Source organism: Vitis riparia, chromosome 7 (assembly GCF_004353265.1).
Source record: "Vitis riparia cultivar Riparia Gloire de Montpellier isolate 1030 chromosome 7, EGFV_Vit.rip_1.0, whole genome shotgun sequence".
NCBI classification, from domain to species: Eukaryota; Viridiplantae; Streptophyta; class Magnoliopsida; order Vitales; family Vitaceae; genus Vitis; species Vitis riparia.
In genome coordinates, this window is record NC_048437.1 from 17,816,517 (window position 1) to 17,960,695 (window position 144,179).

The 144,179-nt window shown below is 35.2% G+C and overlaps 3 protein-coding genes and 1 long non-coding RNA gene across 6 annotated transcripts; 2 read left to right on the forward strand and 2 right to left on the reverse strand.

Moving 5' to 3' along the window:
* Positions 1-4,903: 4,903 nt before the first annotated feature.
* On the reverse strand, positions 4,904-70,476 carry LOC117918346. 3 transcript variants are annotated; one of them, XM_034834920.1, is made up of 17 exons: positions 70,332-70,476; positions 69,977-70,088; positions 69,661-69,779; positions 68,355-68,514; positions 68,115-68,253; positions 64,800-64,893; positions 46,082-46,219; positions 42,779-42,879; positions 37,175-37,288; positions 33,967-34,193; positions 18,285-18,343; positions 18,009-18,194; positions 17,781-17,904; positions 17,635-17,693; positions 15,863-16,008; positions 15,564-15,728; positions 4,904-5,447 (listed from the first exon to the last, which is right to left on the reverse strand). In XM_034834920.1, exons 1-17 carry the CDS (start codon positions 70,378-70,380, stop codon positions 5,148-5,150), a joined length of 2,292 nt encoding a protein of 763 aa, XP_034690811.1. In that variant the 5' UTR covers positions 70,381-70,476; the 3' UTR covers positions 4,904-5,147. The 3 variants fall into 3 exon arrangements, with proteins under 3 accessions (XP_034690811.1, XP_034690812.1, XP_034690810.1); XM_034834921.1 differs by having other exon boundaries at positions 69,661-69,749; positions 70,320-70,475; XM_034834919.1 differs by having other exon boundaries at positions 70,320-70,475.
* Positions 70,477-89,056: 18,580 nt separating this feature from the next.
* Positions 89,057-90,422, reverse strand: LOC117918112. The gene is made up of 2 exons (XM_034834636.1): positions 89,286-90,422; positions 89,057-89,200 (listed from the first exon to the last, which is right to left on the reverse strand). Exons 1-2 carry the CDS (start codon positions 90,420-90,422, stop codon positions 89,057-89,059), a joined length of 1,281 nt encoding a protein of 426 aa, XP_034690527.1.
* A 16,339-nt stretch (positions 90,423-106,761) lies between these two features.
* LOC117917283 lies at positions 106,762-107,666 on the forward strand. The gene is made up of 3 exons (XR_004651663.1): positions 106,762-106,828; positions 106,907-107,019; positions 107,122-107,666. It is a non-coding gene; the product is annotated as an uncharacterized LOC117917283 (long non-coding RNA).
* A 30,994-nt stretch (positions 107,667-138,660) lies between these two features.
* LOC117919079 (basic blue protein-like) lies at positions 138,661-139,409 on the forward strand. The gene is made up of 2 exons (XM_034836127.1): positions 138,661-138,893; positions 139,011-139,409. Exons 1-2 carry the CDS (start codon positions 138,710-138,712, stop codon positions 139,211-139,213), a joined length of 387 nt encoding a protein of 128 aa, XP_034692018.1. The 5' UTR covers positions 138,661-138,709; the 3' UTR covers positions 139,214-139,409.
* The last annotated feature ends 4,770 nt before the right edge of the window (positions 139,410-144,179 follow it).

Below are 144,179 nucleotides of genomic sequence, written 5' to 3' on the forward strand. Positions count from 1 at the left end.
CACTAATAGATGAAGATGAAGATGGAGACATGGTTGATTCAGCAGATGAAGAAGATGGGGAAGGCTACAAATGTGGTGATGGAAATGATGATGATGATGATTTTGTTGATTTAGAGGAAGAGTGATGATTGCTTGTTGTGGACAAATTTGTTATTTAAGTGTTTTTTAATGATGTTTTTGAATTGTGGACAAATTTCATGTTTTAGACCTTTAGGTTTGGAAACTTTGGATTTGGATATGTATTAGGCAATTAGCAATATGGATTTGGATTTGTTTTTATGCTTGGAGTTCTTTATTTTTATGTTTTTGTTTATTAAATTGAAGTTTTGGATGATATTTGATTATTTATGTGTTTAGGACAAATAAATGATTGTTAAATTTGATTATATTATATAAAAATATATATGTAAATTAGGGTGCGCCTCACTTCACTAAAGCCCGCGCCTTAGATGCGCCTTGTGCCTCAGGCTTCAGGGCTACTTTGCGCCTTGGTGCACCTTGAGCCTTTTAAAACTATGCTTTTTTCTAAATAAAAAAAAATAACATATTGGTTTTTCTTTACTTTTTAATACTTAATAGAAATAAACTTATTATAGGTTGTTTTTAAAAATTATGCTTTATTTTTAAAAATTGTTTTAAAAGAATAATGACAAATAGTGTTGTAAATTTTTTAAAAGTTTTTTTTTTTTAAATAAAAATTTGTTTTTAAATCATACGACCAAACATACAGACTCCAAGGTGATGTTTGTTTTTTTGGCTTTTTCCTAAAAGTAATTTGTTTTTAGAATTTAGGTTCTTTGTTTTTCTATTTTTTCATAACTTATTATAAACTTTTTACTAAATAGAAAAAATTAAAATATGTAGCTTTTTTAAATAAAAAAAATAACATATTGGTTTTTCTTTCCTTTTAAATACTCAATAGGTTGTTTGTTTTTCTACTTTTTCATAAGTTATTATAAACTTTTTACTAAATAAAAAAAATAATATATTGGTTTTTCTTTATTTTTTAATATTTAATATAAATAAAATATTACAAAAACAAACAATCTAATATTTAACACCATTAAGTATTAAAGTTCTATTTAGAATTAAGTAAAAAAACAAACACCACTTAAGTTTAATCACTTTGTCAAAATTATTTTCGAAGTGGTCCTTTTATTATCACGTAGGAACAATATCATTATTATTTTTTTTTTAAATTGAGGCTTTATTTTTCGTGGGAGAATGATATAACACTTAAGTGACTAAAAGAGACTTGAACATAAGTTTTAAAAGAAACCTAAAAGTTATATTTTTGTATTCAAACAGCCCACTTTGATTCAAAATTCATGATTCTAGGTGAAGAGCGGTGGTCAAAATTTGAAAATTTTGAAGATTAGCTTGATATATCTTGAAAAAGAAATGCAAAAATTAAATAAGATAATGTAAAAATGATTTAAAGTAATTACAAGTGATAAAGTAATATTTGATTTTTTTTTTCTTGTAAATGTAAATTTTGTGAGTAGAAATATTATGTTAAATAACATTTGAATATTTAATGATTAGTAGGATTTAATTTTAGATTTTTTAAATGAGTTTATTATTGATCAAAATTGAGATCATTAAGGCACATTTGTGATCAATTTGTTTTTAAACAATTTCAATATTTTTATATTTTTTATTTTCATGTTTTCATAAATTTGAAGAGAAAGTTTTATATCTTTTAAAAAAAGAAAACAAAGAATTTATATTTTTTGAAGAAAATATTGTAAGAAGGATTTCAAGAGATTATTAAGTATTAAGATAATATTTGTTATTTTTTCATATAAATGCAACTAGAAATTTTGTGTCAAATAATATTTGAATATTTAATGATTAATAGAATTTATATTTTAAAATTTTTAGACTTTTTTGTGAGTTCACCCCTTTCAAATAACTTGGTCAAATTTACTATCAATTTGATTGTATCGAATTCCAATATTTGTATATCATTTATGCCATTTTTATTTAGTATTATATTTTTAATACTTCTATATTATTTTTTAAAATTTTAAATCATATTTCTATTATAATATTTAAATGTGAGGAACTATAAAGATTGCAAGAGATGATATGGATAATACGAGAAAGATGCACCCAAAAAAAAATGTGAGAAGAGTACAAATATTATGACAAAAATGATAAAAAGTGTTGAAGCTAACCACTTAGCTACTTGTATTTTCCTAATATTTTGGGTTGTTGTAACGGTTAGAAATAACTTATTGTAGAGATATAAATAACCTAGCTATTATATAACTCAATTAGAATGAAAATATATAAGAAAGATTCTAAAAGATCATTTCTATTTCAACTCTTTGTTATCTTTTCAATTCTTTGTTATTTTTGCTTTCATATTGTATCATACTTCTTAAGCTCAATCATGGTAGAAATCTCTTCCATTAACACCATCACCACGTCCAAAGTTATCTCCGGTTGTTCGAATTCTTCAAATAGCTAATCCTCTCAATCACCTAGTTATAATGAAGTTGGACAATGTTACAAACTGTCTTCCTTGAAAACATAAAGTTCTTGTTGCAATCAAAGGTTATTGACTACGAGTTTTTATTTTAGAATCAGGTTCCCTTCAAAATTTCTTAAGTTGGAACCAAAGTGATCAATCCCAAGCTAGAGATCATTGTTGGAAGTGTTGTTTTACACTAAACCTAGTTATAACTTCTTAAAGGTATTTGGTTGTACTTGTTAACCTCACTTAAGACCTTACCATAATCATAAATTACAATACCATTCTTTCCTCTGCACATTTATTAGCTATAGCCTATAGTGATGTCCACAAAGATTACTAAAGCTTGGCTTCTAATGGAAGAATCCACATCTCATGACCTTATGTGTTTGATGAATTTACATTACCTTTTGCTTCAAAACCACCTAACCAAACTTTTTCCTCATATATCATTGACAACACAATGCATCCTCTTCCATATCCTATTTTGCAACCTTTATCTAAAATGGCTCACCTAGTCACCATCTTGTTGAGTCTCCCATTACAACACTCATTGCTTTCTTGTCACTTGTGCCAACTCTTGAACCTAATTCTTCATCACCCCCTACACATGTTTCGTTTTAGTTTATTCTTGATTGTAGTAATGCTCCACTACCTACTAACTTAGAACCTGTGGTTACTTGTTATGAAAGAGAAATTTTAAAGCCTAAGCCTATGTTGCTATTGATCTATCTACAAGTGAACCACCTCTATTAACAAGGCCTTAAAAGTTGTGATTGAAAGAAATTTCAATTGTTCAATTTCTAGATACAAAGCTAATTTTTTGGCTAAGGGACTTGATCAACAAGTTGGTTTTTATTTTACTAAAACATTTAGCCTAGTGGTGATACCAATAACAATTAGAGTAGTTCTTACAATTGCTTTAGCTACAAGATAGGAGATTAGGTTGGTTGATGTTAGTAATGCATTTCTTAATGGGGTTTTGCTGGATGATGTGTTTATGTAGCAACCACCTGGTTTTGAACAAAATACACAGCAAGTGTACAAGCTACATAAAAAATGATATGGCTTGAAACAAGTCTCTCGAGCTTGGTTTGAAAGGTTAAAGTCTTTTTTACTTCAACTTGGTTTTACATCCTCTAAGCTAAATCACTCATTGTTTATCCAATTCACTACTAAGTCTTTTGTCATTGCTTTAGTCTATGTGGATAATATTACTATAACGAAAAGTTATGGTTCAGAATTAACCCAATTGATTTCTCACCTCAATGTTATTTTCTCTCTTGAAGGATTTTGACAAAATCAACTATTTTCTTAGAATAGAAGTCTAACGCACTAATTATGGGCTACATTTATCCCAAAAGAAGTATACGATTGACCTCTTAGGAAAAACCCATATGTTACAGCCTCTATCCACACCACCTATGATATCAATTTGTTTTAAAAAAAATTTAATATTTTTATATATTTTTATGTTTTCATAAATTTGAAGATAAAGTTTTATATCTCTTAAAGAAGGAAAACAAAAAGTTTATATTTTTAATATTGATTTAGATATGTTAATTATTTTCTATTTTAAAAAATAAAAATAGTAAAATAACTTTGATATAAAATATAATAATTTTTATGTAATAATGATAGACTTTATTATCTTACCTGCTTAAAAATTACTTTTAAAATTTGAAATAATAAAAAAAATTTAATACCTAAATTTTTTAATTAATTTTTAAAAACCATTATCTTTTTAAAGCAAATTTCAGAACCCTTTTGCATTTGATATAGGATTTGCTTCGTTACTAATAATAATAATAATAATAATAATAATAATAAATATCCAAACAATATATTAATAATGAAATATTTAATTAAAATGAGGACAACAACTCAGCTCCTTTGTGTTATTTCGCTTGGCATAATCAAAATGACAAATGCAAAAATAAAACCATTAAGAATTTTTTTAAAGAACATCTTTTAATTATTTTTCAGGAATTGTTTTAAAAAATAATTATATAACATATGGAATAATTAAAAATAAAATATTAAACATAAAAATTATTTTTAAAACATATTTAAAAATATTAAAAATAGGTTAAAAATATTTTAAATTTCTAAATAAATTTTTGTTTTATGAAATTTTTGTGAACAATTTTCAATTTTTTTTTTCTTAAAAACTATTTTTCAAATAATTTTAAAAAACAATTACCAAACAAACTCTTATATTCTTTGAAAAAATGAAATAAGAAATAAGGAAAAATTCATATAATTTTCTATTTATCACTACTTTAATAGAAATGACAATAACAAATCAAGAATTTATTCTCATAGGAAGTAAAACTCAATTCTATCAAAATTTTAATAAGAATAAAAAATCAATTTGATTTCTCATTTATTAATGCATTTGAATTGTTTTGTTTTTTTACAATGGGAATAATAATTAAAAATTTATTGTGATGAAAACCAAATCTCGCTCTCATTAGAATTTTGATTCATCTATTCTATATGCTATTACAATTCACCTTCATTCCTATCCTATTTCTATGCTTATTCCCATATACCAAATCTAAACCCTAAAAGAAAGGAGTCACTGCCTCCTATGAGGAATAAGTTACAACACTAAGAAAAAGGAATATCACCAAAATTGGAGATGAGCAGCTGCTGCAATGAGGAGCTAAAGAAATACATTGACCTGGATGGAGGTTTCAGTTAACACCGTCTCTTTGGCATTTTCGGCTTTTGGGTGGCTAAGAGACTCCAACCCTATTCTTACATGCAGAGGCTTCATGAAGATGAGGTCTTCCACATCTTCATTCCATTTAGACAGAAACTGGATGCATGATTCTCTTGTTATCTTTCCACTTTTCTCAGGCTCCAAAATATTCAATATTCTTGCTGCATTTTTCTCTGGGTTTCTCTCTTGTGAATTTGGATTCCTTTTCAGTTTCAGATACAGCGCTGCAAAAACGACAACCTGGATCAAAAGAAACAATGAAGTGGATTAGCACAAATTCAACACCTACAAAAAGAGAAATGATGTCAATAAATTTTTTATTTATAGTTGGAAAGGGTCTAGATTTCTACGTTCATTTTGAGTTTTCAAGGTTCCGCTGTTTGGTTTTGTTTTGATGAGACAGGTTACAGACACGGAAACTTAGAACCTTGGAATGTAGGTCTAGTTATGATCTGTTTGCTAGTTGAGAAAGTAGAGGGAAGGAAAGAAAACATGGGCATCACGATGCTACTTAGGGTTCACACATGGTTGTTTTCTTTTTCGTTTTTTCTTTTTTGCAGGAATCCGTTTCTCATTTGACTCATCTTCATTGCTGCTAAACTGATCGTTGCATAAGATCACAACCAGAAAATGTTCTTCATGATAACCAACAAAAGATTGAAATAAATAATGACTAGCTGCATTCAAAAGACAGGAGATCGCAGGAGGTTTCTTTCCTAAAGCACTTGTAAGTTTTTTGCAAACGAACAATTGATAAAGAAGGGCTGATCAAAAAGGGGGAGGAACCCAAGTACATAGGAAGTACACAAAGGATAAGAAACAAGAAAAGTGAGTACATCGATGCAAGCCCACCCAATCCACAATTCTAGAATGGATGAGCAGCCTGCTTCCAGACAAAATCTGGAACAAAGAAACAATGTTCGTCTAAAAGAATCCTTTAATGATTGAGTCACCGCTTTGAGCCTTCGAAAAATCTTCAACTTCTCTCCTAACAAGTGATCCAAAACGGGGCAAACCTCTAAGCCTTTCTTCGGTTTTTCACAACAACTTTGACTAGAAAAAGGACCTCTAAAAGCTGATACCAAAATAAAATTAGGTTTTTACTGAGAACAATCTCCAAACCAACTTAAGGAATGCTTCCACCATTTCTACCTCCCAACCTTGAAAATTTATTTTATTTATGAGAAGCAACAATGTAATATATTATTGGTTGGGAAAAACAATTCTTACTTTTGATTAAAAAGTAGTATACATATATAATAGTGTCTAAGAGGCTGACACCTAATTTATAGCGTCTTGTTCAATAGTTGACTGTTATCCTAATTTGTACATTGATTGACCAATTCTACTAGCTAATATTAACAACTAATATATACCAAATATAGGTCCTTAGAGCTGATCAGGCCCTAAGATCAGAGGATTCTATTGATCTCCAACACTCCCTTTCAAGTTGGTTCAAAGATATTCTTCATTCCTATCTTGCATGTCACCGAGTTCAAGCTTGGATTAGACACTCCTTTTGTGAATATGTCAGCCAACTGCAATTTAGATGAGACAAAAGGAGTGCAAATGAGACCGTCATCAATTTTTTCTTTGATGAAGCGTCTATTTACTTCAACATGTTTAGTGCGGTCGTGTTGAATTAGGTTATGTGCGATGCTTATGGCTGCCTTATTGTCGCAATATAGCTTCATGGGTTCTTCAACATCTACTTGTAATTCTTTTAGTAAAGTCTTGATCCACATGAGTTTACAAATACCTAGGGCCATAGCTTGGTATTTAGCCTTAACATTTGACTTAGCAACTACAAGTTTTTTTACTCCTCCAAGTCACCAAGTTGCCTCCTACAATGGTGCAATACCCTTAAGTAGATCTCCTGCCAATTATAGATCCAACATAATTAGCATCAATGTGAGCCTCTCTACTTGTATGTGACTGTTTTTAGAGAATAACAATCCCATGCTTGGAGTAGCCTTCAGATATCTCAATATCCTTATTATAGCTTCTAAGTGATCTTCTAATGGAGCATGTATGAATTGACTCACAACACCAACAACATATGCAATGTCAAGCCTTGTATGAGATAGGTATATCAACTTGCCAGCAAGCCTTTAATATCTCTTTTATCAACTGGTACTCCGTCTAACTTTATCCTTAGCTTATGATTATGATTTATAGGTGTATTTGAAGGCTTACACCCTGATGTTCTGCTTTCTTCTAGAAGAAGATCAAGATTGTACTTTCTTTGAGGCACATATATTCCCTCTATTAATCGTACAACTTTAATACCAAGGAAATATTTAAGATTTCCCAAGTCTTTAATTTCAAATTCCTTGCCTAATTTACCTTTCAAATTTTGTATTTCCTCAAAATCATCCCCAATGACCATAATGTTATCCATATAGACAATAAGCATAGTAACCTTGGCTTTGCTAATATCCAAACCCCACAAGGGCCAAGAAAATATTTTAAACCAAGCCCTTGAGAACTGTTTCAAGCCATATAAAGACTTGCTCAACTTACATACCTTCCCATTCTTAAACTGCCCCTTGAATCCATGAAGTACATCCATAAAGACTTCTTCCTAGTTCCCATGAAGAAAAGCATTTTTTACATCGAATTGTTTAAGTGACCAATCGCTATTTGCCGCAAGAGATAGTAGGATTCTGATGGAGTTCACCTTTGCAACAAGTGCAAAGGTCTCTTGGTAGTCAATCCTATAGGTTTGAGTGTACCCCTTGGCGACCAATCTTGCTTTATACCTCTCTATAGAGCCATCCGCTTTGTACTTGATAATAACACCCACTTACATCCAATCGGATGCTTTCCTTTAGGTAAATCAACTATATCCCACATATCATTCTTATACATGGCCTTCATTTCTTCATCTATTGCCTCCTTCCACTTGGGGTCAACAAGTGCTTCTTGTATATTTTTTGGGACTGAACTTGAATCCAAGTTTGTAGTAAAGGTCTTATAGCTGTTGTTCATCCTGTGATAAGATGAAAAATTTGACAAAGGATATTTGAAACAATTCTTAACACCATTTCTGATGGCTATAGGAATGTGTAGATAAGGGTTTTTTTTGGATAGGTAAATAAGAGCATGTATTAGAAACGAAGAAAACAATGCACACGAAGTATACACTAAATGCCCAAAAAACTAGACAGCACAAAGACAAAAGAGCCAATCCCTTACTTAACAAACAACCAATCTATAAAGTCAACCAAAGACAAAATGTGATTCTCTATATATGCCGTAGCCCAATTCATAAAATTATACAAAAAAGAAAATTTAATAGCTTGTTTGGCCCATTTAACATCGTTGAATGCTCTCCCATTCCTTTCCTTCCATAAAGTCCACATTAGGCATAAAGGGGCAGCCCTCCACGCCTTCTCCCTTCTTTTACCCACAAAAGCTCCATTCCACCCAAGCAAGTTTCCCCTCACGGTGGAATGCAAAACCCAATGCACACCGAAAAGGGAGAATATTAGATTCCATAATATGCTAACCTTGTTACAAAACAGAAAAAGATGGTCATTGATTTCATCTTCTTCTTTACATAAGAAACATCTATTTGAAAAATTCCATCCCCTTCCTTTCAATTGGTCGATAGTCAAAATTCTATTCCAAGACGCTTTCCAAGCAAAAATATTCACTCTCACTGGAGGCCAAAGACCTCCAAATAATGCACCAAGGGAAAGAATCACTAGAAGCCCCTGTGTAGGAACGGTAGAGGGAACTAACAAAAAAACAACCATTCCTACTTTCTCTCTAGCTCAAAGTGTTCTCCACAGCTCTTCTAACAACCAAAGGTTGAAGCTTCCGAAACAAAAACTCCACCTCTCTCATCTCCCAATCATTAAGGCGTCTTGAGAAGTGAGGACTCCAACAACCCATCTCCCCACCCTCCTTCCAAGCTTCTGAATGTCTAGATAAGTATCAACTGCTTGGACAATATTGGGAGGATTTAAAATCATAGAATCAAGAGAATTAGTAGACGTACCTTTTTCTAGGGTCAATGATTGATTGTGCTTAAGAGGATCTTGACCTTGTTCCAGCCTAGTTTCTTGAGTAAACAAACAACTCTGAATCTTGAGGTTTCCCCCGATTTCGTAGATCTGAGTTTTTAGGCACCTCCTGAATTCCATTTCTCTCACCCACCTAAGTAGGCATTTGCAAAGGTAGGGACCAGTCTTGGGAATGATCTTCCATTTCCAATTTCTCCTCCTGAAGATTAGTCTTTTGATAATAAGGCTGGTCCTCAAAGAAGTTAACATCCATTGTAACGAATTTCTTTCGAGAAGGAGGATGGAAGCATTTATAACCCTTTTGAGTGGGAGAGTAACCTAAGAAGATACATTTAGTAGCTCTAGGATCAAGTTTAGATCTGCCTTTACTTGGGATATGAACAAAAACAGTGCATCCAAACACTTTTGAAGAGAGAGTCCCAAGCCATGGTATATGGGAAAAATAATTTTTCAAGGTTTCAATGGGAGTTTTGAAGGCATACAATTTATTATATAGGTTCTTGTAAGGATAATATCCCCCAAAAAAGTCATTGGAACATTTCTTGCAAACACAAGTGCTCAAGCTACTTCAAGGAGATGTCTATTCTTTTGTTCAACCACAAAATTTTGTTGAGGGGTATCCACACATGTAGATTTGTGGATAATGCCATTTTGAGTGAAAAACGTACTTAGACTTTCATTGAAGTACTCGGTTCCATTATTAGACCTAATCACTCGTACTTGGACACCAAATTGTGTTTGTACCATTTTGTAGAATTTTTGCAAGATGGGAATAGTTTCAGATTTCCCCTTTAATAGATACACCCAAGTAGTCCTGCTGCAATTGTTGATAAAACTAATAAACCACCTAGCTCCAGAAAGACAATTTACCTTTGAAGGTCCCCACACATCCATATGTATAATAGAGAAAGGAACTTCACTTCTATTATTACTTAAAGGACAGGGAAGCTGATGGTTTTTTGCCAATTCACACACTTCATACTTGAACTTAGAGTTATCTAGGTTGATACAAAGTTTAGGATACAACCGTTGTTGGTAAGTGAAACTTGGACGTCCTAATCTCTCATATGCATCAGCCAATAACATTCAAGAAATCTTTCAGTGGTCCCCTTTATTTGATAAGCCCAAATTGTTCCTCCTTCCTCAGTGTCTAGGTAGGATAGGCCATTTCTCTCCTTAGTACAGCCAATCATCTTCCCTGAAGTGAGGTCCTGGGAAACACAATAATTTGGGAAAAAGGTTACTGAAGCAGGTTTTTGTAAGTTTGCTAATTGACAAAAGGTTACAAGACATTTTTGGGACATATAGTATAGAAGTGAGGGTAATCTTTGGTGAAAGAGACCCATTTCCTTTACCACTAACTGAAGTAAGAAGCAACCTACACCTTTTGTTTGCCAAAACAGGGTATATACAACAAGAAAAAATTGGATTCTTTGGTCATTTGATCACTAGCTCCTGAATCAATGATCCAAGAGTTAGAATTATATACAATACTGGTTGTAAGAGCTTTATGGAGTGTACTTGATTGTGCAAAAGTACAAGAAGTAGAAGTGGGAGTAACCTCTGCTTTTCCCATGATCTTATACAAAAGATCAAGTTGTTCCTTCATAAAAGGTAGATTCTCATCAGCTGATATGGATCCATTAGCAACAAAGGTGAGGCCTGATACTATCTCAACTTGAAAACTCCTGTCGGGCTTGGATAATTTTACATTCTTGTTCCCTTGTTGTGGCCTTCCATGCAGTTTCCAACATGTCTCTCTTGTATGTTTGGGTCTTTTGCAATAGTCACACCATCTTATATCTTTTTCCCCTCCCTTGATTGTGTTTGAATTGTTCTCCACAACCACCATTTGAGCAGAATTATCATGAGATGGTGTTTTCATCATGACGCTAATTCTGGATTCTTCACTATGCACAAGGGAACACCTTTCATTCAAGGAAGGAAGGGGAAATTTTCCAAGGATTCAACTTCTTACTTAATCTGAATTCAAGCTAGCAAGGAATTCAAAGATCCTTTGTCTTTCAAATAAATCAACAAGCTTTGCAACATCCTTTGGTGATTCCATTTCAATATGTTGATAAATGTCCACCTCATGCCATCATGCCTTCAATGTATTATAGTATGTTGTGACTGTCAAGTCTCTTTGTTTGGTTGCATGAATCTTGTTCATCAATTCAAACGCTTGAGTGGCATCTCCTTACTTTGAATAGTTATGTGTAACATCATCCCAAATCTCCTTTGCCGTAGAGAGAAATAAGAAAGTCTTAGCCATTTCTGGTTGCATTGAATTCAACAACCAGAATATTATTAAAGAGTTTTCAGCTTCCCATGATTCAAAGTTAAGATCTGAAGTTTTTGGCTCTGTTGTTGTCCCACGTAGATACCCCATCTTCCCTCGACTTAAATAGAAAGAGTTTGGTTGACTGAGACCATTCAAGAAAATTATGATCATTGAGTTTTTGGATGGTGATTTGGAGAGTAGGATTATTGAGTTGATTGGAGACTTTAGGGACTATGAAAGTCTGATTGGAGGTTTGTTTAGCCAGCCACTGATACCATATTGGTTGGGAAAAACAATTCTTACTTTTGATTAAAAAGTAATACACATATAAAATAGTGTCTAAGAGGTTAACGACCAATTTACAACTGTCTTAATCACTAATTTACAGTTATCCAAGTCAAAAGTTGACTGTTACAATGATCCTAATTTGTATATTGATTGACTAATTCTACTAGCTAATATTAACAACTAATATGTACTAGATATAGGTCCTTTAGAGCTGACCAGGCCCTAAGATCAAAGGATTCTATAGATTTCCACATATATTAAATAAGGATTTTAAAATTACAAAAGAAGGATGGGAAATCCTCCCAAAAACAAAGAACTAAACAATTGGAACCTCTAAAATACTAAGTAAATCAAAACACTTGTGGTGTACCATAAACCATATGTAAAGTACACATAACAACCTTGCCTTGTTAGCCCACACCTTTGGATCTACACACTGACAACCAATCAAGTTGAACCACATTAATGGGAATGCCCTTAAAAGTTGTGGTGCAAGAAGCCCAAAAGGAAGTAAGGAAATAAATGGTATCCCAAAGAACCTCTAAAGTTCTCGCCTTATCCTTAAAATCCTAGTGTTTCTTTCCAACCACACAACCCCGATCAAAACCAGACAAGTAGTTTCTCACAGTACCAAGCTTCTATTAGAGCTTCTCAATCCCTTATATGCAATGGTTATCATGTCACAAATACTCCTAAGAAGAACCCAATCCAGGTTAGTCAATCTAAATAATCTATGCCACAACCCCAAAGTCAATGGACAATGTAAACAAAAGTGATCTACAGATTCTCCATACTCCATTCACAACATACAAACATCAAGACTGAGGCTTTGTAGGATCTTCTCAACTGTAACATTTTATTGGTGTTTATTTTCTTGTGCGTCACTAAACAAGCAAAGGACTTGACCTTAAGAAGGACTTGAGATTTCCAAACAAAATTAGTAGGGAGGAAAGAAACTGGGTCAAAATGATTGAACAATTACAAAGAAAAACTTTACTATAAATAAACCTGACGAAGACGAAGACCAAGCTCTTGCATTTGGAGTGGATGGAGATAAGAGCAAACAAGTAAGAGAGGACATTAGTCTTTTTAGATCTTCTATCTTAAAATCAAATAGGTTACGATGGAAATTAAAGTTCCAAGAGAAAGGATAGGAAGATCCAAGAATCGATGAGATAGGAAGCTTTTTAATTGTAACAATTCTGAATAAACTTGAAAATTGAGAACCCAAAGGTTGATCCCCCCGCCCATAAGTCTTCCCAAAAACGGATTCTCGCCTCATCTCCCACCACAAACCGAGTGTACCTAGTGAAATCCCAAAGACCTATGCAATGGCCTTCCATGGGCAATGCTGTGACCACTTGATTAGTGTTGGCATCCCAAACATTAGTATGCGTCCCATAAATGCTTAGAATAACCTGATGTTGTAGACCAAAATTTTCCTAGGAAAGCCTCCATAACCATTTTCCTAATAGAGCACGATTCCTTAGGGAGATCTTTGCAAACCCTAGACCCCCTTCTACCTTAGACTTACACACTAAATCCCAACTAATAAGATGGTCTCTCTTGCTCTCCCTAACCCTTTACCAAAGAAAATCTCTTTGTAATTTCTCAATTTTTCTGGCTACTGAAGAGGGGATCTTGAACAGAGAGGGGAAATAGCTAGGAATATGGGATAGACATCCAACCTTGAAAATTTTTGAAAAAAACAAAGATTCCAAACTTCACCACCTAAGAATCCTTAGAATTGGCAATGGAGTACAAAGTAGGATATGAGGCAATTGTAACTATTGTTTCTCATTCAAAACAAGTTGGAATGCAGTATCTATACTCGGATCAAATATTTACAAGGATGAGAGAAAGTAAATGAAAATTTTGAAAATTATTCAAGAAGTTGTTTTTCAAGCTCTTTTCTGCATATTCCTTTTATTGTTCTTTTGGAGATCTGAGAAGAAATTTGCCAATTTTATTTAGATATTGATCTCCAAATCCAACAATTTTTTTTGTAGTTAGCAATCAGTCAACATTCGGATACTTCAGCTTAAAGATGCAGGTGCCTGCATATACTTGCATAGGAATCAATATCTTGATCTTCTGCCTCAAAGGTCATACTATGGGCTGCCTGCCGGGTTTCACCACGTGTGGTCCACACTTCATAAAGCCCTACGGGTACATTAATTATTTCCTTGGGTCTCTATAAAACAGAATGAAAATCCCAGGATGAAGTTCCCCCATTAAAGGAAGATTTGGTGAACAATCTTAGTTTTTTAATGGTTTTTCCACTTCTCAGCTCAAGAATTTTACAATGAACCTGAAAATTTTTTAAGGCGCACCCAAGACAAACTGCTGTGAATTTGTGCACCTAAACATCTGCACCCATCAAAAGTGTGTATAGTTGTATTTATTGACCATAGTATCAATACTTAGCTTCTAAGATTGACACCATATATATCAGTGTCAATTAGCTTTGATCTTTTGGCCATTCATCAGCCATAGGGATTCTTATAAATAGTCAAGTTCAAAGAAATGAGAACTTAAAAAGATGCTAACTTTTTACAAAAGGTTACAACAATGGGGAAAGCAACTAGCTTGCTCTAGGAAAAGTCACTCAGGTAACATGTAGTCATCCAATTGGTGCTGTTTGAGTTGAGTATGACCAGATAAAACATCCAATAACAAGAGAAGGGCAACTGAAATTAGCAAAGGCCTTACAAAATGACAAAAGGAACTGCTACGTCAAGCAGTTTTTGTGAAACTTACGGGAATTCTAAATTCAAATATCTATTTGAATTCATGGCGACAAGTACTTTGAGTAGAGAGTTGGATCTCAAAGCTAACTCAAGAAATTAACCAAACATCCAGGCTTTTTTTAAGCCCCATGCAATATAAACCCTGATATGGTTGTTGGTTCTTGACAAGAGTACAATGTGTCTAAAACAGTGAACTCTAAATGGAATAAACTAGAGAGAGTTTTGAAAGGGTGTCCAATACATGTACCAGTCAGTATAGATGACAAGGCCAAAAGTAAAGGATCCTTGTTACCCAGGTTGTCAACAAATAGGAGAAATGATTATTTCAGGCGCATGTCAATATAGAAGCCATGTACTCTTATCATTACATATTTGGTAAAGGTAAGAAATAATTCCTGCATGGGCAAGTATGCCAAAGCATTACGGTGTGCAAGACACCTCTCATTTATTGGAGACTCATCTTATGAGTCAGGGTAGTTTCTCTTCTCAATCATTCCTAGAAAAAGAATTAGCTTAACCAGTTACATGAGCAACTGTTGTTCTTGGCGCTTTATGTTAACCATCTGAAACATTGTTATTTAGCTACAGAGCTTCTTGTTCTATCAAACTAATAAAGAAATAATTTACTGGCCCTGTATTCTCATATGGTGACCTGAACGCCTCATTGCATTCAAGTGGTCTAAGTGGCTTAAAAGATTGGACGGTCCCAACACTAATTCAATTCAGTTTTTAAGGAAACCTATTCCAATGGCTAAACAACCCATTCTCAATGGTTACTAGTTCAAATGCTTAGACTGCTTCTGCTTTTAAAATTTTGATTATTACAATAGCATTATATCTCACAATCTAGGCAACAGTGGCTTCATGTTCATTTCAGTATTTAATTTCATGCCAAAGGTTTATGAGAAGTCCTGCAATTTCTTGTTGCAACTCCTATAAAGACTCTGTTGCTTCCAAAACAATGCAACTAACATGCAAAAGTATGAATTTCTAACAATCGTACCTCACTTGTTCCAGGACTTGTATTAACAGCACAATCAATGCAAACTTTCTCTTCCTGAAAGGGTGTATCCAAAGTTGTATTTTCCTCTTCAGCATCTGACTCAGGTTCAGGTGTAAAAAAGGCAAGGTTATCCAATTCATCATACCACTGCTGGGCAACACCAACCTGTATGGACCCATGAGCTGAAATTTTAAGACACTAGAAATTCAATTGGTTCAAAAAAGTTCTAAAATGAAAATCAAAAGGTGAATAAAAAGAAAAATTAACAAAACTAGAGAAATGCTCTGCACTGTTTGAACCTTCGCGGATGATGCCACCAAGTCCTCTACTCCTGAGACTACAGCAGCAGCCCCTCTGGCCAGCCGCCAAATACAACCATCTTGTAAGGGTTCTACAAGTTCAGTGTCCTCAGGAATTTCTACCATCAACTGTATATTAATCTTGCCTGTCTCACACAAGGGGGGGAAATGAGGATCACTAAAACTGGTAAACATGGCTCAATTGCATCAAGTATTTTTTTTAGATTCTGGTTATTAACATGATAAGGACAGCTAACAGCATGACCACTTTTGTTTTGCTGTGTTTTTGTTTGTTTTGTTTTTGTTTTTGTTTTTTTTTTTTTTGTTTTGTTTTGTTTTGTTTTTTTTTTCCTGTTTTTGGAAAATACAAAATTGCCAGAAAGAAAATAAAGAACAGCAATAAATTTCATACCACTAATTTTACAACCTAAATGAATAACATTTCAGCACCTTCACACAGGTTTATTGCCCTTATTTGCTTAGCTTGTGAAGAGAATGACAGCATAACAGGACTAAAGTATTGCAATTTTTTTTTTTTTTTTTTATGAACAGAAACAACCATCTTCATTTATCTTAAAAAGATAAATAGAAGAAGGATGAGCAATCCTTGAAGGATGTACAAAAAAGATTATAAAGTAACCAAGTGCCAAGCCCCATAAAAGCTAGTCCAGCCTTACAAATAAAAAAACCAAGATACAAAGAAGATAAATATAGCACACTCAAGTGGGAAGAAAGTCTCTAACAAAGGAGGCCAAATGCTTAGCTCCTCGTTTAGTTAACTAATCTACGGCTTGGTTGCCTGAACCCCAAGAGATTGAGAAACCTAACTCACTGACAACATCTGATTTTGCACATCCAATTGTCAAACTTCCATGAACCTCTTTTACTGTTTCAACCATGTTCAACCAAAACCAACACTCAGCTCTTGGTCCAACTATTTGAGAAAGAAAAGATTTAGAGCAACCTTTTTATGGGAAGAAAAAGTACCAAGTCCCATGTTTGTAAGGCACACACTGAACTTACATTCCTATGAATTCATCCCCCAAAAAGCCCGTGCACCAGAAGATCCTGAATTTGAGACTTTTTACACCAAAAATATTTTCTTAAACAAAGGTAGTGTTTCTTCTTTATGTTAGGACACCCATGATTTGAAATAAACATTTTAAAATTCAGTGCTTAACTTCACATCCAAAGCAACCAAAGTTTCAGGAGGATGTAGGACTTCAAGAATAGCTACAAACTTTTGTATAAATCCATACCTTCCAAAGTTTAAATCCACATCTACAAAGTGGGTTTGAATAGCATGATAGCAAAAAGGGAATTTTCATCCATCAATCATTTTGTACCTCTTCAATAGTTAACCACCTTATTACATTGAATTGATTCAGGTTAATATGAGGAAACTAAGAAAAGAAACTATTATAGTAAGCTAGCAAGCAAAATATTTGTGAAGAATGTTTTCCTCCGCATGTTTTGAAACTTTGTTCTGTGCCTTGTAGGATTTTACTTCTAATCAAATCTCTTTTTTTTTTTCCAGGAAAATAAAAAGCACCAAAAGGGGGCAATAAGTGGGGAAACTTCAAATCAAAATGTAGATATGGAGAAAAACATAGAAAAGGGATCAAGTTTACCTTTACATCAAAGTTAAAAATTAGTATAAGTTACTGACATCGGAATTGAAACAGAAAAGTCTCCATTTTAGCAACCTCATGATATTTCAGGTAAATAATACACAAAAATACAATGCATTTAATCCATAGACATTAACATACCAGGTAAAAAACTGAAACTCTGAAAATGATCAGCATTTGCTCCACGAATAAGATTACCTCTGCAACATGAGCAAAAATTTTAGAAAGATTGTGTGGGTTTCAAACAAGATTTTAGTGTCTCACTTTTGAAAAGTAAACATACTTACACAGCACAAACTCTTTCCAGAGGGAAGGAAAACCAATAGGGTAGTCCAAGGATCCCAAAATTGGAAAACTCTAAGTTTGTAAAGTCTCCAGATTCTCCATTCAGTCTCAAAATCCTCTGAGCAACTGTGTCACAAACATGTGTATAAGACATAATAAATAATGGATAAGAACTAAAAAACTGATATCCATAAAGATGCACAAGTGATTTGTCCAGTAAAAGTTGGTACCTGTGTCACAAATAACTATGTCATCCTGAAAGGTTGCTAATGACGACATAAGGCCAGCATATGGAATCCCCTCTAAAGAAAAATTGGAATCAACTTGCTGCTGCAACCAATCATGTGGCATCTTATTCAAAACAGCTAATTTCTCCATGATCATCTCTCCACAAATCTCCAAAACCTTTGGAATTCCTTTAGAATATTGGCAAGTTAATATTTGACATAATAAGTAAACAAATCATATTAATAGAAAGCAAAAGACCTAGAGAACCATTTCCTGACCTCTGACAACTTCTTTAATCTCCCCTGATGCCAAAGCCATAATCCATAGAGTTTCAAAGCTGCAAATGAAATGAATCAATTATAGGAAAACTATATATCATGTTAGAGCATGATATACATCTGGATCCAAATCCTAATAGCTTAAGCTTTTAGGAAAGTTAATAGCTCAACAATTTTTTCTTTTATATCAAAAAGGTTGATAACTCAGCATGGTACCAAAGCTTTAGTTAATTGGAGGTCTTGAATACAAGTCCTCCACCATCCATTTACCTATCTATCTTTCTGCATGCAGGTATGAGGGCACGAGGCCACACGTGAGGGAGGGTGTTAAAGCATGATATACATTGTGGGCCTAATAAGTTTTTAGGAAAGTTGGTAACTAACATATCAAATTGACAAAATCTAGGTAGACATCATATTTTCCAATCAGTAAGACATTTAAGATATTTCCTCAATATTTTAGTGGAACCATTTGGGTGGGTGGTGAAGCATAATTGGTATGCTCAAAACCTAATACAGCTTTGTTCTAGAGTTGTGTTCCATACACTTTGAACCTCATATTAGCACTTAGATAGTCTTTGCAAAAATACTATCAGTTTAGCATTTAAATTTGACATATCCATTTTAGAGATCTATATACCATTCTTTTTTATAGGTAAATGAGAGAATATATTAAAAAGCGCAAAAGGCGCAGTCAAGTACACAACAAAGTATACAACCCACGCCTAAAGGCTAGCAAGAGAGAAAGAGAAACAGAAAAACCAACCATCCTAGACTACAAAAATCTGAAAACAACCGGACTCTCCCTATCGGGAAAGGCCATTACTGAAAGCACCACCCACACCAAAATAAACCCCTAAAGAGTGGCAGGAAACATAAGACACCCTAGAGGCCATCTGGATCTCAACACCTGCCATCAAGCTGCAAAACAAGAGAACAACCTCAAAGAGAGGGAGCATAGACTCTGCTGCCCCTCCCCCCTTCCTCTAGCCGAGAGTTGGGAGCATCCATAATTGACCGAGCGTTCTAGCTTTATGATCTCCCTCTCCGATTGAGTTGCCAAAGGCGATTTCTTCTTTCCCCCAACAATCTTAACTCCACGACCTCTTCTTGACTCCAATATCTTGAGAAGGGAATTGATTTCCTTCTTAAACCTTGTCACATGTAAACCCAAAAAGCAATTGAAGGCAACAAACTTATTAGAGAGGCTACCAAAGCTCAAATTCTTCTCCTCTGAAACCCTAAAAACTCTGAAGAATTGCTAACCTCTAACTCCTCTGCCCTAGGAGCCTTCAGTGCGCTTCCTGTGAGATCCACTATCCTTTCATCTTAGAACAAAAACCTAAGCGGTTGGAGACTCAAAACCAAAGACCCCAAGGAAGGCCCCACCCTTGTGGAACAATCTACTTCAAGAAAGGGAAACCCAAATAGAGAAGGAGGAGAGGGGGAAGAGAACCTATCTTCAAAACCAACCACTTTAGCCTTAAGGATCTCGTCGACTCCTAACTCCCACTTCATCAGGCCCAAAAACTTTGTCTAAATGAGAGGATTTGTCAGTGACTCCAAGGGCAAGCCAATAGTCCCAACAACAAAGGGGCATAAAAGACCTTCTTGGTTCAACTCAGGCCTGCTCCTATTGGGCTGCTTCTCCAACAACGGAAGACATGACCCAAACGAAGAAGGCCTAGATTGGCTCCTAACTAGTGCCTTAGAGGAACCGAATTTTATTTCATTTGAAAACCTATCCCCGTCACATAAAGCCTTCCTTACCTAATTAATTCCTAGTGAAATCCCTCAAATAGTTCAAGCACTTAAAAGCGAGAATTGGAGGAAAGCCATGGAAGAGGAGATGTTAGCTCTTGAGAAAAACCAAACTTGGGAAATAGTTGAATTACCCAAGGGAAAAAAGACCGGTTGGGTGTAAATGGGTGTTCACTATTAAATATAGAGTTGACGGGATGTTGCAAAGATATAAGGCTAGGTTGATGGCCAAGGGGTATATGCAAACTTATAGGGTGGACTACCAAGAAACATTTGCTCCGATAGCAAAGATGAATACCATTCATATATTGTTATCGTTGGTAGCTAACTTTGGTTGGTCTTTGTAGCAACTTGATGATAAGAATGCATTCTTGCATGGTGATTTAGAAAAAGTGTATATGGAAACACCATTGGGTTACAATGGAGACTTCAAAAGAAACAATGTGTGCAAACTAAGAAAGGTGCTTTATGGCCTTTGTTGAAAGAGAGAGAGAGAAAACCTTAATTCTCATTCATATATTTAACTTCTTGCAATAGAGAAATATATATACAAGGCTAAGTTGAACTAACTACCATATATGTGACCTATATTAAGAAGGGAAAGAAAGATTGTACACTATAAATACATCATATTCAACAGCCTTAAACAATCTCCTCAAATGTGGTTTGGAAGATTTGCAAAAGCTGTGAATGACATGGAGTTTTGACAAAGCCAAGGAGATCATACACTCTTCATCAAATGCTCACATATGGGTAAACTTACCATTGTCATAGTTTATGTTGATGACATAATTGTGACAAGAGATGACTTTGAGGAAATAGAAAGACTTACGAAGAAACTAGCCAAAGAATTTGAGATAAAAGACTTGGGAAGACTCAAGTATTTTTTAGGCATTGAAGTGGCTCAATCAAGGAAGGGTATTTTCATCTCTCAACAGAAATACATTTTGGATCTTCTTAAGGAGACCAACATGCTTGGTTGTAAGCTTTTTTTTTTGGATAAATAAGCACAAAATTCATTAAAAAGAGGCAAACTAGCCACACAATATATAGGGGGTATACAAGGCTACTAAGGCCTCTCAAGCAAAAAACCAAAAAACCCACCTCCCCTTATCTGGAGGCTAACCACTCTAGAAAGCCTATAAGGGAATACGACTCCTCACCAATATACAATTTACCCCAACCCCAAATGTTACATACAAAAGAATATTTAAGTATCTGAATTGCTAACTACCCCTCCCCCCTTAAAAGCTAGTCTATTCATTTCCTTCCAAACCGTCCAAAAAATAAATAACGGAATGAAATTCCAAAGTTTTTTCCTTTTTTTCCCCACAAAAGAACCCCTCCAACTAAATAAAATCTCCTTTACAGTTTTTGGAAATGCCCACTGCACCCCAAACAAACCCAAAACTAAGTCCCACAGGCCATTGTACAATGAATGAGAATGTGATTTACATTTTCCTCTTCACAAGCACACAAAAAACAGCGATTGGGAAGCTGCCACCCTCTCTTCTGAAGTTTGTCAAGAGTCATAATCTTCCCCCAAGTGGCTTCCCACACAAAGAACACAATTTTAGTTGGAACTCTCTCCACCCAAATTTTATTTTTCGGAAGAACACAATAAGCTTGGTTGTAAGCTTATTGATACCCCTATTAAACAAAATCATAAGCTAAGGGAAGCTCAAGAAGATGCAGCAGTAGAATGTGGAATGTATCAATGTCTAGTTGGGAAGTTAATCTACTTATCACACACAAGGTCGGATATAGCCTATGTCGTCAACGTTGTAAGCCAATTCATGCATTCTCCCAAGGAAGTTCATCTAGAGGCGATATACAAGATTCTACATTACTTAAAGTTTACTCCAGGAAAGGGAATTTTATTTAAGAAAAATGAAGAGCTAAGCCTAAAGGCATACACTGATGCGGATTGGGCAAAATCAGTGGCAAATCGATGTTCTACCTTTGGTTACTATACATATTTAGGTGGCAACCTAGTAACATGGAGAAGTAAGAAGCAATCTGTGGTGGCTCGATCAAGTGCAGAAGTAAAGTTCAAAGCTATTACACATGGGATTGTCCTTGATGATCTAGGAATCAAGTAGGAAGGGATAATAAAGTTATACTGTGACAACAAATCAATAATCAATATTGCTTACAATCCAATACAACATGACCAAATGAAGCATGTAAAAGTAGATCAACACTTTATCAAGGAAAAACTTGATATTGGTTTGATTTGCATGCCTTATGTTTCAACAAAAGGGCAGCTTGCAGATGTATTGACCAAAGGATTGGCTAGTCAAGAGTTTCAAATAATTACATGCAAGTTAGGAATGGGCAACATCTATTCTCCAACTTGAGGGGGAGAGTTGGAAAATTATAAATAATTTTGTATTTATTTATTTCATTTTCTTTCTTTAGTAAAATATGATTTATGGGAGATGTTATAGGAAGACCCTACAAAGCCCTTAGTCCTGATATTTGTATTCTGTGCATGAAGCATGGGGAATCAACTGATCATATTTTTCTTCATTGCTTCTTGACGATTGGGTTGTGGCACAGGTTATTTCAGTTAGCTAAGATGGATTGGGTCCCCCCGAGGAGCATTCTTGACATGATGTACATCAAATTTAATGGATTTGGTTCGTCTAAGAGGGGGATAGCCTTGTGGCAAGCTGCAATCATCGCTCTTATTCGGATTGTGTGGTGGAAAGAAATGCGAGGATTTTTTAGGATAAAGCAAGGAATTCAGAGTATCTTTGGGACTCTATTGTTTTGCTTGCTTCTCTTTGGGCTTATTGTTCCAAGGTTTTTAAGGGGACTCCCCTTAATGTGATACAACTTGATTGGATAGCAGTGTGTACTCCATAAGGAGTGGTCTTTTTAGAGTGTTTGCTTGTTTTTCAGTGTATTTTTCTATAATTTAGCTTTCTTTGGCAGGAGGATTCCTCATCCTTCTTTTGTACTTATTTTTATCTATCAATAAATCTTTGTGTCGTTTCCAATCAAAAAAATAAAAATAAAAAATAGGTGGTAGGTGAATAAAATCCCTGATTTATGGGAGAGATTCTAGGTGAATCTAATCCCCAATTGTGTATAAATAGGATTTACATATTGTATTCTAAAACAATTCAAGAAGAGAGCATAATTTATTTCATGTTATAGTCTAAATCTTTTGCACAACTTCCTTGTATAGTGAAGGAGTTCGATCATATTTTGATAAGGTTTTTGTAATTATGGGGAGGACTCCTCATCATTTTCATGTTTTCTTTAACATTAATATATACATCTCTTGTTTCTAATCAAATAATTAAATAAAGTTTTTTTTTTTTTTTTTAATCAGAAACGAAGAAGATTATATTAATATAAGAACAAATACAGGAGAGAAAAAAGAGACAATAGAAAGAGAAAAAAAAACCAAGGGAAGGATGAGAGGTCCTTCCTACACAAATTGAACAAAGGATAAAACTCCCAACAATAGAACTCTAAAAACAAAGAGAAACCCCATCAATCTTCAAACTTTTGAAACGCAAACCCCAATCCAATTGAGTTGTAGAATGTTTAGAGGAACTCCTCTAAAAGCTTTAGTACAAGAAGCCCATAGAGAAGAATAAAACCGGATCAAATCCCAAACCATCTCTTCCGTTCTCCCTTTATCCTCAAAGATCCTATTGTTTCTTTCTTGCCACACCATCCAAATCAAAGTAAGGCAAGCAATTTGCCAAAGTGTGTTGCCTCTTAATGAGTTCCCCAAGCATTTAAAAGGAATATCCAACATGTCCTCAAGGCTCCTTGGAGGGACCCAAACCAACCCTACTAGATTGAATAACCTATGCCAAAGTCCAATGGTAACGGGACAATGAAGAAAAAGGTGGTCAATCGACTCTCCATTTCCTTTGCAAAGAATGCACCATTGAGGACAGAGGGCTTTGTAGGGTCTTCTCAATTGCAACTTGTCATTAGTGTTTACCTTCCCATGTGCTACTAACCAAGCGAGGGCCTTAACCTTTGAAGGGATTTTTGAGCTCCATAAAACCTTGGCCGGAAGGAACATTAAAGGATTTGAAACTTTTGACAAGGCCAAGAAAAAAAATTCACTGAAAACAAGCCTGACGAAGACAAAGACCACGCTCTTGAATCTGATGAAGAAGGGGAAAAAAACACAGAATTAAGGGAGGACATTAATCTCTGAAGGAGATCAATTTCTGAATTCGTTAGACTGCGGCGAAAGTTAAAATTCCAAGACAATGGTAAGGAATTGCCAAGAGCATTTGAGACAGTGAGGTTTTTCACAGAAATAACTTTGTAAATATCAGCAAATTGAGAGCACAAAGTTTGGTTTCCCCACCATAGATCTTCCTAGAACCGAATTCTCTCCCCATTGCCCACCACTAGGCGGACAAAAGGGGAGAACTCCTGGAAAACTTGAGCAATAGCCTTCCAAGGACATCTGTGTGACCATCTAACCACCGTGTTGGCGTCCCATCCATTAGGATGTGTCCCATATATACTCGCAATAACCTTATGCCAAAGACCGCTCCTTTCTCTAGGGAACCTCCAAAGCTATTTCCCTAAGAGAGCAATATTTCTCATAGAAGTCTTCCCAAAGCCCAAACCTCCCATCTCCTTTGGTCTACTAACAACCTCCCATCTGATAAGGTGATCTTTCTTCCCTTCCCCTGCCCCATACCAAAGAAAATCCCTTTGCATCTTCTCAATCTTTGAAGCTATTGATACTGGGATTTTAAAGAGGGAGAGGAAGTAGCTAGGGATGTGAGACAGACAAGACTGAATTAAAGTAATCCTCCCTCCCAAAGACAAATAGGCCTTTTTCCACCCATCCAGCCTCCTCGAAATTCTCTCAACCACTAGATCCCAAAAGCCTATTGTCTTTGGGTTCCCTCCCAAAGGAAGGCCTAAATAAGACAAAGGCCACTTTGACACTCTGCAATCCAAAACCAAAGCCAAACTAGACAACAGCTCTTGCCTAGTGTTAATACCTGAAATGGTGCTTTTTTCTAAGTTGATTTTTAAACCAGATACTTGCCCAAAAACCAAAATGATAATCTTGAGGTTTTGAAGATGATCCAAAGAGGCTTTAGAGAAAAAAATGGTATCATTAGCAAACTGTAACAAAGACACTCTAGTCCTATCCCTCCCCACAAAGAAACCCTCAGTTATCCTAGTTTCCTCTGCTCTAATCATCAACCTACTTAGAACATCTGCTACTAGAGTAAAAAGGAAAGGAGAAAGAGGGTCTCCCTGTCTCAAACCTCTAGAGGCCTTAACCCAACCCTTTGCATTCCCATTAACTAGGATTGCAAAACTAGATGAAGACAAACAGCCCCTCATCCAAGATCTCTATTTCTAGTTGAACCCCTTCCTTTGAAGCACATGATCTAAAAAACCCCAATCCACATGATCATAGGCCTTCTCAAAATCAATTTTGAAGACTACCCCTTCCTCCCCTGACCTTCTTTTCTCATCCACCACTTCATTGGCTATCAATACAGCATCCAAAATTTGCCTCCCTTCCACAAAGGCTCCTTGAGAGCCAAAGATTGTTTCATGTAGAACTTTGCGTAAACACCCTGATAAGACCTTAGCAATTATCTTATATAAACTTGTAACCAAGCTAATAGGTCTATAATCTGAGATTTTAAAAGTTTGGCTTTTCTTAGGCACCATAGCAATGAATGTCGCATTTGTACTTTGATTTATTACCCCCTTAGTGTGGAATTCAAAAAACACCCTCATAAGATCCTCTTTTATCACATCCCAACACTCTTGATAAACTGCTATAGTAAAGCCATCAGGGCCAGGGGCCTTTTCCTTATTCAATTGGAAAACTACCATTCGAACCTCCTCTTCAGAAAATGGTCTATCCAACCATACTGCACTCTCTCCAGAAATAGGGGCCCAATCAATCCCTTCAATCCTCCAAGAGTCACCTTCAGGTTTGGAATAGAGATTCCCAAAGAAATTTACAATCTCCTCAGAAATAACCTTAATGTTACTTAAAGTCTCCCCCCTCTCAGAAATCAGAGACTTAATGAACTTCCTGCTTCTTCTTCCAATGGCCACTCTGTGAAAAAACTTAAAGTTGCAGTCCCCTTCTTTAATCCACTTAACCCTAGATTTTTGTCTCCATTGAACCTCTTCCTTTAATAACAAATCCTCTAGCTCCTTCCTTCTTAAGGTCCTTTCCGAAACTGGATCAAGATTTAAATTCCCTTCTTGTTCAATTAGATCAATTCTACCTAAGTCCGAAAGAATGTGCTTTTTCCTCTCTCTTAAATCTCCAAAGGCCACTATATTCCACTCTTTCAACTTTAATTTAATAAACTTTAGTTTCCTCATAAACTTGTGACCTTCCCAACCTTCAATCGTACACTCTTGCCACCAATCTCTAAACTTCTCTTTAAACTCAGGATGGAGCGACCACATATTCTCAAACCTAAAAGGAGTCGGTCCCCATTTTAAAGGAATAGTTTCCAAACAAATTGGGCTATGATCAGAGGTCCATCTAGGAAGGGCCTCTTGAATACTTTGAGAGAAAAAAGAATCCCACTCAAAAGAGAACAAAACCTATCCAACCTCTTGCAAATAGGATCAACTTGCATGTTTGACCATGTAAAAGCCGCATTCCTTAAAGGGGGATCCAACCAACCACTCTCCCTTATAAACTCGTCAAAACACCTCATGTTGACTGTTAACCTAGAGTCACCCATCTTCTCAGATATCCTCCTGATCACATTAAAATCCCCTCCTACGCACCACCTTGGGAAAGTTAGACCATACAGGTCTTGAAGCTCCAACCAAAAGTCCTTCCTCCACAAAGGCTTATTCGGGCCATACACTAAGGTTAACCAAAAAGACCCTTCCTCATCAGAGTTCAATTTTACAGTTACAGAGAAAGATCCTAACATTTTCTCTATACACTTGAACTTAATTGAATCCCACAAAATCACAATCCCCCCCCGACGCCCCACAAGCAGGAAGAGCAGCCCATTCCAGACTTCTACCTTTCCAAACACTACTCACAGACCTCCTATCCCAAATTTCTCGCTTTGTTTCCTGAAGCATCACCACATCTGGGTTTTGAGTACTTAAAAACCTTCTCACAGTCCTCCTTTTCTTCCTAGATCCTAAACCTCTTGTATTCCAACTTAAGATCTTCATGAAAACAAAAACAACCCGACACAACCAGCACCCAGTACTAATCCTCTCCTCGAGTTCCAGAGTCATTTTTCCTCTTTCTTCTAGAATAATCCTTGTCCATAGAGAGAGCACTCTTGTTCTCTCCTTCCACACCTTTTCCATTATCCCTGACAATTCTAATCCTCAAACTCTCCAAAACCGATTGAACCTTGACCATCTTCCTAGGCGTAAGTCCCTCAACCTGAAAACCTTCCAACGGGAGGGTGGAAGGTTCTAGCTCTGGGGACGAAGCCTCACCTGAGACACCACGCTCCTCAGGGTTACTGAGTGTTTCCCTAAGGAAAAGCCGGTCTTTAAATTTTCGGTTAGAGGTTTCTAGGGGAAACACCACACCTTCAAAACAGGACGCACCACCACAACGACTGATATTCACAACAGGAGAGATAAAAAAGGAACCACGTTGAACGGCAAAGCTTGACTCCAACGGAATTGAAGAAAAAGGCTAACAACGAGAAGGATGAACCAAAGAAACAGAGGATTCGGGAAGAAATTTTGGCTCAAAAGCCCCAACCAAAGGAAGATCCCGCTTGGATTCAGCTAAGAAAGGAGGACACACCTTATTGACCAATTTGCATTGCAGATCCCCTTTTCTCCCTCTGTCTCGCCGGTAAAAGCTTTGGATGTTTCTAAACCAGGAGAAAGATCACTCTTACTGCAGCGAGATTTGCCCCGAAAAGTGTCTCGATTTGCCTCCGGTGAGCCACCTCCTTCTAAGTTACACTTTGGGGTAGAAGACGCCTCCTCTAATCTCGGCAGCCAACTTCTTGCTCTGTGCTTTACGGAGACTGAGGATCCTTTTGGCTTTGACGACTCTTGAGGATGACCTTTCGGCATTATTTTCTTTGCAGTGAACCCTAGTCGTAAGAGCTTTGAAGACGAAGATGCATCTAGGCCACCATTAGAGGATCCTTCATGGGCTGGACCCGCTAGGGGCCCAAAATCTTTTGACCATTCACCATAAATCAGCAACAAAAATAAATTTCAATTCCAAAACTATAGATGGAAACAAAAGTAAAATAATAAAGTTACTCTAAGAACATACATCATAGATCATTGAATGTCAACCGAACCAATATTTGGTATCTACATTATATACCCTGCCATAACTACCATACTAATTTAAAAATGAAGAAGATGAGGAAACTAAACCAAACCTCTTAAAGATTTTGCTTACTTTTTAGAAGTAACATAGTTAAATTAGCTTTTGTTTTTTAATTCTTCCAAAAAATTTGTTATTATTTGTAATAACCTATTCCATTTTTTTTTTTCTTTTGATAGGTAAAAGTAATTGTATTAAAAAGAAAAGTATAGACGATGCATACAAGGAAACAAAAAACAAAAAAGTGCTGACACACAAAAACAATCTCAACTTACAGAGCTCCTAACCAATCTACAAAATAAAGCATCAACAAGGAGCCCTCCCCAATATACAATCTTACCCAATCCCAAAATAGACACAAAAAAGAACTTTTTAAAGAATGATATGAACATTCACAATTTTCAAAGGCTCTTCTATTTATTTCCCTCCAAATATACCAAAAAAGGCATAACGGAGCAACCTTCCAATCCTTTTTCCTTTTTCTACCAATAGGAAAGCCTCCCCAACTCAAGAGTAAACCTCTCACCGAAGAGTGCATCACCCATTGAACACCGAATAAAGCAAAAATAAGTTGCCACAATATACGAGCTTTCAGGCAATGAAGAAGAATATGAACACTCGTTTCCTCTTTCCTCTTTGCACATGCAGCATCTATTAGGCATCTTCCACCCCCTCTTTTTGAGTTGATTTAGAGTCAATATCTTAACCCAAGTTACCTCCCAAGCAAAGAAACAAACTCTAACAGGGACCCGGGAGTTCCAGACTACACTGTGAGGGAAAGGATCCACTCCTCTACTAGCCAAGGAGGAGTAGAAGGACCTAACAAAAAAAAATACCACTCTTTGTGTCAACCCACTCCACTGAATCCTCAATATCCATAGAAATAGAATGATCATACAACCTCTCAAATAAGATATCTACCTCCTCCAACTCCCAATCATTCAGTTGTCTAATAAACCTAGGATTCCAACTATCACCATCCCAATCATCATCCACCTGAACATCCTTAGAGGAAGCTATAGAAAAAAGGTCCGAGAAAGCATCCCTCAATGGCACATCCCCACACCATCTATCCTTCCAGAACTTCACCCTGTTTCCAAAACTAACCTTGAAATGCATTCTAACCTTGAGATCCTCCCAACCATTTCTGATTGCCTTCCCAACCCCCACTCCATACCTCTCTCTCACCCCATTCGTGCACCAACCCTCATCTTCTTGCCCACACTTGCCAATAATTACCTGTTTCCAAAGAGGGTTTCTTTCAGTTGCAAACCTCCAAGACCACTTCCCCAAAAGGGCCTTATTAAAGGTTCCAAGACTCCTAAATCCCAACCATGCTTTCACTTTTTCCAAACAAACAACTGACCAACTCAATAGATGGGGTTTGTTAACCAGAGCTCCCCCACCCCAAAGGAAATACCTTTGAATCTTTTCTAATCTAGCTGCTACCCTCTTAGGAATGACAAAAGGGGACATATAATAAATCGGTAAGTTAGATAGGTGCTCTTAATCAAGGTCTGTCTTCCACCTTTTGAGAGGTACTGCCCCTTCCACCAAGCTAGCTTTTTCTGAAACCTCTCCTTCACCCCTTCCCAAACCTTAGAAACTTATAGGGAGCTCCAAGAGGGAGACCAAGATAGGTGGTTGGGATGGCTCTCACCTTGCATCCTAAAACCTTTGCAAGCTCCTCCAAATTTGGGACATTTCCTACTAGAATCAACTCACTTTTCCCAAGATTGATCTTCAACCCTGAACAAGCCTCAAACCACATAAAAACCCAACTTAGATACTCAAGGTTTTCCTTACTAGCATCACACAAGATTAGTTATTAGACCCACCACACCAAGTAAACATACCACCAAAAAGAGGGAGATCTTTTAAGGCACATTTCCTCAATAAACTGAGAAAAACGCCTCATAGAAGCCAATAATCTTGGACAATTCCTCCTTTCCTCCAGGAATCTGACTACATTGAAATCCCCTCTCACACACCAGGGATTGTGCCAAAGACCTCTAATAGCACCTAATTCATTCCAAAAGTCATCCCTCTCCTTAGCCAAAACAGGGTTGTATACCCCTATGAACATCCAAATAAAATTGTCCTCACAATTTTTGAAACAACAAGAGACTGAAAAGGCACGTAATTCCATATCCAAAAGTTCCAGTACCGATTGTCCCAAAAAACCAAAATACCCCCTGATGGACTCCTAGCATCCACTGCCCCTCACTCCAGGCACCTCCCCACACCCAAACTCACTAGGCAAGTTGACATTTGTTGGACCTTCGTTTCTTGAAGATAGACAAGGTCAGCTAAGTGGGAACGAATCAAAGATTTAATGATTCTGCACTTATCCCCCTCATTAATCCCTCACACGTTCCAAGATAAAATTCTTAGCTTCATGGACACACTTCAACTAATACCTCGGAAGAGCTCCTTCCTGCTCTCCCACTTGAAAATTTTGTCTTATAAGAAATTGAACATTCTAATTTCCTTAGCTCCCTCTCAAGTTTGGACCCATCGGACCTAGCCTTTTTCACCACCTGCCCCAATGACTTCTTATTTGCCCAGAATTCCAAATTCCTGAAAAGACCCAGAATTTCCTCTTCGTAGCCATCCACCGAAAACCCCAAAAATTTGCTAAAAGCCAGTAGTTTCTTGAAACTATCCTGAGAACAGGTGAGGTCCCTCCCCAACTCCATTGAGCTACTGTTCTTAACAAAAGCTAACTGCAAATCCTCTTCCCACCCCCAGAAATCAGACTTTTAAGTCGTCACTATTTGAAAGAAGATTCAGTTTACACCCCTCCTTCGTGATCATGGCAAGGGGGCCATCTCTGACTTCCTTTTCAACAAAGGGCATCTCATTGTCCTTCGTCACCAAAACCTCCTAACAGATCATCCCCAAATCACGTCTGGCTTCATCAACCAAACCCCTTAGGGCATGAGATGAAGGAGTAGAAGAAAGAGGCCCCCAACCCAAAGTAGAAGAGAAAAGGTTCCTTGTACCTTGGAATGAAGTCACTTCCTCCACCAGAGCTTCATTGACGGGAGTGAGGGCACCACCTCCTTAGGGCAGAGATCGATCCCACAGGGAGGAGCCCAACTTGCCAAGGCTTTAAAAGGGACCCTAAAGCCCTTTTGGGCCAGCAGAGAAGTGGGATGGGCCAACTTACCATCCCTAGCTCAAAACTCATCAACTAGGCCAGGAATTCTTTCTGAGGGCCTGGCCTCCTCTAAACCACAGCTCACCACTTTAAAAGGGCCCACAAACCCCTTTTCCAGTCCATGGGGAAAGGAGACTGCAATAGGAAGCAAGTTTCCCTCCTCCCACGCAACTCCGACAGAAGGCTGCTGCTCCAAACGCAGCCTTTCCACATAAAAGGCCGACGAAGCCACTCCTCCTGCAGAGCTTGGCATTTAGCAATCAACAGCTCACCTTTTGGAAGCAACCCCTCAAAACCCACGCGAGCAGACACGCATGAACCCTCTAACTTCTTCTTCCTTGCTTCTAACTTCTCCTTCCAGGAAGTTACCATAGCAACCCAAGGCGGGAGCTCCCACCACAAGTGCACAGTAAAACAAAGGTCTCCTACCACCACCTGCAACTTCCCCGGAGCCTCTCTCCCATTCATCTGGACTAGCATCACCCACTTGTTTGAAAAACTCTCTACGCCAAAGACAGCAGAAGGCCCATTATCCTCACCCAAGCGGACTTAGCTTTAACTCCTTTGAAACAACCTGTTGTTGGGGCCCATCTATCCAAAAACAAGAACTTCTGCTTATAAATCCTCTCTCCTTCCTGCAGCACCCTCTCTGCCTCCTTTGAACTTTCAAACTAAACAAAATCAAAGCACCTCCCAACAAGGAAAGAGAGAGGTTCCCCTTTATCCTCCAATGGTACCTAGCCCACTCCTTCAAAGAAGATAGCAACAGGGCATCATTTGTAAAATCTCCCCACTGTCCCACCAAGCAACGGTTGAGAATATGCATCTTGTTGAAAGCATCAACACCCCCAAACTGCAGCCATATCGACTCACTCACACTTCTCCAGTCCTTTGACACATTATCAACCTTCAAAGGCAAATCCTTCTGCACAGAGCCGTGCTGCGGTTTAGGATCATCTCCTACCTTGAGTGGGAACTTCACTCCACAGGCTCTCAACTTTTGAGCTAAAATATTCCACCCCCCTGGCAGCCCCTTCCCTTCAGGGAAGATTAAAACGAAGCGAATCGCTCCGCTGAGACTACGGAACAAAAGAGGTACCTGCCCGCCTCATTGCTACGTAACTGAAGCTTGTAACTTCTCCCTCCCTCCAACCAAGAGTTGTTGAAAATCTTCAAACCCTCCTTTTGACAGCAAGCCTCCACCCCTTCCAGCAGCAAGGAAAGACCCCTCTCACCAAATCTGATCCAAGAAGAGAAGCTTCTACCCCTCACAGTGATGACCCCAGAGAGCTTCCCTTTAGGAGACTCCAGCGAAATCTCAAAGGACTTAGAATCAACCCCAAACCAGACACTACCTCCACTCTTCATCCTTTTTCCCACACTCCTTAATAACCTATTCTATACAGCCTAATGTGAATTAAATTGGTACTGATAGAGGAAATATGGTGCACTGCTTACCCAAAGGAAGTAGTATCTTATGTCTGGTTACATATCAAATTTGATAGCAATTAAGCAAGGACAAACTTCTAATCTTCTATTTATGTTGTCTGAAGATTTATTATGATAGCCAAAACAATTCATGGAACAATGACTCGGAAATTTGAGCAGATGTCAGCCCTATAATATCTCCTATTTAATGCCAGCCCAGGCAATTCTTTATTGCAATGTTAAGAGTGTAGGCAGTACTACTAACATTAAAATTAAAGTTTAGATAGGCAGACCAGCGGTAGACCTATTAAACACCAATTGAAAAATAGAAATCATGCTAGAAGATTTCTTGGAGCATGTTCTAAGATTCCTTTAGTTCCAAATAGTGAATGCAAGGTTTTGGAGCATGACCAAAATACCATGACCATGGAATCAAGCACTAAAGACATAAAGAGCACCCATTGATAATTAGGAAGACGAAACATGGTCCTTCCACCACTATTTGCATCACATGAATGTCTTGATGACCATTTCCATAATTGCAGATTGCAAACAATGCATTCTCATATCACATTCAAATACAAGAAACCCAAATAATAACCTATAAAATCCTATAACCATGAAAGGGAGCTCTTGATTTCACTTCATTTATCTTTCTTTGTCAATCGGACACAGGAACACCTACAATGTTTCTTATTAGGTCTAAAGGTCACCAAACTCTCTTCAATCCACCTGCTCTTCACTTGCATTACAACCTCACTCTAGTCAAAATAAAGAGGCCATGGATATAGACAGCATTCCAGAATTATAATTAGATTTGGAAAATTCATTTTTCATGAGACAAGCAATCATGTAGCAGAGATATTAAGATATGCTTGGCAGAAGTTGCATCCAAGAAAAAATTGTAAGTAAAATTTCAACAAAGAAAATTTAAATTGAGTCAAAACAGATAGAAACAAGCAACAAGAAGTTAGTGCTGAAGCAATAATGACAAAAAATTCCAATTTTACCTGCGGTTGATAATAAAAAGATCACCATCCACCAATTTTATCAGATGCCAAGGGAACATCAGTAATCCTGAATCAAATTCTGCTGGCTTTGTATCAGCATCTTTTTCCATTCCCAGCTTATTCACAATCCAGCTCCATAATCCATTTTTCTTTTTGTTAGTGTTGCATGGTGGATAGAGTGTCTCTAAAACCCTTGTTCCCATATCAGCTCTCCTGATGGCATGGTTCTTCAGAGATAGCAACCAGAACAATTAAAAAACAATGGTGGAAGAACTAAAACAAATAGAACTGAACCGACAATATAATAGATCTTACCACTATATTAAACAATTCATATTATGTGCACATGTAAGAATGGAGGTGTAATACCTTGACCTAGAGTTTTAATTTAATTTTATATCTTGAGTTGCTAAGCTCTCTAATAATAAATTTGAGTTTCGTTTCATTGCACTAGAATATCATAGGATGCAGTGACCTAGTAAATTTTTGTCAAAAGGTGGCATTTCAGAAATTTTCCTGCCTCATGTTAAAAGAAATTAGGGAAATGTTAAATGCACCTGCCAAAAGTGTCTCCACAGCCACCTCATTCTCTATTTTTTGTTTTTAAATTAAATTATATGTTATAAAATAAAAATGCCCTCCTCTATTGTGATAGAATGACAATCTGTATGTACAAAATCATGAATGAAGGAGTGCATGGGGAAAGGGATGTTTGTTATTGAGCCTTCAAACCTTGATATTTTCCCTAGAACTTTAGCATCATGTTTGAAGCATCTGTCTTGGCTTTCCTGGACAATATGTCATAGCATGTGATGGAAGAAACAAGGCTGAAGGAGAGGCCTCTTGATGGAAGTTTCTCGTTTGGTGTGGAATCAAAGTCCTTTGAGATCTTTTTGGAGTCTTTAAATGGTAAGATGGTGGAGAGGATTGTAGAGAGGGGTCGGGGGTTTTCCTCCTGGATCAGATTTGGGGAGAGGGATCTTTCTTTACTTCTTGAGGGGATGGAAGACTACTGTGAAGGGAAGTTCAGGGAGCCTCTCAAAAGGGTGTCAAATGGAGGGGAAAGGGGCTACAAGCTGGAGTTGTGTAGCAACAAAGCTGGAAGGTTTCTGTTGTGCTCAGCTATGTGCATAGAGGCAAAAAGGTTTTCCTTGGTTTTTCCAGAAGGAAAGGCTCCCTAAGGGGGTTGGAAGATCCTTGCTTCAAGTCTTAGGAGCATTGGGGTAGTCCTTGTGTCTAGGCCTTTAGAGGAGTCAAAGGAGCCAATCAGGTGTCAGGAGGAAAAGAGAGGTGACAATCTGTTTAAGGTTGCTTCCTTTGCAGAGGTGTTGAACAGAGATATGAGGGAGTTGGGTGATGAAGTGTGGATTGAGAGTGAGCCAAGAGAGGTCTACGTAATTTGGGGCTTCTCAAGAAGTGTCTAGTGGGGAGGTGGGATGGTTTTTCAAACTGATTGCCAGTTTTGGACATGCTGAATTTGTGGGCTCGAGAATCTTGGGGTCTGAATTAAATCTGCTTTTGTTCGTAGGCAATCTCATTTCGTTTGAGTTTGAAAATGTTTCCAAGGCCAAAAGAGTTTTGTTTTTGGGATCTAGCTTATTTAAGGGAAGACGATTGCAGTTGGACCGTGGGAGCCGAATGTTGGTTGCCTTAGAGAAGGCACCTGCATTGGCGATGTGTGGGTAAGGCTGTTGGGTCTTCTGGTGAATCTATGGGGAAAAGAGTTCTTTAAAAGGGTGGGCGATGCTTGAGGAGGTTTTGTAAGGATGGATTTGGAGACAAAGGAGATGCATCACTTGAAATGGGCTAGATTACTCATTAAATCTAGAGGGAGAAAGGTGCCTAATCGGTTAATATCTTTTGAAGCACCCAGAGGATCCTAGCTGAAGAAAAGAAACTTTTTCCACCTGTAAGTACATTGGTTTGGTCAAGAAATTCCCTAGTACTTCAAACCTGAGGAATATCAGCCATGACCAAGAGCCATCCTACCATCCTAACTTGGAGCAGGTCATTGATGTTAGCTTGCTTTTCTTTTCATAAGATGTTATTAAGTGAGCAATGGAAAGGGGGCAGAATCCACGTACACAATATGTATAAAAAGAACATGAAAACAAAAGAAAACAAAAAGTCTTTTTATGCCTAAGAAACATCCGGATAATGAAATCTACAAAACAAAGGCTTCGCTCTCCTACTGATCTACCAGACCATAAGCAAACAAAAAGTCTCTTTATGCCTAAGAAACATCCGGATAATGAAATCTACAAAATAAAGGCTTCACTCTGCTACTGATCTACCAGACCATTCAAATAAAGAATTCATAAAAACATTTTTCAGGTGCAATTCCCATCAAAGATTCTCTTTTTTTTTTTTATAGGTAAGAAAATATAAATTAAAGCGCTTGCAAAAAGGCGGAAAAAACTACACATGGAGTATACAAATTTGGCCCAAAAGCAAGCCAAAGAAGGAAAAGAGGAGAAATGCCCACCACCCTAACAACAAGCTGCCCTAACCAACAGAAAAACCCTACAACCAGAAGCACCCATCAAAGATTCTTTCATTGTATTCCTTCCAAATACAATAAAACAATGGACTTTTATATCTAAGATAAGGTTCTTCGAAATCCCATCTTCAGAGGGAAACTACAAGCACACCCAAACATAAATTAGCGGACAAAAGAAGCATATACTGCCATTCAGACTGATCACCAATTAGTGATTCAGGAATAGTCTTTAATCAAATGAAGTTTACTTCCAAAAAGCAAACAAGAATCTTAGCCAACCTATCAAAATCATAATTAACAAAGCAAGCTGCGATTCAGAATTATTTTCGGAATGATCACCAATTAGTGATTCATGAATAGTCTTTAATCATTTGTAGTTTACTGCTGCAAAGAAAACAAGAATCTTAGGCAACCTATTCAAATCATAATTAACAAAGAAAGTGCATAGGAATTCAAAATGGGAAGCAGAGTGACTTCTGCTTCCAAAGAAAACACCTCCATAGAAGCTATACAAAACCATAACTGTATTACGGGATAAGCTGAGGAAAGAGTATGCTTACTAAAAAGAAAACTATTTCTCTTTACCCATGAATCTATGCAGTAATTAAAAAACCAGCCAGTTCAGCAGGAAAAGAAAATGACAAGGAACCAGCTCAAGATATAGCATATGGTTCATAACTCATAGTTCAAAAAATTCAGAATGCATACCTCTGAATCAACAAAATATAGACAATCTTCATCAGCATGATAAAATGAAGCCGCAGGGCGTGCTAACTTGGCAGATTCAAATTCTCCATCCTCAAAACCTGGGGCTGAACCGATCTGACATATGAATAGTTTTAAAGTCAGAATCAAGTACCTTCTTCATTTTATCTTTCGATAGATGGACCCAAATGAGAGGGGAGAGAGGGGATTGTTGGAGGAAGGGAAAGGTACAACAAAATCCCTCCCTCTTCCTCCCTCTATATATCTATCCATCCATCCATTTATCTCTTTATATGTACATACAATGAAGGATGGCATAAAAAATGATGTATCAAATTTTCTTCTTTCTCCCCTATGTTACATTAAAATCCCAAGGTGTTCTAGTATATTCTTTTACACATGGACAATGAAAAATGTCTAGTCAAACTACATTAAAACAGATGATAGACAAAAATAGGCACTAAGGGTGGGAGTGATAGATTAGTGTGGCACCAAAAGAAGATGAATCACATAATCTCCTAGCTTTATCTAATCAATCAACTTTAGTTTTCTTCCCTCCTGCTAATTTCGTAGGAAAATCAAAATCCCTATCAAAGGTCAAGGCATTTGCTTGGTCAATGGCCAACAAAAAGGTTAATACCAATAATTTACTTTAGGTGAGAAGACATTTCAAAGCCCTTAGTCTAGATTGTTGTACTCTTATGAGCAATGGAGAATCGATAGATCATCTTTTTTTACACTGTTCGATGACTTTGGAGATATGAATTCTTCAAACTAGCTAGTTTGGGTTGGATTCCTCTTAGAAATATTAGTGACACGTTCACTATTTCTTTAGTTCTATGGCAAATTGCTTGTCTTACATTGATTTAAATAGTATAGCGGGAATGAAATGCAAGGATCTTTGAGGACAATTAAAGGACTTCCTAAATGTTACGGGACTTAGTCTATTTCTACTCATTTTTTGGGCCTATACTAAAACAACTTTCAAGGGCATTCCTCTCAAAATGATTCAACTTGATTGGATTTTGACATGCACATCAAAAAGGTTAAATTAGCAAAGTTGAGATGTCTTGATGTAGTCTGGTTTGTTTTTCTTTTCTTTTCTTTTGATCAATTTTTATAATTAGGGTAGGAAGCAACCTTCCTACCACTTACTTGGTTCTTCCTTTGGATGCCCTCTATGAGTCAACAAGAGTTTGAGATCTGGTGGAAGACAAATTTAATAGAAGACCTGCTATGTGGAAAAGGAATATCTTTCAAAAGGTAGAGGCTTACTCTGATCAAAAGCATATAGTCTAACATGCCCATCTATTTTGTATCATTATTTGTCGTCCCAAGGTAAGCTTAAGACTTGAGAAGATTCAAAGAGAGTTCCTTCATAGTAGAGGAGTGCTTGAGAAAAAGTCTTATTTGGTAAAATGGTTGATCATTTGCATGGGAAGGCTAAAAGGATGCATGGGAGCAAACACCTTTCTTCCCTTAACAAGATGTTGCTTAGCAAGCGGAATTTGAGATATGCTTTAGAAAGTGAGCCTCTATGGAATTAGATTATTGCTAGGAAGTTTGGAAAAGAAAAGAAGGGTTAGCGTTCTCACAAAGTGAAGCATTTGGGGTAGGGTTATGGAAGCAATCCAAAATGAACACGATATTTTTAAAAGTAGAACCTTTTTTTTTGTGTGTGATGGTAGGAATGTGAAGTTCTAGAAGATCGGGTGGTGTAAGGATTCTCCTTTAAGCATTTCCCTCTCTCATTTTATGTCATGGCTTCAACAAAGGATGCTTGAAAGGTGAAGATATAGGACTAGTTAGGTAAGGGAGGCTACGAGAATCCATGTTTCTCTATACAATGGAATGATTTGGAGTTGGATAGTGTAGAGGTGTTTCTCTCAAGATTGCAAGAAAAGTCAGTGAAAAGGGACAGGGAAGATAACATTGAAAGCATGGTCCCAACTCGTCACGATTTAGAAAGGATTTTTGGATGGAGCTTCAAGATCTTTCAGGCTTAACTTTCCCGAAATGGTGTGTTGGTGGGGACTTCAATGTCATTAGAAGAACTTCTGAGAAGCTAGGAGGGCCTAGGGTAACCCCAACCATGAGGGATTTTGATGACTTTATAAGGGATTGTGAGTTGATTAATCCACCTTTGACAAATGCCTCCTTCACTTGGTCAAATTTGAAAGAAAAGGGTTTAGTTTAAGATGGAGGTATTGGATGAGGGGTTGTTTATCTTTGGCAACTTTCGCAATCTTAGTGAATGGTAATGCTAAGGCGTGGGTTAAGGCTTTCAGAGATCTAAGACAAGGAGATCCCCTTTCCCCCTTTCTCTTCACCATTGTGGTTGACGTTTTAAGTAGGTTGGTTGTGAGAGCGGAGGAGAAAGGTCTTATTGAGGGTTTCAGGGTGGGTAGAAATAGGACCAGGGTGTCGCATTTACAATTTGTGGATGACACTGTTCTCTTTGCTAGAGCTTCCTTAGAAGAGCTTATCTCATTGAAACTAATTCTATTAGTTTCTGGGCGTTTGTCAAGGCTAAGGATGAACCTAAATAAGAGCACTCTATCTGGAATCAACATTACCATTGACCAAACAGCCAGGTTGGCTTCTTTGCCTGATTGCGCAGTTTTTGAGTGACCTTTATCATATTTGGGTCTCCCTTTAGGGAGAAATCCAAATTCAAGTTCCTTGTGGGACCCTGTGATAGATAAGAGTCTCTAGGAGGTTGGATGGGTGGAAAAAAGTTTTTTATCCTTTGGTGGTAGAATCGCCCTCATTCAATCTTCTTTGTCGCATATCTCGAGTTACTTTCTATCTCTTTTCAAGATTTCGGTTTCTATAGCTTTGAGGATTGAGAAACTTCAAAGAGATTTTCTTTGGTCAGGATGTGGGGAAGGTAAAAACGATCATCTACTGAGTTGGGACTTAGTCTATAAGCCAAAGGAAGTTGATGGTTTAGGGTTGGGGAAAATTTCTTTGAGGAATCAAGCTTTATTAGGAAAGTGGATTTGGAGGTACCCTAAGGAAAGTACTACCCTCTAGCATAAGGTCATTTTGAGTATCTATGGGACACATCCTAATGGATGGGATGCCAACAATAGAATCAGGTGGTCACATCATTACCCCTAGAAGGTCATTGCACAATTGCTTCAAGTTTTCTCTACACACACTCGTTTTGTGGCGGGTGATGGGTCTAGAATCCGTTTATGGGAAGATTTGTGGTGGGGGGATCAACCTTTGCGTGTACAATTTCCAAGTCTTTTTAGAGTCACCAAATTGTCTTATTTCAGCTATCCTTGGTAATAACACTTTGTTGTCTCGAGATCTTACCTTTCGTCATAATCTAACAGATACAAAGATTGAGGATCCTGAAAGATTAATGTCCTTACTGTCCAATGTCCATCTGTCTCCTTATATTTCAAATACGAGATCTTGGGTACCGTCCTTATTAGGAGTTTTCCCAGTTAAGTCGTTTTTTTCAGTCTTATCCTATTCTCTAGATTCAATCCCCTTCTACCCAGCTAATTTTATGTCGAATTCAAAAGTTCCTTCTAAGGTCAAGGCCTTTGCATGGTTAGTGGCACTTAAGAAAGTAAATACTAATGACTTTCTACAGTTGAGAAGACCTTTCAAAACCCTTAGTCCTGATTGGTGCATTCTATGTCGGAGTAGTATTGAGACAATTGATCATCTTTTCTTACATTGTCCGATTGCTTTGGAATTGTGGCAAAGGATTTTTTCATAAGTTGGGAAAGAGTGGGTTTCGCCAAGCACTCTGTGATATGATGGTGATTTCCTTCAAGTGTTTTGGGAATTCATTTAGAGGAAGAGCTCTTTGGAGGATAACTTGTCTCTCTTTGTTGTGGATTGTGTGGAAAGAGAGGAATGCTAGGATTTTCGAGAACATTTGGAGGATGTTGGATTCATTGTGGGATTTGCTTCATTTTTTTGTTGCCTTTTGGGCTTACTGTACAAACATTTTTAAACCCTACCCTTTGAGTGTAATTCAGCTTAGTTGGCTATCGATTTGTACACTTTAGGGTTGGGTTATAGGGGCTGTTGTTGGTTTACTTATATAGGCCTTTTTGTTCTTTTTGTATAGCCTTCTTTGTTTTGCGGAGGTTTGCTTAGTTACTTTTGATCAGGTTTGTTTTATGAGGACCTCTCATCCTTCTTTTGTTTTTCTATTAATACATTTGTTTGTTTCCGATCAAAAAAAAAGGATGAGGAAGATAGGTTTGTATAGATTTGAGGAGTGGAAACTTCTTAATTAGATCCTTATACTCCTTTTTAGTATTGTGGAAAATCAGCCTCTTTCCCTATGAGAGTGATTTAGAATCCTACAATTTTGATGAAAGAGAGGTTGTTTGCTTGGAAAGCCACATGGAGGAAGATTTTGACATTGCACTAGTTACGAAGTAAAGGATGAACCATGGTGAATTGATGCCTTCTTTACAAAGGTAAAGAAGAATTATTCAATCAAATTCTCCTCCATTATGCTAAAGCAAGAGTTTTATGGCAACTAGTTTTCTCTTTGTTTGGAATCGCATCAGTGTTGGGTTTATTGGTTGGAGAGACCCCATTAGGTCAGCATGAATCTTTTATATGGAAAAGGCATTAGAAGGTTTGGAGATTGTCCTTTGTGCAAATTTTGGACCGTCTAAAAGGAGAGAAATCAAAGATCATAGGAAAACAAGAAGTAAACAGATCAAATCCATATTTCTTTGCACTCTTTTGATGTGGATAAGGATGTTCATAGATGGGATGCAAATGTTTGTAGTTGATTTTGTAGATTGATTGGGTACTTGTGGGGAGAGAGTTGTTTTTGTTTTCTCTCTCACTGGCTTTCCCTTTTGGTGTCTTTTGTATACAAATTTTGTAATTCAATACACTTCTTTGCTAGGGTTTCTTTAATCATATTTTCCTTGCATGTGAAAAAAATACAATCCTTTACACTGAACAAGTAGTCAGGCCTTAGTAATGCCTTTTTTTCTTTTGTTTAACAACATCCTATAGAAGCACCATCTTGCACAAAACTAGGTTTTTTCCCTCTTTTTATTTACAAAAAGGATACAGTAGAAGCACCAGGCCCTAGAAAACAGGAAGCATACATGGGAAACACCAATGTGGGTAAAAGGAAAATAAAACAGGAAAAGGGGGAGAGGGAACACTATGAATCTAGAGGAAACATAAAATCAAACAAGGGATTGTTAATGGGCTGTCATTGATTGAGTTCCAAACATTCTAGCACAAAACTAGCACTACCTACCTATGAACCAACATCAAATGAAGAGCCACAGTAAGATAATAATAATTTTTTATTATTTTAAAAAAGGCTCAATTAAAGCCAAGGCAGCTCAATACATCCTTAAAATATATTAGAATTAAGCTGAAAGTGTAATATTATGTGCTTCAGGTAGTACCTACTTTAAGATCACATATTCCTTCTACTGCTGATTTAAAAAAAAACGACATGCCGTAGTAAGGTACAAAGAAAAACATGATGTTGACATGTCAATTTTGTATTAGACAACCAAACAATACTAGCAAGCAACGAAATTAAAATTGAATCACTGTTTCAGTTGAACTCGAATGATATAAAGTCATACATACACAGTCTAGTATCTTTCCATTGCCGGAAAATATAATAATCCGATGGTGATTGCTGTCTGACAGGAACAAACGATTTGCACTTTCATCTACAGAGATGCAGCCTGTGATAGAGGATAGCATATTAAAACAGAACCACATTATTAATTTACCACACAGTTTGTGACTACTATGACTCAACAGATATAATTTTGTTATTTAAATAATCCTGAGAGCAAAGATCAAAAGCATCCTTTGACTGCCTATAATGAGATAAAATGAGCACAATTGGCATTTCCCATTGATAATAATCATGAGCCTTTTTAATAGGACAGACAAAGAATGTTATCAATAAGAGAAAGTAGGATGGATACAGATAGGAGGGTGAGAGATCTTTTTGCAAAGAAAAAGAAACAAACACAACAAAGCTCCAAATATATATAATATGCACACACTCTCAAGGAATAGGCAAAGAATAACCAAAGAGGAGGGATCCACCAATCCAACTCCCTTCTTTATCAAAGAATCATCTTCCTGATTAGTCTGTTTGAGGACTCTACCAAAAGGACACTACCATGAGACAAAATGTGGAAAACCCTCCTCAATGCACTGAACCTAGTTTTCATACATTAGATCCTCCATCTAAATGAACATTAACCAGAGTGACACAAAACCAAAACGGCTCACTTGAAAATTTTTTAACCTCAAATGCCATCTATTTATTCATGTCAAACAGATTGAAATGTGGACATCTTCATGATTCAAGTTTAACTATTTACCATCTGAACCTAAAAAAAAAAAAACAGATTCTAATTGCACTACAAAATTTCTAAATGCTTCATTGTCAATACTTCACAATACAAGCACATCCACTTGAACTTGAGTCAACAACACATGATGACTCATTTAATAGATTATGAAAATGCTTAACTCATCCCTGATTTAGACAAAAGCTTTGCTATTTTGACCCTACATTTAAGTGAACCTTTGAATTTTCAATTAACTCCAGAATATTTTCAAACATGAAACAAAACCTGAGGCTTGGCACTTTGGAATACAAGAAGAGAATATCAAAATAACTAGGTTACTATCTTTTAAAAAATAAAAATGAAAATAAACAAAGCAAAGCCCACAGACACACACTCTTGCAAATTATCTATATATTTTTTTTATTGTACCATTGAGAAGGAAAATGAACCGAACAGAATGTACCCTCACATTGCCCAATGCTGATGTAAGCTTTATTAACATCCCTACCTTGTGGCCCAGGAGACTGCCTGATGCACATAGCATAGACAATACACTTCATATAATATGCACCATATTATTGACAATAAGTATCTCCCCTATTAAAAAGCAACTTTTCAATCAAAGTAGACAGTTCAACGCCTTTTTTTCATAGCCAAACTAAAATAACATGAATTAATAAAGACACCTAACAAAAAGGGGCCACAACTCAGGTACACAAAGAATGAAAGTTGCAACAAGGTCCACAAAAAAAATGACACTAAGACAAACCTACCCTTCTCTAACCCATCTCCAAACTATCAATAAAGCTATATATTAATAAACTCTCAAATACAATTCTACCAAGAAATCAAAAACTTTAAAAATATATCTTCTGCCATCAACATCATATGATCCAAGCTTTCAAAAGTTTTTTTTATCTCTTTTTGCAGATATTCCACAACAAGCAGAAAAGGGTGATCTTCCAAACTGACTTTCCTATGACCCAGAAAACTACCATGCCACCCTAAAAGGAAATCTTTGACCTACTGAGAAAGAAGTAAAGCTACCCAAAACAGACAGAACATCACAGACCATAGTTCAAAGGACCACTCACAATGTATTAGACTACAGTCAGCCGATTCTTCTTGTTGTATACAGAAACAACACCTATTTACCATGGCCCAACCTCTTCTCATAAGATGATCAATGACAAGACATTTCCTCTACATTGCATCCCAGACAAAGAAGCTCACCTCTCGTGGTACCTTAGAATTCGAAATCTTTCTGGTTGGGCAAGACAAGGCAATTTTTGGACAAAAAAACTTGTACGACCTCATGGTGAAAATGCCCTTTCTAGATACCTTCCATGCCAGCTTATCAACAAAATCACCACATGTGATCATCAAAGACAAAGGCTGAAAAAAAATATCCTCCACCATCTCCTTCTCCCATTAGAAAAACCACCATCTGAACCTGGGGTTCTAGCAGCTCCTTGCCCCCATCTCTTCAACCCAATCTCAATGAATCCAACACATCAAGGTGTCAGCTTGAATGTTGTGTTGGATCTGCAAAGGAAAATCCAAAGCACAGTTTTGTCTTGGGTGTCACCAATTTACTAGTACAGATGGATACAGCAACAATTTTGTCTTGGGTAACTAACAGCCATAAAGGAGCATAACTGTACACTTTCTTTTCCTTTTTGAAGAATTTCTCATCCTTCTTTCTCTTGTACACATTCTTATTCTTATTCTTATTAATAAGATACAAGTATAGTTTTTTATTTAAAAAAAAAAGAAAAAGAAAAAAAAAAGCCTGAAGAGATCATTCTTTGACCATTCTATGTATGGGCACAAGAAGGTATAATGAGGAGAGATTTTGTTTTTACATTTCATAGATAATATTAGTTCCCTGGGTATGGGTGGCTTTGTACATTTTTTCAATTTTCTTATGTTGGATACTTTAGGTGTATCTTGTACACCTCTCATGTACTTGCATTTCATAGTTTTGACCTTTTTCTTTAAGCCTATCACTCACAATGTGAGTAAGCAATTCTAGAACAAGCCTAACCAATATAGTGACAAAATTGGACACAAATTTCCAGTAGACAGAATGGTCCCAGAGCTCCTAGCGACCCAAGAAAACACTACTAATTAGATGTAAATAGAAACTCAAGACATTAAAAATAAATCCCTAACAATTCACCATCAAACAGTATGAACAACACCATCCTGTATTAGCTTGAACAGTCCCACTACAGTTAACTTTTTCTTTTTTCCAATTTCTATAAAAAATGAGGAAAATAAACAATTCTAAAAACAAGTTTAATAAAACAGCAACCAAATCTAACTCAGAAAGATGTTCTTAAATTTATCAATTTCACATAGAATTTCAAGTTCAACACAGCTTACAACTGGAAACTGTGTAATCATGTCACCTATCCAAACAAAAAAAAAAAAAGGGACCAGACTTAAAACAAGGAAAACAAAATGTTAATAAACCATGTAACTTGAAAAACTTTAGTGACACAAGAAGGTGTAACAAAAAGGCTCATGCAACTAATGGAAGGTTAAAACAAACTATTTGGTAGGCAAACTACACCTGGGTAGTAGAGAAGTAAGTTCTGCAAAGAACCAACATATGGTTCCTTGGTGGAATCAGATTGCTTCAAACCATTGCTTTTCCAGTTCTGCAGCGTTGCAGATTCCCCCTTATCCTGTGTATATAACTCCTCAACAGCTGCATAACAAGAGCATAATAAAAAAACTTGAAAACAAATATAATAACAGGAAAAAAAAGTTCTCACATCAGATTCTTCCTGTAAAAGAGAGGAACAAAAAATCATGAAAGGAGAGGTGTGGAGACCACCACACTAATATAAAACTGAAGGTATGTGGAAGATCAACATAAGCACATTGAAAACTCCCAAAAACCTGCAAGACATAAAGACCTAAGGAAAAAAAAAAAAACATGTAATAAGGACTTCCAGGCTGTAGCAGAGGTTGCTGTACTGACCCTTCTAAAATGTGGGATGCAAAAAAAAAAAAAAAAACACTGTAAAAACCTGTCAAGTTCATAATCTTAATCTCCATAATGATAAAATATAACCTACTGCTCTCCCCTTAACATTTAAAGTGCACTTTAGAGCATTCACCCTTGGCAATGAGCCTGTCCCAATGCCTGAAAGCTAGCCATGGTTTTGCCAATTACAATGCAGATATTATTTTGAAGACACTTGAGTTTTATGCAAGGATGAAAATATCGGTAAATAAGGCTATATCGGTACTTGGATTTTACGGATATACCAGTGAGAACTATTTTTTTTTTCCTTTGAAGAGCAGCATTCAAGAATACAAGGTTTTACCTCTTCTTTTCCAATATGAAACCAAAGAAAATTGTATTCACAGAAACAAAGATGGGAGAGATTACAAGAAAGGATGACCCACCCTTGAACCAAAGCAGAGAAAAAAATAACAATAACAAGGGAAAATTTCAAGTATCCACGCAACATAAAAGCACCCAAAAAAATCCAATCTACAACCTCAACCAATAACCCCAAACCCCATGACACTCAGGAAGGAAAGGAATTCCAACAAAATCTTCGAACCTGTCAATTACTTGGTCTTCAGACCTAGGCATCCAACCAAGAAGCATCCTCAACCTCCAGAATGGTCAATAATCCTTTTTTTTTTTTTTTTTTTTTTTTTTTTTAATCAGAAACAAACAAATGTATTAATAGATAATAAGAATATAAGAAGGATGACAGGTCCTCCTCATGAAGTACAAACCTAATCAAAAGTAACTAAGTAAACCTCCACAAAACAAAGAAGGCTATACAATAAGGACAAAAGGCCTATACAAGTATAACAAACCAACCCTTATAACCCAAATGTGTACAAATCGAGAGCCAACTAAGCTGAATAACACTCAAAGGGTAGGGTTTAAAAAGGTCAGTACAGTAAGCCCAAAAAGAAACGAAAAAATGAAGCAAATCCCACAACTAAAATCCCCCTCATTCCTCAAGAAATGCAATTTCCATGGCCCCCTCATTCCTCAAGCAATCTATGAGATAACTACAACTAAATCCCCCTCCATCTAGAGGTTTCTAATACCATATGAGAACACTTCAATCAAACCTTCCAAAATAGTATGGATATATCTCAGAGACCAAAAACACAACCAGGGTCCTTTGTTTCTTCATTTTTTTTTCCCTTCCCAATCCGAAACAATGATTTTTTTTTTTTTTTTTTTTTTTTTCAGAACCAGAAACAATGATTTCATTACAATGAATTAGTAAAATAATGGAGAAAAAGATATCTCTTTAAAAAAGATACACGCAGTCTGATCAAAATAAGAAAAATCAAGCCCAGACTGCTTCTAGAAAAGCAAAAGAAGCTACAGAGCTAAAAGAGGTTACAAGAATATGCATGGTCCAACAAACAGCCCAACACAACCCGAAAGTTTGGGTTCGTTGCAGAACATCTTGTCTCCATGATCTCTGATCAATCTGCCAATCGCCATTAATCCCAGCCTCAATATTCTCTTAATTTGTCATATACATGTCTGGTTAAAGGGTTTGGAAGTAATTTATAGAACGAACCTCTTGTGGAGGGACAACCCTCAGTCAGTTTCTTTCCCTCACTTATTTTATCTTTTAATCTTGTAAGTACAACTGTACAACCAATTTTGGGTCACCTCTGAAAACAGGCAACATTGGAATTTCAATTTTTTCAACCTCACCAACCTAGAAGCCAATGAGCTTTTCTCTCTTCTTAAGATCCTAAATGATTGTAACAATTTATAATGCTCAATGTTAATCCTATTAAGGAATTGAAAGTACAAACTTCTAAAAAAACAATTCTTGTTGCTCCCAGTTCAGTAACAATTGCCAAGCCACATTATCAGGGCGTTTACACAAAGTTCTTCATGAAACAATCTCTGGTTCTCAAGGAGCCTTTGTTGAAGGGAGACACATTTTGGATGTTGTATTGATAGCCAATGAAGTGGTGGATGAGAAAAGAAGGTCAAGGGAGGAAGGGGTAGTCTTCAAAATCGATTTTGAGGGGGGGATTAAACAGAAAGACTCGGTACAGGGCAAAGGGCGCCAAATTGTGATTGTCCAATGAAGGTGAAAATTCTGAGCTGGAACGTGAGGGGAGCAAACGATAGCTCCAAAAGAAAAGTTATTAAGACGTTCATAAGGAACCAGAGGGTGGACTTAATCTGTATTCAGGAGACAAAAATTCAATCTATGTCGGATAGCATTGCGAGAAGTTTAGACTCCGGGAGATTCCTAGATTGGAAAGCTGTGAATACGGAGGGGGCTTCGGGAGGAATTTTTATATGCTAGGATAGAAGGTCTTTAGACATTCTAGATTGGGAGGAGGGACAGTTTACATTATCTTGCAGATTCCGGAACGTAGAAAATGGGGCTATCTGGGTTTTTACGGGAGTGTATGGCCCTTTCTCCAAAGTGGAAAGGGATGCATTATGGGAAGAGTTTGGGGCGATTAAAGGGTTGTGGGAAGACCCTTGGTGTTTAGGGGGGGATTTTAATATCACCTTGTTTCCGAGGGAAATGAGTAGCCAGAGGAGAATTAGCTCAGCAATGAGGAAATTTGCTGAGATTGTGGATGATCTTGGGCTGGTGGATCTTCGTCTTCAGGGGGGAGAATTTACTTGGAATGGGGGTCAAAATAATCAAACTTGGGCAAGATTGGACAGGTTCCTTGTGTTTCCTAGCTGGATAGACCAATTCAGTGGGATTAATCAGTGTAGGCTGCCCCGTCCGGTATCCAATCATTTCCCAATCACGTTAGTGGGGGGTGGGATAAGACGAGGCCCAACTCCATTCGGATTTGAAAATATGTGGCTTAAGGTTGAGGGATTCAAAGATCTTGTGCACAACTGGTGGCAAGGAATTGATGTTAGGGGCAGTGCTACTTACAAATTGGCTACTAAGATGAAGGAAATCAAACAGAAGCTGAAAGTTTGGAATAGAGAAGTCTTTGGAAAGCTGGAGTGCAACAAATCTGTAGCCTTGCAGCAGGTGGAATTCTGGGATAGGAAGGAAAACGAGAGAATTCTGACTGTGGAGGAAACAGAGCTTAAGAAAGAGGCAAAAGAAAATTACAGAAAATGGGTAATTATGGAGGAAACTCACTAGAGACAGCTCTCAAGGGAAATATGGCTGAAAGAGGGGGAGAGAAACACGGGTTTCTTTCATCGCATGGCAAGTGCTCACCGTAGAAATAACTCTTTGGAGAGAATTAAGATCAATGGGGAATGGCTACTAGAGGAGCAGGAAATTAGGGAAGGAATTGCTAATGCGTTTAAAAATTTGCTCTCAGAAGATATGGGGTGGAAGGCGGATATTGGGAGACTTCAGTTTGATCAGATCAGCCAACAAGAGGCTGAGAATCTAGAGAGGCCCTTTACAGAGGATGAAATCCATGTGGCTTTGATGGAGATGAATGGGAATAAAGCCCCTGGTCCGGATGACTTTACTATGGCATTTTGGCAAAGTTGTTAGGAGTTTATTAAAGAGGAGATTCTAGAAATGTTCAAGGACTTTTACGAACATAGCTCTTTCCTCAAGAGCCTCAACAATACTTTCTTAGTTTTGATCCCCAAGAAAAGTGGGGCCGAGGACCTTGGAGACTTTAGACCTATTAGTCTCCTGGGGGGGCTTTACAAGTTATTGGCTAAAGTGCTAGCTAACAGACTAAAGAAAGTAGTTGGAAAGGTAGTCTCTACCTCTCAAAATGCCTTTATGAGGGGAAGACAAATTCTTGACGCTTCCTTAATTGCAAATGAAGTGATAGACTCATGGCAAAAACGAAAAGAAAAGGGCCTTATATGCAAATTGGATATAGAAAAAGCTTATGACATTATCAATTGGAAGTTTTTGCTGAAGGTGTTGCAAAAGATGGGTTTTGGGTCTAAGTGGGTGGGGTGGATGTGGAGCTGCCTATCCTCAGCTAAATTTTCAGTGTTGGTTAATGGAGTGTCTGCAGGCTTCTTCCCTAACACTAAAGGCCTTAGACAAGGAGATCCCCTGTCTCCTTATCTCTTTGTTATGGGAATGGAAGTGCTAGATGTTCTTATTAGGAGAGCTGTGGAGGGGGGTTTTTTATCAGAGTGTAACATAAGGGGTGGTAGTGGACCCCCTTTGAACATCTCTCATTTGTTTTTTGCTGACGACACAATTATATTCTGTGAGGCCAGAAAGGATCATCTAACTCATTTAAGTTGGATTTTATTCTGGTTTGAAGCGGCTTCAGACCTAAGGATTAATTTAGCCAAGAGTGAAATCATTCCAGTTGGAGAGGTGGTGGAGATGGAGGAGTTGGTTGTTGAGCTAGGCTGTAGGGTGGGGTCCTTACCTTCTCAGTACTTGGGTCTTTCTTTAGGGGCCCCCAAAAGAGCGCCTTATATGTGGGATGGGGTGGAAGAGAGAGTCAGGAGGAGACTAGCTCTTTGGAAACGACAATATATTTCTAAAGGGGGAAGAGTCACTTTAATCAAAAGTACTTTGGCTAGCATGTCAATCTACCAAATGTCTATTTTCAGAATGCCCAAGGTCGTTGCTAGAAGGCTTGAGAAAGTGCAAAGGGACTTTTTGTGGGGAGGGGGAAATATGGAGGGGAAAATTCATCTGGTTAAATGGGAGGTGGTATGTACAGACAAGGATAAAGGTGGGCTAGGCCTTAGGAAGCTAGCTGTGTTGAACAAAGCTTTACTTGACAAGTGGATATGGAGGTATGTCTGTGACAAAGATAATCTTTGGAAACAAGTGATCAAGGTCAAGTATGGGCAGGAGGGCCTTGGTTGGAGGCCAAAGAAGGCTAATGGGGCGGTTGGAGTAGGGGTTTGGAAGGAGATTTGGAAAGAATCAGAGTGGTGTTGGGATAACATGATATTCCGAGTAGGGAAGGGCAACACGATCAGATTTTGGACAAATGTGTGGTGTTCAAAGTCAGCGTTGTCCCATTGTTTTCCTCACCTCTTTGGTATGGCGGTTCAAAGGAACTCAACGGTTGAGGAAATGTGGGATCAAAATTCAGGTCAAGGAAATTGGAATCTAAATTTTTTTAGGGACTTCAATGATTGGGAGTTGGAGTTGGTTGGGGATTTTCTTCATATATTGAGGGGTCACAAACCCTCTTTGGAGGAAGATTCAGTCCTGTGGAGGCAAGGAAGAAGTGGTCAGTTCAGGGTCAAGGAAGCTTATAGTTTGTTAGCGAGGTCTGATGACACAGGCTTTCCATCAAAAAGCATTTGGGTGGCAAGGGTGCCAACTAAAGTTGCTTTTTTCGCGTGGGAGGCGACGTGGGGGAAGGTGCTTACTTTGGATAGACTTCAAAGAAGAGGACTACAACTTCCAAATCGTTGCTTTTTGTGTGGATGTGAGGAAGAAAGTGTAAATCATATTCTTATACATTGTACAGTGGTTAGAGCTCTATGGGATATTGTTTTTGGTTTAGTTGATGTGAAATGGGTTTTTCCAAAAACTGTAAAGGAGGTTTTAGCTAGCTGGAGGGGCTCGTTTGTGGGAAAGAAAAGGAAAAAGATCTGGGACGCCATTCCGTTGTGTATTTTTTGGACGGTGTGGAAGGAGATGAATAGATTAACTTTTAGGGGGGGGGGGGGGGGGTGTTGAACGTTCAGAAGTTAAAGAATTTTTTTGTCTGTAATTTGTGGAGTTGTGCCAAATTGTATGTAGGTGAGGTGGCGTTCTCCCTTATAGGCTTCCTAGAGTGGATAGCATCCACTTAAAGGGAGGTGATTCTTTTTGTCTTTGTTTTTTGAGGCCTTATGTCACAGGATGCTTCAAATGACCCTCCCCATGGGCTTATATAGGAGGAGGGAAGCTTTTGGAGACTCCTGGAGCCATCTACACTAAGCCATTGGTGGGAAGAGTGTGGAAGGTTCTAGAAATGCCTAGAGATGTCCACACATCTCTACACTATGGGAGAAGGCATGGGAGGAGTCCAAGGCTTTCTAGAGACTTCTAGGAATCTCTTGTATATTCTTGTACATAGGGTTGTACATAGAATAGGGTAGGATGTTCTAGAATATTCTTGATTTGTAAGGAACCCTCCAAGGTTCCAGAGAGTTCCCTTGGTGCCTATAAATAGGTGAGGGCCTCATTTGGCCAAGGCACCACCCAAATCACTTCCTAACCAAGCAAGTGAGCATCCAAGCACTTGTAAAGGTTTCCTTGAGTTAGTGAAAGCTTCCATTCTTTCAAGAGTTGCCTACCAAACTTCTTAAGCTTTTGAGTCACGAGTGTCTTAGCCGAGCGAGCTAAGCATTGGGGAGCAAGGCTGACTTAGCAAGATCAAGCGTCTTGACTTGTCTAAGTGTCGCACAAGCTTAGTGAACGACTAAGTCCGTGACACTTAGTTGCCTTGTATACTCCCTGTATACTTTGTGGCGTTTTGCCTTTTTAATGCATATCCTTTACTTATCAAAAAAAAAAAAAAATCGATTTTGAGAAGGCCTATGATCATGTGGATTGGGGCTTTTTAGATCATGTGCTACAAAGGAAGGGGTTCAGCCAGAAATGGAGATCTTGGATAAGGGGTTGTTTGTCTTCATCAAGTTTTGCAATCCTAGTTAATGGGAATGCAAAGAGTTAGGTTAAGGCCTCTAGAGGTTTGAGACGAGGAGACCCCCTTTCTCCTTTCCTTTTTACTCTAGTGGCAGATGTTCTAAGTAGAATGATGATCAGAGCAAAGGAAACTGGGATAACTGAGGGTTTCTTTGTGAGGAGGGATAGGACTAGGTCTTTGTTACAGTTTGCAAATGACACCATCTTTTTCTCTAAAGCCTTCACGGAACATCTTCAAAACCTCAAGATTATCCTTTTGGTTTTTGGGCAAGTATCTGGTTTAAAAATCAATTTAGAAAAAACCACTATTTCAGGTATTAACACTAGGCAGGAGTTGTTGTCTAGTTTGGCCTCGGTTTTGGATTGCAGAGTGTCAGAGTGGCCTTTGTCTTATTTAGGCCTTCCATTGAGAGGGAACCCAAAGACAATAGACTTTAGGATCAGATGATTGAGAGAATTTCGAGGAGGATGGATGGTTGGAAAAAGGCCTTTTTGTCTTTGAGAAGGAGGATTACTTTAATTCAGTCTTGTCTGTCTCACATCCCTAGCTACTTCCTCTCTCTCTTTAAAATCTCAGCATCAATAGCTTCAAAGATTGAGAAGATGCAAAGGGATTTTCTTTGGTCTGGGGCGGGGAAAGGGAAGAAAGATCATCTTATCAGATGAGATGTTATTAGTAGACCAAAGGAGTTGGGAGGTTTGGGTTTTGGGAAGACTTCTCTGAGAAATATTGCTCTCTTAGGGAAATGGCTTTGGAGGTTCCCTAGAGAAAGGAGTGGTCTTTGGCATAAGGTTATTGCGAGTATATATGGGACACATTCTAATGGATGGAACGTCAACATGGTGGTTAGATGGTCACACAGATGTCCTTGGAAGGCTATTGCTCAAGTTTTCCAGGTTTTTTCCCTTTTGTCCGCTTAGTGGTGGGCAATGGGGAGAGAATTCGTTTTTTGGAAGATCTTTGGTGGGGTAACCAAACTTTGTGCTCTCAATTTGCTGATCTTTACAGAGTTATTTCTGTGAAAAACCTCACTGTCTCAAATGTCCTTAACAATTCTTTTCCATTGTCTTGGAATTTTAACTTTCACCACAATCTTACTGATTCAGAAATTGATCTCCTTCAGAGATTAATGTCCTCCCTTAGTTCTATGCTTTTCTCTCCTTCTTTGGCAGATTCAAGAGCATGGTCTTTTTCATCGTAAGGATTGTTTTCAATGAATTCTTTATTCTTGGCATTGTCAAAAGTCTCAAATCCTATCTTATTCCTTCCGGCCAAGTTTTTGTGGAGTTCAAAAGCCCCTTCAAAGGTTAAGGCCCTTGCTTGGTTAGTAGCACATGGGAAGGTAAACACCAATGATAAGTTGCAATTGAGAAGACCCTACAAATCCCTTTGTCCTCAATGGTGCATTCTTTGCAAAGGAAATGGAGAGTCAATTGACCACCTTTTTCTTCATTGTCCTGTTACCATTGGACTCTGGCACAAGTTGTTCAATCTAGCAGGGTTGGTTTGGGTCCCTCATGTTGGTTATTGCTTTTAAAGGCTTGGGAAACTCATTAAAAGGCAAGACACTTTGGCAAATCGCTAGCCTTACTTTGATTTGGATGGTGTGACAAGAGAGAAACAATAGGATCTTTGAGGATAAAGGGAGAACGGAAGAGATGTTATGGGATTTGATTTGGTTCTATTCTTCTCTATGAGCTTCTTGTACTGAAACTTTTAGAGGAGTTCCTCCAAGTGTTTTACAACTCAACTGGATTGCGGTCTGTACTTCAAAAGTTTGAAGAATGTTGGGGTTTCTCTTGAATTCTGGTGAAGAAGGTTCGTTTTGGTTAACTTCAGTGTATGGTCCAAATAAGCCTTTGTGGATGAGGGATTTTTGGATGGAGCTACAAGACCTATATGGTCTAACGTTCCCAATGTGGTGTGTAGGAAGGGGCTTTAATGTAATAAGGAGGATCTCCGAGAAATTGGGTGCTTCTAGGTTAACACCGAACATGAGGTGTTTTGACGAGTTTATAAGGGAGAGCGGTTTGTTTGATCCCTCTCTAAGAATCGCAGCTTTTACTTGGTCAAACATGCAAGATGTTCCTATTTGCAAGAGGTTAGATAGATTTTTGTTTTCATATGAGTGGGACTATTTTTTCCCTCAAAGTCTTCAAGTGGCGCTTCCAAGATGGACCTTAGATCATAGCCCAATTTATTTGGAAACTAATCCTTTAAAGTGGGGCCCAACTCCTTTCAACTTTGAGAATATGTGACCACTCCATTCTGAGTTTAAGGACAATTTTAGTGATTGGTGGCAAGAGTGTCCAATTGAAGGTTGGGAAGGTCATAAGTTCATAAGGAAATTAAAGTTCATTAAATCAAAGTTGAAATATTGGAATAAAGTGCATTTTGGAGATTTAAGAGAGGAAAAATTTCATTCTTTCGGACTTAGGTAGAATTGATCTAATTGAACAAGAAGGGAACTTGAATCATGATCAGTTATCAGAAAGGACCTTAAGAAGAAGGGAGTTAGAAGAATTGTGGTCAAAGGAAGAGGTTTGTTGGAGGCAAAAATCTATGGTCAAGTGGATAAAAGAAAGGGATTGCAATTCTAAGTTCTTTCATAAAGTGGCCAATGGAACGCGAAATAGGAAGTTCATTAAGTCATTGGTCTCTAAGGGCGGGGGGGTGACTCTAAGCAACATTGAAATAATTTTAGAGGAGATTGTAAATTTATTTGGGAAGCTCTATTCCAAATCCGAAGGTGCTTCTTGGAGGGTTGAAGGTTTAGATTGGGTCCCTATTTCTAGAGAGAGTGCGGCTTAGTTAGATAGGCCCTTTTTTGAAGAGGAGGTATGCTTGGCAGTTTTCCAATTGAATAAGGAAAAGACCAGGGTCCAAATGGGTTTACTATTGCAATGTATCAAGAGTGCTGGGATTTTATCAAAGAGGACCTTATGAAGGTGTTTCTAGAGTTCCACACTAATGGGATAATAAATCAAAGTACAAATGCTACCTTCATTGCTATGATGCCTAAGAAAAGCCAAACCTTTAAAATATCAGACTTTGGACCTATTAGCTTGGTTACAAGTTTATAAAAGATAATTGCTAAGGTCTTATCAAGGCGTTTACGCAAAGTCCTCCATGAAACAATCTTTGGCTCTCAAGGAGCCTTTGTTGAAGGGAGACAAATTTTGGATGCTATGTTTATAGCCAATGAAATGATGGATGAGAAAAAGAGGTCGGGAGAGGAAGGGGTGGTCTTCAAAATCGATTTTGAGAATTTGGAGGTAGGATAACTCTCATTCAATCTTGTCTCACTCATATGCCTTGTTACTTCCTTTCATTGTTTAAGATTCCCGCCTCCGTGGCAGTAAGAATTGAGAGGTTGCAAAGAGACTTTTTATGGTCCGGGGTTGGGGAAGGCAAAAGAGATCATCTAGTTAGTTGGGATGTAGTGTGTAATCCGAAGGCAAAAGGGGGTTTGGATCTCGGAAGGATTTCCTTGCGGAATTCCGCTCTCTTAGGGAAATGGTTGTGGAGGTATCCCAGGGAGGGTTCAGCGTTGTGACATCAGGTCATTTTAAGCATTTATGGATCACACTCTAATGGTTGGGACGCCAACACTGTTGTTAGATGGTCACATCGTTGTCCTTGGAAGGCTATTGCACAAGTTTTCCAAGATTTTTCCAAGTTTACTCGGTTCATGGTAGGAGATGGGGAAAGAATTCGATTCTGGGAAGATTTGTGGTGGGGGGATCAACCTATGGGGGTCCGTTATCCAAGACTACTTAGAGTAGTAATGGATAAAAATATTCCTATTTCTTCAATTCTCGGATCCACTCGACCCTTCTCTTGGAACTTTAACTTCCGCCGTAACCTTTCCGATTCCGAGATAAAAGATTTAGAGAGTCTCATGCGGTCTCTTGATCTTATACATTTATCACCTTCGGTTCCAGATAAGAGATCTTGGTCTTTATCTTCTTCAGCACTTTTCACAGTCAAATCTTTCTTTCTTGCCTTATCCCAAAGATCTGGTTTGCCTTCAGTTTTCCCTTCCAAATTAGTCTGGAATTCTCAAGTCCCCTTCAAAATCAAGTCCTTTGTCTGGTTAGTGGCTCACAAGAAGGTAAATACTAATGACATGCTACAGTTGAGAAGACCCTACAAAGCACTTAGTCCTGACATTTGTATGTTGTGCATGAAGCAGGGAGAAACAGTAGATCATCTTTTTCTTCATTGCCCTCTGACGATGGGGTTGTGGTACAGACTATTTCAATTAACAAAGATAGATTGGGTCCCTCCTAGGAGCATCTGTGACATGCTTTCTACCAATTTTAATGGGTTTGGATCTTCTAAGAGAGGGATTGTATTATGGCAAGCTGCGTGCATCGCTTTATTATGGGAGGTGTGGCGGGAAAGAAATGCAAGGATTTTTGAGGATAAAACAAGGAATTCAGAGAACCTTTGGGACATGATTCATTTCCTTGCTTCTCTTTGGGCTTTTTGTTCTAAGGTTTTTAAGGGGATTCCCCTTAATGTGATACTCCTTGATTGGTTAGCGGCGTGCAACTCCATTGGGGTGGCCTAACTCATAGCAGTTGCCTGTATCTTCTTTGTATTTTCTCGCATTTGTTTCATTATAGTTTTGTTTTTCTTTGGTGGGAGGATTCCTCATCCTTCTCTTGTACTTTCCTTTTTATCAATATATGCCTTTGTCGTTTCCAATAAAAAAAATAAATAAATAAATCGATTTTGAGAAGGCCTATGATCATGTGGATTGGGGCTTTTTGGACTATGTGCTAGAAAGGAAGGGGTTCAACCCAAAATGGAGATCTTGGATGAAGGGTTGTTTGTCTTCAACAAGTTTTGCAATCCTAGTTAACGGAAATGCAAAGGGTTGGGTTAAGGCCATTAGAGGTTTGAGACAAAGAGACCCCCTTTTTTTTTACCTTAGTAGCAAATGTTCTAAGCAAGATGATGATTAGAGTATAGGAAATTGGGTTAACTGAGGGCTTCATTATGGGAAGGGATAAGACTAGAGTGTCTTTACAACAGTTTACAGATGACACTATTTTTTTCTCTAAAGCCTCTCAGGAACATCTTCAAAACCTCAAGCTAATTCTTTTGGTTTTTGGGCAAGTATCAGGATTAAAAATCAATTTAGAAAAAAACATCATATCAGGTATTAATACAAGTCAGGAGTTGTTGTCTAGTTTGGCTTCGATCCATGATTGCAAAGTGTTAGAGTGGCCTTTGTCTTATTTAGGTCTTCCATTAGGAGGGAACCCAAAGACAATAGGCTTTTGGGATCTGATGGTTGAAAGAATATCGAGAAGGTTAAAAGGGTGAAAAAAGGCTTTTTTGTTCCTGAGGGGGAGGATTACTTTACTTCAGTCAAATCTGTCTCACATCCCAAGCAACTTCCTATCCCTCTTCAAAATCCCAGTATCAATAGCCCCAAAGATTGAGAAACTGCAAAGGGATTTCCTTTGGTCTAGGCCAAGGGAAGGGAAGAAAGATCATTTTATCAGACAGGATGTTGTTTGTAGGCCAAAGGAGTTAGGAGGTTTGGGATTCAAGAAGACTTCCTTGAGAAATAATGCTCTCTTAGGGAAATGGCTTTGGAGGTTCCCTAGGGAAAGGCATGGTCTTCGGTATAAGGTTATTGTAAGTATTTATGAGACACATCCTAATGGATGGGATGCCAACATAGTGGTTAGATGGTCACACAGATGTCCTTGGAAGGTTATTGCTCAAGTTTTCCAGGATTTCTCCTTATTTATTTGCCTAGTGGTGGGGGATGGGGAGAGAATCTGTTTTTGGGAAGATCTATGGTAGGGTAATCAACCTTTACGCTCTCAATTCCTTGGTCTTTATAGAGATAGTTCTGTGAAAAACCTCACCTTCTTAGTTGTTCTTAGCAATTCCTATCCACTCTTTTGGAATTTTACTTTTCGTCATAATCTCATTGATACAGAAATTGAACTCCTTCAAAGACTCATGCCCTCCCTTAGTTCAATGCATTTTTCTCCTTCTATGGCAGATTCAAGAGTTTGGTCTTTGTCCTCATCAGACTTGTTTTTTGTTAAATCTTTTTTCTTGGCCTTGTCAAATTTCTCAAATCTTGTCTTGTTCCTTTTGATCAACTTTTTGTGGAGATCAAAAGCCCCTTCAAAGGTTAAGGCCCTTGCTTGGTTAGTAATACATGGGAAGGTAGACACCAATGACAAGCTGCAGTCGAGAAGACCCTACAAAAATCCCTTTGTCTTTAGTGGTGCATTCTATGCAAGGGAAATGGAGAATCGATCGACCACCTCTTTCTTCATTGCCCTTTAACTATTGGGCTTTGGCACAAGCTCTTCAATCTAGCAGGGTTGGCATCCACCAAGGAGTATTGAGGACATGATGATTATTGCATTTAGAGGTTTAGGGAATTCAATTAGAGGCAAGACACCTTGGCAAATCACTTGTCTCACTTTGTTGTGGATTGTGTGGCAAGAAAGAAACGCTAGGATTTTTTAGGATAAGGGGAGATTGGAAGGAATATTATGGGATTTACCTCATTTCTATTCCTCTCTATGGGCATTTTGTACTACTGCTTTTAGGGGAGTTCCTCTTAGTGTCTTACAACTCAACTGGACTACGGTTTGTGATTCAAAAGTTTGAGATAGTTAGGGTTTATCTTTGTATATAGTTTTCTATAGATGGGTGTATTCTCCTTTGATCAGTTTCTGTATTTTATGGGAAGGACCTCTCATTCTTTTCTTGTATCTTTACTTCTATTAATGCATATTTCTTCATTTCTGATAAAAAAATAAAATAAAATAAAAGTTTCTCTTGATCTTTGGTCAATGAAGTCTTTGGATTATAGTTTTATGACCTTGCAAGATTTTGTTCACCATTTGAGCTCTAATTTTCTTTTCTTGCCTTTTAGGCAAATTTTGTGTACTCTTGGTCTACTTAGATTGCACACCCTTTTTGTTAGGCATTCATGTGTTTATTCTTATTTTCCTATTTAAAAAAAAAAAATTAGCTAAAAGAATTGAAGGAAATGTAGAAGTGGAGAGATGGAAGGAATAAAAGGTATAAATGTCGTTTCATTGATATTCAGCCTATATAGAGGCCCACATATATATACAAAAATTCCTAACACCTAAATTAGGAACTTTCCTAACCTAATTACATCAGATCCCTTTGATTACGAGATTGTCTAATTCTCTCCTTAATTACAAAATCATGGTTTTCTTAATTTCATTCTTCCATACCTCAAGCTAGTGAATAGATGTTTTTCATTCCTAGCTTGGATACACTTGCTTGAAACTTTGTATTACTTAAACCTTTTCTGACAAGTTGGCAGTCAATAACTACATAAGGAGTATAGATTAATCCACTATCTAGTTTCTCCTTAATAAAATGTGTCTATTTCATTTGATCATGTTACCTAGATTATATGCGATACTGATTGCAAATATGTTGTCGTACTAAAGTCTCATTAGGTCATCTAATTTAATCTTCAAATCTTCCAAAATGATCTTCAACCATAGTAGATCACAGACTCCTTAGATCACTGTCTGAAATTTTGCTTCTGTATTGAACCTCACCACCAAACTTTGTTTCTTACTTCTTCATGTCATCAAATTCCTACTAAAAAAGGTGCAATACCCAATTGTTGATATTCTATCAACCACTGATCCAGCATGATCTACATCTATGTATGCTTTAAGTACTAGTCCCAAGCTTCATTTAAATAGGATGCCCTTTCCTAGAGACCTCTTAAGGTACTGCAACACTCGATTAGTAGCTTACAAATGAACCTCTTTTTAGACTATGCATGAATTGGCTAATCACACTTACAACATATGTTATATCTAATCTTATGTGAGAGAGATAAATGAGTCTTCCTACCACATGTTGATATATCTCTCTATCTAACACAACATCTTCCCCAGCCTTTTCAAGATTATGATTAGGATCTATTGGTGTGTTTGCTAGTTTACACGTCAATTTCCCTGTTTCCTTGAGAAGGTTCATTATATATTTCTGTTGAGAAATTAAAATTCTATGCTTAGACTGTGCAACCTTGATTCCTAAAAAGTATTTCAACCTTCCTAACTCTTTAATATCAAATTCCTTAGGCAAGCATTGCCTCAAAGTTTGTCTCTCCTTTTCTTCATTTCCCATCATGATGATGTTGACTACATATACTAGAAAAGTTGTAACTTCACCTGAACAACATCTGAACAACATGCCTTAGATATGTTAGGGATAGGAGAAAGACCCCAAATATCACTATAAATTAGATAAAAAAGGCTTTTAACTTCTTTTGTTATTGGTGGGAAAGGTTGAACGTTTGTGTTTGGTGAGTTCACATACATCACAATGAAAGCTCTCAACATTTAATTTCCTAAATAGAGAAAGAAACAAGATTCTAAGAGTTCTAAATGACGGATGTCCAAGTCTATGATGATGAAGCTAGATTTTTTCTTTATTGAAAATGTAGTGTAGCCCATTCCGTACCTTAGCAAGTCCAATCATCTTCCCTACGTCCTAGTCGTGAAATACATAGCGAGCAGGGTAAAAAGTCACATTGCAACCCAAATCTTGTGTAAGCTTTTGTATAGAGACAAGATTAGTGGACAACTTTGGAACATAAAGCACATTCCTAAGTGTGAGTGTAGAACTAATTTTGACATCTCCTACACATGCGACAATGGTTAATGAACCATTCGTTGTAGCTATTTCCTACTACTTGGACAAGGGTTATAGTTGTTAAATTGGTGTGATGAATGAATCATGTGATCTGTGACACCTAAATCTATAACTCATGAATTGGCAAAAGTTTCATCCAAGACTTTTAATCCAATGGAAATAGGAAACTTACCTAAAAGAGCCAATGAACAGATACTTGAAGGTTTCTCAACTAGTTGAATAGAAGACAAATGTGCTTACCCATTATCCCTCTGCTAGCCTCCATTGTAACCTCACTCTTTGCTAGATGTGGTTGGCTTGCCATGAAGTTTCCAACATTTCTCTCATGTATATTTAGCCTTTCGACAATAAGTGCACCATAAGTTATCCTTATTATCATTGAAGCCCTTAACCAATCAATCATTTTGTTATTAGCAGTGTTAACCTTCAGATCATTGCCCTTGTTAGCAACCATCATTAAGCCTTTCATATTCTAAGGTTCAAGCATGACACTTTTGCTTTCTTCTACTCAGGTAATAAAGATAGTACCATTCAAAGTTGGGAGCTCTATGCTAAGTATTTGAACTCTAACTTGGTCAAACTCAACATTGAGACCAACTAAGAAATCATAAATTCGATCCTTTTCAATATAATTTTTCAAAATTGTTGCATCCTCAAGATATTTTGTCTCAATGCATCAATAGTGATCAAGTTCTTGTCATAGATTTTTCAACATATTAACATACTTTGTGGCTATCTTGTTTCCCTACTTCCGTTGCTCCAATCTTAATTTTTATTTTGTACACTTAAGCTGCATCTAGTGCCTTCGAGTATGTCTGATGAACTACATCTCAGATGTCTTTAGCAGTTGTCATGGAGCATATATGTGCACTAATTTCAAGCATCATTAAGTTTGATCCAGTTCCCAAGAGATGACTTAATTTCTCTTTCCCTTCAGAAAGGTACAAACAAGTTATGACCATTTTAAATCTTTCTTCCCATTAAGCTTGTATACCATTTGAATATTCTGCAATTCTCAGACATTTTTCCTTCTTTCTTTCTTTTCCATTTTTTTTTTTTTTAGGGAAAATATAAAATAAGTCTTAAGTCAAAGGACTCACTAAAGATTACCCATAGAGCTTAGACAATCGCGTTCAAGCTCCCACTAGTATCATTGTGGGATAATGGTGGTTGTAGCGATGGTCGTAGTAGTGGTGTCGGAGGTCTGGCAATCTCGACGTTCACAGAAGTATGTCAGAGGTCTGGTACCCTTGATTTGCAACAATATCTACAATGCATATAGAAGGAAAAATCTTCGCTTACACCAATGGTGAGAAAGAGATTCAGTGTGAGGCAAAGACGTCATGTGTAAGGATCATTGTCGCTAGTAGAGAAAACAACGATGGTGCTATTTTTGTTTCACGATGAGTTTGCGATGATGCGAGGATGGAAGTCTGAGGTAAAGGGAAGGCCGACAACAAGGAAGATCTAAGGGCAACGGCAAGACTGAGACAAGGGGGCAATGGCAAGGGTTTTACTGAGGCCTCGAACTGGTTACGCGATTGATTTTTCTAAGGCTTTGTTTGCAATAATGGTGTGATGCAAACGAGAGGCAAATTCTTAAGGTCAACAATGAAGGTTGACTATGATCTCTAACTCAACAATGATGGCCAAAACAAAAAAATATCCTTCCCTCCCTAGATTCATGAGCATAGGGCTCTGATACCATGTAGAAAAAGAGAGATGGGAGGAATAAAAGGTATAAAATTCTTTTAATTGATATTCAGACTGTACAGAGACTCATATATATATATATACAAAAGGTCCTAGCACCAAAATTAGAAATTTTCCTAACCTAATTACATCATATCCCTTTGATTATGGATTACCTAATTCTTTACCTTATTACAAAATCATGGATTTCCTAATTTCATTCTTCCATAGGAAAAATAGAATCTTTCAAACCTTATATGGATTGACAGTATCAATTTTAGGAAGAGTTCAACCTCTTCTACCCTAGGGGTTCAAAAGAAATTTAAATAACCTCCTAATTGGACATCAGAACCCTATATGCAATAACATGCTTCCATTTCCTCTAAGTTCTGTCAAAATCCACCTCCTTTTTAGTAAGGTAAAATTTAACTTTGATAGTTATTATCTCAATTAATTCAGAAAGTTAGTGATAGGCAGCATTAATAGAGATGAAAAGCCAATGATCAAGGTTTTTTGACATTCTAGTTAGGGTGATGCAACAAAATCCAACATTTTGGAAGGTCTCAAAGAGGCAAAACATCTAAGTTGAGGTATATCATAGATGAGGGGGGCTTCAGCATTATAAGCAATTAACCCAGGACATCCACCAGGAATTTTTGAAGTATTCACACTTAACTAACAAAGTTCTAATCATTTCCACAGAAGTGATCTCTAGCTTTTCTCAGGCTCATATATCATGCAACGTGGATTGTGGAAACCAACTCTTTAGCTAAGAGACCAGCATCAATCCAAGAAAATGTCACTTCTATCCTCATGCATTTCTCTCTCTTATTGTAGCTCTTATCTGCAATCCTTATTTCTTTCCTCTGAAAAATTAGTTATCCTCTTTCTATGTTGCTCCATTTTATTTTGATGATAAAATATAATTTTTATTCTATTTTGGATTGAGGCATCTACATACATTGAAATTTCTCATGTTCACCAGTGAGTAGACTTATATTGCCCTCTTCACTTGTTCACTTTCTATTGAAGGTTACGAGTTTTAATTGGAAGAAAAGAAGCATTATTTATATGCTAATTGCAAAAAAGAAAGAAGAATTAGCTGTAGAATTAAAGTCTACAAAATATTAGGTCTTGTGAGTGTACACAAAAACCAACAAAATACAATGATATGAAAGAAGTTCCCATTCAAACAGGAAGTTATTAATTTCAAAATTAGATCTAAATCATGTCAAGAAATCAAATTCAGAAAAAGGTGAAGCTATATTGTTCACAGAGAAATCAAACATATCAAAAATGGAAAATAGGCATACCTTTATTAAGAGTTCCAACATCCACATCCTTCTCGTGGTAAATTAAAGGACTTCTAAACTCTTTAAATAAAATGTAACATGCCCCACCTGCCATCTAAATACATCCAGTAGAATATGTTTGAGAGGAAAATACATCAGGAGGATATCAATGTAAATTATTAACAAAACTATTAGCAGAATCTTTAATAACAGAAAACAGGGAACACAATGAATGACACAATACTTAGAAAGAAAAAACAACCCATCCAATTCTACCAGGAACACAGACAAACTAGATTGCCATCTGTGTGAATAGAGATATCCAGCAATATACTCCTGGGGAGAAAAAGGAAAAAGAGAAAGAAAGCAAAAAGGAAAGAGAGAGAGAGAGAGAGAGATCCAGCAACATCCCCATACTTTGGGAAGTTAAAATGTAATAATCAAGAATTCCCATATCTATAGGATATTTTACACTGAAGGGATAGGTATGTGCCTGAGTTATTTGGTTGCTGATATTCGCATCAAATCAGCAAAACAATCAAAATGACACTTCTCTACAATGAGTTCCTACATTATATTTCATATTGAAAAGAAAATTTACACACACATTCCTGACTACATAAATCAATAGACCATGTCAAGAGCTGTCCGAGATTCATGTTGCACCAGAAGTACACAGATAGAACCTCATGATTGCAACCTATTCCAGCCACTATCATATATCATAACCTCTTTGATGGTCACCCACAGAGTTGACTCAACTAATGAGCCACAAGAATCATCAATGCTAATAAAAGTTCAGCTCATGGCATTCTTGAATTTGCACATTAAAGAAATCCTTCTATCCATAACTTCCAGAATCAGAGAACTTAGTAACTGGTAATAACTTCCACCTTCAAAAAGTCATAGAGACACCAATAAATTTGACAGTTATCCAATCAATCTTGACGAGCTTACCCTAGCCAGCTCCAATTTCAGAGAAGATTCTTCTGACAGTGAAATGGGTAGCCAAAGAGCTCAATCAATTCCCCTCCATTCAAGGCCGGTGGCAACAGTTCTCATGGTGTGTACCTATTTCTGAAGCTGGATCTCCTCTCCTTCACCAATGTTGACCTCACCAAACTACACAACTATGAAAAAAACTTACTCAGATTCAATGAAGAATACCCTTTCCATCGGACAGAAAGGACTAACAGCATTACTCTAACCTCACAATCAAACCAAGTTTCTTTATGATCCTTCTTAGATTAAACCCTGGATTTTTTTTGTATGTGCAAATGCTCTAGACCAAGAACCTAATGAAAGGTCACCATTGCTATAATTAGTAAACAACATTGGAACACCCAACATATTAACTACCATGCCAAAGACTCCTTTGATAGCTGCAGAAAGATGGTTAGCCTAATAAGAAGAATCATCTAACAAGGTTGTGATTATGAACTCCAAGAAAATCAATCAATTACAATTCACCTAGGATGATGCCCTCTTTTGGCACTGAATAAGTTTGTTTCAACTTCCATCATTTTTTATCTTACCAAGATCTCAAAGTTGTGACGTCAACCATTTATGGGCATGTAATTCTTACCTAACCAGCACTATATCCCATAAAGCATGGCAAGCTGTACAGCCTTCTGCAAAAATATCCTCCTTAATTTAATATTTTACATACCAATCAAATAAAACCTATAAGCACTTCTCCATGCTACATACCCCCTTCTAAATTCATGGACAGCCTCCACTCTGGTCTCCCTCTCATTATAAAACAAACAGGCAAAAAAAAAAAGGAACAGACAACAGACAACAGGGTCAGGCTTAGATCTATTGGCATCGATCTTAATCATTGAGATGTTCCATACCATAATCAGTAGCAATGCTATCAGTTTATAACCAATGAGGATAGCTCCATTTCTCATAGGGCCACCTTAAAAGTTGTATCAGTATGACCTATCTCATCACTGCTTCAGCAAAGATATTGACGAATTCAGGACATCCTGAAATGAAGTGTGGTGTTGCATATTTAAACTAAAATGTCATTAACTTTTCAAACTATATAAAGAAAAGTTCCCCTAATTTTTTCAAAGTTTTGCATTATATAATAACGTATAAACATAAATTTTGTGTGCAGATTTTTTTGGGGATAGTATTTGCATCTATCATCAGTCACATGTTTGTTTTAACATGTTCATATCTTCAATGAAATTAGCCTGTCCATAAAGAATAAAATAACTTCTATGAAATCAGCCTTGTTGAGATTAATATGGACACTGTTCCTATTCTGAATGCCTCCAACTGGAATTAATCTCACTTCCTAATTTATTATTTTTCCTCACCGTTCAGCTTACCACCAGGCTCTCTTCTTTTGCTCTTTTTTTCTCAATGATGAACAAGGTAGATTGCATATACAAAAAGATCCTAAGATTTTTCCCACAAGAAAATGTTGACGTTAGCCATAATCCTTTTTCATGCCTCAAATAACTTCATATGAAATGACTCACTTTCTATTATTTTTGTCTTCATTTCACCGATCTCTGTAATCTCTCCTTTGCCTTTTTCCACAATGACAGACCAGATATATTGCATTAGACAAAGGGACCAAGATGGAAACTTACAACCAGCTATTATACAAGTGCAACCAATCAAGTCACACAACAAACTAGTATCATTTATAACAATCCAACAGAAAGACATTACACCAATGTTAGATTTTTAGGTGCTTTCATCTTTTTGGAGGGAAAACAGAAACACCAACATCAAACACAATGCCGTAAATATAAGATGACTTGTAACGCAATTCAGCTTTTTAATAGGCCTCAAAAAAAAAATAATTCAAAAGGCATTTTGACTTGAGAACCCTACCATGGCATTCAGTGGCACCCAAAAATAATAGGAAAAACTAAACCCCCTCATTCCAATAAAAATATCCAGTGACGTCAAGAAACTTGTGGACGAATATATCATATTTCAACAGAAACACACATACAGAATTGATTTCAGCTTACACTGGCACTGCACTAGAGAAGTGACTCATTCATTCATTTGTGCTCATGAGTACATCATTTCATAATCTCTTAGGCTCTTATACCTACCAACACTTGCGTGTAATACACATGTAAAAGCATCACCAGTGTGCATATTTTAAGGTTTCCTTAAAAGAACCATGTCTAACATGTAATCTCAATTAACCCACCATCTTCTTGAACAGCATAGTTAGAAAACAAAACTCATCTAAAACAAGTTAATGAGGAATGACTCTTTCATAGAATATAGAAATAACATTCAGCAAACACAAGTTTCGAGTACTGATTCCAAAAACTAAACCAAGGATTTGTATCTCACCTCAGAAAAATCCTTGTTGGACAATAAGATAGGAAATGTAATGTATTCCTTCATGATTATCTGAAGTAGATGACTTTTATCAGCACCCGAGAAACTTGAACAACCTGACAGGAAACCCATAACATGGAGAAGAGGATACCTGCAACAGAAAATTTAAATTTGCTTGGAGTCATCTACTCTTAAATTTAACTAATGCAAGTCCATAAGCATACCGACAGCAAATGCCCAATTCTGCTCTACCTCTGCTGAAGAGACTTTAGCTTTTCAAACATAACCACAGAGTCAAAGCCCAACATCAAAGAATCTTCACAAAACACACCAGCAAGAACTAAGAAGATTCGATCTCTCTTAGAGAAATTCTTGCTTTCCTCAACTTTATTCAACCAACAATGAGAAGGACCTGTAAATAATTTCTAAAGTTTAAAACAAAACAAAAAAGAAAGAGCTAAGGGAAAGCAAGCTACAATGAAATGATTAGGTCATAATCCAGGTTGTCCATCAAAGGCTCAAACAATTTATCCACATGCTGGTATGCAAACCAAGGGGTATTGGTGGCAGAGAGAGAGGTGGGGGACAGGGGGGGAGGGGCACATGTTCCCCTGCTCCCACTGTAGTTTTACCCCTGGATCATGAGTTAAAGAACCATTTCAAAAAGCCTCATAGCAAATATTGTGATAAGAAGGAGATTGTATTTCACTGATTAACAGCCTATTAGCATGTTCAAGCATGGATATGGCATTCCAATATATTGATGAAAGGCGATCAACACTGCTCCTTACCGCATCTTATTGTTAGTGAAAACAATTATATTATCTGTACTTAATATGTGTAATAACTAATGTAATAATTTATAAAGAAGAAGACTCACTTTCAAGTCAAATAACAAAAATGACCAAAATGATCTTCACACATTATGGAATGACATTAATGTAAGACTCTGTCCATATTTTAAATTTCAATACGCTTAGAACAATAATAGTACATTATAAAGCAAGAGAGACTACGATGCAGGAACAAAAAAATAACTAAAGTTTGGGAAGCATTCGATTGAATGGTGGCCCTTGAGGTTTGCCCAAGGGGCAAGCAGTTGTGGTGGTGATGAGGAGGTTTCAGCTTGGATTCCATGAAAAACAGAACTCAAGAATAGCAGTGAAGGAAATGAAAAGAATGCGATACACTAGCAAATGATTTAGCCTCTGAATTATTCTAAATAAGACCAAAGCTGATCAAAATGATCAAAACCTGATCTGCGCACCATACTCACAAAAGGCCAAATCTAATCTTCCGTCTGTTATGTAATTATAATATAATGGTGGTTTCAAACAACACTACTCATCTAGAGCATGAATGAGAGATAGAGAGATATCTCTCACAAATATTGCTTCATTGATGTAATTATTAATAGGAAAAACAACAATCATTCCCTTACATTATTAGAAGATGAAACAGAATCCCCTGAGTCTATTGATGAATTTAATAACATAATGCTTTCAAATTTAGTGTTCCCCTAAGCATGATTATTATTCTTTAGAAGTAAATTCAATACCTTCAAGTGAATCAAAAGCCCATTCAATGTAAGGCAAAATCTCAACTTCAGGGCAAGACTCATGCGATAACTCCGATATTGTTGAGAACCTGCAAGGGACTGTCATTGGAAACTTAGCCCTACAAAGAAAAGCTCCAAGATTGGAGGCAGTAAAAACCCAAACCAATTAGTAAGAAAAATCTAGCTTTCCAATAATCATAATAATAAAAAATAAAATGAATCATCCTATTTCAGTAAGAAATATACCATAGAATTGAAACTGAAATTATTTATACGAGCAATAATATAGAAACTGAAATTGAGATTCAATTTTCACCTGTAAGCTTGGCATCCTCTGTCCACAAGCCCACCATTAACTTTTTTCCATGCATGAGGCAAAGGAGTGGAAAATGGATTGATTGGCTGCCCTGATCGTTGATAATGAACACCTGATAAATAAATAAAAATAATAATAATTTTCTTTTCTTCCAAGGACCATGAAGAAGCCAAAATTCTAAATGCAAAAGAGATTTCTCAAACTTTCTGGACAAACAAACAACAAGTAGATTTTCAAGGAAAGTGGCATGGATTAATTGAAAATGAGAATGGAGGAGTTGGGAATGAAAGAGAAAGTAAAATGAAAGAAGAGAGACGAATAGGAGAGTGAGGGGAGGGTTAACCAGAGAAAATACAGGGCAAAACCCTAGGAATTTGCCTGAAGCGCCGTAACATGAGAGCCATTTCCAGAGACAGGCTCTGCTATGATGACCGGCGATGAGAAAACGGCGAAGGTGTCGCTGCCTAAGTCCCGGTGCAGGATGAACAGAAGCCCCTAAAACTCCAGCCGCCTATGATTTTTAGACAACTTTTCTCCGAAACATAAATAAATAAATAAATAAATAAATAATCATGAATTATTATAATAAGAAATAAGAAATAAAAATTAAAAGGCAGAAATTATCAATAAATTCAAATAAAATTTTTTAGAAAAGGGAAAAAAATATTTTTTATTTATTTGTTTGATTTAAGGGCCTGTTTGGCATGAAGGAATAGGTAATGGAAATGAATTTTTTGTTTTTATTTATATTTTTTGTGAATGGAAATGATTTTGGTGATTCTATTTATAATGTTTAGATGAACTTAAGAATTCGATATTGAAATGATTATTTGTTTTCATTAGAATGTTTGATAATAATAGGAATAAGATTGAAGAAGGAATAAATTGATAATAATACATTTCTACATAGTTTAAAATAGTTTGTTTATTTTCATTTTAAAAAAAATAAATTTTGAGAATTTTTTTTTGTTACTAAATAATAAGAATTAAAAAAAAAAGTCTTATTTCAGTATGAAAAAACATGATGCTTGATGAATTAAATTCAAAGGTAAAATAGTAATTTTAAACTATTTTATATTTTTTTATGGGATGAATGAATTATAATATCACTGTAGACCCCCCTCGGATAGAGGGGTTCTATTCTATTCTTTTTATTATGATTTTGTTGGCCACCTCGAGAAGGAGCTGTGGGCATCAAGACATCCAAAGAGGGGACTGGAAGTGAAAGAGAGTTGCTGATGAAGGAGCTGTCCTTCGGCAACCAAATAGGGGACTGGAAGTGAAAGAGAGTTGTTGATGAAGGACCTGTCCTTGGGTGGCTAGACGGGATGGAAAGCAGGAAGAAAAGAGTTGATGCATGAGTTGTTTCAAAAGGGGGGGACATAGTTGAGCGAAAAGGTGGCTAGTTGCAGAGAGGTAGGGGGATAGCTAGGAAAAGGGTAGATTTTTCTGAGGCGGAGAAAAAGGCTTTTTTTTTTTTTTTTAGGTTACGGGGAGAGGATTTAAAAGAAAAAAAAAAATTGAAGAGAGCGGGAGGGGGAGAAAAAAATGAAGGATCAGTTGATAAAATTTGAGAAGGAAAAGGAGATGCATGTTTTATTTCTAGAGAAGCCACCCTTCGCTTGAGGAGTGCTTTCCAGGTATGATTACTATAGCTTATCATCTTCTCATTTTTACACGGTTTGATTCCCATTCTCAACTATCTTTATGGATATCAATCTGTCGCTTCGACGTGGATAAGAAGAGTCATTTGGTTGTCATGGTTAAATTCAGTCTTCTATGTGCATAGCCTGTTCTCGAGTTTTCTTTGTTTTTCTTGATACAAGATTGATGCATGAGTTTGGTTTTTGAACTTGGTAAATGAAACTTGTGTTTATTTTCTCTATTGATCCCACTTGTTTTGAGCTCATGGATGCCACCTGAAGTGGAGCTCTATACTATCATGTATTACATGTTCTAGTATTTGTTTAATCCCCATAGTTCACCCTGGTTATTGTCTTGGCTATTAGCCCTGTATTTGTGTCGTGTTTGGTGGGTTGTTTGGTTTGGAATTTGATGAAAATAGATGGAGCTATGTTTGTGACAATCACTGCTGCTGTGGGGAATTCAGAGTCATGGCTCAATTAGAGAAGTTATGGATGGAAGAAGAGAGAAGAATGCAAAGACACCACCCATCAAACCCACCCTCCTCTCATTTCTATTATTTCTTTCACGTGCATGGAGCCCCATGTACACGACCACCCCAATCACCCCCCATGCTTGTTTAACCTATCTCCTCATGTCGTTCACCTCCCACCCGCTCGTTTTCATTATTTCCACGTGTATGTATCTCCATGCACATTCCACCACTCACCACCCATGGCCATCCTTCACCCGCCATGCCCGTTACCATATCCAACTCTCTATTTATCGCCCATTGCCACCATACCCATAGCATTATTCTTCAAATGCCCAAAACCCATTTCTCTCTCTACCATATACCGCCCTCCTCTCTCCACATTTTCATACCCATCTTTGCATTCCCATCACCACCATTCTCTCTCTGCTTTCCTTGTTCCCTGTTTCAGTCTCTTTTCTCTCTCTCTCTTTCTAAATTCATAGTCGGTCTCAACTGTTTAGCTCCAAAAATTCTCTTTGCTTCCTTTGACACTATAGTGTGGTGTTCTCTCAATTGATTTTCTCTGTAAATTCCAATTGCTTTTGGGTCTTTGAATCATTTCATGAGAAAATATTAAAACATGGGCATGAAGCAAAAAAAAAAAAAAAACATGCCGGAAGAACTAGAATGCACATTCGGTGGGGTATGGAATGGTAGAGGTTTATGAGTTTTTATGTTGCAAACTAAGGTTCTGGAAATGTAGCAAAAAGTCCACCTACAGTAGCTCGTTTCCAAACAATTAACATGCTGCATTCCTAGGTCTACCTAACATGCAACTTGGCAAATAGGTTTCCAAGTGGAGTTTTCCAAGGAAAATGATGTTGAGGCAGGCCATGCAAAGCCACTTTGGCATGCAATGGTCATGCCTCATCATTCTTTTGTTTTTTTATTCTTTTATTTGTAGGTCAAATCTAAAATGCTCAAAGATTCAATTTTCATTTATTTATTTATTTCTTTTAACTCCCATTTGTTTTTAGTTCTTCAAAGTCCCAATTCTTGAACGTAATTTTCAAGTTTTCATCCTCAAATAAGTTCTCCAATTTTCCAATTTTTGAATTCAATTTCCAATTTTATTTAATCATCATTATTTTCATCATTATTATTATTTTAATTTATTTTAATTCCATCTTTAAAATAATTCTTTAAAATTATGATTCCCAATTTAATTCTCAATTTCTAAAATTCTAATTTTTACATTTATTTATTTAATCATTATTATTATTATTTTACTTATTTATTTTTTAAGTTCCATCTTTCAATAATTCTCCCAATATTCCAATTTCCAAATTTAATCTCCAATTTTCAAAATTCCAATTTTCACATTTATCTATTTAATCATTATTATTTTTGTTATTATTATTTTGTTTATTTATTTTTAAAATTCCATCTTTAAATAATTCATCAAAATTCCAATCTCCAAATTTAATTTCTAATTTCCAAATTTCCATTTTTCACATTTATTTATTTAATCATTATTAATTTCGTTATTATTATTATTTTATTTAATTATTTATTTTTAAAATTTTCATCTTCAAATAATTTTTCAAAATTCCAATTTTCAAAGCTTTCGTTTTTAAATAATTTCCATAATTTAATCTTCAAAACTCCAATTATCAAATAATTTGCTAATTTCTTTCAAATTTAATTTCCAAAGTTCCAATTCTTTAATTTAATTTTCAAAACTCTAATTCTCAAAGGATTTTCAAATTCTAATTTCTTTTAAATTTAATTTCCAAAATTCCAATTCTTAAATTTAATTTTCAAAACTCCAATTCTCAAATAATTTCCAAAATTCTAATTTCTTTCAAATTTAGTTTACAAAATTCCAATTCTCAAATTTAATTCCCAAGACTCCAATTTTCAAATAAATCCCAAAAATCCAGTTTTCTCTCGAATAGTTTTAATTCCACTACCAATTGTCAAATATTTCTTTAATTCTATCACTTTTCATCTTTCCTTAAGGTTCAAGGTCACCAAAAATCCCGTTTTTAATAAACTTTTTGCTTTTTTCTTTTAGGCAAGTGCTTTCATAAATTTTCTTTGATTTTAAAATATTTTTTTTTTGTTTCTCTTAATTTTAAATAAGCAAGAAGACAATTTTCATAATTCCAAAATAATGGAATTTATGAGATTAATTCATGCAAGATCAATTGAACTTTGGTGGGGGCCCTACATGTAAGATTTTTCTTCTGATCGTCAACTGTTATGCTTAATGAATATTGTCTGATCTTTGTCTTACATTATGCGTGATATATTTTGTATTTGTTATTGTGCACTAACTCTATTTCATGATAGCGCTTTGTTACTTGCAGCTAAGGTACGCTCTTGCTTTCGCTTTGTTCATTTATTCATTATCATGACTTGTTTCTGATTTGTGATCACTTTGGAATCCATTGATTTCCTTCCTAATTGTCACGCTTACTTCATCTTATTAGTAGAGACTCGTTTTTAGGGATTTAGAGCGGTGCTATGGTCTTTACCGTACTTTCCCGATAAGTAACCTGACTCCTGAACACAGACTTGGTTTTTTTCACACACCTGTTTTCTCTTAAAGAGTCACATTTAGGGTTTTTCTTTCTTATTTTGTTTTCCCTTTTAAAAATAAAACAAAAATAAGTGGCGATTCCAAGTCATTTTCTAAAAAAATAAATCATCTTTCAAATAAAAAGGTGAGCTCGCCATCAAGTGGGAATGCATTGAGCTGAAATGCGGGGTCCATAATCACCTACTTGCAATGAATTGAAATCTCACTTATAAGTGGGATTTGATTTCTATCGGAATCATTTTTTTATTTCATTCTTATTTTCATAAAATTTATCTAAATATGAAAATAAGGGATGAAAAAAAATAAGATGTTTATTATCACTTCTCATTCTCTCATATCAAACACCCTCTAAGAATAAATTAAATGATTCGATTTTTAGATTACTTCTTTGACTAACATTACACAGTAACAAATTCAACAAAATGTCTTAAGACTTGTCATTTATATATAAAAAAATACAAATAATTCTAATTAATTTCCATATGTTGAAAATTGAGAGCAATGAATAATATTCATATTAATATTCACTAATATAAATTCATATATAGAATCAAAATTATTTTCTTATTAAATAATTTTTATTTAAATATATTGACTCAAATTTTTTATCAAAATCATTTACTAATTACTAGTTTTTACTAACCTCAAATTGTTATTAATCAAAATTACCAAATTGTTATCTCTTGGTTTATCTCATTCCATTAACATAAGCTATATTTTTTATTCATCATAAATTAATTTTTTCTTGGATTATTCATCTTCTTCTAAACTTAACTCTAATCTCATTACAAACTTATCCCAATTTCTATTTGTCAAATCTAAGTGACCCAAATTTATCTAATAATAAAAATATAAAATAAAAATCATTTACTAATTACTAGTTTTGATTAACCTCAAATTATGATGATGATTGTAATTATAATTATTGCTATTATTATTATGATTATTGTTGTTGTTGTTTGATGATGATTACAATTATAATAATAATTATTATTATTATAATTATTGTTTTATTATTATTGTTGTCATTGTTGTCGTCGTCGTCGTTATCATTGTCATCTTTACTTCCTACAGAGTAGCCAACTGTTTTATGTTAATCGACATTCTTCCTTAATTTAGTTTTGTTGTTGTTGTCATCATTATCATCTTTACTTCCAATGAGGTTTGTTATTGTTGTTGTTGTCGTCATCATCATTGTCATCTTTACTTCCTACGGGGTAACCAACTATTTCATGTTAATCAACATTCTTCTTTAATTTAGTTTTGTTGTTGTTGTCATCATTATCATCTTTACTTCCAACGGAGTAACTTCTTGTTGTTGTCGTCGTCGTCGTCGTCATCATTGTCATATTTACTTTCTATGAGGTAACTAACTGTTTCATGTTAACCGACATTCTTCCTTAATTTAGTTTTGTTCACTACAAAAAATAGGTTTTTAATGACGAATCTTTAGTCACGGCCACAAATTTCTTGACCAAAGATATTATTTTGTCACGACCAGAGTAAAATTGTGACTATATGTGTTAATCAAGGATGGTAAAAAAAAAAAAAACATGTTTAGTCACAGAGATTTTATGAACCGTCACCAAAAGGATTGATGAGAGGGTATTTTAGTGACGGATTTATTTGAATCCGTGACTATTTGTAAATTTAGGGAGGGAAATTTTGGCGCCAATACTTTTAGTCACGGTAATTTTATCATTCGTGACCAAAAGTGTAACAAATGATGTTTTAGTCACGATTTTTTGTGAAACCGTCACTATATATATATTTTTGTGAATTTTAGTCACGGTATTGATTGACCGTGATTGTATGGGAACTTATAGTCACAAATTTCACATTGACCGTGACCAAATACATAGAGAAATATTTTGAACCTATGGTCACGGGGTTCACACAATCGTGACCAAAGTCTATTATTTATTTTAAACCATTTTGGGTTACCTATTATAATTTTTTAGATAATATTATATATATATATATATAATATATATATATATATATATATATATATCATATAAATTATTATTAATAGTAATAATAATAGTTCTTATTAATTTTTCCTTAGTTAAAATTATTTAATTTCCTTGTTATGATTAATGTTTTAATGAGAAGTAAAATAAAGTTTAATATTTTAGTTTAAAAATATGATGGTTCAATTTGATATTATTTGATAAAAAATTTAAATGCAAGTGACATTTACTCCACAAGTCTATGAGTTTAGCTTTAAAAAACCAAAGCCAAAATATTAACTTAGTCTGAGAAGGTGGGGGAGGAGGAGGGGCCTAATCTCTACTTAGCTGCATTTGACCTAACTTTTTGATTGGAAATGTAGAGGATAATATTGTTTATTGAGTGAATCCCCCCGTGGCCCATTTCTTTCCCATTAAATAAAATTGCCATGTTTTGGTGAACCGAACGACCCAATGCCAAAATAAATATTATTATTATTATTATTATTTGCTTTATTTTCCAATCTAGGTAAACTTCGGCCACCTCACCTACCCTTTAACTTTAATCCCTTCAAGCAAATTGTAGCATAGCCCTTAACTCCGACCCTTCATCAATTACCGGATTTTTTATAAGAGTATGGCAGTTTTTAAAAATAATGCCTAAATTATCGTGGTAAAAAAAATAATTCCAAATCTATTTAGTTTTATCCAACGAGGAGAGAGAAGAAATTTGTAAGTGAGAAATCGTCTCTTCAACAGACGATTTTCACAACAAAAAAAAAGTGAGAAATTCTCACTTAAAAAAAAAAAAAACAAACCTTTAATTTTTTTTTTCATTCTTTATTCTATTTATACAATAATTCGATTATTATAAATATATATTATAAAATTAATTAATTTTATTTACTAAATTTAATTTATAAATAATATACTAAATTTAATATAAGATAAATAATATTTATATATTATTTTTTTCTTTCACTTTGGAATTAAAAAAAAAACTTGTGGACCCCGCATTTCGGCTCAATGCGTTTCCCACTCGATGGCGAGCTCGATTTTTATTTTTGAAAAATTGATTTTATTTGATTAAGAAAATGACTTGGAGTCGCCACTTATTTTTGTTTTATTTTAAAAGGGTAAACAAAATAAGAAAGAAAAACCCTAAGTGTGACTCCTTATTTTGGAAAAGGCGATCTGCGAAAAACTGGATCGGGTTCGGGAGTCAGGTTACTTATCGGGAAGGTACGGTAAAGACCGTAGCACCCCTCTAAGTCCCTAAAGTCGGGTCTCTACTAATAAAATGAAGCTGACGTGGCAATTGATGAATGAACCTACGAATACCTTAAATGATCATGCACGTATGAGAATCCGAACAAGTATAAGGAGTGACCGTGGGGCGAGTAAATACGTACCTGGGTGGTGAATCAATATGCGCTATCAAGAAATGAGGTTAGTGCACAATTAAGGAATAATTTCGAGCATGTCATAGAGCAAAATAAAATCGATCATGCATGGCAATTAAATCAAACAAACAATCAATCAATCATAAGGAAATCACATATGTTGGGCCCCACCAAAGCCCGATTTATATTGCATGAATAATATCACGAATCCCATTATTTCGGAATTATGAAGATTCATCATTCTTGCTTGTGTAAAAATTAAAAGAAATAGAACATTATTTAAAAATCGGAGTGGAATTAAAACTATTTGAGTGAAAACTGGATTCTTGGAATTTGTTTGAAAATCAGGGGTCTAAGGAATTAAATTTAAGATTAGAGCACCGGTAATTAAGAGGAAATTTGTCAGAGAAAATAAGAAATGAACTTTAGGGAATTAAACTGCAAGGATATGGATTTTGAAAGTTGAATTTGTAATAACAATAATAATAAGGAATGAACTTTGGGAAATTGAACTGCGAGAATATAGATTTTTAATAATAATAACAATAATAATAATAATAATAATAATAATAATAATAATAATAACAATAAATGATAATAATAATATGGACAAACAAAAGGGATTAAAAGAACTCTGGAATTAGAAGGGCCTAGGGTGAGAAGGGCTATGGAAATGGGCTTGGGGCATTTAGAAACGAATTGGGCTTTGGGATTAATGATAATAATAACAATAAGGTTTTGAAATAGTAATGATAATAATAATAATAAGATTTTGAAATAATAATAATAATAATAATGATAACACGATTTTGAAAGTTGAATTAATAATAATAATGATAATAATATTTTAAAAAGTTGAATTAATAATAATAATAATAATAATAATAATAATAATAATAATAATAAAATTTTAAAAGTTGAATTAAAGATGATAATCATAATAATAATAATCATAATAATAAGATTTTGAAAATTGAATTAATATCAATAATAATAGCAAGATTTTGAAAGTTAGATTAATAATAATAATAATAATAACAATAATAAGATTTGGAAAATTGGATTAATAATAATAATCATGACAATGATAATAATAATAATAATAATAGTTAATAGTAATAAAAATAATAATAATAGTTAATAATAACAATAATAGTAGATAATATTAAGGGTTGGAAATGGACTTTGAGGGTTTTGAATGGGTATGGGCCAACTTAAGATGGGTGAACAAATCAATTGAAGTGAACATGGGCTTGGAATGGGCATGGGCCAACTTAAAATGAGAGAACAAATCAACTTGAAGTGAGCATGGGCTTGGAAATGGGCATGGGCCAACTTAAAATGAGAGAACAAAACAAGGGGCCTTTAAGAATGGGCCTAAGGGGAAGAAGGCCTTCAAAGGACGTCCATGGGCCTTGGGTTTGTCCAATCCATTGTGCAAGAAAGTAAGTTTAGTGGGCTTTGGAAGTGGGCCAAGAAAGGTGGCCATGCAAAGGTGGGTTGATGGGTATTTGGAAAATGGGTATGTGGTGTAGAGAGATAACCGGGTAGGGAGTAGAAAGTGAGTGAGTTAGTGAGAAAATGAGGGTTTGGTAGTGGTGGTGGTGTTAGAGAGAGAAAACAGTGCATGAAGGGTATGTGGTGTAGAGAGAGAAAGGTGGTAAGAAGAAGAAAAATGGGTAAGTGGAGGATAGTTATGCATGGGAGGGTGGTGATATACATGAGGGCATGGAGGATACGGGTATGGAGGTTAGCATGGGTATGTGTTGATGAATGGCAGCCATGGGGGGTGGCCATGCATGCACGATTCCCATGCATGTAGGTGGGTGGCTTTGGGATTCCTATGGAGATGAGCATGGCATGGGTATGGTGGGCAGCCGGGTATGAAAAATGGATGGTTTGCATGGGTATGAGGGATAGGTTAATGAAAGAATGGGTAAAGTGGGTGTGAGAGGGTGGTGATATGCATGGTTCCATGCATGGCTTCATGCATGTGGATAGGAAGTGGGCATGAAGAAACGTGGTATAGAGAGAGAAAGGTGGTAAGAAAGGATGGGTAAGGTGGGCATAGAAGGGTGGTGGCATGCATGATTCCATGCATGGCTTCATGCATGTGGATAGGAAGTGGGCATGAAGAAACGTGGTGTAGAGAGAGAAAGGTGGTAAGAAAGGATGGGTAAGGTGGGCATAGAAGGGTGGTGGCATGCATGGTTCCATGCATGGCTTCATGCACGTGGATAGGAAGGAAAATGGGTATGAAACAATGGGTTTGATGGCTATGGGTGCATGCATGGGATGAGTGATATGGAATAGGTGGACGGGAGGTTAATAGTGGAGGATGATGAATGGTGATGTAGGAAATAAGTGATGAATGATAGGTATGGGTAGCATGAAAGATGAGAAATGGGTATGGTGGTGTTTGGAGTGCATGGAGATGAGATGTGGGCATTGAAATGACGGTCAGGTCTGCATGAGGATAGATGGGTATTAATTCGTGAGAGGATGGGTATGAAATATTAGAGAGAGAAAGTTGGGTATGAAGAAAATGGGATGGAAGGATGGCCGGGTTTGCATGATTCTCACGCGCATGGGCGAGTGAATTTGGAGCTTCAAGAGAGGCTTCGGATGAGTTTTGGGCACACAAGATGGGAAGATGAGGTTTAGACATGAATCAGGTGGATAAGGGTAGCAAAACGGTTCAAACAAGACAACAACAATTAACATCTCCACATAGAGCAAAATGAAGCAACAAAACTTCTCCGGGTTAAAATCAATACTAAGAGAGATAATGAATGAAACGATCAGCAAGCATATGAAGAAACCATAAATTGATGCTACTCAGATATAACTCCTGTTATTCCTAAACAAGCATAAAAGCGGAACCGAACAACTCCAGGAGAAAGAGAAAACAGTAGTGGTAAAAATAAAGCAAATGATACATGATGAGCTTACCTGGATGCCCCCTCGAGCAAAAATATTTGGATCTCACAAAACCTCCACCTCTGTTGAGCCTCCTCTCCGAGAAAGGAAACTCCTCTAGCCTGCGTCTCTCCCCCCGAGCTCCTAGAACTCCCCTCCTTCTTTTCTTTTTCTCTTTTCTTTTTCTCTCTTCTTTTTCTCTCTCCCCAGATCCAGAAAACTCGCACCTGCTCTCCTGTTTTAGCAGTCAATAGCATGGCCTCCTTCATCAGCAGCATGGCGTCTCTGCTCCTCTCCATCTGCATGTCTCATGCAGACGACATCCCATCTCTCTCCTGGGGGTCCCCTACCCCTTCTAATAATATAATGAAAATTCAAAAAAACAAACCCCCGGGTCCTCACCACCAAAGGGGGTCTACAAATATGCCCCTCTTCGGTAGAGCTCATGAGTGTAAGGAATGTGAATACTGGAGTGAAAAGCAAGTGTGAGTAATGAGTGGAATGAAGTGAACTCTACCGAAGAACCAAGGAGACCCCCATAGGGACACTAGCGAAGCATGAACTCACTCAAGCCAAGGGACGAACACAGAAGCTTTAATCCTAAGGGAAAAAGAAGCCTCAAAATGTCTCTGAAGCCACACTGAGGACCCAGGCTCCCTCCGAGAATGTCTCCAGAAGTGACCCGAAGATCGATGTCAAAGATGAGTAACGGTCGAACCATCTTGGAGTACAGACAAGAACGTGTCTAAAGGAAACTGCCCTACGTGGACCACGAGACGAATATGCGATAAGCATAGGGTAACAAAGCGAGGAAAACCGAGGACGAATGCAAAACCATGAAGGTGAGACGTGCAATGCCAATGAATATGAATGCTAGGAGCTGTGACTCTGAATGACGAGACTAACTCTAAACACCAAACTGAGAAAATAATAACTCTGGAAGCCAAACCAAAAAGCTAACTCTAAACGCTAAACTAGAAGGCCCATAAGTGAAGACCTACGGTGGTGATACAATAAAAATGCCCATAGATGCCAATCTATGATGGTGATAACTGAAACAAATGCTCATAGATGAAAATCTATGATGGTGAATCTGAAATGCCCATAGATAGCTGATCTATGGTGGTGATAAAACTGATCAAAGCCCAAGGATGAAAATCCATGGTGGTGATATAACTAAACAAAGCTCACAGACGAAAGTCTATGGTGGTGATAATGGATCAAAGCCCATAGATGAAAATCCATGGTGGTGAAATCTGAAACAAATGCTCATAGATGAAAATCTATGATGGTGAAAAACTGATCAAAGCCCATAGATGAAAATCTATGGTGGTGATAGTCTCAAAGGCCCAAGAATGAAAATCCATGGTGGTGAAATAACTAAAATGCCCATAGATGCCCGATCTATGGTGGTGATAATCTTGAAGGCCCAAGGATGAAAATCCATGGTGGTGAAATTTGAAATGCCCATAGATGCCCGATCTATGGTGGTGATAATCTGAAATGCCCATAGATGAAAATCTATGGTGGTGAAATCTGAAACAAATGCTCATAGATGAAAATCTATGATGGTGAAAAACTGATCAAAGCCCATAGATGAAAATCTATGGTGGTGATAATCTCAAAAGCCCAAGGATGAAAATCCATGGTGGTGAAATAACTGAAATGCCCATAGATGCCCGATCTATGGTGGTGATAATCTTGAAAGCCCAAGGATGAAAATCCATGGTGGTGAAATAACTAAAATGCCCATAGATGCCCGATCTATGGTGGTGATAATCTTGAAGGCCCAAGGATGAAAATCCATGGTGGTGAAATTTGAAATGCCCATAGATGCCCGATCTATGGTGGTGATAATCTGAAATGCCCATAGATGCCCGATCTATGGTGGTGAAATCTGAAACAAATGCTCATAGATGAAAATCTATGATGGTGAAAAACTTATCAAAGCCCATAGATGAAAATCTATGGTGGTGATAATCTCAAAAGCCCAAGGATGAAAATCCATGGTGGTGAAATAACTGAAATGCCCATAGATGCCCGATCTATGGTGGTGATAATCTTGAAAGCCCAAGGATGAAAATCCATGATGGTGAATATGAAACAAAGGGGATGCCCTAAACAAACTGACGGTAGGGGGATGCCCTAAACAAACTGAAAAATAGGGGGATGCCCTAAACAAACTGAAAATAGGGGGACGCCCTAAACAAACTGAAAATAGGGGGACACCCTAAACAAACTGAAAATAGGGGGATGCCATAAGGGATAACTCGTAAAGATCGACAAATGGGTCTGACAACCATGAAATCAAAACGAGACACGGTAAACCCAAAGAGAGGGGGTATGCCCCAGTAGAAAAGCACTAAAGGGGGTATGCCCCAGTGTGACGACTCGCAAAGATCAAGAAATAGATCGAGTAGTGAGAAAATCCACAAAATATCTAATGAACTGAAGGATGGGGGTATGCCCCAGTGTAAGATAGTAACCAACATAAGATAGAATGTCACCAAACAAGACACTCTGGGATATGCTCAATGATGATGCAATGAACAGGATATACATAGCCTCAATGAACAAACGCTAAAACAAGACCAAACATCACCAAAACTATGCTGACAAAGCAAAACCAAAATAAGGGATCAAACAAATGCTGACCAAAACCCTAAGTCTGAAATGTAAACAAATCAAGACACAATATGGCAACTATCAATATGAGTACATCATCACAAATATATCAATAATCTAACAGGTCCTACCATCACGGAAGATGTTGAACCTAATGCCCAAAGGCATGTGAAAACTCAACCAGAAAGCTCGAGACTAGTCTGCATCTTCCTCTGATCAAGAGAAGAGGATAAAGTCAGGTAAGATGATGAAATATGTAAGCTCAAAAGGTGTAAGGCTCTAATAAGATGGGTGTAGGTATAACGGTGTCCAATGTAGGATGTATGGGTGCGTAACAAAGATAAGTGAATATCCAAATCAAACTAGGTACGCTGAGAAGACTGAGCCCAGGGTGTCAATGACTCCATGATCCATCGAAAGCAGCAATCATAAACACGAAATGGAGTCTCAATGTCAAAATCAGCAAGGTGGCCATGCCCTAGTGTGAATGCATCATCTCAGAATGGGTAAACTCTCAGTGCAGAATGATCTCCGGAAAGTAAGTGTCCGGCATAAATTGTCATCTCACAAAATCATCATCGATGAGTGGGCCATGCCCCAGTGTAAGCATCCCCAAATCAAACATCGATGAGAGGGCTATGCCCCAGTGTAAGCATCTCCAAATCAAACATCCATGAGAAAAGCATAACCAATCATGCATCATCTGATCCAAAATGAATATCCGCTCCTCAAAGTCATCGTGGTAATGTGAAGAGAGTATCTGACCTCCTCTAAAGAAAGAGCATGTCCCAATGTGAACTTGTGTCTCTAAGATCAACCGCCAATGAAAGGGTTATGCCCCAGTATAGGGCAAACCCTAAAATGACTAAACTCCGCTACATGCTCTCATAAGTGTCTGTGTCCTGATCCAATCATCTGGAAAATCTGTCAACAATGATGAGAGGGCTACGCTCCCGTGATCACATCAAAGAAAGCATCCGGTCATATCTCGTACTCCAGTGTGAAATGAATCTAATCGCCTCCAAGGAACAACTATGCCTAAAAACCATCATCGACCGAAAGGGGTATGCCCTTGTGTAAAATACACCAAATGAAATGCGCCAATCCTGTCTCATGCTCCAATGTGAAAAAGGACATCTGATATCCCCCGAGGAATGGACATGACTCAAAAATCCGTCATCGACTGAGAAGAGTATGCCTCGACATAATGGTCATCCGATAATAAAACTCTCTGAGATGGTATGCCCCAATGTAAGGCCATACCATAACTCCTGGTCCATCACAATCAGAATGCTCCCGAATCAATCCCAGATATCTCTCACATAAGAGCTATCAAACACGATGCATGATGAGTCAAAAGAACCAGATGAGCTCAGATCACCCGTCATCGAATGCGCGATCCCAGTCATCCACATGTACAACTGAATCAGACCTATAGATCAAAGGGGTGTCTCTCAGAAGAAAAGCATGATGACATCGAAGCGTCGCGAGGTGTAGGCCTAACTGGGTAACTCCCGAGAGGCTCCACGGAGGAAACATCGTGTCAATGTGTATCTCGTAAGTGGGGATGAGCGTGCAACTCCATGAAGAGCCATAAATCTCAATCGAAAAGGAAATATGCCCCAGTATGGGCATCGAACGCGACAGGCCCGAAGAACAACATGACATGAAGTCATCTATCGTCGAACATGTAATACTGGTCATCCGAATCCATAACTGAATCATGCACATATATCCAAGATGACCTCCCAGATGGAGAGGCATGATGGCATCCAAGCGTCAAGAAGTGCGGAACTAGCTGGATGGATCTCGGGGACTCTGTAAGGTAACGGTCATGTCCACGTCTCAGTGAGCATCCAGTAAGTGATGATGATCGTGCAAGTCTGTGAGGATCCATGAACCTCCAAATGAAATGGGATATGCCCCAGTGTGGCACCAGAGGTATGATAGGTCAAAAATCAGGTGACACCAAATCAATCATCGTCAAACTCACGATCCCGGTGATCCGAACACAACTGAATCAGTCCTACACATCAGAGAGGTGACTCCCAGAAGAAGAAGCATGACAATATCTAAATATCAACCAGATCTCAATCACCTGTCCAAGTAGAGGCTGCCGAAGACGACATCTGATTCCATGGCCTCAGGGTGGTCTTAAGACACGGGACGTAACGTAGGCCAAGGTGATAGGGTGATAGAAACGAAAGGAAACTAGGCTCAAATACCCAATGATCAAAACTCATGCCCTCATATATGAAATGCAACATGTATAGTGAATCCTATGAGCCATGGACCTGAGGATGCCTAACGTGAATATGACGTCGATAAGGAGACAAATGAAGCAACATGAACTGATAGTGGTATATGTAATGATGATGCGAAATGAGTATCGAACCCGAGATGGGTCGCTGTAAGGAGGAAATAAGATGTGAAGGGAATGAGATGAATCACAAGCAACGATAAAAGCGACAGCGAAACAATGAATTTGTGAAGAAAGGTGGTGATCAACTCAGATCAAACATGAAGTGAAGTCACATCAATAATGAATGTAATGATGGAAAGGACAATGACTCGGAGTCCTTAGGAGAAGGTCACTCATCTCTCTCACAAATAGATATGATGAAACAATACAAACAACATGGGATCTCAGAGAGCTCACATACGAACTCCCAATAACGAACATACTCGATAAAAATGACCCCCAGACATCAATATACATACTCAATGATAAAAAATAATACACACCTGAGTTTTTTTTTTTTTTTCAATTTTTTTTTTTTACATATATACAAACACGCGTACCCTGAACATGAACAAATGAACCCCAAAGATGATATCAATAACAAATGGACACACTCCCAAGTGATAAGGTAACAAACAAAACTCTCTCTAACGAGATGACCTTCTCAAACTAAGGATCTCTAAACCAGTGTCCGTGAGATAGATGGTGGAAATGATGTGACTATCCTCCATGTGATGAACTGAGGGGGATCACTACTCAGGGTGAAGAGAAATATGAAACAAACAAGTAGTGGATATGATAAGGAAGAAGCGACGAGGAACACAACCAACAAGATGAGATGAAAATGCAGAGGTGCGGCGATAGGGAAAGATAATGAGAAAAAACATGCTCTTAGGTCCAAGGCTCATGAAAATACCAAACAATGCATGCATACATTAAAGGGCCCCTATCTCGGTGTGAAAATGTGAGCAAGGCGATAAGAAAGAAAGACTATAATACACATGCGAGGCTCAATGGGCTAGCAACGGACTATGTATCACAAAGGAATAACAAGGTAATGGCTAACCGAAATGATGGCCACCCATCCTGCGACCATGGTCTCAAACATAATACCTCTTTAGCTGATCCACATTGGTTGGCTCTAAGAATCGGTTTCCATCTAGATCCATCAACCATGCAGCGCCCTCTGGGGTCAACTCCCTGATGAAATAAGGTCCGCTTCAGTTGGGTCTGAACTTCCCTCTAGGATCATGTATCAACCGTACTCCGAATGCTCCATAATAACCTCAAAGATGGTTCTCTCAAAGTAAAGTGAATGGTGATCTCATCAGGCACGACTGCCCATCATAAGCCAACTCTCATCATACAATATCAACCTCTGTACTCACGGAGAAATAAGTGACAGTCTCATCAAGCGATCGACCAATCCTCACATCGTAAGCCACCGAAAGGTCATAAGCCATCCATTCGTCATGCAAGATCAACCCTGGGCTCAAACTCCTCACACTCTACTTGTCGAATCAGAGAGGGGATATGAAAAGCTAGGAAAGTCGATGATGGAAAGGTCATATAATGGTCTCAATGGTGATGTTGTGCAAAGCTCACAATGGATGGATGTAGGTCAAAACAAGAGTCAAGGTGTGGGAAGTGAGCAAGGTATGACTCTGATCATAAGAAGATGTGTCACAGTCTCAAACTCCCTAGGTCAAATCTCTGATCCTAGGCCAATAGGCTCAATATCCTCCATGATAGGTCAAGCCTCAATACCACAACGTGCAAATGAAGAGATGCCTCAAGTCAAAAGTACAAATCATAGTATCACAAAACACAAACACATGTCCATAAAAGAAAATGCATCCAATGGGATAATCCGATGAGTACATCATGCAAAAAGAAAGATAACAAAGACAATACTCAAGAAATCGAGTTATAGTCTCTAAAAGTCACAAGTAAGACAAGACTAAACAAACAAAAACAAAAACAGTGACTGGTCCTGTCGTCACATCTCTGGCCACAGAAGGAACAAAATCTGAGTGCCACTGTACCAAGGCAAGCCAATCATGAGTCAATCGCCCAAATCAATAAGATCAGGGACTGCTGGTGGAGGGGAGTCTACATGCATGGCCTGAGCTGAGGTAGGAATAGGAAACATATCAGACTGAGGATGCCCAAACGTCCCAGAATCAATAATGTCCTGTATGGCATGTCGTAGAGCAGTGCAACGATCAGTGTGATGTCCTGCCGATTGATGGTACATACAGTATAAATCAAGCCGAAACTGCGGAGGCACAGGATCCGGAAGTACCCTAGGAGCCAGAGGAGCCAAAAATCCCATGGCTTGGAACGTCTCAAAGACTCTACTCAGGGGTGTGCTCAGATCTGAAAAATGTCTCCGACATCATTGACGAGGGTGAAATCGCTCCTGAGGAACTGTAATGACCGGAGGGCCGCGAAGCCAGGATGGAGGTCGTGTCGACGTAGCCAATGAAATGGATGAGGAATGCTGCTGGAGCACACTGAATGTGGGCGAGGCCGTGGATGTGAGGCACCCAAAGCAACAAGTGCCGGTGAAGTCGAGTGTGGCAATGAAGGCGTCGCTACTCCTGGAACTCCTCTCGATGACGATGGATACTCGATAAAATAAACTCAATCCTCTCAACCCTCCGTGTCAAGTCCACCATCATCTCATAAAGAGTAGTAAGAGTAATGGGTACGATCTTGTCCGACATGGTGAACCTCAACTGAAGAAGTCTAATCTCAATGTGCTCTGTATCACAATCATCATACCATCAATATCTGCTCAGGGACCAGTCACGACACTAAAACTGTCCAAGACTCTAAAACAAACACACGCAAGAGACTAAAACAAAGAAACACAAGATGCTACCCAAGATAACAACACACAAAATGCATGATACGAAACAATGATAATAATAAAAAGAAGATGGAAACAAATACCCAAGAAAGCAACAATATCACTAAGTGAAATGAGAGTACATCATGCAAAATAATAAGACAATAAGGTCTACTCTCGAAACACAGGGTACGAACACGAATCACTAACTATAAAACAAGACTCAAATACAAAGCAAAGGAGAACAAAAACTCAAACGACCAACTAACAATGTAGTCCCAAAATACACCAACAAGGTATCAAAGTGTCCTGTGAATATCATGCCCTGGGTGTCCAAAACGTGATGGTATAAGCCCGAAGGAGGAGGAACTGCATGTGTGGACTAGGCTAGAAAGAAATCAGCAGTCATATCTGGACCAAGATCAGTATCTGTGGTCGATACGGGAAAGCTAACCGCACCACTGTCAATAAGATCCTGTATAGTATGACGTAGAGAAGCACAATAATCAGTACGGTGGCCTGCCATCTGGTGAAATGCACAGAACTCGTGAGCACGAAAATGCGGAGGCAAAGTACTCGGGGTGGCCTAGGGGCTAATGGTGCTAAAAAACCAGTAGCTCTGAGTCGCTCAAAAGCTCTATCCAAAGGCATCCCCAAATCAGAATAAGTCCTCTGACGTCGCCGATGGGGCGAGACTGCTCATGCCGTGGGATACTAGTATGTGGATGCTGAAACTGGAATGAAGGTCGCACTGTGACAGTATGAGGATGCACAGAAGGACATTGCTGAACTGACTGAGGATGACGATGCTGTAAAGGCGGGAAATCACTCCTGGGTATCTGCAATGATCTCGCATAGGAATGATAACCAGGTCGTCGATGATGAAAGTCTGCAAAACATACGCCTCCATAGCTCTCAGATGATCCAACAACTCCTTTCCCCTCAGTATCTGGGGAATGAGTAATATCTGACCATAATCCTCTAGATATGCCATCATCTACATCGAACAAAGCCTGAACCAATGATTTGAAATCCTGGAATGGGACTCCTGTCAAATGCCGAGCAAACCTAGGATGCAAACTCCTCAAAAACATGCTCATCTGATCTCTCTCGGTAGGTCGCTCAATCATCTCCGCAGCCTTCTCCCTCCAGCGGGAGATAAAAGAAGAAACAGACTCATCTGATCCCTGTCTAAGGAACTCAAGCTCTCTACGTGTAACGCTCGTATCACCACTGAATGAATACTGTCTTAGAAACTCCCGTGCTAAGTCCTCCCAAGTCCTCCGACGAGATGACTCTAATGAAGCGTACCATCTCTGTGTCATGCCGCTCAATGACAATGGGAACAAAGTGAGCAACTGTGCCTCATCTAGACCAAGGGCCCTCATAACCGTGCTATAAAGTCTAAGATGAATACGAGGACATCCAACACCCGTATATCTCTCTATATCAGGCATCCTGAAACCGGCTGGTAAAGTGGCTAATGGCACATCGTCAATGTCATCCCACGAAATCATCTCATCAAGATCTCTCATCTGTCCAATCCTCCGCTCGAGTCTGTCCATACGAGAACGAGGATCCTCAATAATGGTAACTGGTATGACAATGGGTGGAATGACAGCAGTCTGATCATGTGAAGTAGCATGCAAAGTCTGTGTAACTGGCATCTGAACAGGCAGAACGGGTGGTGGCACTAAATCAGATGATGTGTCCTCAAGCACTACATGCCTACTCTGCTGAGTATCCATCCTCTAACTCAAACTGGTCAATGCCCCCTGAATTGAAACCACAGAAGCGATAAGCTAGCCAATCGAAACTGACTGTGAATCTGTCTATAGTAGCTCAACAATACGAATCAACCTCTCTCCCACTCAACCCAGGGCACTAAACCAAGACTAGGACTACAAATAGACTCATACAAAAGAACCTAAACAAAATGACTCAAACACGACTCATGCAATGACACGGGATGCAACGAATAATGACCAACACATGATACAATACAAACCAATACATGACAAGGTGTGATACACAATTGTACGGTGACAATCAGAAATCTGGATGTACGATAGAAACTCTAAAGTCATAGGAGTGTCCAACACGAGATGACTACAAATATGACTAAAGAATTTCTATTGATGATCTAGAAAATGATCGAGGTGTGAAGAAAGTGAATGGGGTGTGAAGATCAACACTATCACGAGATCGATACTCAATCTAGACCAAAATATCCTTGATTCAACCTTCAACTCGAGCTCCATAAGGGAAAATGATAAGGTGATCAAGGCAAATCTCTCGAAAAATGTGTGAATATGAAAATGTGCCCTTCACCTTTCTGTAATGAAAATATGAGCATCGAGTCGAAAATCGAACCAAGGATCAAACAAAGAATGAAGCACTAAGCCCGTGATAGGTGTACAGTGTAAACAGATGATCAATGAACATATCCCAAAGTATCGAGTGAGTGTCAACAAAGTGAAGAGTGTCGAGCCAAGAAATGGGAACGAAAAGCCCTAGGGAGAAAACATGCTAAACTCATCGAGTAAAAAAATCCGAGATGACACAAAAAGGTGATCCGACCGATACTCAAACTCATGCCGATCTCCGAGCACTCTCAACTGGAGACTAAAAAGAGGGAATACTAGATCCGAACTGTAACTATAGAGGCTCTGAAAGCCCTCAGATGCACCCACGTGTAGGGAGGAAGTCCTGATCGAAAGATCTACGGCTCAACCTACAAGGTCATGGTGGCTCTAAATGGATATGGGTGGACTTCAAAAGATCCCTAGCAGAAGCGATCATACCCTCCGGCGGTATGCAACCCTCTACACGCCTCCGAAGAGACGGGACGCTTCCATGCAAGGTGGTCATCACCTCCACACATGCACTACCTCGCATCCCAGGGGGCTCCTATAGTGAAAGCTCTCACACTCTCAACACTCAATAGTCAACTAAAGTGCACAATGAGCTGTGTGGGTGCATCCGAAAACCCTATGAATCTAGAGCAGAAGAGGAAACACACTGGAAGCACAACTATCCATGAAACCTAGCTCGGGGCTATACAGGTCTTCAATGATCGGACTCCAATCAGCATCGATATGTCAGTCTCCTCCAGAACACTCCCGTACATCGATATAGCCCATTGCTAGACCCTACTCCTAATCTCTGGTTCGGTCAGAGAACAAGCACACAGAAGGCCTCACACTTGCAAAAGTGAGAACCGAAATGAAAGAAATGACCGAGACCAAGAGATTTGGAGGTAAGGGGATAGAAGTACGGCCCACATGGACAAGCGACATGCAATCAAGCAGAAGAAGGGCAGTCATGCGACATGCAGTCAGGCAGAGTACAAGATATATCACTCATGTCCACACAAAAAGCTATGACTATCAGGATGAATAGCAATACGAACATCATGCTCAAAATACGATCAAGATAATATGCAAGCCAGAGAAAACAACACAGCAAGTCAATCGATGGACAATAGTGAGTCTATGCATGTGAAGTGAGCAGAATAATCAAGAAGAAACAGAATCGCTATACCAAGCAAAACATGATGAGCAATCTATGATAATCGGCATGTCAATGTACCAAACTAATCTAGCAATGAAGTATAGAAAAAGTGACATCCGAAGGCCCAAATCAAGATAATCAATCATATCAATGTCACAACACAATATCTAAGCATGCATCAAAAACTCCCAATGTGCAATCAAGAGACAGGTGTTCACTGATCGACTCATCAAATGCCATGTTTGCTTCATCTTAAGTTCAAGCTTGACCCTCTAAAAATCCCCAGTGGAGTCGCCATTTTGTGGACCCCGCATTTCGGCTCAATGCGTTTCCCACTCGATGGCGAGCTCGATTTTTATTTTTGAAAAATTGATTTTATTTGATTAAGAAAATGACTTGGAGTCGCCACTTATTTTTGTTTTATTTTAAAAGGGTAAACAAAATAAGAAAGAAAAACCCTAAGTGTGACTCCTTATTTTGGAAAAGGCGATCTGCGAAAAACTGGATCGGGTTCGGGAGTCAGGTTACTTATCGGAAGGTACGGTAAAGACCGTAGCACCCTCTAAGTCCCTAAAGTCGGGTCTCTACTAATAAAATGAAGCTGACGTGGCAATTGATGAATGAACCTACGAATACCTTAAATGATCATGCACGTATGAGAATCCGAACAAGTATAAGGAGTGACCGTGGGCGAGTAAATACGTACCTGGGTGGTGAATCAATATGCGCTATCAAGAAATGAGGTTAGTGCACAATTAAGGAATAATTTCGGAGCATGTCATAGAGCAAAATAAAATCGATCATGCATGGCAATTAAATCAAACAAACAATCAATCAATCATAAGGAAATCACATATGTTGGGCCGCCCACCAAAGCCCGATTTATATTGCATGAATTAATCTCACGAATCCCATTATTTCGGAATTATGAAGATTCATCATTCTTGCTTGTGTAAAAATTAAAAGAAATAGAACATTATTTAAAAATCGGAGTGGAATTAAAACTATTTGAGTGAAAACTGGATTCTTGGAATTTGTTTGAAATCAGGGGTCTAAGGAATTAAATTTAAGATTAGAGCACCGGTAATTAAGAGGAAATTTGTCAGAGAAAATAAGAAATGAACTTTAGGGAATTAAACTGCAAGGATATGGATTTTGAAAGTTGAATTTGTAATAACAATAATAATAAGGAATGAACTTTGGGAAATTGAACTGCGAGAATATAGATTTTTAATAATAATAACAATAATAATAATAATAATAATAATAATAATAATATAATAACAATAAATGATAATAATAATATGGACAAACAAAAGGGATTAAAAGAACTCTGGAATTAGAAGGGCCTAGGGTGAGAAGGGCTATGGAAATGGGCTTGGGGCATTTAGAAACGAATTGGGCTTTTGGGATTAATGATAATAATAACAATAAGGTTTTGAAATAGTAATGATAATAATAATAATAAGATTTTGAAATAATAATAATAATAATAATGATAACACGATTTTGAAAGTTGAATTAATAATAATAATGATAATAATATTTAAAAAGTTGAATTAATAATAATAATAATAATAATAATAATAAAATTTTAAAGTTGAATTAAAGATGATAATCATAATAATAATAATCATAATAATAAGATTTTGAAAATTGAATTAATATCAATAATAATAGCAAGATTTTGAAAGTTAGATTAATAATAATAATAATAATAACAATAATAAGATTTGGAAAATTGGATTAATAATAATAATCATGACAATGATAATAATAATAATAATAATAGTTAATAGTAATAAAATAATAAAATAGTTAATAATAACAATATAGTAGATAATATTAAGGGTTGGAAATGGACTTTGAGGGTTTTGAATGGGTATGGGCCAACTTAAGATGGGTGAACAAATCAATTGAAGTGAACATGGGCTTTGGAATGGGCATGGGCCAACTTAAAATGAGAGAACAAATCAACTTGAAGTGAGCATGGGCTTGGAAATGGGCATGGGCCAACTTAAAATGAGAGAACAAAACAAGGGGCCTTTAAGAATGGGCCTAAGGGGAAGAAGGCCTTCAAAGGACGTCCATGGGCCTTGGGTTTGTCCAATCCATTGTGCAAGAAAGTAAGTTTAGTGGGCTTTGGAAGTGGGCCAAGAAAGGTGGCCATGCAAAGGTGGGTTGATGGGTATTTGGAAAATGGGTATGTGGTGTAGAGAGATAACCGGGTAGGGAGTAGAAAGTGAGTGAGTTAGTGAGAAATGAGGGTTTGGTAGTGGTGGTGGTGTTAGAGAGAGAAAACAGTGCATGAAGGGTATGTGGTGTAGAGAGAGAAAGGTGGTAAGAAGAAGAAAAATGGGTAAGTGGAGGATAGTTATGCATGGGAGGGTGGTGATATACATGAGGGCATGGAGGATACGGGTATGGAGGTTAGCATGGGTATGTGTTGATGAATGGCAGCCATGGGGGTGGCCATGCATGCACGATTCCCATGCATGTAGGTGGGTGGCTTTGGGATTCCTATGGAGATGAGCATGGCATGGGTATGGTGGGCAGCCGGGTATGAAAAATGGATGGTTTGCATGGGTATGAGGGATAGGTTAATGAAAGAATGGGTAAAGTGGGTGTGAGAGGGTGGTGATATGCATGGCTTCATGCATGTGGATAGGAAGTGGGCATGAAGAAACGTGGTATAGAGAGAGAAAGGTGGTAAGAAAGGATGGGTAAGGTGGGCATAGAAGGGTGGTGGCATGCATGATTCCATGCATGGCTTCATGCATGTGGATAGGAAGTGGGCATGAAGAAACGTGGTGTAGAGAGAGAAAGGTGGTAAGAAAGGATGGGTAAGGTGGGCATAGAAGGGTGGTGGCATGCATGGTTCCATGCATGGCTTCATGCACGTGGATAGGAAGGAAAATGGGTATGAACAATGGGTTTGATGGCTATGGGTGCATGCATGGGATGAGTGATATGGAATAGGTGGACGGGAGGTTAATAGTGGAGGATGATGAATGGTGATGTAGGAAATAAGTGATGAATGATAGGTATGGGTAGCATGAAAGATGAGAAATGGGTATGGTGGTGTTTGGAGTGCATGGAGATGAGATGTGGCATTGAAATGACGGTCAGGTCTGCATGAGGATAGATGGGTATTAATTCGTGAGAGGATGGGTATGAAATATTAGAGAGAGAAAGTTGGGTATGAAGAAAATGGGATGGAAGGATGGCCGGGTTTGCATGATTCTCACGCGCATGGGCGGGTGAATTTGGAGCTTCAAGAGAGGCTTCGGATGAGTTTTGGGCACACAAGATGGGAAGATGAGGTTTAGACATGAATCAGGTGGATAAGGGTAGCAAAACGGTTCAAACAAGACAACAACAATTAACATCTCCACATAGAGCAAAATGAAGCAACAAAACTTCTCCGGGTTAAAATCAATACTAAGAGAGATAATGAATGAAACGATCAGCAAGCATATGAAGAAACCAGAAATTGATGCTACTCAGATATAACTCCTGTTATTCCTAAACAAGCATAAAAGCGGAACCGAACAACTCCAGGAGAAAGAGAAAACAGTAGTGGTAAAAATAAAGCAAATGATACATGATGAGCTTACCTGGATGCCCCCTCGAGCAAAAATATTTGGATCTCACAAAACCTCCACCTCTGTTTAGCCTCCTCTCCGAGAAAGGAAACTCCTCTAGCCTGCGTCTCTCCCCCCCGAGCTCCTAGAACTCCCCTCCTTCTTTTCTTTTTCTCTTTTCTTTTTCTCTCTTCTTTTTCTCTCTCCCCAGATCCAGAAAACTCGCACCTGCTCTCCTGTTTTAGCAGTCAATAGCATGGCCTCCTTCATCAGCAGCATGGCGTCTCTGCTCCTCTCCATCTGCACGTCTCATGCAGACGACATCCCATCTCTCTCCTGGGGGTCCCCTACCCCTTCTAATAATATAATGAAAATTCAAAAAAACAAACCCCCGGGTCCTCACCACCAAAGGGGGTCTACAAAACTATTATCAATTTTATATGAAAATTGAGTTTAAATTTTTTTTATTAATTTATTAAATAAAAATAAAAAAACAAAAACGTCACAAATGATTTTCAAAAAAAAAAAAAACTTTAAAAATCCATTTTTCTATTCCATATTATACTTATATAATAATACAATTATTAAAAATATATATATTATAAAATAATTAATTTTATTTAATTTAAGATAAGATAAATAATGTTTATCTTATATTAAATTTAGTATATTATTTATAAATTAAATTAATAAATAAAATTAATTAATTTTATAATATATATTTTTAATAATACAGTATTATTAAAAACTATATATATATATATATATATATATATATATATATATATATATATATCTTTATTAAAAGACGTTTTTAATCTATGATGTGGACAGTTTATGCTTGGCCACAATTTAAGATCTTGAGAAATTTTTTTAATTCCTTTTGATACCACTTTTCCTTGGCTGCTACTTAATCTATGAGTGGACATTGCTTGTTCCAATTATCAAGTTGGTCATGAACTGAAGGAGAAAATCATGATTTTGCAAGGTGATTTTAGTTAGTGTTATAGTAATTAAAAGACTACAAATGTGCAGGCTAGAGTTGGCTTCATTCCACGTGGTAGCACAACAATTAGTGCTGGAAGCTTTTGACAATGTGGTATTAAAACAAGTCCTATGCAAGAAGTACGGAGTGGGAAAAAAGTTGTCACAATTGGCCTAGTTAAAACCATTAAATGAGATGTTGCAGAAAAAGAAAATGCAAGAGTCCAGCTGTAAAGGAAATTTCCATCAATAAGAGAGAGGTGTTCCAGCAAAAACATGTGTGCAATAAAGGTACAAGAATAAAAGGTGGTAATTAACAATGCTAAAGTTGGACCCATAAGTATACAATCAGATTGAAAGGATCATACAAAATATGGCCTCGTATCAATTTTATGTAATATTTATTTAAATATCAAATTAAGTATTATGATTTAATAAATAATAAAACTAAAATCCTTTTGATTAGTTTATGGGAAGTTAATTTCCTAAATTAAGACACTTTGATGAAAATTAATTGCCCGGCCTTTTAATTTTGTAAGGAAATTAATCCTCTCTCCACCCTATAAATAAGCTTTTTATTTCATCAATAATACTAATAGAAAATTGAAGAGGTTAAAGAAGAAAAACACAGTTTTTATTATACTTATTTTTTAGTATCTTAAAAAATATCATACCGATAAAATGTCAATGGTTTCAAGATTAAGAAGCTCCTATTTGGGTTTCTCTTTCTCTTCACCACACCCCGTAGGTCAATGGTTTTTTTTTTTTTAACTAAGAAAATAGAGAAAAAAAAAGTGAATAATTTTTTTTTTTTTAATTTGATAAATTATTTTACACTTTTTTTTAAACTCATTTCACTTATATGATAACGATTTAATATCTTTTAAAAAATAAAATAAGACTAAAAATTTATTTTACAATGGTTTTAAAAAGCGTTTTTAATTTAAAAAGTATTTGATAAAATTTTAAAAATATTTTAAAAAAATTTTAAAATATAATATTAAAAAATCATTTATAATATTTTTTTTTTAAAAAAAAATGCTTTTACTCTAAAAACACCTCCAATAAAAAGATTTTTTTTATTATTATTATGAAGCATCATATTTTAATATTTAATTTTCAATTATTGTTTTCTTAATAATTTGTTTAAAAATAATATTTTTAAAATGGAATCTCCTTTTCCCAAAAAGCTCTTGCATCAATTGGGCCCGTATTGTTTACATTGAACCCCATGCAAGTAGGGAAGAATGGATTTTTAACATGTTACCAAGGGAGTTTCTTCACTACTTCCAAATCTAATTGCCAACTGTTTTTGAATACATTTTATTTTATTCATATTTTTTATTTTTAAAAAAAACAAATTAGTGGGTTATATAACTGATTTCTATTGGATTCAACAGTTAAAAAAGTATGGCCCTTCCAACTAATCTTTAAATCTGAAGAAATTTAATTTCATTCCTTCACATTTAAAAAATAAAAATAAAAAATTCAAACCCAACCTTCATCCATCTTTGTCTCGTTTAATTTAATTTTTGGACCCAAAAAGAACGAATCTAGGCTTTAAGATAAAGTTTAAGCTTTTTACCCTTTGACCCACCGACCTAAATGAAGCCTTAAATTCAATTTTTGAGGTGGGAGAGTGTTTCTTTCGCCTCAGGCAACTGCAGATGGTAATAAAGAGGAGAAGGAGGAGTAGTACTTTACCCTCAGCCTTAACCTAAAATCCAATCCAAAATCTCCCTCTTTCATCTTCCTTTATTTTGCCATACCATCCCACCCAAATAGCGAAATTCCAAGGACGTTGCTGTTAGGAAACTCCAGGTATTTCACTTACCTCTCGAGGAATTCCTATTCTGTCGTTATCTTTGAGGGTTCGGTTGAATGGTTGGTAAATTGAGATTTTTTTTCTTCAGCTAGGGTTTCTTGTTGAGGAATTGTTTTTCCAGAACAGAATTGAGGTTAAAAATCTAGTCCAATTTTCATCTGAAAGTGCAATTTCTGGGCATCAATTAAGGAACGTTGTGAACTTGTGTGATTATTGCAATTGCCTACCATAAGCTTTCATTTTGGAAGGGGGTTAAAAACAGTTTTTATTCTTCAAAAAGAAAAAAAGTTCTTCAATTTTTAAATCACATTGGAAGAATTTTGTGCTGAAACTAGTTTTTTTTTATCCCAAGAATCAACATATTATAAAATATATATATATATATATATATATATATATCTGAAACAAAATAAAATTTTAAAAATAAATTTAAAGTGTCTAAAATATTTTTTTATGGTATTTTAAGAAATAATTAAAAATACAATGAATAGATGGAGAATATGGGAATAGGGTTGACAATGAGATAGGATTTTTCAAGTATCTCCACCTTCAATAATATTTCACTTTCCTATTATGATAAATCATAGTAACTAAGATATTTTTCATATTGAAAATAATAATTATATAATATAATTTATATTTCCAGTATGTATCTTAAAATGTGATAGGTTTGTACTATAACAAGTTCTTTATTTTTTAATCCTTATTTGTTAATTTTTTTAAAAACTTATCAATATCTCTTATTATTATTACTATTTATCTTATTTTTGTAAAAGACAATTATTTAAAATAAAGCCTATAATTTTTTTTTTTTAAAATCTTAATCTCCTCGTTCAAATATAATATTGCATATATTGTAATTTAATTAATCATTTACGTTGTTTTAGCCATTATTTTTATTTTTTTAGAGATAATGTTGAATTATGTGAAATCCTTATTTATCTTCCAGTAAAAATAGGGAAATTTTGTTATGTTGTGGGAAATTATAAATGAGAAGCCTTGATATTATATTCTCTCTTGGAGTGCAACTTGATATTAGAGTTATAATATTGCAATAGTTAATCTTGTGATTCTTCTCCTAAGTACAATCGTAAAAAGTATGCATTATGAATTGTCTTAGATTCTCAATTGATTGCATCATTTGTTATGATTCTTTCTTTCTTTCTTTTTTTATTTTTTATTTTCTAATCACCATTAGTTTTACTCTTAGATAATACTAAAAATTTATTTAAAAAAAACACTTTCAATAATAACGTGCTTACTCCTCTTTTCTTATCCTTATCTTCTCCTAAGCTCGGGGAAGTGTTTTTGGGGTATGTACAAATTATCTTTTATGTCATTAGATTTATCGAAAAAGTATCTTAAATCTCTTTTTTTAATTAAGAAAAACAATTTTTTTAAAACTTTGTTTCTAATAATATATTTGAATTTATTTTTAAAAATTATTATTGAAGATAAAATATTATAGATAAAATTTATTTTTAATAAATATAAAAATAAATTTTTATTTAAAATATATATTTTTTTAAATTATTCTAATTTTTTTTAGAATTGTTTTAAAAATATTCCAAAATAGTCCTATTATTTTTCTTAAGAAATGAAAAATTGGATATATATAAAATTATATTAAATGTAACTACATCTATATGAGAAGAAATTATATATCTTAATTTCAATGTTAACTTATTAACTTAAAGTGGAATGTTGCAAATAAACTTTTTGTTTAGAAAATCTTGGTGAGCCCATGCCCATCAACAAAAAATAAAAGCTTTCAAAAAATAGGCCACTCAAATCAATTTCTTTTTTTTTTTTTTTTTTTTTTAGCTATGGTTATAACTCGGATGGGTTGAATAGGTTTGAAGGTTAATCTGTGTCAAATCTATTGATTCATATGTCCAACCTATTCTAAACCTAATATAAGGTCGAATCGAAAAGGTCCAATCTATTCTAAACCTAATATGAAGTTGAATCGAGAAGTTTCAACCCGTGTTAAGCTAATGGGCAATAGGGGCTCCAATAAGTACTTGTTAGTTTTCAAGGGTTATCAAACAAAATGTATATAATAGAACTTTTGATAAATAAAATATTTATTTGAAATTAATAAAATATAAGTCATATTATAGAATAAAAATTTTAAAGTTAAATGTCTCAAAACTATCAATTATATTATTCGTTACTAGTTTAATATAAATGACAACTCTAACCTCAAGTTTCAATATTCTAAAATATTTTAATAATTATAAAGAATGATAAATTTATTAGCATAGTACAATTATAAAAAGAAAAGGTTAAAATTCCTTTATTATCCTTTTCATATTTTTTACATTTTAAATATAATAATAATAATAATAATAATATACAAGTTCAAGTTTCAACAAGTTGCTCGTACTTTCAACACACGCCAACCCTAATCTTCTTAGATTGATATTTTCTAATTCAAACTCTTCCTTAACTTGTTCACACCTTGTCCATGGTATTAGGAATAGGATCAAGGGTGCATGTTCTCTAGATCCCAAGACTACTAAATCTATCAATAATGAAAGTAAAAACATCTCCTAGATCTTATTCCAATTGATGTAAGAATCTCATAAACCTTATAATCTTCCACCCTATCACTCAATCTTTAATCCTTGGCACTTGTATAAAGTTGCATCTATTGTGAGACCTTATCTATGATTTTATATTTTATTATTGTTATCTGTGAACTAACCCTCGTTGATTTTATGCAATAGAAATATTAGTTATTTATTTCTATAAATTATCGAATGTGTTAGTCTCATTGTGTGTTTTTATCTATTTCTTTTCTAATATTATTTGTCATTAATTTTATCATTTACTCATTTTCATTTTAGAAAACCCTAGAAATCCCGTTCAAGTATCCTTGCTTGACAAATGTCTCTTTTATCATATACTAAAAACAGATAAGTTGTAGAATTGTGGATATGATTATTTATTGTGGTCATATTCAAGTTTTCAACCTATGTGTTTTGTATGATTGGTAGAATTGTCTGCAAATGATGCTTGAATTGTCCGTTTGGACAGTTTGGAAATACATAATATCTATGAAATCACACGCCTATGCTTTAGCATATTGATAAGTTTTGACAGTGATTCCCTTTGTTCTCTGGGTGCATATTTGGAGAAGGTATGTTTATACCTTAGCCAATTCGTGTACTTGGAGAACTATGGGGAAATGCTGCCGAAATTTTATCAAAATGAAACTAAGCATATTAGTGATTGATTCATAGGGATTATGTATTTCTAAATGGGATAGGAACCACTACCAAATATAGGAATTTGAGACGATAAAAAACATATCACATTCATTATAAGTTGATATGAAGATTCATTGTTATGTGATTGAAGGGTTTAATTTGCAGAAGTACGAGAAAAATGCCAATAGATAAGAGTTGGATGCAGAAGTCAAGAGTAAGTAGTGAATACTATAAAGGAGTTTTGGAGTTCTTAGACTTTGCCTTTAGCAATGCACTTGGAAAAGAAATGCTCCCATGTCCTTGCATTCGTTGCAATAATTGTCTTATGCAGAAGCGAGAAATCATGTATGACCATTTGTTGGACAATGGGATAGCTAGAAATTATGTGCGATGGTTGATGCATGGGGAATATGAGTTTTGCGAACCTAAAAATACTAGCATTAATGAGTCTGATATGCATGATGAGATGCAAGAAATGTTAAATGATGCATTTGGAATGCCAATGCCAAATGAAGAATCTGAAAGAAGTCGACATGTGCATGAGGAGTTTGAAAAACCAAATGAGGATGCAAACAAATTTTATAATTTGTTAAGAGAAGCAGAGCATGAACTATATCCAAGGTGTAAAAAATTCACAAAGTTGTCTTTTATCATAAGATTATTTCATATGAAGTGTCTTAATGGATGGAGCAATAAGTCCTTTACAATGTTGCTTGAATTGTTGAAGGATGCATTTCCTGAGGGTGAGACATTGCCAAGCAACTATTATGAAGCAAAAAAAATACTTCGTGACCTTGGCTTCATTATATCAAGATTGATGCATGCCCTTCAGATTGCATGTTGTATTCAAAAGAGCATGCAAATGCAAATGAGTGTGTCGTTTGTGGTGTCTCTAGATGGAAATCAAGTGATGAGCATTCTACAGATGAGTTCACTAATTCAGCAAAGAAAAAGAAAATTCCTGCTAAGGTCTTGCGTTATTTTCCTTTAAAACCAAGGCTTCAAAGGTTATATATGTCATCTAAGACAACTTCTCACATGAAATGGCATGTTGATGGTCGCATGGAAGGTGAGATGATGAGGCATCCAGTGGACTCTTTGGCTTGGAAAAACTTCGATAACGTACACCCTTCATTTGCACTAGAACCTCGAAATGTTAGCTCGGTTTAGCAAGTGATGGGTTCAATCCTTTTGGGAATATGTCAATTTCATACAGCATGTGGCTTGTAGTTCTTATTCCATATAACTAACCACCTTGGATGTGTATGAAACAAACATTCTTCATGTTGTCACTACTTATTCCTGGTCCAACTGCACCTGGGAATGACATTGACATATACTTACAACCATTGATAGATGAGTTGAATGACTTATGGGATGTTGGAGTTGAAACATATGATGCTTCAACAAAACAAAATTTTTGTATGCGTGCAACTATATTATGGACCATCAATGATTTTCCTGCATATGCAAATCTTTCAGGTTGGAGTACTAAAGGGAAATTTGCTTGTCCTATTTATAATAAGGATTGTTCTTCATTTTGATTACAAAACGGACGGAAATGGTGTTACATGGGTCATCGTCGATTTTTGCCAATTGATCATAGATTTCGACGTGATAAAAAGTCCTTTGATGGAAATGAAGAGCATAGAGTAGCACCTAAACAATTGTCTGGGGAAGATGTCCTACATCAATTAGATGGAATGGAACATATTACTTTAGGGAAGACATCAAAAAATAAGATGTCAGCAAAAAGAAAAAGATAACATGTTGAACTTGAGCACAATTGGAAAAAAAAAAGCATATTTTTCCAATTGCCATATTGGAAAACCCTCATTTTACGTCACAATTTGGATGTAATGCATATTGAAAAAAATATATGTGACAGTATACTTGGCACCTTGTTGAGTATTGATGGTAAATCGAAAGATAACTTCAATAGTCGTCTTGACTTGCAAGCTATGGGTATCAGAGATCAACTTCACCCCATACAAAGAGGGAATAGGGTTATATTGCCTGCTGCATGCTATTCACTAACTTCAAATGAAAAAAAAGAATTCTGTAAATTTTTGAAAGAAGTAAAGGTTCCATATGGTTATGCTTCTAACATTTCTCGGTGTGTACAAGTGAATGAAAGAAAGATATTTGGATTGAAGTCTCATGATTGTCATGTTCTCATGCAACAACTCCTTCCACTTGCAATTCGAGGAGTTCTACATAAGAATGTTTGTGCTGTTATAGTTGAACTATGTAGTTTCTTCAAACAGTTGTGTTCTAAAGTGTTAAAGACTGATCAATTAGAGCACCTTGAGAATGATATAATAGTCACACTTTGCAAATTAGAAAGAATATTTCCTCCATCATTCTTTGATGTTATGGTGCATTTACCTATTCATCTTGCAAGTGAGGCAAAGGTTGCTGGACCAGTGCAATATCGATGGATGTATCCTATCGAGCGGTATGTTCTCATTCAATTAATCTTATGGATATTAGGTTTCATATAGTTCATGAAACAAATCTATCATGTTGTGAAATGACATATATTTACGTACATTAAAGTCTTATGTTCGTAATAAGAGTCGTCCAGAAGGTTCTATTGCAGAGGGGTACATAGCAGAAGAATGTACAACCTTTTGCTCAAGATATTTGCATGATGTTGAAACGAAGCATGACCGTGAAGAAAGAAATTATGTCATTGAAAATAACATAACAAATGGTGGAGGGTTAACCATTTTCAAATGCATGGGACGTACAATAGGGAAGTCAACATCTCGTGTTCTTAGCACAAAAGAATGGTCCCAAGCACATTTCTATGTGTTGACTAATTGTGAGGAAGTGACGTCATTGATTGAGTAAGACACTTATTTGAATAAAACTTTATACTAATTCTCATACAAAAATTTAATTTTGGTCTTTGTGAGCATTATAATTAATTTTTCTTTTTTATCAGAGAGCATAAGCAATCTATAAGGGTTAAGCCTCGTATTCGTGCACGAGATGTAGATTTGATTCACACAAGAGAATTCATTAGTTGGTTTGAAGAACGTGTAAGTTCATTCACTACATAAATTGTTCTATTATCTAATACACATGTATGTATTAACATCTTATATTTGAATCTATAGATTATACAAATGCGACATGAAGGTCCAATTTCTGAACACATACTATCATTGTCTCGTGGACCAAGTACATCAGTTACATGTTATAAAGGATACATCATTAATGGGTTTAGATTTCACACAAGAGAACGAGAAAAGGGGAAAAAAACTCAAAATAGTGGAGTTGTTGTGACCGTAGAGGTATCAAGCTTTGCAAGTGCAAGAGATAAGAACCCAATTCCTGGTCATGTTTCTTACTATGGTGTGTTAACTGATGTAATTGAGTTACATTACCTTGGTGGAAATAGAGTTATTTTATTCAAGTGTGATTGGTGGGATGTAATCAATAGTGGAAGGGGAATAAAAAAGGATGAATATGGGTTCACGTGTTTGAATTTTGAATGTACCATATGCATAGATGAGCCATTTGTGCTTGCATCTCAAGCAAAACAAGTCTTCTATGTTCAAAATTCAAATGAGGAAAATTGGCACACCGCTGTAGAGATACAAACTCGAGGGGTTTATGATATGAATAAGAAAGTATCTACTAATGATCCAGAGCCATATCAACAGTTTATAACACCTCATAGTCAACGTGATGTGCATGAGTTGACCGAGAATGATTTAATCAATTGGGATAGAAATGATATTGCAGGAGAAACTATCCAAACAGATGTTCTACTATCACGACAAAAACATTGTTGAAAGACATAATAAATTTATTCAGGATGATGTGTAGCTAATAATATTGGTAAGTACATAAATATATACTTACAAAATATACAAATTGTAATTTATTTCATATTATTTCTGTAACTTATTTTGTATTACTTTTTCTAATTTACTTTATTATGTAGGAAATGTCACATCGAAGAGGAAGAGTACAAATAGTGTCTCCAGAAGATGAGTTGGACAATCTACAACTCAGACATACAACCTGCTGCAACTACTACTCCTAGTAGTTCTGATCCTTCCGATTCTTCAGATCCTTCAGTTGTTGGTATGATTAAGAAAATTATGTTTAACTTTACATATGATAAATTTACATATGTTTAATTTCTTGAATGATAGGTTTTTAATGTTTAATTTTATATAAGATAAGTAAATTATGTTCTTTTAATTTCATTATTACTCTTAATAGGTTCATCCTCTAGCAAAAAGAGGACACGTGGCCCAACGCGTAACTTAGATTTACTTAGTATGAAACCCGGGGAAAAAAAACTACAAGATTCATACCAGAGGGCAAGTTGTTTATGATGGAAAAGGGGAAAGATTGTCAAGCTGTATGGGAACATTGGTGCGATCTCAACACAATGTGTCCATCCAAGTTCAAGATTGAATCATGGTTAGTGAAGATGTGAAGGAAAAGATTTGGGCCTTAGTATTGGTATATGCTAGTTATTATTCAATCTAAATTGTAATGTTATTGTTTAAAAATGATACCTCTTATTTATACATGACATTTTAATGCAATACAGGAAAAATATGAACTAGAAGAAACATGTAAGAGCTACATTCTCAATGTTGTGGAAATTTGTTTAGAAGCTATAGAAATAAAATGAAGGCCAAGTATTATAACCCTTATAATACAGATGAGGAAAGATTGTGTCATCGACCTCCACACTTATCAGATGATGATTGGAGGTGGCTCATCCACTTTTGGGGTACACCTGAAGCCAAGGTAAAGATAATGATCTTTCTTGATAATGTATCTTATGATACTCATATTCACATAAATTTATATTTATTAGTTATATCTAACCTAATACTTCATGTATATAACTTTATTATGTTTCTATTACCTATATAGGTGACTTGCTAATTTTTTAATTGATGTAGGATATCTCAGAAAAAAATAAGGCAAATAGGGCAAAGCAAGTGATAAAGCATACATCGAGATTAAAAAGTTATGCTCAAATTCGATATGAACAGGTTGAAAATTTATTATTAATATGATTTGTTTGTACATAAATAATTTATCATAAATAACTCAATTGTTTTACTTGTAAGAACATACACAAAAGAAGGTGGATCGAAGTGAGCCCAATAGAATTGAGATGTTTGCCCTGACACACACAAGAAAAGATGGGATGCTTGTTGATGATCATTCTAAGGAGATTATGGTAATGAAGTAAATAAATTTTATATACTTGTATTTCAATCATAGCCACATACTAAATTATTTTAAAAGTTTAACAATTTTTTATTTTATTTTATAATTCCAGGATCAATTTCAGCAATTACTATTCCAACCTGAGGGGACATCTTCTTCTACTTCTGCATCATCTGGAGCATCTACATCTGTAGCATCTACATATGTAGATGAGATATATACTCAAGTCATGGGTCCAGAGAGACATGGTCGTGTTCGAGGGTATGGATTTGGTCCTACTCCTACCTCAATCTTTGGTTCTACTATTAGAAGGCGATCAGGAGTTATTCTTTCAACACAAATTGAAAACGCCCAAGAGATGCTAATAGCTGCAGAACAAAAGTTTACAACTGCAACTGAAAAACTCTCAAATGTGAAAGAGGAACTCTCACATGTGAAAGAAACATTTGAAGAGAGGTTGATAGGAGTTCAAAGGAAGACACAAGAAGAAGTAAAAGAAGAGTTTGAAGAAAAAATGATGGAAATGCAAAGAAAAATGCAAGCACAAATTCAATAACAGATGATGCAAATGATGCAACAATTTCAGCAAAATCAGTAGAAATTTGAAGATTTTGCTACATCTTTATATGATAGATTCTCTTAACTTTTTTGAAGATTATGCTACTTATTTATATGATAGATTCTCCTAACTTTTTTTTTTTTGCTTTCTATGACTATTATGTGATGTTTGGTTGGTTGATTTGTTATATTATGTTAGAATATGAAACTAAATTTGAATCTCTTTGTTATTTGTTTATTTGGTTTTTTTTTTTTTTTGTTATATTTTTTTTTATTTAATGACTTATTGATATATAAGTTTTTAACTAGCTTGCGATAATTGATTGTAATATATTGAAATTGTTTTAATTGCATATTTAGGTCTAAAATGGGTTTGTTTGGGTTTATAATAGGTTTGGGAAATTTGAATTTATAAAAAACCAATTTCCAAATATAACAAATTTTAGTCACGGTCACTAAAAATTTGTGACTATAAGCGTATTTTAGTCACGATCAGTAATGAACCGTCACCAAAATTTGGGGATGGCGGCCATCCATGATTAATTTCAGTCACGGTCATTAGTAGTCGTGACCATAAGTGTACATTTTGTCATAATAGACCTAACAATTAGTCACGGTCAATTAATTACCGTGACCATATACCTATATTTAGTCACGGTCAGGGGCATTGACCGTGACCATAAGGTTACATTTAGTCGCGGTCAGGGGCATTGACCGTGACCATAAGGTTACATTTAGTCACGATCAGGGCATTGACTATGACCATAAGATTACATTCAGTCACGGTCAGGGGCATTGACCATGACCATAAGGTTACATTTAGTCGCGGTCAGGGGCATTGACCGTGACCATAAGGTTACATTTAGTCGCGGTCAGGGGCATTGACCGTGACCATAAGCTTACATTTAGTCACGGTTTATTACCTGACCGTGACTAAATCAACTTAATAAGTAGCAAAGTATTCTTAACTTTTTTTGTCACAGTTTTTGTGTGGCCGTCACAAAAAAAGAAATCATATGGTCACGATCACTTAGGAAACCGTGACCAATACTTTTAGCTACGCCTCATATTGTGACGCTTGGTCACGGTTTCATAAGACCGTGACGATAGGTTTTGGTCACGGATATATAAGATTTGATGACGGTTGGGAACCGTCACCAAAAATCCTATTTCTTGTAAACGTTGTTGTTGTTGTCATCATTATCATCTTTACTTCCTATGGGGTAACCAATTGTTTCATGTTAACTGACATTTTTCCTTAATTTAGTTTAACTAAGCTTTAATTTAATCTTAAATTAGACAAACTTTTAAAATAATAATTTGGTTTTGAGACCATTTTTTAATTTTCAATAAAGCTGAAAGATTTCATTAACAAATGACAAGAGAGCTTTCTTCACAAGATAATGAAACATAGCTTAATAATCCAAGATAAAAGATAAAATTGAACAATAAATAAACAAACACCCAACTTTCTATATTTCAAATTAAAATCATATTCCCAAAAATATTTAGGCTTTCATGCACTCTTGGTTAACATATTTTTTTAATATAAAAAAGGGAAAGTTGTGTTTTGATGGGCCAATTTGTTAAATATATGGTTTTTGGAACCCAGATTTATGAAATATGAAAAACATCTTTTAATATGGAAACTTATATGAGTTTCATGCACTCTTAGCCAGTTGTCTTTTTTCTACCAAGATTGCCCCTCCCGGTATCCAGGTCAGCAGCATCCGTAGGGCATGTCAGTACGGGTTGAAACTGAACCGGTTGAAAACTCCAAAATCAAATATTGAGCTTCCCACAAAAACACCCTAGTTGAGGGTTTTTTTTTCCCTATATCTCATTTGTACCCATTCCTCTCATCTGTCTTCACCCTATCGCCGAGGTGATTTGAGCTTCCCACAAAAATAGTGTAGCCGATGGTTCAACACCCTAGTCGACTATTCTTCCTTCCCTCTCTCTCATTTGATTCCCATTCCTCTCATCTGTCTTCACTCCGTCATCGAGCTAAAGCAGAGAATCCTGTATATTTTTCAACAATTTCTCTCATTTAATTTGAGAAGTCTTTAATCCCAAACTCCAATCTATAGTTTTCTATCTTTAGCCCTTTCTCATCTCAAATTCCTAACCATTTGAACCCGATCGTCCCAATTTCCTCACCCCTCCGAATCGAAGACGATGTCAAAATTTTCAAAATTTCACACATTTGAAAGTGTAAACCTTTAATTGAAAACCTCAATCTAATTTTTGTTGCTTTTGGATATTGTGAAGAACCAAATGGAGCACTTCATCGAAACAACGTCCAGTTAAGAAGACGGCTTGAGGAGGGTACGTGTTGATTGAAAATCTGGTTTAGGATAGCGAACCCGAATGGAAACGACACCTCTGATGTATTGGCTTCATGAAGAAGAAATCTCGTCTTCATCTCATTGGATGGCATTTTTCCTTAACCTCCACATAAAATGTGAAGGTAATTAATTTGTATTTAGGGTTGTTGTGTTAATATTTTTTTTTTTGTTTAAAATGGAGCACAAGAGTGATTTTTGAGTGGTTGTTGTATTTCAATTTTTTTGTGCATTGGTGAGGCCATAGCTTGAGGCGCATGTGGACTTTGGAGCGCATGATCGGACATTTGATCTCAGTCTTTTTGTGGATTGGAGACTGATGAAATGAAAAAATGAAAGTGGTAATTTATTTTTTATTATGAAAAGAATGTTCTAGAGATATATAGAAATTGGGTGGAAAACCTCCAACCTGTTTCTAATAAAACAAAACACAAACATAGTCCATGGAATTTGTACATCAGCAAACTATTTCTAATATAGTCAACAAACCAAAGAAACCTCCAACCTACCTATAACATTGACAGAAGATGCCCCAGAATAAACCTCTCACTTTGGATCACAACTTACAAATGCAGATGTTATCCAAGTAGTCACCAATGCACCATGGACTAGTGCCAGTAATCACCATAAATTAACAAATATTGACTTCTCTCCATGTTCTTTCTCCATTTCCTATACAATATTTAACATTAATGAACAACCTTATTACAGTGATGAATCTCCTCATTTGAAGAGGATTGAATAATTGATTTATCCGTGTCCTAATTTTGATCATATGGTAAACCAAGTTTGCTTCATACAATCTGAAGAAAGAGGATAACATATGACTTAGTCTAATATTACTCCTTCCCATGTGCTATAGCAGTAGCATCACCATGCAGTCTTTCTTTCCCTTACACGCTGCCCATTGTTGTACATAAAGTTTTGACATTCAACATCACCAAACTGCCACTGTTACAATGGGATGTGGTATACTTAATAAGATACAACAGATATAGAACATAAATAATGGATTTAGAATGGGAAAAAAACCATATTAGCATGTAACATGATATGAATTCAGTCATTTGTGGACAAACTACAATCAAGCATTGCTTTGCATGGTAAGTAGCATCAGATAGGAAAAAACTTATCATTAACCATGAAGTCACAAATGACAGGAGGCCATAATTTTTATCTCTGACACTGTTGCGTTCATTGAGCACTAGTTCCACAACTAGCTGGAGTCTATACATGTTTAGCTTGTCCTATAGAAATGGGAAAAACTAATTTCATGTTGTTGTAAAAAAAAAAAAAAAACACAGTACAAATTAGGGTGTAAACCAACTCTAACCTCTGCCATTGAAGTAGTTAAGGTCGCTCTATTCCAAAATTCCATGAACTTCAGTGCGAGGATACCACAGTCAGACTTATAACACATCACATTTAGGCTTGTCATGTAGATGATAGAAATCTAAGAAAAAAATTCACTACAAATGTCTGTTTTTGGTTAGAATATATGAATATTTTACCCATTAAGCTGTTGGACAAGGTGTGGTTGGACATGCACAAAAGTTGAGACATCCACGTCCATATGAATTCTATATGCATGTAGTGCTTTGTGGATTACCACTGATAATCGTCTTGTTGCAACACTAATGTTGTTTTCCCGCCTCAGGGGCAAAAAGGAAAGAATCTCAACTCTTCCAGCTGCAAAATTAACAACATACACGTGCCAATGATTATTCTCACAAACCAGGATGAACATCTGCATTATCATTAAAGAGTTATTAGCTTTTATGTTATAGGTTAATAGTCATGCCCAATGCCATTGCATATATTACTAAGAAAATGAACTTTAACAACCGTTATTTACCATGTCACATGTTCCCAGATCATGGCCCAATATATCAACATCCAGATACATGCGACATCTGTCCATGATGACCTGGCTGGTTGCATTAGCTTTCAGGTTGCTCAGAACAACCTGTTCAAAGGTGGGGTTAATCAATACAAACATAAAAAATACTATTCTATTTTGAGACTATGTCAATTTAGGATATTAGAGGGTTCATTGAGAATGAAGGATCAAAATAGTGTGCGCACGCTGGTGGTACTTGCTGTCCATTCATCATGCGAGAGACAATCACCACAATCTGCCAAAGTTGTGGAAATGAACATATTTTACAACCTCCATCAACACTTTATGCATTCATATATGCTACAGGAATTGTGAATTTAATTCAGCATAAGGATAAGTAACTTACCACTGAATTAACCCACCGCCCTGCATTTAGACAAGAAATTTCTTCATGGGTAATGTACATCCCATACATCTCGCACAAAATCTCGCTACAATGACAGAAAAAGAATCATGTCATAATGATGTAAAGTTATTCACATATTAAATGATTGTAAGAATGATTTTTAGAAAAATTAAATGTACCTAGGATCACTAATTTTTGCCAAAGCGTAATCCGCAACTACCCGATCAACATGAGGGATTTTAGGGAATTGTTTAACACATTGGGCGAAAAATGGACTTTTGCAAGTGGGAGGACGCTTCACAATCCTCTTACCAGTCCGCTTAAATCTCTTCATAGATGAAGGTTTAAGGGCTTGGCTGCCACTCCCACCTACCCCATCACATTCCCGCGCTTCTTTTACTATCACTTGTGGTGGAAGCGATGCCTCTGCATGAGACTGTGGAGCCACTGGCTCGGAATGAGTGGCTGCTGGTGATGGTTCCATTCCAATTAGCGAATAAGGGGTTGGTATGGGGCTGTCTTGTGGTTCCATTTCGTCAGCTGATGGCTGCTTGATCGGTGTTTCGTACATTGGTTGATATTCAGCGTGGTGCTCTGCTTATAGGCAATGGAATAAAGAAATCCCCTTCGATCCATTGCAGCGGGAACGTAATGCAGCAACATCCCGTGCCAGAGAGGAAGCTAATCTTAGCATCGTTTCCGATGTGTCAATGATGTGGGCTTCAATAACCTGTTACATAGTGGAAAACAGAATAGTTTTAGAATAGTATTGTATGCATTGTATGGAAGAACTTGTATGAGTGGTTAGTGAGGATGGACTACCTCTGTAGCATCGTCAGAAGCTATAGAGGTTGAGGCTACTGATGGTACATTAATATAGGTTATGCTTTGTGGTTGCTCTTGTGCCTACGTCTTGTATCATCAATTGAATGAGAGAATCAACAAATTGGTTATTACTTGAGTAAGCTATTATGGTAATTTAACTAGTAGGGAAAGCTTTGTTGAGTTAGAGCATACATGCACATATCCATAACCACCGAATGTTGATATTTTAGCTGCTAATCGGCGTTTGATTACATCGTCACTCCATACGACAGCTAGAGGGTTGGTCACTTCAACATTAACTGATGGCATGTAGAAGTATGCCATGTAGAACAGTTGTCCAAGGGTAGTATATGAAACAAGGAGCATTAAAAGAGCAAATTGCAGTAAGCATGACATTGAAATTAAAATGTCAACTAAGTTCATCCTAATTGCAGAATGGGTTGGAGCCTTGACTGTACCTAGAGGAACATGAGGCAACCTCGAATGTAAGTAGGCTGCTTTTGCTGATATTCCCTGATTCCATCTTCTAAGTGTTATAGCAGAAACTTTGCCCAATTCATTTGGACACCAACATCACCATCCCATATAGTGTCCTAAAGGTCATGGCTTCCTTCAAGCTTTGAGTTAGGTGCCAATAGAGTGGCACAGGAAAAAAATTAAAAATGATTTTAAAAATTCATCACAAACGGGCAGATTCTCAAGGTTTTGCTCCAGTACCCTGAGAGTGTATGTGCGATTGGGCAGGACTGTTTTCTTAAGGATAACCACATCTACCCTGGAGTTAGGGATGCCCATGACTCTGCTGACATGTTCTTCATTGACAATGACAACATTGCCAGTTGCCATATTAAGTCTATGGTAGGTAAAGTCATATTGAGAGATGAGCCACCCGCATAACTCATATCTCAGTTCCCGATAAGCAAAGGTCAGTGGGCCCCCAAAGCCCATCTCTCTAATGTCTTGCTGTTTTTCAGGTGCTAGGCGTGTAATGGCAGTTATGAATTTCTTCCCAGAACAGCTGGACTTAGGAAGCTTTTCCTACAGTTAAAATGAAATATTGGTCAGTGACAGAAAAATGCAATATATGGAAATTTGCAATTAAAGTGAAATTGAAGATTCAATCCATTATTCAATGAAATCTGTTTTGCTGACCTGTGTGCATGTTGCTGGAACATGCTCCTTCATTTTTCTATTTTCTGTTGCCATGTGTATAATCAGATGACCTATGTTTGGATGGCGATAATGAACGCGCAAGTTTCGAAACCTACAAAGTAAGTACTTTTATCGTAAAGTGTTGTATGGTAATGCACAAGCCATGAAAAAGTTCATTTACAAATAAATTGTTAGAGTGCAGGAAAAATGAACATAAGGTTAGGGAAAAAAATTGAACAATATAGTAATCAATGAAAGCTACCAATAAGGAAATTAACAAGTTTTCTTCTTAACAAACCAAATAGGTTACTATTAAAGACAACAACACTAACTAATAGATGAAATTTTGTAGGTAATCAATGGCCTTATGAACATTAAAGCATATGGATATGAAAGTTGTACAAAGGAGTAAAAATGAGACAGTTATGCTTTTCAAAAAGATTATTGTGATTTCTGTGAGTGTGATTGGTTTAGCACAAGATCAACAGTTCTAAAACATCAAGAAGATAACTTTGAAAAGTTATCACAATATTGTTTTTTTCCCCAATTTACAGCATGCTCCTGTTTAACTAGTTTAAAGTCAGTATGCAATAATGAACAAACTAGAATTGTCAAAACTATGACAAGACTGACAAACAAGTGAAAAAGGAATATTAGAACATTAGTGCCCTTCTTAGAATTTCGGCCAGTTACTAAATACCAGTGCCAGTAATCTTAGGAACCAACGCTAAGATTTTAAGAATGAACACTCTTACCAACTGAAAGTTACTTATCTACATAAGAAAACAAAAATTATATTTTTCCAATGCATAAATTTTATATATGCAATGTAAATCAAATTTGTTTTTGTCAACAACAAAACAACTTTACATTTAGCGGTGGCCTAAGCAGCACCTATATGCTGCAGGAATTACTATAGAACATTAAAAAGTGGGATAATAGCCACCATGTATGTAGTTAGACAAGATAAGCTATGACGACGAGAGAAAGGAGAAATGGCGGAAAAACAAAGAATAACAAAATACATGGATTCAATGGTATACATTTCAGGTTGTTGGGTTGGAGTACTATATAGTATAGTAAAGCAGTAGTCTTTATACATGGATACATATATTGTAGTTTGGTTAAACTAGTAAGCAAGGTAATGGGAGCAAATACATGTGGTTGGAGTAAATACCAATAAAACAAGATGTGGTGCAACCATAGTTCAGACATTGTGAAAGAAATTAATAATTAGAGCAATATAATTTAACTTAATGAACATAGCAAGTGAAGGCAAAGGTACAAAATATTCAACTAGTAACATTGATTTGGTGACAACCAATTCACTTAAGTTAGTTGAAATGGAGCAATACAAGATCTGCAGAATGCAATAAGGTGACAAATATGCATTTAGGGCAAAGGATTCCTACAGGTTTTTCTATTGTGGCCAAACATATGACAACGAGAGCAATAGACAGTTCGTTTATCTTGAAATTGAGACTCAATGCTCTTCTTCCTTAGCCTTCTGGGAGCACGCTTTGTATGTGGAGGCTTTAGAGAGAAGAAAACCTCCACAGTGATAGATTGAACCAAACCATCATCATCCACACAAGGCATGTCATGGGTCTCTATGCTGGAGAAAGAGCCCCCATATATCAACTCTTGCATTGGGTATTTGTACCAATCATCAACGAAATCACTAACGTTTTGACCAATGGAAATAATGACGACTGCGACATATTTGACAAAGGATTCCCAACATTTGCCAACCCCTACAAGTGCATGTACGGTTCATAATATCTACATTCAACAAAGCTCTCCCGATACATACCCCAACTACTCCATTCATGAATAGAGTGACTAGATACACCTCCTCCTTTTCAATATTTTGCAGTACCTTATCTTCAATTTTTGGGCCTATACGCTCTTTCAAATTCTTCGACTCTTCTTTATGCTTCACAAGCATAGAAGCTAACTTATACATGTGCTCCAATAAAAAGTTACAAATGGAGTGATGTCTTTCATTCCATAACCAAGCATTAAATGACTCGGCAAGGTTGGTAGTCATTTTATCCCATTTTTGTTTTGGAAATTTGGACATGGCCCAATGGTACGGCGCATTTTCTTCAACCCATGTGGCTAAAGCCTCGTATTTTTTTAGTTCAAACATGGAAACGTTACAATCATGTTCTAACCTTCCATACGCAAGGCTATCTAGGTATTGCAACACATTTTTTTTACTCTTGTTCCCTCGTGTGATATGCTTGGACAAGAAACTACTAAAATTCTCCTTCAGGTGACGATAGCAATAGGCATGGTTTTCAAGGCCAAACACTTTAGGAACACTACGAAGCAGAGCAGGATGTATATCTGAGATAATAATAACTTTCTTGTTTCCCACAACTATCTTCAGTTTTTCTAAGAACCATAACCAATCTTCATAATTTTCTGAGCTCATCACTCCAAAGGCTAAGGGGAACATGGAGTCATTAGCATTGTAGACGGTGGCTGAAAATAGAGTACCGCCATAAGGCTCACTCATATGGGCTGAATCAATTGCAATGATTGGTCAACACCCCCTTACAAACCCCTCGATAGATATTGAATGAGCAACAAAAAACTGTTTAAAATGGCCATCATCGGAATAACTCAACTCAACACTCGATCCCAGATTTGTTGCAAGCATTCTTTCACACATCCATGGCAATAATTTTTAATAATTCTTGGGTTGTCCATAAATGCGCTCCTTAGCCTTCTCCTTTAGTTGCCATGCTTGCTGGTAAGTTAATTGGATGTCATGTTGCCTTACAAAATCCTTACAAATTTACCGTGGTTGGTATTCAGGAGTAGATCAAATGACATCATCAATGACCAAGGACGCATGAGTGGATCTCACTAAAGGTTGAGACAAGGCAACATCTTCTAAGCAATGGTTATGCATATTTCGAAATGTGTGTACTTGAACAATGTTTGAATCCCCTATTGCACGGGCAATGATTTTCCAAGGACAATCTTCAATTGTGTATACTACAATCTGTGTTTTGGACTATTCATTTTGTAAGAATATCATAATTTTCCATCCAAAGACATCAAATAGATTGCATCTCGAAACTCTGAGGCATTTGGGAAGGTATGTCCACTACCTATAATTGAATGTTCAAACCGGCTTGGTTGAAGTTGAACGATATTTGTTTCAATACATCTTTGGGAAAACCCAAAATGACTCAATTGTGGGAGACTCATTAGACATTTGCAATGGGGGCTAGCCAATAGAGGAAACATGAGCAGAGTTTGAAGCAACAATAGGTGTTGGGGCACTGCAAAAAACACAGGGAAAGAAATTGCTCATCCATCCACCTAGGTGTAAAAAATGATTATACAAAAGGGAACATTATTGTGGAAAGACATTAGGTACCTAGTAGGGCAAATGAAGTCATCACCACCTTCAGTACATTGGAAGACATAGGCACGAAAAAACATGTTGTTGAATTTGAACATCTTGACTTTGTCGGTATCATTATGTAATGAGAGTAGACATGATGGGTTAAACTTCATTGTGAAATCCAATTTTATAATTAAATTGATATTTTAACTTGACATGTTATGAATCCATGAAAAATAATACATTGGCAATACTTAATTGATTAAAAGAGTAAAATAACACCAAATATAGCAAAAAACTACATGATATGGACAAATGGTTTATTTTTGTAACAATCATCAACAGACTAAAATTAAAAGGGCCTTGAGGGAGGAAAAAACTATTATGTCAAAATGACTAGTTTATTTCCTTAGAATTGCATTTAGATTGAGGAGCTATTATTCAAGTTGATACCCTATTTTAGACAACGAGGCTTTGGAGGCCTATTTAAGGAGAATGAGGTGCTTTTTTTTTTTTTTTTTTTTTTTTTTTTTTTTCCTTAGGCTTATTTGTAAGAAGTCTTAATCTAATTTCCTATTTTTTTAATGTCAAAGAAAATATAAGTATAAGATATTTTAAACTTTAAGCCCATTAGTTTAGGAGGAGGCCTCTACAAATTTAAATTGAAAAAAGTTATACAGCAAGTGATCTTAAGGATCTAAAATGTTTTTTTTTTTAGGATAGACATATTCCTAATGCATGCACATGTAATGAGACTAAAGACTTTCCTAAAAACAGTTTGAAAATGCATGAATTTTCGTACCATTACAACACTAGGATTTCAACAAATCCAACTAATAAGGATGTATACAGGAAATACACAAAGGGTGCGACACCTACCATGTCTACTAGGCTTCACCTCTCAATTCGCCAATTACACATCCATCAAAATAGAGCAACCATTGGATGATCCATATTGAATACACTGACAACTAGGAGTACCAAGATATATATTAACAAATCATGACTAAGAATAAATTATAAAATTAATATTAACAAAATATTCACTAGATCTTTAGAATAATATGAAGTTATATTAGACTATAGGTCATACAAGGTACCTTCAAGCATGAGTAATGATTAACCCAATCTGAGCGAACTTCATTAATTTCCATTTCACTATATGTTTTTCTCCCATTAAACTAAAATGGAATAACATACATCTTCAGTAAGTTGAATTGGAAAATCAAGTGCTATAGTAAAATGACTAACCATATGAATTGCATCGCATACAAACCTTTGATGTTAGTTGGTTTGGATTAGCAATGATTTCTTTCATGTATCTCATCATGTAATACCCACATTCCACACTACCTGGTTGTCTTGGACACTATGGCAAAAGTATCAACAATTACAACAAACATAACATAACGTTCTTACTTCTTTAGTATCTAACTGATCATCATATTAATCATCGCCCATTTCCTAATTTTGTGTAGTGAATTAAGTGGTCAAACAATATATTTTAATCTAAAGGAATAAGTACTTACAACCACTTTCACCCAAGTCGGCTCTCTCTTTGATGTTTTCTGTTTTTCTGGTGGGTTGATTCTAATTGCCCTATAAAAAAGAAATGATGTTCTATAGATAATATGCATTGTACTAAAATATGAGAAGTACACATTTACATGTTAACTATCTCCCTAAGATCATCACATGGTTGACAAGCCATTGGATCAAGGTAATATGTAATCATTCTCTTCATCTCCAGTGCCACTAAGACCCAATGGAAACTAAAGAAAAAAGAAAAAAAAATTGTAATATAATATCCACAAATTAATACATCACAAACTAACTTATATACACTATATCGAGATTTGGGATAAAAGGTTACTCTGGATTGTATGGAATAAGCATATATTCAGCATGTTTTGCATTCCTTAGTCGATTTGCAATGACCCTTGACCTGTTTTCTTTACTTCCCTCTCCCATTCCAACTTTTGAAACCAATGCTGGATTGACAAAAACATATTGTTCAACCTGCTTTCCATCAATCAACTTTCTATGCAGGTGCCTAATTAAATCCCACATAATAAGTTATCAACAATCATTATAGGTCATTAGCAAATAACCTTTTACCTAAAAAAAGTGTGAAGAGTAATTAAAAAAATTATAAAATCCCTCACCAGATGTAGTATAAGATACAATTGGATGACACTTCTTTTGATGATATAATCATGTCCATATCTTCTTTCATTAGGAAAGTCTTGAAACTCTCACCAAAAACATCATCTGGGAAGTCAACAGGATGTACTCTTGAGGTACTCAGCATGAGGCCAACCAATGCCTCAAAATTCTTGATATCTTGTGCTTTCTCACCCTTAGATTTGACTTCAACTTCATTTTCTTTTTGTTTCTTTCCTTTCTTGGATGTTTATACAATTAAGAACCATGATACAAATCAAATCAACTAGTTGAATATACAAAAAAATGAAAAATAAAATAAAATTTAAGGTTATCATAAAGCTTGGTAAATAAATTTACTCACTGAGATAAGAGTATGAATGATGACTAAATGAGCTGGCCACAAAACTTGGTAACCAATTGCAACCCCAACAGTAGTAGTTTGTCCAGGAATAGGAATGGGAAGGGGTGCACTTGAATCATAAGAAACATCAACAACTACTAGATAGTTGGGACCACATTCAAGTATAATTGTGCCACCGACCACTATATTTTCCTTGGTCTCCACAGCCAACTCACATTTTCTAACCTACAAAATGAAGTTATATTATTAGATATGAGCCAATATTCTATATTTCATTCTTTCAAGTCTACATCTTCAAATTAACATTGGTTAATATTGAAAGCCATCTATAAGGTACAAGCAAAAATGTGAGATATGAAGTAATTTTAGATCACATTGGAAAGATTGAATGAAGACATGCGAATTATTATGTGTTTATATAAAGAATAGCTATTCTTAAAATAAAAGAGGTTAGTAATGCATAATCAATCAAAATAATTATTGAATATTAAAAAGTTTCATAATATATGAAATAAAAATCCCATATGATCTAATTATGTAGACAACAAAATTATATTATCTATTTTGTAAATGCCCAAAATGCTAAAAAAAAATTTGACAAATTTTTTATTTTCTTATATTGCACCACATAAAAGAAAACCATATATGTTCCACCAACAATTAAATTAAATTTCAAACAACAAAATTTACCTAAATTATATCTCCTATTATAACAAAAATTATCATCAAATTAACTAGATAAATACCTTGTTCTTTGGTTCTATTGGCACTAGTGGACCTGCATCTTCACTTCTACGGATTGGCTTCTCCACTACTTCTGGTAGGAGAAACTGTTTTTGTTTCATGTTCGAACTGCTAACATCAGATTGGGGAGTGACTGCTCCCACTTGAGACAGTTTTGCTAGCACTTCTGCTTGAAAGTTTCTTTGCTCTTCTTTAGATATTGCTATAAAATCCCTAATAGCACGATCTACAACACTATTAAAATATTGACGAGGTGTGTGGTGCTTCCCTTTGGCTCTAACTCGACCACTATACTCAAGAGTACCCAATGCTTCTACAAGTATATCATTACTCCCATTGACACTCCTACCATTCTCTTGAGACTCTTTCAACAGCTTATCCTTAAAAAAAAATGTTAATTATGAAGTTCAATTATAAATTTGTTATCATAAATTAGCTATTATAAATAAATGAAATTAAGGTTGAAAATATCCACTTACTATTTTTTCAATCACTGGTATGACCACTTCATCAAAGGTGCCATTTTTTTTTTCTCTTGCTTTCTTTCATAATATGCTTCGATCAATACTTTCAGTTGACTCACTTGCAACCATCTTTTAAAAGGAGACAATGTATAATGTAATAAGCATATAACACTATTATGTATTATATATAAAATAAATAAATAAACTATAAATTAGTATAAACTTACCATATCTTCCTCAAGACCAGCATATCATTTCCTACTTAGATGGTGATTATAAATGTGTTTCTTTCTTCTTTCTTTTTGAACTTCTCGATATTCCTATAAATTAAAAATGTATAATTAATGAATGTGAATACAAGATATGTAAAGAGTTGTAATTATACCTTAAATCTATCAGACAATCGATCTTTAACAAACATTGTCCAATCTTCATCCTCAATAAAAATATATTGAATTGGCGGTTTTTTGAGGAGCTCCGGTTGTTCTTTGAAAGGAAGAATGTACTTCACTGTTAGCATGTTCTTAAATGATCGAAAACATTTTCCAATTGTTAGCATACAATTCCTCTTACTTTTGGGATTTAATGAAAAAACACCCTACATATTAATAGTATACATGTTAGTGACTTAATGTGGTTAGGAATGATTGATGTTTTGCATAAAGGTGATGTAGGTAAGAATGTGTTACCTCAATGCTATCCCATAACTTATCCTTCAACTGTTTAGGTACAACGTGCCACGTTTGATATCTTATTGGCACCATAGTGCATGCTAATACGCCTAAATAGCTTGTTAGATGAACTACTGATTCTCCTATGAAAATGCCATCAAGATTGTACTTAACCTACAACTTGATCCCTTTGCTTCTGTTCTTGGTAATTATGGACTTTCGTGTCATTCCTCTGTACTTCCTTTTTGTGGTTTTTTCTCCTTTCTCTGGATCCATTATGGTAACAACAAAAAAAAAAAAAAAAAAAAAAAAAAAAAAAAAACAAAACAAAACTAATAAAGATTAGTTAACATTATATTAGATATAACCGTGTTAGAGAAGAGTTGTAAAAAGAAAATTTTAGACAAAACAATCCCTCATCATTGCATAATGAAATGCCACCAATGAAATGGCCTTATCTATTCTCACTTTCTTATTCACTTGTGCCATAAAAGTGAGACAAAGATAGTCTTTAATTAAGTTCATTTAGTTGTGTGCTTCAGTTATTTATACCTTTTGTTGTTTCAAATATTTTTTTTTAGTGAATTGTATGTATTCAGATCATACAATTCATGGACCTTTTTTTTGGAATGGTTCATCACATAACGAAGTTGACATTTCAGTTTAGCTATTTTTTCTTCCTCTTTCTTGCTCATTTGATTTATTTTAATTTAAATTTGTTTTATTTTATGAACTTTTATATTCTAGTATGTGTTTCTCTTATTATTTTTGCTAATCCATTGTCATTTTCTTTTGCATTTTCCTATGAGAGCCTTTTAGAATTGCATATTTAACTTACTGAATTGTTAACTAGTTCATATCAAAACTAAAAATTACATATAACTGAATGATTACATTTTATTTTGTACAAACAAGAATTTTACAAGAATCATACTTGATATTTTCTTTAGTATATCAAATTTTAATAACAAGAAATGTCAAATGTAGAAGCAAAATAATAATAATAAGAATAATGATAAATAATAATAATAATAAGAATAATAAAATAATAATAATAATAATAATAATAATAATAATAATAATAATAATATCAAAATGGCATCAACTTAGGCAATCAACTTGATGTTCTTTGGAAACAAAAAGAATTAAAATTACCTGTTTTGTGGGATCTGCAACCCACTCGACATCCTTTATTTGTACATCATTATTATAAGTTTACAATTCAGCTACACAGAAGATTTGTTCTCAATCCAAATCCCCTCACAATCACCTCTTATACATATTGCATCTGAGTCATCCATTGCATCAAACGCTTCAACTTCTGGCAATGTCCCTATAAAGGGATGGTGTTCAATAGAATTGTCCACAAGGTCATCACTTCCTTCCTTATCCAATAAATCTTTTTAAGGAGTTGACAAAACAACTGACCATCTTGGATCAAGTTGGTCTTGCACATAAAATACTTGCTTGGCTTGAGATGCCAAAATGAAAGGATCTGATTTATAAGCAATTTTGTTAAAGTCAACTAATGTAAAGCCAAGATCGTCAACTTTTATGCCATTCTTATTATCAACCCAATCACACTTGAAAACTAGTATCCTAAATATGGTATAATCAAGGTCCCAGATCTTGTTAATAATCCCATAGAAACAAAGCTCACTAAACACTGGCTTTTGATACTTGGCACTTGCAATTTGCATTGTTGAAGCTACAATACTAACTCCACTATTTTGGGTAGCTCGTAAGTCATCACGCTCCTTACTATGGTATCGACATCCATTAATGACATATCCATGATATTTCGAGACATAGTGGCTAGAACCATGAGCTATCCACTTAAGGGTCTCAGATATAGGTTCATTGTTACCAATTGCAACTTCAATATGCAATTATAAATAATAGTTACTATGTATGTTCAACATTAGTAAAAAGAATAGTTCAAATTTGAGCACCAATTCGATAAATTTTTTCGAAACCAATAAGTAAATGTTCACATGTGTTCATTCTGGAGCCACTTTTGTCTTTTAGATTAACGAGGATTTTTCAATTTCAACCATTCCATGTGCTCTTTATGCAATTATTTATAAAAAGTTCAAAGTAATTGTCCTGTAGTTAATTTAAGTATAACAAATAAATATTAAGTGTTAGTAGTTCTTACTCGATATAAGGTTGGACAATTGTTGTATTTTCTAAAACATAATGATGTGCATGCAACCACAAATTAGAATCAACGATCACAACTTGACCTTCAGGTATTGGTGCCCCAACTTTTTGGTTAATGTTTACACTAATAGGAATCCCAATTGCATCTACATTTGATAAGTACTCTGTATAAAATTCAATAGCTTCCTCCGCAATATGGCATTCGACGATGCAACCTTTGGGTTGGTTACGATTTCGCACATACCCTTTCAAAACTTTCATGAATCTTTCAAAAGGGTACATCCACCTTAGGTAAACCGGTCCACAAAGTTTGACCTCTCTTACAAGATGCACAATAAGATGGAGCATGATATCGAAGAAGGAAGGTGGGAAGTACTTCTCAAGTAAGCATAATGTCACCACTACATCATTTTGTAACTTATCCAATGCAAGCACATCAACCACTTTGCTACAAAGAGCATTGAAAAAAAAAACTCAATCTACAAATAGCATGTCTTACATGCTTTGGCAAAATTGATCGTAATGACACTAGCAATAACTGTTGCATTAATGCATGATAGTCATGGGATATAAGACCATAAAGCTTCAAGTCTTCCATTGACACAAGGTTTCTCATGTTAGAGCAATAACCTTCTGGAACCTTTAATTGTGATAAAGTTTGGCAAAAAAGCTTCTTCTCCACTTTAGATAGTGTGTAACATGCAGGTGGGAGGTAAGTTCGATTTGATTCAAACCTTGGCCCTAATTCACACCTTAAGCCCATCTCCAGAAGGTTTAAACGAGAATTAAGTCCATCCTTTGTCTTACCTGGAATGTTAAGTAAGGTACCGATGATGCTTTCACAAACATTTTTCTCTATGTGCATTACATCCAAGTTATGACGAACATGTAGGTATTTCCAATACTCAAGATCAAAGAATATAGAATTTTTCTTCCAACAATTTATAGTTTTGACATTCAACTTACCTCGAGTCATCTTATTTTTTCCCCATGAATTACAAATGACATCAATTTTCCTTAGAATTGCCTCTCCACTCAATGGTTGTAGAGGTGATCGAAACTCTTGTTCCCTATTAAATGTTTTTTTTTTGTTTCTAAAAGGATGATTGCAAGGAAGAAATCGTCTATGACCTGTATATGAGTTCTTTTTCCCATGCTTCAATCTATGAGAGCAGGTATCTTCCCCACATATGGGGCATGCAAAATATCCTTTAACTGTGCAACCAGATAAGTTTCCATACGCAGGAAAATCATTGATTGTCCACAGTAGAACAACTCTTAATGTAAAGAGCTCTTATTGATGTGCATCATAAGATTCAACCCCCACCTCCCACAACAATTTTAGGTCATCCAATAATGGTGCTAAATAAACATCAATGTCATTTCCAGGTTGTCGTGGACCCGATATTAACAAAGACAACATCATAAACTTCATTTTCATGCATAACCAGGGAGGAAGGTTATAAATTACCATTATAATAGGCCAACAACTGTGTCTACTACTCATTGAACTGTGAGGATTTATACCATCTGCTGAAATAGCAAGTCTAAGGTTTCTAGGTTCTGAAGCAAAATCAGGCCATTTGTGATCAACTAGTTTCCATGATGGGGAGTCGGATGGATGACGTAATTTTCCATCAAATTCTCTTTCTTGGGCATGCCATATGAAGCCTTTTGCAACTGTTGGGGACCGAAACAATCTTCTAAATCTTGGAATAGGAGGAAAATACCACATTACTTTTGCAGGGACTCTCTTCCTCTTTTTAGTTTTTGTTCTATCTAACTTCCATCGTGAAGTTCCACAAGTTGGACATGAAGATGCATCCTTCAAATCATTCCTATACAATATGTAATCATTCGGACAAGCATGTATTTTCTCATATTCCATTCCCAATGCAATGTCTTTTTGCTTCATACATAGACAAGGGTAACTCATTGTTTAGAGGTAACATATCTCCAACAATTCCTAAAAGCTCTGAAAAACTTTTATCAGACCATCCATACTGTGCTTTCAGGTTGTATAATTTCACCAATGCAGACAACTTTGTAAAGTTTCTACAACCATGATATAAAGGTTTTTGGGCATCTTCAAGCAATGTTTCATAAAATTCTGGGTCATTCTTACAATCATCATGTGTAGCTTGAACCATTTCTACTGTACTATCCACATCAGTAAATTGAACCGTATGATGACATTCTGCCCAACTAGTTGGTGGTCCACTTGGAGCGGCATCTCCATGCCAATACCATGTATGATAACTCTGATCAATTCCATAGAAAAATAAATGCTCTCTAATTTTTTGAGAAGTATGGAATATCATATTACCACATTGAAGGCATGGGCATTTAATGGAGTTTTTATATGCAGAATGTTTTAATGCGAATGCGATAAAGCTTTCTACCCCATCTGCATAATCCTTTGATCTCCTATCCTTTGTCATCCAAGAGCGATCCATTTGATGAACAAGAGAGAAACAAAGCTCCTAGATACCACAAACCACTAAAGTTATTAATAACTATCCTATTAATAACCTTAAAATATATGATCCACCAATTTCAAATTTCAAACATTGTCACAAATACTTTTACCAACCCAAAAAACAATAATGTGTAAGTCATCTAACTATAAGCAATATGACAACAAATATAATTAGTATATTAGGTTATTAAAAAATTAGAATAAAAAATGGATCTGAATTCCATCATTATGTTTGCTTTGTGCATGAATAGGAATCAAAAGTTAGATGTAACTCTCAATCTTGTGTTCTATTCTCAAGTACACCAAGTTTGAAATTTTAAAAAGTTTTAAAAATACTAAAACACATAATTTCTGTAATGCCACAAGATGAGCAAGACACATGGATGGAAATATCTTTTTAATTATGGGTTGAAAATCATTTCTTTTAAATCTAAGTATCTTCTTAACATCATTTTGATTGTTGAATAGTATCAAACATAGACATATGAAAGAGTAATAATTGAGATAATACCAACTAATACATAAATATCACTATGGAAAACAACAAAAGTTTCCAAATGTTTCAATTAATAGGAAAAAATGGGTTTACTCCATCAAAATTTGATAGAGTACTTAAAATGAGACTTAAAAGTTCACTTGTTAGATGAAGCATAAAATAAGAAAGGTAACTAGAAGGATGATACTCAATGATAAAGCTTTCATCAATTTCATTGAATTTGCTCCTAGAGGAGACAATGATAATATGAACTAAAAAAGTGAACTAATATGGCTAAGCTTTCGATGAGTACAAGCAAGTGATTTATGCATTCTAACATCTCCAACATCCTTAATTAGGTAGTGGTTCCTATCCCATATAGGAATACATAATCCCTATGTATCAATTGCCTTGTACTCAATTTAATTTTAAAGAAATTTCGGCAGCATTTTCCTATAGTTCTCCAAGTACACAAAATGGACAAGGCACAATATGTAACCTTGTCCAAATATGCACCCAGAGAACAAGAGGAAAGACTACCAAACTTTCTAAAAATTGAATTAAGAACAAAGAATTAACTTCATAGATATTATGTTTTCCTATACTGTCCAATTGGACAATTCAAGCATCATTTGTAGAGAAAAGAACTTTATCACAAGCTAGACAAATTTAAAAGTTGTCAACTTGAAAATGGCCTAGATAGACAATTTTCACCATTTGACAACTTAAATGTCTTTATTATGTAATAAGAGAACCTTTTGTCTTCCAATGATACTTGAATGGGAACTCTAAGGTTTCATGCATGCATGTTTGATTAAAATTTAAACATTATAATGATTTATTGAATTATTATAACATAGCAACATAACTCTCATTCTATCATGTTTATCTCAAATATATAACATTTAAGATGGAGCCATAAGAACCTTTTCACAACTTAGACCAACATCTTCTACAAAAAGGGTTCATAGTAAATATAATCAAATTAATATGATTTGACAATTTTAAATGCACAATAAGTAATCATCTTACAAAACAAATAATAAGAGAACTAAAAGAAAACCATGGTGACATGATCATGCAAATGAATTGCACCTAGAAAACTAGTAATATGAATGCCACTACTTATAATAGAATATAAGGTTTAGGAGGAGGTGGATAAGCATGCAAAGGAAAAGTCATGATTGATAACCCATTTGTTGGTTTTAGTAGCCCATTTGGACACTCTTAGACCCTTTTAGGCACATTTGACCCATCTAGGCTCACATAGTTTAATCTAGGCACACTTTGGATCACCTAGACCCACCGTAAGCATACTTAGGTCACCATTTAGGCATTCTTTACGTAACTTGCATGGTTGCATGACTTGCATGACCCTCAATTTATTTATTTATTTTTATTTTTATTATTATCAATATCTTATTTTTATTTATTTATTTATTATCTTGTCTTTTCTTTATTATTATTATTATTATTATTATTATTATTATTATTATTTTATCATTCTCTAAAATTTTTATCCACTTATTTGATATAGTAAATATGATGCTCTTGCAAGGAAACTTACCAATGAAGAAAAATTGATGTTGGAATATTTTATTTTATTTTTAATAAAAAAGAGGAGATTTAGCTTTATTGTTATTATTATTATTATATTTTATTTATTTATTGGAAAATCATTTTTTTAAATGGAGAGATTAAGTTTTAAATAAAAAAAAAATCAGGATATTTTTTAAACTGAGGAGTTGACACTTAAATGTTTTTTTTTAAATAAAAGATTAAGTTTTTAGATTTGAAAATAATATATTTTTTTTAATAAAAAATGAGATTTTTTTTAATAAAATCAATTTTGTAATAAAATATTGAAAAATTGATGCCATAATATTTTATTTTTTTAATAAAAAAAAAGAGAATTAACTTTATTGTTATTATTATTATTATTATTATTATTATTTATTTATTTATTGAAAAATCATTTTTTTTATTGGAGAGATTAAGTTTTAAATTGAAAAATCAGGATATTTTTAAATGGAGGAGTTGACACTTAAATGTTTTTCTTTTAAAATAAAAGATTAAGTTTTTAGATTGGAAAATCAGAATTTTTTTTTAATAAAAAAGAAGATTTTTTTTATTTTTTTAATAAAAGATTGAAAAATTGATACCGGAATATTTTATTTATTTAATAAAAAATAGAATTAGCTTTATTGTTATTATTATTATTATTATTATTTTATTATTATTATTATTTATTTATTTATTTTATTGAAAAATCATATTTTTTATTGGAGAGATTAAGTTTTAAATCGAAAAATCAGGATATTTTTTAAACGGAGGAGTTGACACTCGAATGTCTTTTTTTGTTTTTGGAAAATAAAATATTAAGTCTTTAAATTGGAAAATCAGATTTTTTTTTAAATAAAAAGGAGATTTTAATTTTTTATTTTTTAATAAAATCATTTTTTTAATAAAAGATTGAAAAATTGATGCCGGAATATTTTATTTTTTTAATAAAAAAAAAAGGAGAATTAGCTTTATTGTTATTATTGTTATTATTTATTATTATTATTATTATTAATTATATTATTATTTAATTTATTATTGAAAATTTATTTTTTTTATTAGAGAGATTTTAAATAAAAAAAATCAGGATATTTTTTAAATGGAGGAGTTGACACTTAAATGTTTTTTTTTGGAAAATAAAAAATTTAAGTTTTTAGATTGGAAAATCAGAATTTTTTTTTAATAAAAAATGGATTTTTTTTTTTTAATAAATCAATTTTTTAATAAAAGATTGAAAAATTGATGCCAGAATGTTTTATTTTTTTAATAAAAAAAGGGAGAATTATCTTCATTGTTATTATTATTATTATTATTATTATTATTATTATTATTTATTGAAAAATCATTTTTTTATTAGAGAGATAAAGTTTTAAATCGAAAAATTAGGATATTTTTTAAATGTAGGAGTTCATGCTTGAATGTTTTTTTTTGAAAATAAAATATTAAGTGTTTAGATTGGAAAATCAGATAATTTTTTGAAAAAAAAAGATTTTAATTTTTATTTTAATAAAATCAATTTTTTAATAAAAGATTGAAAATTTGATGCCGGAATATTTTATTTTTTTAATAAAAGAAAAAGATAATTAGCTTTATTGTTATCATTATTATTATTATTTAATTTTTTTATTTATTTAGTGGAAAATTATTATTTTTTTAAATGGAGATATTAAATTTTAAAGATCAAGTCATCAAATGATTAGCCATAAGGTTTTAAGATGAGATTCACTGTCTGTACATGTACACGTATAAAAGGGAAACAAATATGGAAGTTGTTTGTTGTTTACAGTAAATCAAAATAAGAATGAGAGATATAACAAGGAAAAAGGCAAAGAATATGAATTGTAGCTCTTAACTCCTGCTAAGTGCTGAATAACATATTAGTATCAACCTCGTTTCATGGTTAAGGTTTCTATCATGGCATATTCACAGTGATCCAACGTGGATATAATGGATACACCACCATTATGCTTTTCATGGCTCATTTAGGACTAAGCAATGCATGGGTCTCTTGGAGTGCCATGGGAGGGAGTATGAGGAATCAAGGCATGGAGATACAATGGTGCTTGTGCTTCTTGGCAGCTACCTAGTAGTTGGTGTATTTGTATCCAGAAATATTTAGTGATGAATGCATAGGAAAACCTTTTGATTTGCCAAATCATGAGAAACAATTTAACCATCACTTGATTTTCAAAGTGGAATTTCAAACTAGCCTCGAGTTATTTCATCTTATACACAATTACTTTTTGCATATTATAAACCAAGGTTTGGGTAATAGAATGGATAATCTGTCTTGAAAAACTAACCTGTAAACAAAAGTCAAATGTGTCTGTATGCCCTCAGATTCCAGCAACATTGAGGCCTCTATTCCCTGAATTGAAAACCAACTATTAAGGGACCATAGTGGGATGAAAGTTATTAGCTTCTATATACCAAGCACTAAATTCAGATACTCACTTGCCAAGTTGAAGGAATTTTAAATAACAAACACTTTGGAGGGACATCAATTTCATTGTATAGGGTCAAAAGGTCATGCACCTGCAGATTATGATAAACTAAATGCATCAGACCACATAAAAATGTAATTACTGAATAAAGAAAAAGGTCGGCATATCATAGTTTGAACCATCCATCTAAATTCCCAATATTGTCTATGTATCACCCAAAAGAGATCTTAGTGGAACATGCTCTCTTTCTCTCGCATACACGGGCACAAAAGCAAATGCTTAGAAATAGGCAGTATTTTTGTTTGAAAGAAAATTCCCAAGAAAGAGAATTGCTACATTGAGCTGCACATTTTCAACTTGGATCAGCCTTCAGTAACCAAAAGGGCCTCATACATTGGTTTTTTTAAAAAGAGCACCATAAGAAGGAAAGGAAAAGTGAGACCAGTTATCACCAAACGCACAAGCAAAAATCTCCAGCCGCCATTATGAGTCACTTTTCCTTGAAATTGCTTCCAAATGCAACCAGCAATACTATACATAAATTCAAAATATACTTCCTAAAAGCATAAACTAAATAGGTGTCACATAGATGGACATTTGACCCTTTATCCTCTATATGATCCACCAACCCACTCCATCCTTTCATAGAAACGTGTTTGATTGCTATTTAAAAAATTTCTTAGTACCTAAATATCTCTGTTGTAGCTGGCATGGATTCATCATACTCCTTGGCCCCACTGGCTACTGTCAGGTCAAGATGTGTTTCATTACCAAAGCATGCCTTCTTACAAGAACTATAGTGGAAACTAGACCCTCACATAGATTCTCTGTCCATAACCATCCAATATAAACATTAAACTAAGTAAATGAGAATGACTAGCTTGTAACTTGACAAAGAATAAATCAAAAGGTAATTTAAAAGGACATGACAGAATATCAATTAGCATATAAAAGGTGGAGGGTTTAGAAGAATTATCAGAAAAATAAAGACACGTCTTCATTCTAAGGCAATAATAGATATGGCTTACACTGATAAACCTAGATTACCATTCCATGTGAATGGTTGATAACAAATAGGACAAGCTAAAATGCTCTTGCTGATGCTAACCTCATTTTCAACTGAAATAGAATCCTGAACATAAGAAATAAGATACAATATATTGTTTCATGACAGGAAAAATTAATTATTTCGTAATTCCTCATGTGAACTGACTGTAATTGAAAAAATAAAAAGACATCATCTCATTAGCACCGTATGATAATTTTCCTCACATTTTCCCTCAAAATTTCCAAAAACCAAACATAGGGAAAAAGAAAAAGAAATTAAAGCATAAAAGATGAATTTGGTTGTATAGAATTTACAACCTTGGAATTGATAATTTTCCCCTTTTGTGGTGGATGCCCCAGTGTCAAGTCCACTGTTTGGTTGTTTTCTATACCAACTGGATTTCCAGTTGAATTTAAAAGCCATAAACCCAAATTCCCCAAGAACAAGTAAGCAACTCCAAGATAAAAGCCGGTTCTCCAGTTCCGTAAAAATTGAACTTTAAACCAAATCCAATTCTACCCAACCAAATGCAGCCTAATTCTTCAAGAACCATAAAAGAATAATGAATGAATCAAGAATGGACAAATACATTGAAAAAAAAAATCAGGAGCAATACAAATTCTCAAAAAAACTAATCATAAAGAATCACATATGAATTAAAACAATTCCTATGAATCTGTTTTATGCTCGATTGACCAAAAAAATATAACAGTAGAACTTTCTTTGTCTCCCACGTACGTTCATTGCACATGCGCACACAGTTACCAATTGACACAACCACCAATTGCAATGGAAAATGGGGGCTGGTGGTTTTGGAGAGTGGAGGAATTTATTTTAAAAGGGACTTTCAACATGCACAGAAGGAAATGCGAATAAAAAAAATAAAAATTGGAAAGATAAGGGGTGAGAAGACACAACCGAGAAGGAGGATGTCTTTGAGGGTGGAGAAAACACACAGCTAGAACTCTCCACTACCAGCCACAAGAAAAGTAAAAAAATGTGATCAGAACAGGGCACAAATGGGTAAATCAAAATGAACAAAACCCACATTTCATGCCTAATCAACAAATCAAGAACAGAGTAGAACAGAGCATGTACGCGTGAATCGTGTTTCTTCTCCACTACAGCCCATAAAATTAGGGCACGATTTGAAACTCGACCAACATCAGAACACTTGCAATAAATGATGAATATGGAGTTGAAAGAGTGGAGAATCACCTGATTTGTCGCTCGTTGGTGGAATTTGTAAGAGAAGAATGGAGTTTTAGTGCTTATTCTCTGTTATGAGAGTCACAAAATGGAGATTCAAAAATGATCTCCAGTTTTTAATACTCAAGATCTCACACTAAGGCTTGGAAACACACCGTCTAGCTAGATCTCCAATGTCAAGAGCCTCATCTGGAGTCATTGATCAATGTTGATTGCGGTTAACTGGGTTCCTAGGGTTTGTTGGGGTTTTGCGAAAATGGAGGGAATGTTTGGCACTATGAGGTCGTGGGTAAGAATGGGAAATTTTTGAGCCATACATAAAGGTGTTATTTTAATGTCACTTTTATAGAGCGCCAAGGTAAAAATTGATAAATGAAGACGCTTATATAAAACGTCATGCCATAGGAAGCACCATCATCCTTTAGCATAAAGCGCCATGGTCTAAAATTTTCCTTTTAAGCGCCAACTTCGACCACTTATTTACTCAACTGCCACTCTAAAAGCCAAGTAACGACGCTTATTTGAAAGCGCCAAGGAATCAAGCGCCATAAATTGTGTTTTTTGTAGTAGTGTAGTTAAATGGTATGGCTAATTGCCTTAGAAACACATTGGTTGTCTTTAGTTATTAGGTGGGAGACTAAAAGGAAGAAATTTTATGCAGCTTCCAATGAGTTGAAAATTTTCCTTTACATGCATTGTTTTCTTAGTATATTTATCTACTTAGAAAATGGAATTCCTCATTTTCATGCTCAAACCCTTCTTCTTTTAAGTGTAATTCTTGTTAATAATGTCCATATAGTAACTTTTCTGGGAAAATACTGATGTTGAATGGAATCACCCATTAAAGGGACTTCCATTTTGGTGTAGTCAGTTTAAAACTCTGACCAAGAAGGGGGAGATGCATGTGTCACATGGTCTACATGGTAAAATGGCAACTATTTTGCACCTTTTCAAATAAAAGTTTGCAAATGTAGATTACAAGATAGCAATCCCTGCATATGTGTGATCTCTTAAAGATTCATCAAGGATTTGTTTTATCTTTCTTAGTTTTATAACAACGCTAGATGATGCAAAGGATGATAGCAAGAAAGGGAAATCAAGTTTACTTGGGTATTAATTGTCATGGCTTTGTATTGAAATACTACAATCCATATGGGGATGCACTTAATAAAAAATTAATTAAAAATCAATATTAATAGGTTTTAGCATGTTTCATTAAGTAATCCCATAGTAATAGTGCTCATGCTATTGTATCAAGTTATTGTATTATTATATCAGAAAATTAATATGGCTATATTTTTATTTCTATTTTCTTGTGATTTCTACTTTGCTAATAAGAATTCTTCTTAGGTTATATATTGAAGACTAAGACTATATTTGATTGACGGGATATGATATGTATATTTTAGAATATCATATCCCATTGGATAGGAAATACATATCTTCTTAGGATATGCATATCCTATGAACATGATATTCTAAGGTAACATATTCAATGAGATACTTATATTATATTATGTTTGTATTTAATTTATGAAATGAATAAAAAAATATGAAATATATATTAAAATATTTAAACTTTATAAATATTTTTTTTATATTATGTTATTCAATATATAAAAATAATTTATAATTATATATTAATTTTAGTTTATAAAAAAATAGTTTTTATTTTTTAACCATAACTTTAATTGATAATAATAAAAATTTATTTTGTAAAATGAGTATATAAAAAAAATAAAAAAATTGATAAAAAAATAAATTTATGATAAGTGAGATATGCATATCTTATATTTAGCATGAGATTAACATATCTCATGTAGAAGGGATAAAAAAAAAATGGTGGATAGTATATCCCATCACTTATCCTATTTCATATTTGGTTGAACATAAGATAAGATAAATGATAGGATAACTTATATCCTATCACATGCTATATTCGGTCAACCAAACATGACCTAACAGTTTAATAAACATTTTATTGGAAAATTATTAGGTCTTACTATTAGTTACACTATTGATTAATCTTCTTCTAGAACTTATGAGACCCATTTTGCCAATTTAAATAAGGAATTTTTTAAATTAAAAAGAAGTTGAGTTTATTTATGAGTTTCTTTGTCTTGGAAATACTAGGTTTGCTTACGTAGTATCTCTTTTATTTATTTATTTTTATAGGATATTTTATACATAGTCATATATCTCTTGTAATTTTAAGTCCAATTGGCTTTCAAAACCAATCTATGTTTGAAGTTCAATTTAAAATTCATAGCTCCTCGTATTATATTAAAACATCTCATTAGCTAATTTTAAGTTTTTTGAATTAGGTGCTCCATTGAATGTAATTATTGCACATGTGTGTGCAGTTTTATCTTCATTTATTTGTTTTCTTTGTTACAATATTCATTTTGACACTTACAGTTTTAACTTCGTTTTCTTTGAAAGGGAATTTTGAAACACATTACAATCACGAACTAGATATCATTTGTTTTCCATAATATAACAATATTATGTTTATTTTATTATTGTTAAGACATCTCGAGTGCAGTTGATGCATGGATTAGCCGCTTGTCATCATATGTAATTTATCTTATTTTGAGACCATTGTGAACCATAATATAAAATATAAAAAATTAGTATTTTGAGTAGAACTTGAAATATTTTGCTTAAATGTTTCTACCTTCTATCCAACTTACTTCTTAAAATTTGGATTTTTTAAAATTGGATGGATATCATCGAGTGCATATGAGTATCAAAATCTCACACATATTTTGCTTTTAGCATAATGTTCGGTCATTAGGATTAGCTTAAAATATCTTACCATAATTCCTTTAAGATTTTTTCTAATTTTTTTTAGTAAAAGATCAATGTCAATATTTGAAATCCATTTACGACAATAGAATCAATGTCAACATGATTTTTTTAAACTATCTATTTGTTTTAATTATTCATAGGTCATATAATATTTGATTAATTTCATTTACCTCTCTTAAGGTTTTGACTAAATATATCGAATCTCTATTGATTTAAAAATTTATTCAAATATATACTTTTCCTATTCTTTGTATTTAATATTTTCACTTATCTCCTTTCTCACTCAATAAGGGAGGTATTTGATAAAATTTCAAACTAATGGAATCAAATATATTTAGTCAAGAAGGTAAGAGAAATTATTATTATTATTTTAATTGCTAGCTACTTTCTATTTTAAAAGAAAAAAAACATTATAAGTAATGGAATCATTAATCCAAAAAAGAAGATGGTGCATTGAGAGTGCTATTGATCATTCCAAACTTGAAGTGGGAAGAAATGGGATACTTGATTCATGTATCCAGTCCACCTAGCCATGAATAAAGTTTTTTGTAAAGCATATTTTAAATATTCTTTTCAAAATCATATGAATAATATATTAATTCAAAAAAATATCAATTAAGATGAGATATTATAAGATTAATTCTATTCCCTTTCCTAGAAATCTTGGCTAAATATACTTGGCTTTAAAATTTCATCAAATACATTCTCTATCCTTTGTACTTGTTATTTTCACTGAACTCCCCTCTCACTCAAAATAGGGGATGCATTTAATAAAATTTCAAATCAATAAAGCTCAAACATATATCCACTAGGTATTCAAAATTTGTAAATGTTGAATTGATCAATGAAGACCTAAAGTGTTTTAATATTATAAGTACTAAATTTAATTTGACTTCTTTATTAAAAAGAAAAAAAAAACCAAGTCTAAAAATAGTTTATTTTATACATATTTTAAATACTCTTTCCAAATAGCATATGAATAATATATTAATTCATAAAATATCAATTCACATAAAATATTGTAGGGTTAATTTCATTTAACTCTCTTTCATCTCCATTGAGATATTGACTAAATACATTTTTGAAATTTCATTAAATACTTTTCCTATCTTTTTATTTGTTATTTTTACTCATCTCTTCTTTCACTTGTTATTTTTGCTCATCTCCTCTCTCAGTTCAAATAAATGAGATATTTGGTGAAATTTTAAACCAATAAAGATTAAGTGTATTTAGTTAAATCATGATAGGAGGTGAGTAAAATTAACTTTGCATGCTTAGTATTGAAAATCATTACCCAAAGTGATCAATTTGTCCTTCATTAGTTTTAATTTATTTAAGAAAGCTAGAAAAATGTCTTCCTCATTTACACCTTGCGTGCATGTTGGTAGGGGCGTAAGCAGAATCGAAAAAATCGATAAATTGATCCAAATCAACCAAAACCAATTATATTGGTTTGGTTTTCAATAATAAAAAATGTCAGTTCGGTTTGAGAATTTTGAAAATTGACCTAATTGGTTTGATTTTTTATTTTTTAACCAAATTGATGTTTTAAAACTCATATATAATTGTTTGATACTTGATAAGTTTTTTTTCTTTTTTATATTAGATTTAATTTGTTGCTTTTATATTATGGCTGAATTAATTTTAAATGCATTTAATATGTTTTTAACATTAAATTCAAGTTGCTTTCAATTAATTTTTAAAACAAATTAAACTTAGAGCCTAATGTAAACTCAAATTAGTGGGCTTTGGGTTCAAAATAAAAACAAATTTACAACTAGGTCGAGGACTAAAAAGTCATTAAAGTAGGTTGAAACCGATCCACGAAAGTTGGACTAGACCGACCTCAAAAGACTTGATTTGGTTTGTTTGATTAAGTTTTTATCATATATGAAAATGACAATATCGGTTTGGTTCATTTTTTACCAAAAAAAAACCCATCGAACTAACCTAATTTACATCCCTAAATGCTAGTATAATAATTTTGAAATTTTGGTTTTTCACATCACATATATTTAAATTTAAATTCTAAATTTTGAAGTTGTTTTTTTTTTTTCTAAAAAAAAAATTAAATTTTAAATTTTACATCAAACTATTTTTTCAAAAGATATAACTACATTCAATTGATATTTTATAAATTATCATGACTTTGAAAATATTATTTTAGTTGCTATAAATCTAAAATTATTTTACAGCGATCATTTTCCTTTTTACAAATATTAGTTCTAAAAGAGAATTGGTATAACTATTCACAAAAATTGACCTTGAATTGAAAATCAAATTTTCCTACATGCAATCAATCACTAAAGACTAGAAAGTATCAAATGACAAATAAATAAATAAAGAAGGTCTTGTGTAGCGCTTCTTTCAAGTGGAACTACCATTGATGAGATTAATGACATAAAATTTCTTTGAAGTTAAAGATGAAAAAAAAAAAATTATGAATGATAGTAATGATATAGAAATTTATTTATTTATTTATTTTTTAAAAAAAGGGAGAGAGACAAACTGTTAATAGAAAATCCTCTATAAAAGCATCTAAAGAGGCATCTCTTTGCTACAATACTTGGCAGGAACCTCCCACTCTCTTTCCCCAAACCTTCACTACTTGTAAAATGGCTCTTCAGGGAAGATGCAGTGCAAACCATGCTATAGCTCTTACTACCATTCTTGTTTTTGTGCTGCTTCATGTCAAGGCCTCTCAGGCAACTACCTTCATGGTTGGCGATTCTTCAGGCTGGACTTTCAATATAAACAATTGGGCAAGTGGGAAAAAATTCAAGGCCGGAGATAAACTAGGTAACATCACCAAATTAAAACATCAGACTTATACTCTTTATTTAAGCATTAATACGTTGATTTCTTTGCAAGTACCAACTCTTTTCTGTGTCTTTTTATTCTCTCTTTATGAAACAGTTTTCAAGTATAATCCGTCATTCCACAATGTGGTTGCTATTGATGAGGATGGCTACAATGGCTGCAGCACTGCCTCTCCAAGCTCCAAGGTTTACTCCACTGGAAATGATGCAGTTAAGCTGTTGAAGGGTCATAACTACTTCATTTGTGGTGTGCCTGGCCACTGTGATATGGGCTTGAAGATTAGAGTTAATGCTTCCTAATACCATCTTCCCAAGTGTTGTTTCCTTTGAGCTGTTGTGATTAATAATGGAGGAGTTCTTGAAATAAGGAAATTATTCCACTAGCCGCTTGTCTTGTTATTTGATTTGTTAATTTCGAGCATGTCAATGGTGTTTGTATTGCAGTACTTCTTGTTTGGTGCAATAATCTATTTTTTGCCCTAGGCCTTCTAAATTAGTATTGGCAAAGGAAAAATAAATTAAATACGCTTCATTCAAACTAGTTTGGCTTTTATTAGATCACGAAAATATAACTTAGAATACATTTGACAATAATTTTAGAAAGTTATTTTAGTCTTTTTAACATTTGAAAATATTTATCTTTCGAATATTGGAAATGTTAAAAACACTATTTCCTAAAATCACTGTAAAATGCACTCTTAATATATATATATATATATATATATATATATTATAAAAAATAGTGAAAAAGTAGGAAAATAAAATATAAGAACCTATTTAGGAACCGTTTTTTCAGACTTTTGATAATGTTTCACCAAAAATAGTTTTTTGAAATTTTTTTGTAAAAAAAGGTGTTTTATGATAATATATTTTAATTATTTTCAGTTGTTTTCTAGGAACCATTTTAAAAAATATTTAAAAATACATAAAACATACTTCAAATTTTCAAATAGATTTTTGTTTCAGAAAACATTAGACAATTATTTTTTTAAATTATTCTTAAAAACTATTTTTTGAAAAGTATTTTTAAAAATATTCTCAAACAAGACCTAAGTTGTTGAGGTGAATTAATTTATTTCTCTATTTAGCTCTAACATTATTCATCTTTTATATGTAAAATAAAAATATCAAAATTATATTTTAAAATAATTTTATATCTCTCGTTTTTTATTTTTGAAAAGTAAAAAATCTATGAAACATGTTGTAAGATATGCTAAATGAAATTCATAATTGTGTGCAGCACATTGAGGCCCAAAAACATGATAATTAACAGGGATTAAGAAACCTTTGGACTTTTGCATCTTCAAGGCATTATTCTTCAATTAACTAAAAGAAATTTTACTAGATTCCTTGTCATAAATTATGTCAATTAGCAGCAAGTGACAACAAAATTCCATATGGGAATAAGACAAAATCGAATTAATTTATGGTTAATCATTGGGAGAATGACCAATGACTATCTACCAAACAGATGATTGAATATTTGGATTCACCTGGAGACTCACAACAACCATGTGATTTCATTTCAAAATTATAAGGGCAAGGTTAGGTGGGATTCTCGCTAAAACATAAACAAAAGGACATCCACCGAATGACTTTGTCGTCTCATGCTATTTGAGACTTGCTGGACTTGGGTTGGAGATGTTTGGCTGCACGTGAATCCAGTTATGGCCCATCTATCATTGACCTATATATTGTGTAATTTTGGGTGGTTCGTGAAACCAGCACTGGCCGATCTGTCATTTGCCTATGATATGATAGTGTAGTTTTCGAAAACATTGGAAATAATCATGCTTTATTTTATACATGTGTAATTAAGGAAAAGGATATGGGAGGTTAAAAATTGCATATAAGTAAGAAAAATGATATGTTGTCTATCAAATCTTGTAATTTTTTAAAGCACATCATGTCTAAGATGATTAGGATATGTTAGATAAGTTGGATATATATATATATATATATACACGCCCATGCGCAAGAGATCATTATATTCAAAACAGACAACATATATATGGAAGAAAACAAATCATTACAAATGGTGATTCCCAACTCCAACTTGAGTCTCTTTTTGTTTGACCTTATAAGAAATGTTTGTCTGTTTAATATGATAATCTTATGGGACACAACGACAATGTCGTGTCAATAAGATGGGGCCAAAGGGAGGTGTGACTATGATATCTTACATTAGGTAAAGGAAACAATTTCAAACATTATATATACATATCTATATATATATATATATGTGTGTGTGTGTGTATGTTCTTAATCATCTAATAATGTTTGAAAGTCACGATTCTCACTAAGCCCAAAGTGAATGTTATCTATATGAGAGGGAGTAGATCGTTACAAAATATCTTTTACTAGTCTAAGTAATGAAATAGAGATAAAAGTGTTAATTAAACTTTATGCGGAAATAATTATTTTAAAAAATCAATTTTGGATGCATAAAATAATATATATATATATATATATATATATATATATATATATATATATATATATATATATATATATATATAAGCACCAATGTTTTCAGAATCGGACCGGTCATTGAACCAAAAAAAGTTACTGGTTCATAGTTCACTAGTCGGACCGATGGTTGAACCGCAATCGAACCGGTGATGTTATAAATATATAATTTATATAATATTAAAATTATAGCATTTCATTTTTTTGTATTTGATATGTCTATTAAATGATAAACATAAATATAAATGTATTAATATATCAAATTTTTATTAAATAAAATACATAATATTTACATATGAGAAGAAAATTATAACATTTAATTTTATCTACATATCTATGCATTTTATTATTTTAAAAATTTAAAAATATTATATTAATTAATTTATATTATTTTCATATTTATTGTTAATAATTATTATAAAAATTAAAAATGAATATAAATATTTATATTTGTTTAAATGTTTTATATTATAAAAATTTTCAAAGAGCATTAATATAAAATATTGTTACCTATTTTTGTTAAAGGAATTGTGTAGTATAATGGTTGGCTTTTTCTTTTTTAAACCTTAGATCCGAAGTTCAAATCCTCACAATGCAACGAGTAAGCTACTCAATAGGTTGCCTGGTGGGTGGGAAGATTGTAGGCCCAATGTAGGCAAGGCCCAAGAGTGTTTTGGTCAACCCACATGTTGACCGGCTCATAGAAAACCAAACGTCCGATTTGACGATTCAACCTCCAGTTCAATGCCGGTCCAAAACCCCTTTCGGCTCAAAAGCTGAACCGGATCGGATCAAGGTCCGATCCAGTTTTTAAATCATTGATAAGTAAAAAAATAATGAAATAATGATTATATTTTTACTTTGATTCATGATATTGATAACACTTTTGAAGTGGGCTTGAGTCACCTTATGTATTATTTTGGTCAAGATCTTTAATTCGCTACTCTCATATAGTGGATGAGTTACTTGTATGGTATATGTTGCTATAAATAAAACAACAAAAAAACATAAGAATGAAAGTATGGTTTAGGATCTTAACCTTATAAAAGAGATTTATAACTCTTAAACTTCACATCAAAGATTACATAGGAATTATATTCATTATTTACAAACATGATATACAAATTAATGTATAATGGCGAGTTACTAATTTGAATGCATTCCGGTAATTGCATAGATCATATTTTTCCATCTTCCTCTATTACTCATATTAAAAATTATCTACAAATTAAATTTTATAATGATGGGGTCACTAAGTTGTAACACCACATTCATATAGATGAAAATTTTTTAACTTCTCATTTACAATTTTAGTCTTCTATGCATAAGATTCTTGAATGTCCAATCAATTCATTTATCTATCTATCAATTTATACTCTTAAATAATATATATCAATCAATTAGACAAATATAATTATTAATAACCACACATTATAAAAAAAAATGCTAACAAAAAGTAGCAACAACTATCAAAGTTCATCTTTAGACTAGTTCAGTAGTCTCCAAATTAGATTTTGAATACTTTATCTGAATCGGAGCAAAAGTGTAATTCCCATTGAAGTGGTTGGAAAAAGAAAAAGTTAACAAGATAGCGAGATGTGCATTTACATGTTAATCAAATAAATTCTCTAATATAAATTTAATAAAATATTAAGATAATTAAATACATTATTTAAAAAATAAAATAAAATAAAATAAAACAAGTACAACTCAAACATTAAACCGAAGGAGAGTTGCCTATAATGACATCGTTGATATTAGGAACTACAACACCAATTTTCTATGATATGGTAATTTAAATTTCCATGATATAACAATGTATTAATGTGCTCAATAATCTCATCCGACAATTAGGTTTGCTTACCTAATTGTCAAACTTGAATCACTTTGAAGCACATAAATTTTCTGCATAAATCAAACTTATATGTTCCAATGGAAACATCATCAACATAACATACCATCATCTACTCCATACAATTCCTCTTGAAACGTATAGTTAACCAACTAGCAATTGAAATCGAACAAATAGAATCCTTGATTTCATGAGCATTTTTAATTGTATGCCTACTACCCACTATCACTTAGGGATGGCAGTGGGGCGGGTTTTTTCGGGTACCCACCCCGCCCCTAATAGGACATAGTTTAATTTTAATAAACGGGTTTAGGATGAGATTTTTTTTTAAAACCCGAGGTGGGTTCGGGTATTGTCCCATCCCGCCCCGCCCCGCTCCGATTAGATATAAAATTAATTTTAAATTTTAATTTAATTTAATTTATAATTTAAAATTAATTTAATTTAAAATTTTATTTTACTATTTTTAATATATAGATAATAATAAAAAAATTTAATAAAATAAGTTATAAAAATATAATAATTTTATTATTTATAAAATATATTTATTTTAATGTAATTAAAAAATTTAAAAGTAATTTAAAAAAAAAAAAATTTAAAAACAAAAAGTTAAACGGGATGGGGATGTGAATTGTTTTTAATAAACGGGACGAGGTTGGGATGGGACGACCCGCCCCATTGCCATTCCTAGTATGATTGAACCAAATCAGCTTCAATCTAGGGGATCTACGTGTGACTCAATGTGTCTTTAGAAAACTTTGATGGACTAAATTACATTTTCATCCTTCTTCATACATTGGGAATTACTAAGTTGGAGCCAACAACAGGTTCTATAGCTCTGCAAGACATACAAACTAAAATTTATTAAATTAAAAATTAACTTAAATGTAATTAATTTCTTTAATAACTCACTACATCCATCCTCTCCAAATGCTAGCTTGAACA

Coding starts and splice junctions, on each gene's coding strand:
- LOC117918346 (XM_034834919.1), bottom strand. CDS start 70,380: ATGGCTCTCATGTTACGGCGCTTCAGGCAAATTCCTAGGGTTTTGCCC. Junction 16,009..17,634: donor GAGTTTCAGTTTTTTACCTG/GTATGTTAATGT, acceptor TGTGTGAGACAG/GCAAGATTAATATACAGTTG. Junction 5,448..15,563: donor CAAGTCCTGGAACAAGTGAG/GTACGATTGTTA, acceptor CTTTTGATCCAG/GTTGTCGTTTTTGCAGCGCT.
- LOC117918112 (XM_034834636.1), bottom strand. CDS start 90,422: ATGGATACTCAGCAGAGTAGGCATGTAGTGCTTGAGGACACATCATCT. Junction 89,201..89,285: donor TGAGCGACTCAGAGCTACTG/GTTTTTTAGCAC, acceptor GCATTTCACCAG/ATGGCAGGCCACCGTACTGA.
- LOC117919079 (XM_034836127.1), top strand. CDS start 138,710: ATGGCTCTTCAGGGAAGATGCAGTGCAAACCATGCTATAGCTCTTACT. Junction 138,894..139,010: donor CAAGGCCGGAGATAAACTAG/GTAACATCACCA, acceptor TTTATGAAACAG/TTTTCAAGTATAATCCGTCA.